General features: G+C 38.0%; 7 protein-coding genes, 1 non-coding gene and 1 pseudogene across 8 annotated transcripts; 1 reads left to right on the forward strand and 8 right to left on the reverse strand.

Annotated features, from left to right (window-relative positions):
- Positions 1–26106: 26106 nt before the first annotated feature.
- On the forward strand, positions 26107–31495 carry LOC116866392 (collagen alpha-1(I) chain-like). The gene is made up of 3 exons (XM_032855385.1): positions 26107–26187; positions 28942–28980; positions 31077–31495. Exons 1-3 carry the CDS (start codon positions 26109–26111, stop codon positions 31493–31495), a joined length of 537 nt encoding a protein of 178 aa, XP_032711276.1. The 5' UTR covers positions 26107–26108.
- Positions 31496–39516: 8021 nt separating this feature from the next.
- Positions 39517–40455, reverse strand: TAS2R7 (taste 2 receptor member 7). The gene has a single exon (XM_032855410.1). It carries the CDS (start codon positions 40453–40455, stop codon positions 39517–39519), a length of 939 nt encoding a protein of 312 aa, XP_032711301.1.
- Positions 40456–45218: 4763 nt separating this feature from the next.
- TAS2R8 (taste 2 receptor member 8) lies at positions 45219–46138 on the reverse strand. The gene is given in 2 exon segments (XM_032855386.1): positions 45219–45781; positions 45784–46138. Coding segments are annotated over 2 exon segments (918 nt in total).
- A 1841-nt stretch (positions 46139–47979) lies between these two features.
- Positions 47980–48975, reverse strand: TAS2R9 (taste 2 receptor member 9). The gene has a single exon (XM_032855387.1). It carries the CDS (start codon positions 48973–48975, stop codon positions 47980–47982), a length of 996 nt encoding a protein of 331 aa, XP_032711278.1.
- An 11332-nt stretch (positions 48976–60307) lies between these two features.
- Positions 60308–61270, reverse strand: TAS2R10 (taste 2 receptor member 10). Its single transcript, XM_032855411.1, is given in 3 exon segments — positions 60308–60349; positions 60351–61234; positions 61237–61270. Coding segments are annotated over 3 exon segments (960 nt in total).
- Positions 61271–78482: 17212 nt separating this feature from the next.
- LOC116866481 lies at positions 78483–78585 on the reverse strand. Its single transcript, XR_004382410.1, has one exon. It is a non-coding gene; the product is annotated as a U6 spliceosomal RNA (small nuclear RNA).
- Positions 78586–79684: 1099 nt separating this feature from the next.
- On the reverse strand, positions 79685–80903 carry LOC116866395 (taste receptor type 2 member 7-like). The gene is given in 2 exon segments (XM_032855389.1): positions 79685–80657; positions 80894–80903. Coding segments are annotated over 2 exon segments (948 nt in total). The 3' UTR covers positions 79685–79719.
- A 15941-nt stretch (positions 80904–96844) lies between these two features.
- LOC116866422 (taste receptor type 2 member 43-like) lies at positions 96845–97768 on the reverse strand. The gene has a single exon (XM_032855412.1). It carries the CDS (start codon positions 97766–97768, stop codon positions 96845–96847), a length of 924 nt encoding a protein of 307 aa, XP_032711303.1.
- A 20556-nt stretch (positions 97769–118324) lies between these two features.
- On the reverse strand, positions 118325–119368 carry LOC116866396 (annotated as a pseudogene).
- Positions 119369–144179: the final 24811 nt, after the last annotated feature.

Consider the following 144179-nt stretch of genomic DNA (forward strand, 5'->3'; position numbering starts at 1 on the left):
AGAGGAAGAAATGATTCCTTTGCCTTGAGTGTTTAGAGCAGGAGGTCTCAAAGTGCAGTCTCTGGAACCAGGAACCTCAGTGCCATCTGGGAACTTGTTAGAAATGCAGTTTACAAATTACCAGACACTCACCAGACCTAAAGAACCAGAAACTGGAGAGGCAGGAGGTGGCGGACCAGGCCAACGATTTGAGTCTTAACAAGACCTCCAGACAATTCTGAAGTGCACTACAGTTTGAAAATCACTGATGTGGGATATAAGCAGCATGTAATTTTTAGCTCTTGGTAGTAGCTAGCGTTTCTAACATATTGGTAACTTTCAAGTTTCTCTTTTACTAAAAAGAAAAAATGTTGGTTGTAAGCAACTTAAAGATGTTGCCTAAAATTTCATTGACCTGGTTGGGCTATTAAATATCCTTGCTAGATCTGCTTTATTAGTCAAGGACCACTTTCCAGAAAGAGGTATTCTTTACAAGTGACAATCTATTTTAGTGACTCCAGCTTTAGTCAGAAAATTTTTCTGTATGTCAACTTTAACTTAATCTTTTGTGATTTTTAAGTGTATTGCTACTTGATCTGTCATCAAAGCACATTTTTATTTTTACAGTTCATTTCTTAAAAAGATTTTATTTATTTATTTGAGAGAGAGATTGAGCAGGAGGAAGAGGGAGAGAGAACCTGAAGCAGATTCCACCATGAGCTCAGAGCCCAATGCAGGGCTTGATCCCACGACGAGGAAATCATGACTGCAAGTTCATGACCTGAGCTGAAACCAAGAGTCCAGAGACTGAGCCATCCAGGTACCCCTACAATTCATATTTAAATAGGCAGACTGAGGTATAGATATTATAAGATCAAAATTTTCTAATTTTGGCCTAACTTCAGATATTCTGAAAAATTATCAGAATCTTTGCCCTAAATTATGATTTGATAGTTCTCACCCTCAGCATAGGGGGAATGTGGACATATCATACAGTCTAGAATATCATCCTGATGTCCTTTCTAATTTCTTAGAAAGATATTTAGCCATTGGCAACATACATTTTCTGGGATATCTGTCCCACTCAGAACATGCTTCCATGATAATCATTACCCCCGTCGGCTTCACTCTAGAGCCATAGTCATACCATGTTGAAGTTTTTCTCAGAGGTTAGGAATCAGATTCAAAGATGTGGGCTAGTCTCTGCTAGGAGCTGAAGGTATGTGAATACAGGAGTTATGCAGTGTAGAGAAGAGAAAGCCAGTTATTTGAAAGCAGTAGCCCAGACATATCAAGAAAATCATATACTGGAGAACATGGAGAGAAAGAGACAGTAAGTATGAGCAATTGCCATAGTTCCTATGGAGACTAACACCAAGCATTTAAGTTTTGACATAATAATTTCATTAAGATTCTGATCAATGATTTGATAATGATTCTAATCTTTTGTATCACCTAAAGCAACTTCTTGCTCCTGGGATGTTTGAAATGCACCTTTATTCCACTGAAAACACATTCTTTTTTTTCTTTAAGTTTGAATGAATTTCTGTTACTAACTCAAAGTGCCTCAAGATTACAGCCAATGAAGAAATGTTCCTGGGGTGCTTGGGTGGCTTAGTCAGTTAAGCATCTGCCTTTGGCTCAGGTCATGATCTCAGGGTCCTGGGATCAAGCCCTGCATCAGGCTCCCTGCTCAGCAAAAAGCCTGCTTCTCCCTCTCCTTCCAGCACTACTCCTGTTTGTGCGTGCGCTCGCTCTCTCTCTCTCTCTCTCTCTCTCAAATAAATAAATAAATAAATAAAAGCTTAAAAAAAAAGTTCCTGCTCCATTTAAGTGGCAGGAAAGAAATGTGAGTGATCCTGAAATAAATCTTAGAACTGAAATTGCTTTAGCAATGAATTCACTATTTAATAGTGTCTGGGAAAGTTATTTGTCTTGTCCCACGCTAAAAATGAAACAAATCTGAGGCGGCTGGATGGTTCAGTGGGTTAAAGCCTCTGCCTTCGGCTCAGGTCCTGATCCCAGGGTCCTGGGATCGAGAGCCCCGCATTGGGTTCTCTGCTCAGCGGGGAGCCTGCTTCCTCCTCTCTCTCTGCCTGCCTCTCTGCCTACTTGTGATCTCTGTCAAATAAATAAATAAAATCCTTTAAAAAATAAAATAAAAAAATAAAAATGAAACAAATCTTTAAAGAGTCCTTTTAGTTATAAAGAAAATAGCAAACATCTCATTTCTACATCACTGATGAAGGTGGTTAGGAAGGAAGGATGGTAACTTTATGTTAGTCCAGTGGATTTTTTTTTTCAGAACTCTCAGCAAGTGTGATGGAAGGACCATGGACTTTGACCAGAGTCACTAACTTTTGAATTTCGGTTCCATCACTTACAGTCTGTTGCTTTGAATAATTTACTTTGTTTCTCCCTGCTTACTTTCTTCTGCAAAATAAGGGTGAGAATGGTTAGGTTCCCTTTGCTTGACTGTGAGGATAGCAGAAAGTCTGGATGGTAGTTGGTTCCCAGGTGGGAGTCATCCACAGCCTGCTTTCTGTGTAGCCTTTGTTTTCCCAGCTTCTTTGGCCTTGGTGACATCATAAAAAAACAGGGAAGAGAAATCTATAAACATGGGCCACTGAAGAAACTTTTTTCTTAGAATTTATCTTTGAATTTACTTTTAAGCTCAGGATTATTGCCACACTGTGGATTTCTTGAGTAACAAAGCAGTCCGAGAAATTAAAAGGGGGATTGTTGTTACTGTCATTTTACTGAAATCATCATTGTGAGCGCCCTCTTCTGAGCATTGGAGGAATGAGCACACTCAGTGTTCATTTCGGTTTATAAAATTGAATGTAGTCCACCCTCAGGGAATGAAATCATTAATTAATCCATCCTCCTCTATAGACCTCCCTCCTCCCCAATTTAAATATAAGTGCCGAATCCTCAATAATCTGAATTTCAGACTGGCCAGTAGTCAATTCAGGAAGAGAATTTTAGGCCCCTGACTTCCAATTGAACATACTTCCCCCTTACACAATAAATGCTTACATCTACAGTTTGCTAGTGGTCATTTTTTCATTATGTGCTTATTTTATAGATGGTAGTTAGTTGATCAGTTAATTAATTTGCCATGTAGTACTGTATTTACATGAGATCCTGCTCTCTTCCTGAGTGCTGCCAATGTTCTTTCTTCAGAAGCATTTTTTGTCATTCTTTTTTTTTTTTTTTTTTGGTGGAACTTTTGGACAATGGTTCAAGAGCCTGTGCCTATCCGCTGAAGATCCCTTGCAAATTTCCAGTTCTGTGTATTCCACCTGCTTTCTAAAATATCCCTCCCCATCTCAGATGCTGTGCAAATCCTATTTCTTCAGGGCACATTTCAGGTTTCTGTAGTTCTTTTGAGACTTTCAGGCGACAGTGGCTAGGGTTATCTCTTTTGGGGGGTGTATCACTGACTTGTATGTTGTTTTTTTTTTAAAGATTTTATTTATTTATTTGACAGAGAGAGATCACAAGCAGGCAGAGAGGCAGGCAGAGAGAGAGGAGGAAGCAGGCTCCCTGCTGAGCAGAGAGCCCAATGCGGGGCTCCATCCCAGGACCCTGAGATCATGACCTGAGCCAAAGGCAGCAGCTTAACCCACTGAGCCACCCAAGCACCCCTGTTTTTTTTTTTAATTAAAGATTTTATTTATTTATTTGACAGAGAGAGAGGTCACAAGTAGGCACAGGCAGGCAGAGAGAGAGGAGGAAGCAGGCTCCCTGCTGAGCAGAGAGCCTGATGTGGGGCTCGATCCCAGGACCCAAGATCATGACCTGAGCCAAAGGCAGAGGCTTAACCCACTGAGCCACCCAGGCACCCCGACTTGTATGTTATTTTAACATGGATATTATTATTTCTTCAGCTCGACCATGCCCTCTTTGAAAGTAAAGACTCTGTCTTAATTGTGTTACCATGAGCGCTTGAATTCCCAGCATATACCTGATTAATATGTATTTCCTGATTCATTGTGCATGCCCCTGTTTTCATTTCCCCTTTTTAAAAAAATCATATTTCCACCTTTCCAAGCAAGCAGGAAAACAACAACAACAACAAAACCCTCTGATCTGTTGAAGATTATTGCTTTTTGTTCTACTGGTTTTCTGTCAGCCCAGGTCTTCATTTGTGCACATGCGTGTATGAGACAGGCAAGAAAGCAAGCATGGAGGTAGGGTTTAACTTCTCCCACAACTTCTGGTTCCCAGCAATTTATCTATGAGTTGGGATCTGTGTTCAAGTTGCTTTCTCTCATAATGGTTTTGTTTTCTGCCTCTCTGAGGCAACTGATGGTATCACTTTAAAAGAAATTCTCAGGTTGAGGTTTTGAGAACTAAATGTTACCCAAACATGTTTGAAGACTGATTTGTGGTTATGAAATTTTTTTTTAAGATTTTATTTCTTTATTTGATAGATAGAGAGGGAGCACAGCAGGGGGATCCTCAGGCAGAGGGAGAGGAGAAATAGGCACCCTGCTGAGCAGGGTGCCCGATGATGTGGGACTCCATCCCAGGACCTGAGATCATGACCTGAGCCAACTCAGATGCTTAACCAAATGAGCCACCCATGCTCCCCTGTGGTTATAGAATTCTCAACTTTCCCACTTTCCCCTCATTTCCAAGGTTCAAATCTTAAAGTTTGCTGTTCCTTTTTCTGAGGAGAGGAGTGCTTTATTGTTGTTGTTGCTTTAATTTGTTCTGCCTCACAATGAGAGGGTAGTTTCTATGTACCAGGTGCATGTGTGTGGAGGAGTTCATTTCCATTAATTATACTCCAGCTTGAATAATGATTTTTCATTAGGAAGGAACTTGAGTGAGTACTCGGTTTTGTGTCTGGTGTTTTTTCTCAAGGGCTGTTATCTGGTTGGACAGAGAGCCTTAGGGCAGCTCTCAACTTCAGGCTTTGCTTCCTTCTGTGGATTATTGCTTTTAGTTAATTTTGTTAAAGCTATGAGCATTTCCTTTTATTTTTGCCAGCTCAGGAATGCACTGAAAAAAATTTTTTCAGATCATAATTAAAATTCTTAGTTCTGAGAATTGGGATTGTTGCTCTCCATGTGCACAATGATGGTTCATTAATTTATAAATTTCACAGAGCAATCCTATTCTGATTTTAGATTGAGGTTTCACTAAGTTTGTGGAAAAATTCAGAAAGACTTAATAACTTTATAGTAATTTATTCTTCTCATTCTTAAACATGGTTTATTATTCCACTTATTTACATCTTTATTATGTCCTTCAGTAACATTTTAGGTTTTTCTTTTAAAGCTTTTACACTAAGGTTTTGTAGTTGTTTCCTTTTCAAATTTGCCTTTTCAATTAGTCACTACCGTATAAACAGCTAATCCTTCCATGGTACTTACTATGTGCCAGGCATTATTTTAAATCCTTTAGTGATCTTTTACCTGGCAAATTTGTTTCCTCCCTTGAGTTTTCCTGTCATTTGATTTCTCTTGCATTTCAAGGAAAGGCAATTATATCACCTATGGTTATTTGACTCTTTCCTTTTCAATATCTGTTCCTTTTATTTGTTTATCTTTTTTATTGCTGTTTTATTTGACACCTCTCTTTAACGAAATTGTTTTTCCCCTGGGTGTTTCACTCATCTTGATTGTAGGCTTCTATTTGCATTTGAGAATTCCTCTTTTCCTGCCTGCCGACGGATTCATGGTTGCCTGCCTCCAGTGTTGGAGTAGAGACAATTGGAATCTGCCAGTAAAGAATCTTCCTGTTATTCCTACGAGGATTTTCGCTATTCCGTTTGAGAGCTGCCAGCCACCAGGAACCTGTAAGGCTGTGACCCGGTTATTCACACTGGCTTCTTGAGTCTGGAAGTGGATGCTTGTGTGTGTGTGTGTGTGTGTGTGTGCGCGCGCGTGTGCATGCACGCACGCGGGCCCACAGGTGTGGTAACAGAGCCAACCTGCCAGACAGCTTTACATTCCTTCTCTATGCAGTCACCCTAATGGTTGTCTTTGGCTCCCTTTTCTTCTTTATTTTTATTAATTAAGAGTTAGAAAAGTCTTTATAACTAATCTCACCCATGTCCGCCATTTTATGTGCTGTCTTTGTACCGAAATTCCTTCCGCAATTCAATCCTGTCTGATATCTATCCTTTAGACACAGATAAACATTTCAGCTACCGTTATGATATTCTTTCTTTTTTTCCAGTATTGTTAAGGATTTATTCCTTACTTTTAAGTTAATTTTTCAAGACTTGTTGTGAGGTGAAGTTTGTTGCATTTGCCCATTCTGGTACCAATGCCTACTTACTCATTATTAATAACCACTTATTAATTGTAATTCTCATTTCTAGCTATTTCTTGTTGGCTCAGCTGTTAGAGAACCACACTTAACAATACCAGTAATGAAAGGATATTTGTATCCAACAATCTCCGATCAATAGATCAGGGAAACACTAGACTGAGTAAAACTGAATAATTATTATAGGTCATTCTATATACATTGAGATCATATTGCACTTTCCAAAACATTTATATATCTCACCAAATTCTCTCCACAAGTCTTATTTAAGCATTATAATATCAAATTGAGAAAATCACGCTTGAGGATTACGTGAACTTCACACTATTAGTACACAGCAGAGTAAACTTAATGCCCACTCTAACACAGCTATTGAAAGCACAAAATCAGGGCGCCTGGGTGGCTCAGTGGGTTAAGCCTCTGCCTTCGGCTCCAGTCATGATCTCAGGGTCCTGGGATTGAGCCCTGAATCAGGCTCTCTGCTCAGCAGGGAGCATGCTTCCCCTCCCCCTTCTCTCTGCCTGCCTCTCTGCCTACTTGTAATCTCTGTCTGTCAAATAAATAAATAAAATCTTAAAAAGAAAAAAAAAGCACAAAATGTACATCAAAGTCTGGGTTCAAATTTCACCTCAATTATAGAGGAGTTGCATCACCTTTGGATTTCCCCATCTCTTAAGTTTCTTATCTGCAATATGTTATTAATTTTAGTACTAGCCTCAAAATATTTTAGTGAGGATTAGATTGAAAGAGCTCAGAACTGTCCCAAGCACATAATAGGTACTCAATAAATCATCATGTTGTTATTATGATTGTTACTAGAATTTTGAACTCATACCCACCATCTTTTACTACCTTTTTTTTTTTTTTTTTTTGAGACACAGAGAGAGTGTGCACATGTGCACAGGGGCAGGGGGAGGGACAAGGGAGGAGGAGAGAGATACCTAAGCAGGCTACATGCCCAGTGCAGGGTCCAACATGGGGCTTTATCTCACAACGCTGAGATCATGACTTGAGTCAAAATCAAGAGTCAGACTGAGTCACCCAGACACCCCAAGACTAATTTTAAAGTTCCTTTAGAATTTATGGATAAGGTCAGAAAGAAAAAAAAGAGAACGCTCCAAAAGTGCAAATATACACACAGTATATAAGTATTGTCTAACCATTTGCAGTGCTAGCTTAATCTGGTGCTTCTAGATTCTAGGCAATATAAAATGTACCAGAGATACTATATAGAACAAGTCAGATTCTCCTATCTCTCATGGAGCTTACATACCAAAAGAGGAAGCAAGTGATTAAAAAAATATAATTATACTAGGGGCACCTGGCTGGCTCAGCTGGAAAAGCATGAAACTCTTGAACATCCCGACTCTTGATTATGGCTCAGGTCAAGACCTCAGGACCTGAGTTAAAGCCCCACATTGGGTGTGGAGATTACCTACAAATAAAATCTTTAAAAAAAAATGATTTGGGGATGCCTGGGTGGCTCAGTTGGTTAAGCAGCTGCCTTCGGCTCAGGTCATGATCCCAGCGTCCTGGGATCGAGTCCCACATCGGGCTCCTTGCTTGGCGGGGAGCCTGCTTCTCCCTCTGCCTCTGCCTGCCATTCTGTCTGCCTGTGCTCGCTCTCTCTCTCTCTCTCTCTGACAAATAAATAAATAAATAAAATCTTAAAAAAAATGATTTTACTAAAACAAAGGCATTACAGTTGTACTAAGGGCTTTATGCATGAAATCATTTGACAATGTACTGCTCAAAAGACTTAAATATTCATGGTCAATTACAGTGACTAGAATGTTATCTTCCCAAAGTCATGTCTGGAAAATAATTGCCCCCTTTTTAAAAAAGATTTATTTATTTATATGAGAGAAAAAGAGAATGGATAGGGGGAGGGGCAGAGGGAGAGATAGAGAGAGAAGCCTAGGCAGACTCCTCCTTGAGCATGGAACTCAACATGGGGTTGATCCCATGACCTACAGATCATGACCTTTGTTGAAATGAAGAGTTGGAGGCTCAACTGACTGCACCACCCAGATGTCCCAGTAATCGCCTTTTAAACTGTTGGAAAATGTTACAAAAGAACCCCCATGGTTTCTACTAAAAGAATCAAAAACAAAACTTTATCATTTTTATCTTTTACAAAATGAAGCAAAGTATCTGACAGTGACAGGTAAGAAGGTCAGGTCTTTGGACACATGGTCTCTACTGCAAAGAGAAGGATAGGTCTTCTGTTTGTTTTTGTTGTTGCAAGGTTCCAGAGGGAGATGAACAAAATGGAACAAATATGCATCAGTGGGTTCATGGGCTGCAAGTAGTATGCTAGGAAACTGCTATGTTCTGGGTGGTTGTGTCCCCTCAAATTCGTATCTTGAAATCCTAATCCCAAAGGCGATGGTATGAGGAGATGGGGCGTTAGCAAGATGCTAAAGTCATGGGGATGGAGCCTTTGTGGATGGGATCAGTGTTCTTATGAGACATCCCTCGGAGATCCCTCAGCTCTTCTCCCCTTCACCATATGAGCACACAGGGAGAGGCTGGCACTCTGCAGTCCGCAAGAAGGCCTTTGCCCAACCATGCTGACACCCCGATGTTGGACTTCCAGCCTCCAGAATTGTGAAAAATAGATTTCTGTTGTCCATAAGTCATCCAGTCTGTGGTATTTTCTTATACCGGTCCGAATGGTCTAAGACAAATCAAAAATTTAAACTTCCTGTCTATTGTGTGTATTGATCAGAGATCATTGAATATAAAAATTCTTCCATTACTTATATCATTACTCTGTGTTTTATTCCGGGGTGAGCCAATAAGAAATAGCCTCCAGGTTCCAAACATTTGTTACTATAAACATATAGATAAATAACATAATAATATACAACTATTTCTACATATTTATATATTGATATAAATAATATATAAGTATATTAATAAATTGTTGTATATTAAGATATAAATATATAATAATTAATTATAAATATCTAAATTTATATTAATATTTGTGCAATAAATATACTTAGTAATTAATATATAAATAATATATAAAATTATCAGGTATACACTGACTGCCCACCATGTCCTAGGCACATTTCTAGGCCTTTGGGGGCATATCAGTGAGCAAAATGGGCAAAGATTTCTGACTTTGGGTACTTTAAGTCAACAGAAGGTATCCTCTGTTCTCTACCCACCCTGCTTGTGGAGAGAGATGAGGGAAGAGCAGGACCCTGCTACTGATGACAGAACTGAGAGCAGACTAAAGACACCTGAGCTCCAGTCAAGGCAAGGAACCATGGAAATGGTCCTCTTGTTTGTCTCAGTGAGGTTTGCTGGCTTGAGCTATTTTTACAGTTCACCATAATGAACAAGGGCAGTGTGGCTCCCTTGTGGCCAGGGACATTGTTCCAGCAGTCGCTGACTGTGCTGATCATCAGGGGGCATCTCTATCTCCGGGCAGAATATTCAGGGCATGTGGAGAGGAGGGTGACCTTTCCAGAGTCATGGGGCAGAATAAAGGGAGTTGAAGCCAGTACCATGGATGCAGAAAGGAAAGATTGTTAAGGAAACATTCCTAGAAGACAGAGTGAGATTTGGTGGCTGTAGATGTCATTACAACAGTCATCCGGGATTCTGCCCCTAACGGTTTTGCCTCGGGGGTCGGACTAAGGAGTTTATGTGAAAAGAACAGTGGTCGAAAGAAAAGCACATTGCCTTAGAGCAGTCTCTAACACACATTAAGAAGCAAAGTCAGAACACATGAGGTGGAGGGTGCCTGGCTGGCTCAGTCCAAAGAGCATGTGACTCTTGATCTGGGGGGTGCGTTTGAGTCCCACACTGGATGTAGAGATCAAATACATACATACATACATATGTTAAAAAGTGAGGTCTTTTAAGACATGTCTCCAAAGGCAAAGGAAACAAAAGCGAAAATGAACTTTTGGGACTTCATCAAGATCAAAAGCTTCTGCACAGCAAAGGAAAGAGTCAACGTAACAAAGAGGCAACCCCCGGAATGGGAGAAGATATTTGCCAATGACAGTACAGACAAAAGGCTGATATCCAGGATCTATAAAGAACTTCTCAAACTCAACACACACAAAACAGATAATCATGTCAAAAAATGGGCAGAAGACATGAGCAGACACTTCTCCAATGAAGACATACAAATGGCTATCAGACAATGAAAAAATGTTCATCATCACTAGCCATCAGGGAGATTCAAATTAAAACCACATTGAGATACCACCTTACACCAGTTAGAATGGCTAAAATTAACAAGACAGGAAACAACGTGTGCTGGAGGGGATGTGGAGAAAGGGGAACCCTCTTACACTGTTGGTGGGAATGCAAGTTGGTGCAGCCACTTTGGAGAACAGTGTGGAGATTCCTCAAGAAATTAAAAATAGAGCTTCCCTATGTCCCTGCAATTGCACTACTGGGTATTTACCCCAAAGATACAGATATAGTGAAAAGAAGGGCCATCTGTACCCCAATGTTTATAGCAGCAATGGCCATGGTCACCAAACTGTGGAAAAAACCAAGATGTCCTTCAACGGACGAATGGATAAGGAAGATGTGGTCCATATACACTATGGAGTATTATGCCTCCATCAGAAAGGATGAATACCCAACTTTTGTATCAACATGGATGGGATTGGAAGAGATTATGCTGAGTGAAATAAGTCAAGCAGAGAGAGTCAAGTATCATATGGTTTCACTTATTTGTGGAGCATAACAAATAACAAGGAGGACATAGGGAGATAGAGAGGAGAAGGGAGATGAGGTAAATTGGAAGGGGAGAGAAAGCACGAGAGACTATGAACTCTGAAAAACAATCTGAGGATTTTGAAGGGGTGGGGGGTGGGAGCTTAAGGGAGCCAGGTGGTGGGTATTATGGAGGGCACGTATGGCATGGAGCACTGGGTGTGGTGCAAAAACAATGAATTCTGTTACACTGAAAAGAAATTAATAATTTTTAAAAAAGTGAGTTCTCTTTTTTTTTTCAGACTTTGGATAGTCTGAAGTATCTCTTAGGAAAGCTGTGGAGATTTCTATAGGAAGAGAAGCAAATTTAACAAAACACAAATATCTTGGATTTTTTTTCTCTTTTTACTGTAGTGTTACCATATATCTTTGGACAGATCTGAGCCTCAGTCTCCTTACACACTAGATGGGGAATATTTCAGCGAGCTTTTGTGGTTTTTATAAGGCCTAAGTGAGCTAGCAGGGCTTGCACATAGTAGCTACTTCAGAAATGCTAGTTTTCTTCCCTTTACTATTTTCCAGCTTATCTTATATTCATGTTTGAGGAATTCAGGTACCCATTACAACCAGAATAAGAGCTAAGATGCTTAGGCTTTTGAAATTGGACTGCCTCAGTCCTGCAAACCCTTAGGTGTGTGACTTTACATGTCTTGATGTTCTTATTTGCAAAATGAGAACAATAATAGGACATACTTAAGATATTTGGTAGTGATTGCACGAGCTAAGCTTTTCCAGCCCTTTGCACACTGCATGCCCCTTGTCAATGCTTAATAAATGTTGTCATTTGAATTAGCAAGGAAAATAAAAAGGTTGCCATTTGAATCAGCAAGGAAAATGAAAAGGTAGAAATGGATATTTGTATGAAACCGTAAGAAATCCATAAGAATTCACTGAAAGGGCCAAAACAATATAAGAATGCAGAATTTAACAAAAGGCAGTAGTGAAACCGCAATGTGGCATTGCTCCATGTTTATAAAAACTGTTGCTCAGTTACCTGCTGGGCCTACTTTTGTGAGACTGTAAAGATACCCCAATGTTCATATGGTCCCTGATCTCTGAGGCTGCTCTGGTCACCCCAGCAGTTGTCCCTGTGTCCCACCACCAGCTACCCGCCTCTCCCAATACTATACAACACACTTCTTGACACTATCCTGTTTAATAATTTCTGCCTTACCTTATATACAAGTTAGGATAGAAGGACAGTTGTCTGTGTAGGGACCAAGGGCAGGTCACCCCAAGAAGAAAATTACTGGCATGAAGATTATTTTTGAGTTAAAAAGCAACCAAGTCAGCCGATTCTGGGAAAACACGTTACCTTCCCCTCAACCGTCTAAGAAAAATTTATCTAGGGGGCTTGCCCCCAAAAGAGAGTTATCACCAAAGATACCTACATAACTAAGTCTAGAAGACACAGAAGAACCTAACAAGGCCAGTTTGATCTAAGTCCTCTATATGCCATTGTTTCTGAATGGCCCACACATTGGTTTACCAATAGTTACTCTTTTTAATCTCCCTAGAAATTGAATTCTCTCCCTTTGAAGTTTCAGATGCCTACACCCTTCTTAGTTCAGAATGACAGAGAGATCTCATTGTGCCTCTCTTTGCAATCCCCATGTCTGTGGAGATTTCCCATGTGTGGAAAATAACATTTTATTTTCTCCTGTTGATTTGACTCACTTTGATAGAGGACTTTATCTAAATTTTGATAATCTGTACTTTCTGATTAAATTTTTTATAGCTTATCTTTAATTCAGGGAAAGGACACTTTAAGGAAAGCATCCTGTGATGTGAACAGAAACTATTCCCTTAAGCAGTAAGGACTGCCCTGATGCCAGGAAGACCCTGCATGCTTGACCCCAAGACAATGATTGACCTGAAAATGCTGCCCACATGCATGTCTACCGTTCTTTGTCCCACATTTGCCTTGTAAACCAAGAAGTAGGTTTACCCTTTGGAGATAGTCTTTGAGACATTAGCCTTAGTCTTCCCGGTGTCAGCCTCCCTGAAATAATTTCCTTTCTTGTTTTATCACCACTCCTTTCTCTGCCTTAGGATTTGATCAGTGGCAAGTGTCCAAACCTGATCTATTCAGAACATCTGCAGCTAGGCGCCCTTGCACCCTTGGGCCCCAGTGACAATCTCGGGTTGATTCTTAGTTCAGCTAGTAGGACTTGGAAGGGCAGAGGAAACTCTTCCTCCATAGTAGCTGCAAAGTTCTCTCCTTTAGGAGATAGCTTTGATTCTGCTCTGTTCTGCCAATACCACCCCTACCCTCAAAACGTTGTCTTTATTGCCTTGGGTCACATCATGGTTTCAACTCTCTTCTTGACTCTCTTACCTGTCAATTCCCCACCCACCGATCCCCACCCCACACATACCTTTTATACTGTTAGAGGCTCCATAGATGGGAGGTCATCCTCTCTTTCATCCATCTGTTAACACCAAAAAAGAATTCGTACGTTCTAAGAAATACCATGTTACTATCATCATCTTTCTCATCATTAATGTTTGTTGATCATTTCTGGTAAGCCAGGACAAGCACTCTATGTGGTTCATTTTCCTCAATTCTCACAAAAAAATGATTTAAGCTAATTACTCCTATTTCTCTTTTATAGACAAAAAGAATGAGACTTAGAGAGATTGACTATTTTGTCCAGATTATACAACTAAGTGATGAAGACCGATTTTGAAACCACATCTGACCAGTGCACAAATTTAGCCTCCGTATTCTGCTCCTTAGAACCAGAGGAGTTGAGGCACCTGGGTGGCTATTATGACTATTAAGCATCTGCCTTCAGTTTAGGTCCGATCCCAGGGTCCCAGGAAGGAGCCCTGCACTCTCCCTCTCCCACTCCCTTTGCTGTGTTCCTGCTTTCACCATGTCTTTTTCTCTGTCAGATAAATAAACAAAATCTTAAAAAAAAAAAAAAAAGAATGAAAGGAGTTTCCTTTTTTAGGTGTATTCTTTCAAACATGAATTTTCCTTGTTCTAAAAATAGGTTGGGTTTAGGGTTTTTTGTTTTTTATGTTTTGTTTTATTTTTCTATAGACAATTGATAAAATAGCAGTTTCTATCCTTAAAACCTCTGTTCAGACTCCCAGCAGCTGACATAAGTATATCTTCAAAGAGCATTTTGTTCAGCTCTTTAGTTTTTTTTTTCTTTTTTAAGATTTTCTGAATATTTGTAATTGGGATTATTATGTTGACATTTGTTTCTCATTCCACTTCATCAACTGTTTAGGTTTTAATGGTCAAGTTCAAAGAGACAATAAATGGAGGAACCAAGTCCTAAGTTCATGGAAATCACTGGAGTTGACCTTTCACATTTGTGCCGGAAAGCCAACTTTTATTTATTTACTTTTTACCTCTGTAATTCCCTTCCATAGAGGTTACTTTGTCTTAAATTTCCTTCCAAGGTGCTGTGGAAAGTACCATCCCCCACCAAATGATTCCCTGGACCCTCTCTACAATGTCCAACTCCCCACTTCCAACATTCTTGCTAAGGGAATCTGATGTCATACATTATCTTCACTGATTAATTCCCTATGAACTAATCTGATTCTCAGTTAGATATACTATACCGATGTGGGTCTCTCCTTCGTAGATTCCTGACCTGGCACTACTTAGTGATTCCTTTGGCTCTACTGACAAATTCAAAGGTTCTTCCTAAATCCTCCCCCCAAAGTAGTTCCTGTGTCATCAAGCAATTACATTTGCATTTTCTTAACCTTTCATTATTTGTCGTTTTCTTCACAGTTAAGGAAGACGGTGGAAGATGTGTTACCATTTGACAATTTAATAATACAGAACACAATGAGATGAGTGATAAATCCTATAGAGGAAATGTTCTGGTTGAAGAAACCCAACAGAAGCCTGGAGACTCCTCTATGTAGAAGTAATGCTCTTATTGTTCTTTAGATGCTATATAAGTGAGAAACTCCAAACCTCTCCAGAAGAAAGAAGAGGAGATCTGTAATATAAAGGTAAGTACATTTAATTTAATTTAATTTAATTTAATTTAATTTAATTTAAAGTAAGTACCACCCAAGGTTGGTAAGTCTGATATGATAACACGTATGGTAAAGTTCTGATGGGCAGACATTTGAGCGACTAGAATGTCCCTCAGTCATTATTTTTGCTTTCCTTTCCTAGAGCAAACAGAGAACAAGAAGTGACTGAATTACATGAATATAACAGCCCCAATTCCAGAAGATGTACTGATGAGGAATAATTTACTCATCAGATAATTTGTTTAACCATGATTTCACTTCATTTTTGTTCCTTAAGCCTCTTGATCCTTCTATCTTTCTTAGACTGTCAATTATTCTAATCACTAGGACAGACTAACATTTCTAAACTTGCTCTTAACATCTCCCAAGAGTTGTGGTCTATTAATTTAGTTATATGCTATGAAATTTTAAGGAGCAATTTGTTTTATTTAAAATAGGATCCTTAGGGGCACCTGGGTGGCTCAGAGGGTTAAAGCCTCTGCCTTCAGCTCAGGTCACGATCTTAGGGTCCTGGGATCAAGCCCTGAATCAGGCTTTCTGCTTAGCAGGGAGCCTGCTTCCTCCTCTCTCTCTCTCTGCCTGCCTCTGTGCCTACTTGTGATCTCTGTCTTTCAAATAAATAAATAAAATCCTTAAAAACAACAACAACAACAAAAAGGATCTCTAGTAGACAACTGATTAGTCAAAATCAAGGGTTCTTGATGATACACCTGTCACTTTGGCCAATAAAAGTGAATTTTTGCAATCTTAAATAGTTAATTTGATAAAATAATTGTTTTATATATAATTTTAGAATTCTAGCCTTCTTCCATTTATTAGCTTTAGATTAAAGGTGTGTTTATATAGAGGATATAACAGAAATATGCGATGTGGCTTGTTGCCTTCAAGGAACAGACAATCTTCACTGGAAATTAAGGCTTGAATATACCTAGTAGTGTATAATGAAGTACTAAATTCAACATTGTACTGCAAGACTATTCGATATAAATAAGCGACACACATCCTATGGACCTGGAATACAGATTAAGTTGTTAATAAAATAATAAAAAAATAAAATAAAAATAAAATAAAATAAAAAGAGATTTACAAAGGCAAAAAGAAATGAGCAAAAATGGAGTCTAGGTAATTGAATGATTTTCCCTTAGCTAGGTTTTCAGTTATAGCATGTGTACTATCAGAATGAACATGAAAAAACCAGTAATTGGATCAGATTGATAATAACTTGCAGTATCTCCTGTGAAGTTCCTTATCCTTATGAAATCCATTATTTTAAAAAGTGGTACTTCTTTTTAACATGTAAAGATTATCACACACAATTTAAAAGATAATTTACCCTACAAGTTAACCCCAGGTGGTGTTACAAAGTATTCAACTGAATTTTCAAATTGTATATTTAGGTCTTATAACCCATTGTTTTGATTCTTACCACTTTCCCTCCTATTCTTTTTTCTACATTGCATTGTATGCTTGGCCTTTTTTTTTTTGTTTTCATGTTATGTATTTCTCAGAAAGAATTCAAGTAGGAAGGCATGTTAAGAACAGAATAAAAAGACCATGAAAATTCTTACAAATGATATCTATAACACAATGCATAATGTATAAAGCAGAGAGCATAGTAGCTATTCTAACAATGACCACAGTGTGGCGACCTAGCATCATGCATGATATAAGAGACACACACCCAGGAGCATTAATTGCTGCAGAGTGGAAACTAGCTCAAAGGTTTTTCCCTCCAAGGAAGTCCCACAAAAAAGCAGGGTTTAAGCTTTATGTTAGGCTGTGTACATTTGATTTTCCCTGTCTCATATCTAGTTTTACTCTTCCTTTGGTAACTGCCTTTGCCCCTAGTCAAACTTCCCTCTTTCTCAAGTTATCTATGAATCAGCTCACTATTTAATTTCTTGAACAAATATCCTTCATTTCTAGAATTCACTTTGTAACTACTCATGAAGCAAGAGCAGTATGGTGTCCAGTGCCATCTCTCTATGAAAACTAGCTTTCAGTGACCCTCAAAATGAGTTTGTATTTGACACCTTTGTTCATCATCTTTTTTTCCTGGTCTGGTATGGTGACATTTCTCTCTTCTAAGTTTATTCTTACTGTTAGGTTGTTTCTATTTACTCTGATTTCCTAGCTTTCCTCAGCCCCTTCCTGATATGGTTGTTTCCTATGGAATTTTGCAACCAAAAGATCTAGCAGCTAGTAAGTCTTGCATACAGGAACCCAGAGAATTTATTTTATCAATCCTTTACTTCAAGTTCAAGGGACGCAATCTAGCTAACACTGATTTCATAAGATAAATGGGCTTGGGGAGTGAATATCTTGTCTGCCAGTTTCATCCAAGATTTAATGTTTTGTCCCCAAGGCTCAGAGCACAACTTGCTCAGGCCCATCCACAGCCCTTTGTCTTTTTATTCCTTCATAGCACCCCCTTGTCTCTTCCTGGGTTTGATCTTGTGAGTGGACAGTCATTTTCTTCCTTTTGAGATTCTGCTCTTGGATGGGGGAAAGAAGGGCCTTGGATCCAACAAAATGGAGATGGAAAAACCCAATGTAATGTATGGTCTTGGGTCAGATTCTTGAGAAGCCAGACCTGAATTGTAAATGTTTTCAAAATACTCACTCAGGACTTCTCCCAGGGGTGGGGTGGGTGTGGGAAGCACAGCAGGGCAGGGCATAAAACTCATCAAGAACTGATTTCAGGATGGAGACAAGCTTAGTCTGGCCCCACAGAGGAAGCCCTGGGGCAACAAGTGCTCCCCTTGAGTTAGTCCCGCCTGAGGCCGGGAGGTGAGCCTTGGGTACTCTCACTTCAGAAGGGTGCTGCAGAGGGTTATTATTTGGAGAAAAAGGCAACTGTGAATGGGGCCGGTGGGGCACCCCGTCATTAAGAGAGTCAGGACTGGGCACCTACAACATTCCCTGACTGCTGCCTTCACCTGGAGGATCTGAGAGTATGTAATCCCTTTTCATGACAAAGATTAATCCTTGCTCACTCACTAGGGCTAGATAAACTATCTATTTTCCTCCCTATACTGAGTCACATTCAAAGACTCCATTTAAGAGTCTAAGAACTAGCAACTCTAGAGAGGTGAAAACTTGCAGGTATCACCTTAACCATCTGGTCAAATTAATACCATCAATGTTTCAAAGACAGTGCTATCGGGTACTCTGATACGATGCAAGCAGAACAACACTGTGGTATTCCTTCCAAACATCCATAATTCCAGTCTAATCAAGAAAACATCAGACAAACCCTGATTGGGAGGCATTCTGTAAAATACCTGACTCATACTCTTCTAACGTATCCAGATCATGAAAGACAAAGAAGGACTAAGGAGCTCATAGATTAGGAGATACAAAGAAGTGACCAGCTAAATGCCATGAATAATCTTGCACTGGATCATGGGACAGAAAATGAACATTAGTGGAACATTCTAGAAAAATCTGGATAAAGTCTGTAGTTTAGTTAAGAGTGTTATACCAGAGTTAACGTCTTAGTTTTGGTAATTGTACTATGGTGTATGTGTATATGTATAAGTATGTATTTTATATTTATACTTATTTGCATATATAGAATTTAAAATTAAATAAAACATTCTGGTTTTATTTAATTTTATCTATATTATAGTTATATTTGCATATATTTACATATATTCATATATATGTATTCACACATATATTTACATCTATATAAATTATATATATATATATATTTTTTAACTGTTTTCTTTTTTGTTCAGTGTTTGTTTCCTATCCTATGGTACGATGAACAACCAGAATTACTATTTTGATACATTAAATTCTGATTAAATTTCATTTGACACTGTAATGTGTCAAGGTGCCATAGAATCATTATGAAAGTTTAGAATGGCTCCTGGCATGTAATAATTACTGATAATATTTACTTGCATTTTATTTTATTTTTTTAATGTACTTAAATGCTAATGAAAACAAATCTATAACATAACTGACCTCATTGCAGGTAGGAGTATTATTCCTATTAGTCCTAGTAGATGTTTGATTGGTATTCCTAGAATGGTACTAAGTGTGAATAGACAAGATGTGCAGAGTGCAACCCCTCTGAAAACAGCTGATTTATGAAGATTAATACTTCTATAACTATAACTATAACTAAAAGAATAAATACTCTGGACGTCAAGGAACTTTTAGGGATTTCCTTTTTTATTTCATTATTCTCTTTAGCATTCTTTGTCTAATACAGCATATATTTAAAAAATTTTCTTTATATCTATCTAGCCCACCCTATGAAAGAAAGGACTTTTGTTTTGTTCTCTTTACTACTATATTGTCAGCGCTAACAAGACTGTTGTATGCAGTACGCACTCAACAAAAATTCCTTAGAAATCAATAAGTGAATAAACAAATGAATTAAAAATATCTGTTGATCATCTACAATTCAAATTTCCTATACCATATGTTGTGTAAGTCTCCATTGGAACACTTCTGAGATTAAAAAAATGTGTTTATGTGTTTATATAAACACATATATGTAGAATAGTAATAAGAACCTACTAAAATAGACAAACATAAGTTGTAATATTCTTCCCTCTTATGTAATTTTTTACCTCTAATTTATTTCAAATATATGTATTCCAAATATACACGTATATTCTAAATGGTTAGAAATATTCTAAATACATATTTTTCAAATATGTATAAACATTCCAAATATGGATTCCATATATACCTATGTCATATATATCAAAATATTATAATAACCAGGTTGGTGTTAGTCTAATAGCCAGTTTATCATGACACCTCAAATATACTTGTGTGGTAGTTTCAGTATATTTAACACGTGACTTAAACAGAGAAATGAGCTAAGAGGAGCATAATTAAGGGGACTATGACCATATCTTTGATTAATATCCTTGTGCAAACAGAGAGAAGGTAAGAAGTCTCACAGTTCCTTTTCTTCTTTTGCAAATGAGGAAGAGCCAGGTGTGTGTCTTTATACACAATCTTTTGAGGCAAACCGAGAGAGGCAGTCAAAACTCAAGTCAACCTGATTCTGGCAAACAGAACTGCACTCTAAACAACAATCAAGTCCACACATTGTTCTGAGAATCGTTGTATAAAAGACAGTGACACACGGGTGCTGTGAAAAGCTCTCTTGCCTCTAGGTGTGGTCTGAGGTACACACATCCTTTTATGGTGACCCTGTCATTGTCAATCCACCTCCACAATCTAAGGCATTAAGTATCAGGCAACTGGACCCCCTCAGCAGTTCTTTTCTGCTTTCAACTTAAAATGCCTTCCATGGCTTTTCTCTTGTATTCTTCTACCCAGATTCATATTTTATATCTGAATATAACAACAGCGTAGTTTAGTTAGAATAGCCTAGAATTTATACCACTTTCTTATATCACTTATCTTAGAAGAATATTCTGGTTATACCCCACCTGATTTATTTGTTTGTATATTTGTCCACTTATATGTTCATTCATTCATTCATTCATTCATTCATCTAACTAACATTTCCTGAATGCCCACAACATGCTAGGCTCTGAGAATACAGTGATGGACAGGACAGATACAATCACTTTATTCATGCAGATGATAATTTTAGCGATATTTTTTTTTTAAGATTTTGTTTATTTATTTAGTCAGAGATAGAGAATGAGCGAGCACAAGCAGGCAAAGTGGCAGGCAGAGGCAGAGAGAGAAGCAGGCTCCCCACTGAGCAAGAGGCCCGCTGTGGGACTCGATCCCAGGATCCTGGGATCATGACCTGAGTGGAAAGCAGTGGCTTAACTGACTGAGCCACCCAGGCATCCCTAATTTTAGCAATATTCTTTATCCTTCCTTAAACAAATGGGACTTTTCCTCTCCTTCAAATGTACATAAATGTAAATGTACATTGTTCTCTATTGCACCACTCTTTTTCTTTTCTCTCTCTTTTTTTTTAAAAGATTTTATTTATTTATTTATTTGACAGGCAGAGATCACAAGGAGGCAGAGAGGCAGGCAGAGAGAGAGAGAGGGAAGCAGGCTCCCTGCTGAGCAGAGAACCCGATGCGGGACTCAGTCCCAGGACCCCGAGATCATGACCTGAGCCGAAGGCAGCGGCCTAACCCACTGAGCCACCAAGGCGCCCTTCTTTTCTCTTTTTAAAAAAGATTTTATTTATCTATTTTAGAGGTTGGGGGAGGAGCAGAGGGGTGGGGAACAAGAATCTCAAGCAGACTCCATAGTGGAATGCGGAACTTGATCCCACAACAGCGAGCTCATGACCAGAGCTGAAACCAAGAGTTGGTCACTCAAACTGCAGAGCCACCCAGGCACCCCATCCCCTCTTTTTCTAAGGTAGCATTAATCCCACCCCATCTGAGAATTAGAGGTCAGTGTTCAACACTTCGTTGAATTATTTCTTTCTCTGTTTCTTCACCCTACATACTGGACATAGAAATAAGTTCCAAAGGAGGTAGCACTGAACTTTTTGAAAACGACTCATCTCTGCCAAATTATGACTCTCTGAAGTATTGTTCTTCAAATGCATGTGACATTAAGAGCTTGGTGTTATCTGTATCTGGTGGTTGGAAACTAGCATTTCATTATGGTCTTACATGTATTTCCCTGATGCTTAATGAGGTTGAGCATCTTTTCTTGTTTATTGGCCTCTTCTGTGAAATGTGTTTCGTGTCTTTTGCTAATTTTTAAGTTACATTGCTTTCTTTTTTCTTATTCCTTCATTAGAGTTTATGATATATTCTTGTTGCTAAGTGTTCAATATCAGTGCTACAAAAATTACTCCCATTTTGTGTCTTCTTTTTTCACTTCTTTAAGGTATCTTTTGATGAGTCTAGACTATTCTTCATTTTAATGTAGTCCAATTTCTCAATCTTTTTACCATGAGTAAATCTTGGTCCTCTTTTAAGAAATTATTTTTCTCCTCCAAAGCATAAATGTAATCTTCAATTTTTTTTCTTCTCCCTAAATTGTAAAGTCTAGACCTTACAATTGTAAGGTCTATATCTTAAATAAGTGCTGAAGCTAGGTCAGTATGTAACAAAAAGAGAAATCATCAGGCTTAAGCCTTACTGTATATCGTGACATTAAGGCTTAAGCCTGATGATTTCTCTTTTTGTTACATACTAACCTAGCTACAGCACTTAATTTCCCTTTCTCTTTTAGAGGAAGAAGAGGTCTTATGTCTTTATTTTAAAAAGTTTTATTTATTTTTTAAATTTCTTTTCAGTGTGCCAGAATTCATTGTGTATGCACCACACCCAGTGCTCTATGCAATACGTGCCCTTCACAATACCCACCACCAGGCTCACCCAACCCCCCACCCCCAGCCCCTCCAAAACCCTCAGTTTGATTCTCAGAGCCCACAGTCTCTCATGGTTTGTCTCCCCCTCCAATTTCCCCCAACTCCCTTCTCCTCTCCATCTCCCCATGTCTTCCATGTTATTCCTTATGCTCCACATCTTGATGACAGCTTCCACCTAGGTTCCATGAATGTCTTTTGCTGAACTTCCATAGAAAAGGGAAGCACCAAGTAAAGGAATTAAATTATTTAGAGCAAAATGATCCACCATTCATGCTGAGGAGAGTTGTTTTTCAGTAATGTAGGAAGCAAAACAAAAACAGTGGAGACAACACGAAGGAAACAAAGAAATTTGTGTAGACATTTTGGATACACCTGGGAAAATTAAAAAATCTGTGGAAGTTGTTTATTAAATACATTGCATCTCTTCCTTCCTTCCTCCCTCTTTTTCTCTCTCCCTAACAATCATGAGAGTTGACCAGTCTGGAAAGCTGTGATCAGTACGAAATTTCTGCTCAGAAAAGTATATACAAGTAGGTGAGTGTTTAAGCAGAAAAATTTGTAAATAACTGATTGTTGGAAAATCAGAATTCTGAGTAAGTTGGTGATTCAACATGAACCTTCCCTTCAAGATTTAAATATCTATGATTGCCAGAAGGGAAGGAGGTGGGGTTACGGGCAAAAGGAGGAAAGGGGAGAGGGCGGTACAGGCTTCAGTTATGGCGTGAACAAGCCATGGGGATGAAAGTTACAGCATGAGGAATGTAGTCTGTAGCATCCTAATAGCACTGTAAGGTGAACAGATGGTAGCTTTATTCATGGTGAGCATAGCACAATGTGTAGACTTGTTGAATCACTATGTTGTATACTTGAAACTAATGCAACATTGTACTTCAATTAAACATAAATAAAAACATAACCTTTTTAAAAATAAACAAATCAGATGACAGTTTATGACCACTGTTGATTATTCCAAATTTATGTCAGTGGCCTCTCAGAATGATAAAAAGTCACCTAGTCTAAAACTCTTATCCACAGACTGAGAGTTCTTTGTATCCTATGCATGGAGAAGTCCTAATATAGGGGAATCTTCTGTCAGAGGAATAAAGAGTTTTTTAGTTGGTGTAATATACTGAATGTTGGTGTTCCTCAAAATTTGTGTGTTGAAACTTAATCCTTAATGTCAGGGTGTTAGGAAGTGGTACCTCTGGGAGGTGATTAAGTCTTGAACACAGAATCCTCGTGGAAAGTATTGGTGCCCTTAGAAGAGAAACAGAGAACTTCTTTGTCCCTTCCAACCTAGGAAGAAGGTGGCCATCTATGACCACGAAGCAGTCCCTCACCAGACACCAAATCTGCTGGTGGCTTGATCTTAAAATTCTCAGCCTCCAAAACTGTAAGAACAAATTTCTATTGTTGTTAAGCCACCCAGATTATGGTTTATTTTGTTAGAGCAGTCTGAATGGACTAAGACAGATGGCAACCTAAGGGGACATTGGTGTAGCCTAGGATGGAACTCCTTACCCTATATAATAACAGAAGATGGATTATCCTCATCTAAAATGGAACAGAAATTATGCTGAGTGAAATAAGTCAAGCAGAGAGCATCAATTATCATATGGCTTCACTTATTTGTGGAGCATAACAAATAGCATGGAGGACAAGGGGAGATGGAGAGGAGAAGGGAGTTGAGGGAAATTGGAAGGGGAGGTGAACCATGAGAGACTATGGACTCTGAAAAACAATCTGAGGGTTTTGAAGGGGCGGGGGTGGGAGGTTGGGGGAACCAGGTGGTGGGTATTGGAGATGGCACGGATTGCATGGAGCACTGGGTGTGGTGCAAAAACAATGAATACTGTTACGCTGAAAATAAATTTTAAAAAATTAAAAAAAAAATAAAATGGAACAGAAAAAGTATCTGTCTATATCGAGTTTAGTGAAGTCAGAAAATATACAAAATGCGAATTAGAAGTTGGCAGTAGCCTAAGTGCTTTTGGGTGGAATGAAGGAGGACTGACTGAAGGGAGATTATCCTAAACTCCAGAGACTTTCAGGGCAATTGATGGGTGAGTGCTGCCCATAAACCAGAGCCTGTGAGGGATCATCTTAGATCCTGTCCTACAGCCCCAATTGGAGAAGTGAGGGACTCTAAGGACAAAGACACCGAACTACTGGGAAGTAACCAATCAGATATGAGATACCTTTGTTCTCATCAAGGGATTTAAAGGGAGCACTCCACCAATAATGGAGAGGTCTCCAAAGAAGGCATGGATATACTCCTATGACAGACAGTCTCCTTTAAATATCTATCAGACATAGAGAATACAGAGGCAGCTTAATTATAATGCCAGGGAAATATAAGCTTTCTCAATTCCCTTTCTTCTATTACCTCTCCCTTTACTCCCTTTACTCCAACCTAGGAAGTGTCTAAAAGAACTGCCACTGACTTGGGGAATAGGTAAGCCAGCAAAAAATAGAAGCTCAATACATTCTCTGGCCAAGAGACAACTGAATTGTCTATGAATGGCTTTAGCTAGGTGGAGGAAAAGTAGCTGTGACTCTACATGAAAATCAAAACTATGTCTATTACATAGAGTTCAACATTTTAATATATTGAATTGAGTCTGCTTTTTATGACAAAGTGGTCATTGGATTTTCATAGCTAACTAAAAGTGATCCAAAAAGTCATATAACTTCTTGAATTTTCATCCAAAGAAAGAAGAAATCTTTTTCCCCTGATACTATTTTGCAGAGTTTGTTGGACACAAATGATTCTATCCCTTTGGGTCTCCACATTTTTAACATATTAGTTATAGATGACTCAGTGTCTGAGCACAACTGGTGATAATTGATTTTCCCCTGAAAAACTCAATCTATTCATTCAAATTTTAAGAATCCCAAGAGTCTTATTTTTAGGTTCTTTAAGATAATTAACATTTCTGTGAGATAATTTAAAATTAAGTTTTAATTAAATCTAAGATAACTTTAAAAATTCTAAGAAATTATTTTATATTGTCTTCAAATATTTTCCTTTTAAAATCACCAGCTCTTTTATTTTTATTCCTTCTAGAACTATACATACAAAATTACTCTTGGTTCTCCATAGGTAAATACAATTATCACCCTTAGTCATTTGCCTTTCTTTCCAAGATGAACACCTAACTCACTCAATGCTTCCTTGCATACTATTGTTTTCTATCCCACTCATTATCCTGGGCATTTTTTTGTTTTAAAATGTCACAGTCCATAGAAATCATGAACTCGGCTGAATTCTGATGTCTAAGTCTGAAGACAGTCTTAGCTGCTTTCATTTTTTTTAAGCCCTGTGAGATAACTTCTATAAGCCTTTCTTGACCCTTTGTTGTACTTTCATTTTATTGATTATGTTTTGGGTATTTTCGCCTTTGATTTCCTGATGATTTTATTAGCTCATTCTATAGAGAAGAGGCCAGAAGTATTTGCGATTTGGGCAGTGTAAACAATGTGGAATAGGCTAGTGAAACAGAACCACAGTTCTGAAGTGAGTATTACAGAATGGAACACTTATAAGTAGTAGCTGAGGAGAATGAACAACTTGTAAACAACCTGACTAACTTAAGCTCTTCCAGTGACGAGCTTGACCACACCTTGAACCCAATAGGTTGGCAAAGACCCAAGTGGCAAATCAGATATCGGTTAGAGGTGTCAATCCATGGGTTTGAAAGGTGATATCACACTGCCTTGTGTTTTCTACAGGAGCGTGTCTGAGTTTGCTGCAGCATCAGGAGAGGGAGACGGAGACAGCATGACTTCTACCAAGATGCTGCTGCTCTTGCTGTCCATGGCTTTGGTAGCCTTGTGCTCTGCTCAGGGCATCAATGACGGTAAGTTGGGGAGATGGGGGAATCATACAAGCATGAGGTTAAGATTCATGGAAAAGAAGAAGGTTGAATTGAGATTTCTCAGAAATTAAGTACTTTATATTCAGAGACTAGGTGAATAAAAGAGGAGAAAACCTTAGAGTCTCTTTTCCAGAGTGCAAATATCATCTGAACAATGGGGCTCACATTTCAAGTCCATGTCTTCCTGGTGGGACCTTTCCTCTTTCTAGAAATATGGACTTTCACTTCTTCACTCTGTTTGTGTGAAAAAGCCATCTCAATGAAATGAGTATTCTAAAATTCATCGAGATATCTCATTTCCTTGACATCAAACACATGGCCACTTAAAAATATGGAGAATCTGAATTCAATTGTCTTTATTGCATCAAAATTTTGACAGTAAGTAGGCACTATTCATTCTGCTCTCTATTGTATTACCTATTCTTTTTATTTTTAAACACTTCTATGTCTGGTCAGGGAATGATTTGGCAGGCATGCATCTATAGGAAAACTAGAAAATCCTAGCAATGGAACATTTCAGGCAAAGATGGAGGAATTTATTCATAAAAAAGAGAAAGATTAATTCTTTTTTGATCTTTGGCTCTTTAAAAGAGAGATGTTGGATGGCCTCTCTTAAAGGTACCAAATCTCCAGATATAGAATAAGCATCCAGGTAATTCTTTCAAGGACTGCAAACATCCAGATAGTAGACCTCTTATAATACAAACGAATACAGTTTGAAACAAAATTTTGTATTCTTACTAAATGTTTTGTCATTCTATAGAAGCAGCTTTGGTCAAGAAAATAGGAATACTAAATACATGACACTCTGATTGATTATTTGAGTTTTTAGCCTGTCACCATCTTCTGAGACAAACTTGGGGCTCCAAATTCTACAATGGTCATTTCTGAGTTTTCTGAAAGGTATATGAAGTTTGAAGCAGACAAAGTTGTTTTTGATACAATTAATTGAGCTTCAAGCTCTATATTTTGTGGTAGTTTGACTGTTAGGTGGGAAATAAAAGTAAAATCTTAAGAAAAAGATTTTCTTTTTTGAATAGCATGGACATGGAATATATTTTATCCCTGGTCTCGTATAAGTTTCATGTCATGAATTCTTCACTGCAACAATTTGAAGTAGACATTCTTATTCCCAGTTCACAACTGAACCATAGCTCTGGAGTTTAAATATTCTACACAATGTGCATAATCAGGAAGTGACAAAGCTGTAATACAGACTCAGCCCTGTCTGATTTCTGCCTCATCCTGTGACCTCTGTTTTAGCTTTTACTTCATCTGAAATGACTTTGACTTGTCTTCATTATGTTGAATGTTTGTAAGTTGACATCCAGACCATTCAACACATAAATCTCTTAGCTCCCCATCTCTTCTAGTTCCCAAATTGATTAACTTCTTGACTTGTGTCCCTAATCCACCTACTTCCCAAGGGCAGCATGACAGTCTCAACACAGGGCAGTGCTCTGTTTCTCTGAGTATTTCAGAAACACTTATCAAAGTATTGAGTAACTGATCTGGTAAAATGAAGCTGAAAATATGGTTAAAGGTAGCATGTCGCCAGTATATCACCAAAATGATGCCATTAAGGCAAGACTGAGTTCATTCCTACATTGGTAAGGGAGAATGCCCCTGAGGGTAAAGAGGAAAGTTGGGATCTTTAAAAGTAAGGTTTTGGGGTCTGTTTGAAGGAGGGCTTTATTAGGATTGAGTAAGGTTGATGACTTAAGAATTTGGGGGCAAGTGTACTGAGGTATTGGGAAGAGTCTCAGAGAGCCACCAGCTGATGCCCTAAAAGAGTTGAACAGTTTAATGTTTCTTTAAAAGAGTTTGGGGCAAGGTCCTGAAATAAGTGGTAACTCTTTGAAACATTATTATTTCTGGCCAAGAGCTTTCTGGAAGAGTGAAGTCATGTTAATGTAGCCAGGAAGCTTTATGATTTCAGGTCTCCAACTTTGCCTCTCACAAGAGGTCACATAAATCCATCTACAAGCATTGCAGCCCTTCATTTCCTTACACCTACCTAATGCAGAACTGGGAAAACTATATGACTCTGTCATCTCTGCTTCAGAACCAGTGATCATGACTGGGGTTGTAGTTTGGGAAATGTTGTTGCTCCACTGTACCCAAACTTCTTAGTATTTGGGTTTCTCTTAGACACCCTACTCATTAGTAAGTGTTTTTCTCTAAATCCTTCTACAACCAAGGGCTAATGATTGACTAGCACAAAGGCCTCCCATCTGGAAGGGAATTATCTCTATTGACCTTTAGCTAATTTGAATCATGAAGATACAATGTAATTTAAGACAAGGACTTAGTTGTTCAGTCGGTAAGCTTACTGTTACACCTTACTCATTTCAGCACTAATGCTTAATGCCTTTGGTATGAAAGCCTTGATATGGTTGGAAAGGATACCTTTCTTCAGAGCAGGGGAAATGTGAAGCCAGGAGTCACTGGACACCCTTCAGATGGAAAAAACTGAAGTTCATTTGAACAGTGTGGGTGGGAATGTATATAGAAGAGAGGATGAAGAGAAGACCAGAAACCATGGGGGAGCTAATCGATGATAAGCCATACCACCAAAGAAATGACAATGTTGAGCAAAAGTCAATTGAAAATTGTGTTGCTTCAGGAAAACCTTTATAAGTTTAAGGATTTTCCCCAGTTCCTAGCTTGTCAAGGGCCCTTCAGTTTGGGTTATGATGTATTGCATTTTTTTTTTTTTTTGCTTTTTCTTTGCAGAAGCCCCTCAAGAGGAAGAGCAGACACCCCAATTATTAGGTGAGTTATTTCCAATTCAGTCAACTTATTTAGACTTTTTCTAAATGGATTCAAGAAATCTCTGGGTCCTAGATATACTCCAAAATTTCCATGATTTTTGTACTTTAAAAAAAAATCATGCTCAAGCTTTAAGGTTTTCTTTTTCAACCATCCTACTCTATTGTGTTTTTTTAAAGATTTTATTTATTTATTTATTTGACAGAGAGAGATCATAAGTAAGCAGAGAGGCAGGCAGAGAGAGAGAGAGAGGAGGAAGCAGGCTCCCCACTGAGCAGAGAACCCGATGCGGGGCTTGATCCCAGGACCCTGAGATCATAACCTGAGCCGAAGGCAGAGGCTTTAACCCACTGAGCGACCCAGGCGCCCCCATCCTACTCTATTGTTTACTCTTATTAGTTCCACAGTGCAGGAGGAGTGCAAAAGACAAAAGGAAGAAAAAAAGTTGAGCGGGGGCAATGAATTGCTTTGGATTTAAGAGTTCTCTCAGATCTAGACAGTGTGGTCACTGCTTTCCTTCTGATTTTTCTTGCTTCAGTTACTTGCCTTACTTGTCTTTGTAAGGGCGCACCTATTGGAGGATTCCTCAAAGAGGGCTTAGATTATCCACATGCTCTACCCCAGCACTGAGTCAATAAAACCCAATACTTCGCAGTAACCATGTCAGGATCCCATGCTTGGTATCGAGGATGCAAAAGTAAATGAAACATGGTTCCTATCTTTAAGGAACACAGGATCTAAGGGAAGATTTGACTTGGACATAACAAAGATTGCTGTCCCAAATGTGGCAAAATAAGGTATCATAGAAGCTCAGAACAGGGGAGAAAAGGGGAAGCCTCATACAGAAGATTCCCTGTGATCTGGACCCTGGAGAGTGGAGGCATGGGGGACAGCAGAGTGAAATGTAAAGCTAAATCTATCCAATACAGATTTTACTCATCCAGGAAAATGGAATAATCAGTAATGTAGAAGTGACTATACAAAGATAGTGTTGAAGACATGGGCTTGTTTCATATTGTGCAGGAATTTAGAGACAGCAAAGTGAAGGTGTAATTTATTCTATGGGCAACAGAGAGCGTTTTGAAAAAGAAAGTGACACACCAATTTATTTGTGGGTCTGACAACAATCAGGAGTAAGGAGTCTGACAGCATAGACTGTGTCTGTTAAGCTTGCCATCTTAACATCTGACAAAAGGTACAATTTAGCACATGGGCAGTCCATAAAATAAGTGTTGAAACCTGAAGAGAATGATTATAAGAGCAACAGCCAGGAGATGAGGAAGGAATGAATGAAAGTGGATGCAAGAGATGATGAGGGATTACTTAAAAATAAAATCTTTGTAGATTGGGGAGGGGAAGTCTGGCTCAGTTGGTACAGCTCGGATTCTGGATCTCACAGTTGTGAATTTGAAGCCCATGTGGGGTGTAGAGATTACTTAAAAATAAAATCTTCAAAACAGAGAGATAGAGATGGTGAGGGCCTGTACTCAAGCATAAGTACCAGAAATTTGTCAAAAAAGACACAATACAGGGTAAGCTTTATTTACACCTCCTGTTTGCCACAGACTTCACCGTTGGTGGGGGAGGATAGCAGAAAGGGGAGAGTGGGTGTTGTATGATTTGCTGTAGCACTGCGACAAGCAGGGTAGCTGGAATTTCCCCTCATTCAATAGATTCGTGTCAAAATATCCTGCACAGATGCAGGTAGATACAGTGAAATTGTCTGGTGGTTTCTCTCAGATATCATGAGATATCTGGTGATTACAGATGATTTGATGTAATCTGAACTTGACTATATCACGGCAACTTCAGAGTAGATGGCAATATAGAATAGGCAGAAGCACCCAAAGAGGCAGAGTAAATGACCAGTGGGCAAAAACTCGCTCAGCTAGGTCCATGCACTGCCAGGAGGCCAGGATCTCTCTGCCCCTTCTCTTCTGGGGACTAGGCCCTGGTCATTACCTACCACCACAGAAACCAGCGATATACTCCTTCAGCCTACATTTAGGCCATCATACATCCCACATTTGCATCATATCCGTTGGTGGCTAATCTTTCTTTTAACTGTTTCCTTGCTGAATTTGTGTTCTCTTGCCAAGGAGATGATGAATTATTGGAAGAAAACCCAGAGGAATCAAAAGGCAAATCTCAAGAGGAAAATGAGGATGAGAGAGGCAAACCTGGAGAGAAAGGCCACGGGCAACCAAACAAGCCTCATAACCAGGGTCTCCAGGGAGGCCCGAAAGGCCCATTTGGCAGTGATGGCCCAAATGGCCCAGGTGGCCAACAAGGACCAGGTGGGCAACAAGGACCAGCTGGCCAGCAAGGTCCAGGTAACCAAGGTCATCCTGGTGGTCAACAAGGACCAGCTGGCCAGCAAGGTCCAGGTAACCAAGGTCATCCCGGTGGCCAACAAGGACCAGCTGGCCAGCAAGAACCAGGTGGCCAACATGGCCCAGGTGCCCAGGGAGACCAGCAGGGAAGAGATGACCAGCATGGTCACCTCGGTGGCCAGTGACAAAGTAACCCTAGTAAGGAGGTCCTCCAGTGATTCTCTAGGTATGAAGTGCATTCTTATTCACTGATCTCCTGAATTTCCCCTTTTCAATTCCTAATTCTTCTTTCTGTTCTTTGGCTCATTGAAACCTTGATTTTAATCTCTCTTAAACATCTTGCCGCAATTCTCCTTGCCTCAACCTTACCCATAGAACAGTCTTCGTTATCAGAGCAAGTGTTCCTTCCACTCTGAGCTCGCTGGCTTGCTTGCTTGCTTTCTTCCTTCCTTCCTTTCTTTGTATTCCTTCCTTCCTTCCTTCATTTCTTTCTTTGACTCCCTCATACTTGTATTAGCCTACAGCTTTCCCAAGTTCTACCTCCCCACGCCCTTCCTCTTCTCTCCTCTCTTCCCTTCTCTCTACTCTCTCCTGGCCTCCTCCTCTCACAGCTTCTTCTTCTTCTCTCTCTCTTAATATGATGTTTTATACTGTCTTCTACTACCTACTAGTAGAAATACGGATATAGATCATGTCCAAGCCAAATTAATATGTCTGTCTAAAATTCTTCTCTTCATTTAGAAATGGATAGACATCAACTGGTGACCATGGACTGTTCAGTGGTAGAAATGTGGCCTTTCCTTTCCCTGACTTCAAATCATCAATAAAGTCATCAGCATGAAAGCTGGCTCTTGTTTTCCTTCCAGGGCCATGGTTCTTAGTCACGGGACAGGAATGGACAAGTTGGGAGATCCAAAGCCCTGAGTAGGCTCCACATGTTTTCTAGTATACAAGTTTCCACAGCACAGATTTTCATAATTTCATGAGGACTTGACCACCACCAATATTACCAAGCCAAAAATGTGTCTTTGTGAGACCAGTAAGGGTGGTGGCCAAGTTCTGATTACAGATATGCATGCCCTTTTCTGAGCTTAAATGCAGAGAAAGGTACCTTGTGAACTCCTATGATTTCTGGTAGTCACTCAATATATGTGTGTCATAGTATGAGGTGAAGGTGTGTGGGAAATGCAACACTGTGCACTGTTGGTGGGAATGCAAACTGGTGCAGCCACTATAAGAAACAGTATGGAGATTCCTCAAAAACTGAAAACTAGGACTACAAAAGAATCCAGCAGACCCACTGCTGGGTATTTCTCCAAAGAGAAGGAAAACTCTACTTTGAAAAAACACATGCACCCCTATTGTTCATTGCAGCATTATTTACAAGAGCCACAATATGGAAGCAGCCTAAGGATCCATGGAGAGATGAACGAATCAAGAAGATGTGGTGTGTAGACATAATGGAATACTAATCGCGATGAAGAAGGAAACCTTGCCCTTTGGGACAATACACACAGGTCTAGAGAGTAGAATGCTAAGTGAAATAAATCAGAGAAAGACAAATTCCATGTGATTTCATACCCATGGGGAAGCTAAAAACCAAAACAAATGAGACAACAAAACAAAACAGATACACGCTAGTAGATACAAAGAACTAATTATCCAGTTGTCAGAAGGCAGGGTTTGGGAGGTTGGGCAAAACAGGATGAACAAGTAGATGAAAAGGTACAAACATATATTTATAAAATCAATAAAACACAGGGATATGACCTACACAGAAGGAATGCAGGAATACAGTTAATACTACCTAACAATTTTCTATCTTGATAGGTGGTAGGTCGACTTTTCCAGGTGATCCTTCATAGTGTATATAAATGTTGAATCACTATGTTGTCCACCTGGAACTCATGTAATATTGTATGTCAACTAGTTTCCACATTTTTCCAAAGAGAGAAAAGGGACCATAAGAATATAGAAATAAATAGGGAAAATGAGGACACACAGATGTGCACAGGGAGAAGGGCAAGTGATGCTCAAGGCAGAGATTAGGGCAATGTGGCAGAAACTAAGGAGCACCAAAGACTGCTAGGAAACCAGCAGAAGCTAAGAGAGAAGCCTGGAAGAGCTTCTTCCTGAGAACCCTCAGACTGCACCAACAGCTTGTTCTTAGACTTCTAGTGTCCAGAACTGTGAGGAAATAAATTTCTGTCGTTTAAGCCAATCACTTTGTAGTCCTTTGTTACAGCAACTCTAGCCAAAGAATCTGGTGAGAATTTTTCCTCGAAGGGAGATACTTGGAATAATGATGATACATTTTTTCCATCCACTTCAGAAGCATCTGAGTGAAGAGCAGCAGAAAGAGATTTGATAGGGAACATCCCTCAGGTGGTGGGCTCCATAGAGACAGCCTAGGAACCGTGCTTTACCTTGAGGTTCTTGTTTCTCTGAGTGTCCAAATTGGATGACACCTGTGGACACTCATGCATGTGAATGCCAGTGGCCCCCAAAGGCGGACAATAAAATTCGGTGAGGATAAAGAAGGTTCTAGTGAACATTTCTAGCAAGAGTATAAGTAGTTTGCTCTTAGTACTAGCACCAGTGAAGAATTTACAAGTCAGGAAAACAGACACAATGGAAACATGTTTAATTCTGTTAATTCCCACACTCCCTGCCACGTTCACTTCTGAAATCAGTCCTAGAACTGACCTCCTCTTTGGAAGCAAATTTCATCTCTGCCTGCTGGCAATCTCAGTACCCTCATAGGCTTGCCATATAATTTCTGAAGAAATGTGACTATCCTATCTATGTAGTTGGATACATTTCACAGTGAAAAATATATGAAGCCATATAAACCTAGAGGTTGAATCATTGGAAAGTCAATGGGGTGAAGACTCAAGAAAAAATTAGAAGCTTTCTCTTTATCATGGAAGCAGGGTAGTAGTCCCAGCTCTGATCTTTACCCAAAATTTAAGAAATGTCCGGTCTGCATCCTGACAGATGCTAAGAACATCTATCCCAATTTTATTCTTGAGAATACAGTAGATAACTTCAGGGTGGGTGTGTGGACCCACAGAAGCCACTGAAGGATTTGTCCCACCTAGACCCCCACTCCCCCGGGAAGCTCATGATGGCATTGCTTTTGCTCAGTTGTTACTGTCCAGTCATATCTGCTATTGAAAATCTCTCTACATAGCTAACTGACATTTTTTCTCCAGTTCACCATGACTCTGTCAAGTGAGTGCAATTCTCTTTGGGCAGGATGGAATTTGGAAAACGTGTACCATGAAAACCTGGCAAGGTTATTCCTCGGTAAGATCCAGCTTCTCTTCAGTCAGTAAGGTGAAGTGACTGAGAGTTGGAAGCTTGAGAAGCAATAGTGTTTCTCTATTACAAAAGCTTCTTAGCATTTTTTTTTTTCCTGCCTAGTGCAAGAAGCACCTTACTCAACTGTCTATCTCTCAGAATCCTAGGTTCACCATTTTCCTTAGCATTGACCAGCTGAGTACACGGTGACTAGCACTCTGGCTGGCCTTGTTGCTCAAGATGCTGATGATAGTTCAGTGCTCCCAGAGACAATTCCAGTGTTCTCATGGAAACCTGGAACCCAGGTTCCTGGCAGCTTCTCCCATCAGCCAGCTCCAGCCTACAGACGACAGGCCGTCATTGGCTTTCAGTGATGCGGGTGTTCCCCTCAGCAGAGCATTTATGGTTGCCTCAGGGAAGAAGATATCTTCAGGGATCTCCTAGGGAATAAGAGGTGGTTTCTTATGTCTTCTGTAGGAATCCTTGCTGACCTTACCATCTCCCTGAACTGTTTGATCCTTTTTAATTCTATATCAAGGGAATTGCAGCAAGTCTACCTTGTATATGAGGCCAGCATTGTGTCCAACATTCATGGAGCTCTTCCAACAGCATATTAAGGCTGGATTTATGTGCCCTTGCCAGAATATGAGCCCTAAGTCATTATTGAGGACCCCTGGCTCCATAAATTCTCCATACTCAGCCTAAATATAGAGAACCTTTTGATCCATCACCCTCAAGACCCATCTCCAGCATGTTTTCTTATTTCTGCTGATTTGTTAGAGTGAGAGTATTAGCTTGTTTTGTTTTTTCATTTGTTTGTTTGTTTCTGTTTTTTTTAGAATGGAAATTGTACTTACCATATTGGGCTGTGTTGATACTTTGTCCTGAAGAAATGAGGAGTCGTAGGGCATATCTTGAGGAGAATAAGTGTTTCTTTCCTTCACATTGAGTTAATTGAACAGTTTTCAGGAGTGCAATGGCTCTCCTGTCCTTGTAGGTTGTAGGGGTTTGCTCTTGGTGGCCCTGGAGGTTCCAGGAAATTTAATGGTTTCATAGTTTCAGGTTCACCCACATAAATATCCCTCTTTCAGGTATGAGGGTTCCACTGTTTAATGTCACAGATAATTATTGTAACATAATTGCTCCAGCTATTACTATCCCTCTCCTATATTATTATCCTCCTCTCTTTGAGTTGTCTCAGTTTGCATGCACTTACTGTATCATCCCACTGAAAAACAAAACCAATGGAAAACAAAACAAAACAAAACAAAACATGCTACGTTCTCTACTCTCCCTAATAACAAAACTCATTAGGAAATGATGCATTTCCCATTGCTCTGCTTTCTCTTAATTCATTCCCCCCAAACCCAGCTTCTGCCCCAATACCTCCCAAACATTGCCCTTGTTGGGTCATCGATTACATCTGTGTTGCAAGATCCAAAGTTTTTTTGTTATATCAATTTCCCTGTTTTCCTCAGCAGCATTTGAAAGCTGATCTCCCCCTCTGCCTAACACAATAACATCTCTTATTTCCAGTCAACCAGACATTTCATTGCTTTTTTCTTACCTTCCTACAGGCTCTACGTTTTTCTTTTGCTGTGGCCTCTCTCCAATTTACCTTCTAAAGATTTGAATATCTCAGGGTTCAAATCTACTGTCACTTCTTTAGAAAGTTTTTAGGTAATCCTTTTTTTTATGTTGATGACTCCCAAATATAAATCTCTTATTTCAATCCTTAGTGAAAGATTCATATACTTAGTTATCTATTTGACATTTCCACCTGGTTATTTCCTAGATCTTCTAAACTTAACATATTAAAAAAAAAGAATTTTTGATTTTTGTTCTCCCAACCCCCTTAACATTTTCCACTCAATCTTAGGTAGCTGTATAGTCGGAATTGTTAAAGTAAAATGATGTAAATATTTTTCAAATCTTCTTCTTCTTCAATTCCTTTGCTTATCTAATTGAGTAATAAGACCTATCAGCTTCACCTATACAATATACAGAATTCATCTTTTTAAAATGTCCTAATTCTAGTGGTGCCTGGGGGGCTCATTTGTTTAACTGTGTGATTCTTGGTTTTGGCTTAGGTCATGATCTCATGGATTGTGAGATTGAGCCCTGCTACATGCTCTATGCTCAGCAGAAGTCTGCTTGGACACTCTCTCCTTCTGCCTCCCCCTCCTCAAATAAATAAATAAATCTTGAAAAAAAATGTTCTAACTTTATTACCACCATCCAAATCTGAGCAGCTGTGATTTCTCATAGGGACCACTTACTACACTATAACTTATTAGCTGGTGCCCTTTATTGTCCTCCTGCCCATTCCAACACATAGTACATAGTGCTTCCATTCTTCTTATATCCAAAGTAAATTTAAATCTATATATAAATCAAATTGTGTTTCGTGTGGTTTCAATTCTTCTGATGTTTTCTCACAGCACTTAAATCTAAATTCCCTCTCATTACTCAAAAGGCTTTTTTTTTTTTTTAAGATTCTATTTATTTATTTGACAGAGATCACAAGTAGGCAGAGAGGTAGGAAAAGGTAGGCAAAGATCACAGGTAGGCAGAGAGAGGAGGAAGCAGGCTTCCTGCTGAGCAGAGAGCCCCATGCTGGGCTCAATCCCAGGACCCTGGGATCATGACCTGAGCCGAAGGCAGAGGCTTTAACCCACTGAGCCACCCAGGCGCCCCTAAAAGGCTTTTTTTATGATCTTGCTAGTCTCTACTTCATCACCATGCTCTGGTCACTCAGATCTTATTTCTCTTCTCAAACACTTGCTCCTGGGGGTACTGGCACTTGCAGTGCCATCTTTTTGGGAGATTTATTTGTCCAGGATGGCCCATGGCTGGATTGTATTTGTGATTCAAATTTTAGTTTGAAATCTGTTTCTCAGGTAGGTCTATTCTAACTATAGTCTATAAAGCTCTTCCTCTTCTCCAGTTATTCTAAGCTGTATCAATCATGACTTATAACTCTGAGGTTGTTTACATGATCATTATCTGTCTTCCACCATGTTTTTGGATTTTGTCACATTTCATCTGTATTTACAGTATGCAATATCGTATATGACACTCAGATATTCAATTTGTGAGTGGATGTGTACTTATTAAACAAGGAATAAAAACAAGAAGGAATTTGCCTGCATTCTCTGTAAACTGTTTGCTACATTCTCTTAGAGTAAGCCTGAAAAACTCTACTCCAAACAGAGTAAAAGAATAAAACAAGTCTTCTTTCAACCCTAAGTTATCATCGTTGCCTAATTCCTCAGAATTAATATAATCTCAGAAGATAAACCATTTGGTTACATCACTTTCATCCTAGATATGTCAGTAAGTAGAATTATGTACAATAAGAGATTTCTAATACAGCTTCTCTTTCCATGTTAGTATCCTTTGCCTGGCTGCTGTTTACAGACAAGTTGAATGTTAAGGTGTTAGTATTTCTAATGTAAGTAAATGATCAAAATTCTCAAGACTACAACATGAAAACATCAAACATGGATTTTCCAAGATTCCCCTTAGCCCCCAGGGTTTTCTTTTTTTGTTCCCATGCCTAATAAATCCAAATATATTGGTCTCTGCGTATGTGGGAAGTGGGACAGGTATTCTTTAAGACTATATTGAAAAGAATGTAATCTTCAGTATATGCATCTAATTTTCTGCTGTTGCTTTAACTTACAAAGGACTCAATATAAATCTTTTAAAATTTCTCCTTTTAATCAACATGTATCTTGCACACTCAGATTCAGATAAGAAAAATTAACATATGAAACTAATGTAGAATTAATTTTTATTTTTGCCAAATTTATTGATGAGAATATTTACAAACATTTTTTCTCCACACAAAGATTATGGCTATTCTAGGCTAGTTAGTAACACAGTTAATCACTCCAAAATATCCTTTCTGCAACATAAATGATATGCTTTTTCTGGAATTTCGCAAAGAGTTATTTCATAGATAATATATGTATAATCCAAATAGCATTCTCCTGGCATGTAGTGGTGATCTGTATTGAATCAATGTCTTCTTTGACAGTTTTGAAGTTTTATCATTTCAATGCATTAGTTTTTGATTGAAGGTCTTATCTTATAAGGGTATCTTGACAATCAGTGTCTGGTACAGTCTTTGTCTGCTAAAAGCAAACTTGTATGTTCTTTTGTGGAGAAATGTACTTCAATAATCAATCAATAAGTTCCTTCTTTAGCCAACTTTGTTTTATAGAAACTTTCTATACAAACTCTCCTTCTCTCACACTTACAGAGTATCTTTCCTTCATTGATCTATTGTCTCACAATAATTTTTGAACTTGTGACAATATTTACTTCAATTACAATACATATTTAAGCCATGATTATAATCAATATTATTTTCTGCCACATTCACACAATTGCATAACATTTGATTAAGAACTGTCACCATATTGAACTTTTTTCAAAGGTGGAGTCTAGTTGGATGGTCTGTGGAGAAAACCTAACTAGGACCATGGGGATGAGTGAGCTGCTTTTCATAGGGATGCAAATAACAACTAGATACTATTACAGTTGTTCTGAATTAGTTGTATAATTTTGCATCTAGAGAAATGATTTAGAACTATGAAAATATTCTCTCCTCTGACAGTTAATATTAAGATATTAACTTTTATATGTTCCAAAACATGTTTAAAGAAAAAACTCTGAAAGGAGGGAGAGAGAGAGAGAAGAAAGAGACTAAGAGAAAGAGGCAAAATCAGATCTACATGAGATTTCCTAAGTTACAATTATAGATATACTAAATACATTTAAGCACAATTAACCATATGAAACCAATATTAATGCAAGAACCAAAGATAACTAAGAAACATCATGTCTTCCTTCGTCCTAGTAAATGATAGTTGGGCCTTCAGATCTGTTCATGGTGTTAGAAATTTCTTCTGTTTAGAATATACTCCACTTTCCATAGCACTGTTAGTGATGCCTGTCTTAGTTTATTGCTCCCCAGAATTAGGATAAATGAATGGCTTGAGGGATAGATTAGAGCTATTAACTCACCAATGATCACTGCTAATTCAGTCTCTGGCATAAAGTAGCTAGAGGTAGCTACGAGAAAGGCCAAATAGTAGGCAATGAAAAGGAGGAGAAAGGAGATGACAGCTTTCATGGCTCCCACGTGGGCTTCTATGTTGAAGTCTCTGCACCCGGTGGCACTGAACTTCATCTGCCTGTTATGTCTCCAGAGGGAGAGGATCAAGAGGAGAAATGAGATCAGGGATGCAGAAAAAGGGAGGAGTGTTAACAGGTTGAGGCAAATCTTGATGGAAGCATACTGAGCTTTATTTACTCTGCATCTCACAGTTACGTTTGCTTTCTTCTTTGTCTTAACACAACACCTGAAATCATCATTCAAATTCTCAGTCACAACAAGGCTAATAAACACAGAGAGGGCCAAGCACCCCAGCAGGATCCTAGGAATCACGCTGTCAATTCTCCACTTCATCCAGAGGAATAGGGGATGGTAAAAGTTTGCAATCTTGAGGAAATAGAAAATGCTGAGGCAGGTGGCAAACCAGACACTTAAATGGTTGGTTAGTGTCCAGAAGAAGTCAATGATTCTCATTTGTTTACCGGCAGTATACACATCAGGATACAGCACCAATATGAAACAATCTAATAGTATTATACATAATAGACAAATTCTGGATATGGCCAGACTTGTGAGGATTAAATCAATGGAGGTGATCTTCCTATTCTTGATCCAGCCCATGCAGTTTACCAATCCAATGAATATATTCCCTAAAATCCCCATCGAAAACTCTCCAGCTGCTATGAGCATTAAGGTAGTTTCCACTTTATCCGGCATGGTAAAATACAGAAAAAAACAATTGGTTTCAAGCTGAACTGATGTAGTTTGATAGGTACACCTACTTCTCGATTTTGCTCTAATTTCCTTTGCCTCTCTTATTGTAGTCTGCCTTGTGGTGGAGACTGGAGTGAAAAATGAAGACTGTAGCTATCATCATTAAATCCTAATTAGTCTTGAGAAGCAAATGTGGTTGGCAATCCCTGGCCTGGCCACTGCATGTATCACCTGTATGTAAAACCGGGATCGGCAGGCTTTACTTTTCCACATATGGTTAATTTAGGCTGAGCTACATTTTAGGATGCAAATTAGACCCGTTCCTTTTCATGGTCCTGCATTGTCCATGTTTTGCAAGGCTATGTTTTGCAAATTTTGGATTCATTAATCTGGGACACATACTAGTAACCTCAATAGGGCTGCTAGATTTAGCAAATAAAAATACAGGACATCCAGTTAAACTTGAATTTCAAAAAAACAATACATGATCTTTCACTGAAAAAATAAATTAAAATAAAATGATCTTTTTTTTTTTTTTAGTGTATGTCCCAAATTGCATGAAATTAGTACTTCCAGGAAGTACTAAAATTCAAATTTAATTGGGTGTCCTGTATTTTATCTGGCAAATCTAAACTCCAAGGATTTTCTGGTTATTACAAAACAGGCCAAAATTGAAATTTGTAGAGGAATCTTCATTTTCCTAAATGATAATATTGATTACTGCTAAAAATCCAAAGTTTGGGTTAGCGTTGAGAACTGTACATTTTCGGGGAATCTAAAGATTAACACTAAATACAGATTATCTGGGTCTAAAAAATATTTTAGCTCATTTATCTTGGTTGTTCAGATGGAGAGTTACATGCACAAGATCTTTGAAAATAATGCATTGTCTTCTTAGTCAAGTCAATTTAATGGTCATTTAGTTTGTGATGTAATATGTAATAAGATGAAGGAGCCCTAATGGAGTATTGATTATATTTATATTTTCCCTTTTCATTTAAAATGTTCTCAAGAGCAGTGCACATATGAGAGAAGAGATTAAAATCCTGTGTTTTTATCTACTCTACACCCTCTGCCTTGCCAAATTGCATCTGAGAATCTAGATCATTAGCTTTTCTAGACTATAAGGGAAGAGACAGATGATTAAGTTTACCTCATTCTTACAAGCTACTCCTATTTTGAAGTAGCTTCTCTAATTTAGAGTTACTGAGAAACACTTTGCTATATAGAATTTCCATAGAATAATTCTGGGGTGATGATACTTTCTTTGGCTACATGGTATCTTTCCACCCTTCCTTAAAGGACAAACCTTCATTCCTGAGATGCAGCCCTGATTTTTCAACAAACTGTCTCATTATGTAGCTAGGTTCACAGATGACTGCTTTCCTCTGATCTTAGAAATGATCCCTGACCCAGGCATATCATTTTCTTCTCCTTAGTACCCTGGTAAATAAAAGGTCTCTGTAACTATGATAATACCTTTACTCAAATAAATTTTAGGATATGTTTTTGTTTTTTGTTTTTTTCAGGTCAGGTAAGTATAGATTTTCTGCAAACGTGTGTTTATAGCATATAAATTATGGTGCAGCTACTATGGAAACAGGATGAAAGTTCCTTAAAAGATTAAAAATACAACTACCACATGATCTAGCATCCCCAAATCTGGTTATTTATCTAAAAGAATCGAAATCAAGATCTCAAAGTGATATTAGCCCTGTTTATTGCAGTGTCCTGCACAACAACTAAATGTAGAAAGAGCCTAATTGCTCACTGGCATATGAATGAATAAAGAAAATGTGTTATATACAGACAATGGAATATCATTCAGTCTTAAAAAGAAGAAAATTCTGAAATATGCAAAAACCTGGGTGGACTTGGAGGACATTATGTTAAATAAGTTAAATAAGCTAGTTACAGAAGGATAAATATTGCCCAATTCCACTTATATAGGTATCTAGGATAGTCATGTCATCAAAGCAAAGAATAAAATAGTGGTTGCCAGGGCCCGAGGGGAGATAAGAATGCAGAGTTATTATTCAACGAGTATCAAGTTTCAGTTACACAAGATAAATTTATTTTAGAGATATGGTTTACAATATTGTGCCTATAGTTAACACCATTATATTTACACTTAAAAATCTGTTGAAAGGGCAGCTCTCATATTAAATACCCTACTGCAATAAAAATAAAAGTAGAAAAGAAAACCAAAAAAAAATTGCAAGAGAATGTTTTGTCACCTTACCACTTTGAACTTACTGCTTTGAACCCTTACTACTTGAACTACTTTGAACTTTGGTGGTCAGTGGAGGTGCTTCAAACCTTGAAGATACAGAAAACTAAACATGGAAGGAAGGACTTCACACTAATGGAGGGAAGCCTTCCCAGAAGTACTAATCTTACAAAACATTTTTTCATCTAAACTTGCAGAAGAATGTAAAGTTCATTCCAGTGTAGGATTAATAGGTATTTTGTAGAATATACTAATACATTCCATTAGAAGAATATCAATTCTCCTGTCTTGTACAATAAGTAGCAACTTAAATGCTAGGATATTAGAAATATGGTTGATGAAGTTTATGTACTTAAGACTGTAAATTTCAGGACTTTCCACAGTGAATTTCACATCATCATATGCAGACAAATTGATAACCTTCAGGTAGTTAATATTTTAATTATAACAAAACAAAATGAGTAGATTGAAACAGTCCAGAATTTGAAATAGCACAGGGTGGTACCTGAAATGCATAGCCATTATCAGATAGACATGAACTTAGACATGCCAGATCAAGTGTTTCAACACTACTCTAGTGAGTAGTTCACAGTAGAACAACGTTTTAGTAGTGACTTTTATCTTTTTTTGTAATTTACTTTGTATGTGTTATGGCATACATTACTCTTTTAGTGATAGCATGTAGTTATTCCATAATGTATGCTAATTTCTTCCCAATTAATTGCTTTTCTAATGTCCTGAGTGAAAAGAACCCCTGCAGGTCTTATTAAGAAAGGAGGCTGAGTAAAGCAGTCTGATCAAAATTAATTGTCCAATCTTTTTTTTTTTTTAATTTACTTGACAGACAGAGATCACAAGTAGGTAGAGAGGCAGGCAGAGAGAGAGAGGAAGGAAAGCAGGCTCCCCGCCAAGCAGAGAGCCCGATGCGGGGCTCAATCCCAGAACCCTGGGATCATGACCTGAGCCGAAAGCAGAGGCTTTAACCCACTAAGCCACCCAGGCGCCCCAATTGTCCCATTCTTTTATCCAGATTATGAAGAGCACTTAGGATTGGCCATAAAGAGAGATACTGGGATGGAACCTATTCCCATCCTATTGCTGCCTGAGCAGCAAGTTGTTTGTAAGGACATTTAATTTCAAGGAAAATCAATAGGAGGTGCCAGAATAAGGTCAACCAGAAAATACTACCTACAAGACCACCTAAAGCATCACTCACTTCGGAGGAGACAGATACATAACTGGGACACTGAACGAGATGAAACAGGGGAGATCTGCAAACTCAACACACACAAAACAGATAATCATTTCAAAAAATGGGCAGAAGATATGGACACTTCTCCAATGAAGACTTACAAATGGCTCTCAGACACATGAAAAAATGTTCATCATCACTAGCCATCAGGGAGATTCAAATTAAAACCACATTGAGATACCACCTTACACCAGTTAGAATGGCCAAAATTAGCAAGACAGGAAACAACGTGTGTTGGAGAGGATGTGGAGAAAGGGGAACCCTCTTACACTGTTGGTGGGAATGCAAGTTGGTGCAGCCACTTCGGAGAACAGTGTGGAGATTCCTCAAGAAATTAAAAATAGAGCTTCCCTATGAACCTGCAATTGCACTACTGGGTATTTACCCCAAAGATACAGATGTGGTGAAAAGAAGGGCCATCTGTACCCCAATGTTTATAGCAATGTTTTGGCCACGGTCACCAAACTGTGGAAAGAACCAAGATGCCCTTCAACGGATAAATGGATAAGGAAGATGTGGTCCATATACACTGTGGAGTATTATGCCTCCATCAGAAAGGATGAATACCCAACTTTTGTATCAACATGGATGGGATTGGAAGAGATTATGCTGAGTGAAATAAGTCAAGCAGAGAGAGTCAAGTATCATATGGTTTCACTTATTTGTGGAGCATAACAAATAACATGGAGGACATAGGGAGTTAGAGAGAAGAAGGGAGTTGAGGGAAATTGGAAGGGGAGGTGAACCATGAGAGACTATGGACTCTGAAAAACAATCTGAGGATTTTGAAGGGGCAGGGGGTGGGAGGTTGGGGGAGCCAGGTGGTGGGTATTAAGGAGGGCACATATTGCATGGATCACTGGGTGTGGTGCAAAAACAATGAATTCTGTTATGCTGAAAAGAAATTAAAAAAAAAAAAAGCCAAAGGGGAGTGACCTGACAGAGCCATAAAGGGAGCAAAATCAAGGGCCAGCAATGAAAAAAGTATATGATAGGGAAAAAAAGAAAAAGCAATTAGTGCAATTCAGTGCTCTTTATCATGGGCCTATGTAAAATCTTAAAGGAACTTAACTAGGCAGTACATGCCTAATATCTGCAGTAAGAAGGCAACAAGGGAAGTGTGAGCTCTCAAACTCTTGGAGGAAAGGACGTCTGAAGATGAGAATCTGAAGTGTACACAGACAAAGGGATATATATATTTATGTGCTAACAGGTCTCAAGAACTCTTAAAGATGTGTACCCGAAATAAACAAGATAACTGGAAAAAATGAAAATGTATTTTTATTAGCAAAACCCATTTACAAAGCTAAGATTTTACATCATGCAGAATGTTCTCCCATATCTCAGCATCCTGATAGATGCCTGCCTCAGCTTGTTATTTCTAATAATTAAAATAAGTGAATGACCAGAAGGATAGAGAATTGCTATCATTTCTCCTAACATCACAACTAACTTGCTTTCTTTCATAAGGTAGCTAAAAGTCGCCAAAAGAGAAGCCCCATAATATACAAAAAGGAGGAAGAGAAATGAAGTCATAGTTTTCATGGCTCCCACATGGGCCTCTGTGCTAGGGTCTCCGCAGCCTGTAACGCTGAGTTTCATTTGCTTGATAAGTCTCCATAGGGACATAACTCAAAGGAAAAATGAGATCAGTGACACAGTACATGGGACAACTGCCAACAGGTTAAAGAGAATCAATGAGTGGAAGTACTGACTTTTACTCACATTGAACATTTCAGTGCAGTTTCTTTTAGGATTTACAATTTTATGAAACTCACGATCATAACTTGGTGTCATTGCTAGTATAAGGCTGATCAAAGACGAAATGGCCAAACAACCCAGCAGAGAAAAAGCGAATGGGAGAAATTGGCTATCTTGAGCAAATAGAAGACGTTGAGGCAGGTGGCAAACCATGTACTTAAGTAGTTGGTGAGGGTCCAGAAGATACTAATGAATGCCTGTAGTTTATCATTTTCATAAAAATCTGGGTAGCATACCATTATGATGACATTTAGTATCAATATACAGAGCAAACAGATTCTGGAGATGGCTAGACTGGTGAGGATATAGTCAACTGAGGAGATCTTTTTCTTCTTCATCCAGTCAATACAGTTTACTAGTCCAATGTATACATTCCCCAACATTCCTATTATGAATTCTCCAGTTATAATGATCATAAAGATGTTGTCTTTCATACTGAGCATGTTGGTAGGGAGAACACCCCGATCTCCAGTATCACTGCAGACAGGCATCATCTCATCCATTATTTTGATTTTAATATAATTCCAGAAGTAAGCAGCTTTCTTTTGAAGTAGAATTGCTTCTCCATTCATGAGGACTGAACCAAATGGTTGCTCCAAACAGTTTGACTAGCTTTGAGCTCGAGCAAATTATAGCCATCACCGTTTAGTGAGTGATAAGGGAAAAGCTGGGTTGAAACTGCTCTCATACAAATTAAAAGAGATTATATTTCATGAATTTGCAACAAGGTTCTTGCTCTTAAGTTCTGTGTACTTTGACCTGTCAAGTTGAATTTTGAATACAGAGCCACAGAAAGCAAACAAAAACATGTATTCCATAAAAATCACAATGTGTAAATGAAAGTACATTTTCTTCACCATATTCATAAATTAATCAAAAGTCACGCTTCCTAGTGGAAATGAATTTTGATTTTGGAAATGATCAGCACAGCCAGTTATAGAAAGTTAACTTTCAGTCAGAGGATAATAATTTTGTTTTCATTTAAGTGGTTAATTAACGAAAGCTGTGATACAGTTCTAATTATAAATGACTGTTATTAGACAGGTACATGGCAATATTTACTAAACATTTTTTTCTCAATGGACTTTTTTTAATAAAAGTGAAAGATGCTAGATAAAGATTTGCTATGTTTAGATTTATTTATTATGGGAAATGCTGTCTGTGACAATTCACTTCCTGAAATGTCATCTCTTGGATAAGGAACATTTTCATATAAAATTAGAAAACATATTTTAAATTATTCTATTTACAATCAAACCCTTTTGTAAGATTTATAATCTCACATTCTACGTAGTAGTTATTTCTCTAGATGGAGCAATCACTTTTAAGAAAATATTTACTGAATTATATTTCGAGGGAATAGGACTAATTCTACTATTAAATTGATTTATTCTTTCTTGGGAGACCCAACCCACAATAAATTTAAATCTAAGTAATACAAATCACATAAACTAAGGTTCTTCTAACTGTATTTAAGTATTTCTATAATGTAAGAAACATATGTACTATTTTTCCTATTTCTTATGCATGCATATTGTGTAATAAGAAAGCATGAAATTAATAATTTAAGGAAACCTAGTTGTCCTTAAAATGTTACAAGAAACAGAAAAGAAGAGAGAATGATGCTAAAGAAAAAAAAGACATGTCAAAGATTCTTGAGTAAAAAAAAAAAAGAAAAGAAAGAAAACATTCCAAAGAATCTTTGAGAACTGACTCCTAAAACTGGCTAGAGTGGTTTTGATATGCATATTTCAAAGTGTACACTCCTTGTCCCCTTTTCTGGTCAAACTTTTCTTGAGATTACCCCCCTTTTTTTACATTGTATTTCACCCTAGAGAGGATCTCACCAGAGTGTCCTTTCTCCCTCCATATGAGGATGAACCTTTTTAGAAATGGAGAAGACAGGGCAGAAAAGATAAGTACTGACTTCCAGCACAAAGTAGACAGGTTTTACATGATTGATTTTATAGGAAGGACTAATATATTTTAAAATCTCTTCCCCGCCCCCTATTTGCCTAAAATTCTTCTACTCTTTGAGTTCAAGGCCTTTACTAGATATGACAGAAAGAAGTAGAATCTCTTTGCATTTAGGCAATGATATGAAATGTTAGCATGGGGTTTGGATTCATTTTTTCCTGCAAAGGCAAGGAAATATACGTGGCTCAATAACATTGATTTAAAGTTAAACAAGACAGAAATGTGAAGGGACACAAAGGAAAATTTAGGATAATCATAGATATAGATATTAATGATTTCTAACAGCATCTATAAAAACTGAATATAATTAATTGGGAGAAGGGAGAGGATCTTTTGTTGATTTCTTTCTCCTTGTATTCAGGATTCTCTGCGGAACAAAAGGTTTCCTTCCTTTGTGGAAACTCTTCACAACACCTAGCACTTTCAGAAAAGCCTCCCTTAGTTTGCTATTCCCCATTATCAGGATGAATGAATGGCTCGATGGGAAAATGACAGCTATCATGCCACCAAACATCACCACTAATTCTCCCTGAGGAATCAGTAAGCTGGAGGTTACTATAAGAAAGACCGCATAGTACATAAGGAAGAGAAGCAGAAAGATGATCACTGCCTTTATGGCCCTCATGTGGGCCTCTGTGCTGGGGTCTCTGGACCCTGTGGCATAAAGTTTCATCTGCTTGGTGTGTCTAAATAGGGAGAAAAGTAATAAGAGAAATGAGGTTAGGCAAAGAACAAAGGGAATGATAACACCCAGGTTCAGGATAAGCAGTCTGAAAGCACCTGGGATTTTACTCTCTTTCAGTTCCCAAGTTATGTTTTCCTTATGATTGACTTTGAAGAGATCCCAGAAGTCCTCATTCATTGAAACACTAGTGATGATACAGCTAAGGAAGGACATCAGAAAAATCCCCAGGATGACTCTGTTAATATTTAGTTTCAGCCAGAGGAAAAGCGGATGGGATATATTGGCTATCTTCAGTAAATAGAAGATGCTGAGGCAAGAAGTAAACCAGACACTTGAATGATTGCTAAATGTCCAGAAAGCATCCACAATGCTCATTAACTTGCCACTGGCATATGTATCTGGAGAGATGCATATAAGAAAGCCATCTAAAGATATCACACACAACAAACAGATTCTGGAGATGGCTAAGCTCACCAAGATGATGTCAATCATGGAGATATCTCTCCTTTTGATCCAGCCAGTACAGTTAACCAGTACAATAAATCCATTTCCCCAAACTCCTATAGTCAGTTCACCAGCGATCAAGATGGTATATATTACCTCCATTGTACTTAGCATGTCAGTGAAGAAGAGTGTATATGTCTGTCACTTAGGTCATGCTGCAGTTGTCTCTTCTGTCCTCTTTGTCGGCTTTGATCCAGGTCAATGAGATTGCCAGTTCTGCTCCAGTGAGAACTGTCTAAAGACTTCATTGATTGGCCAGTAATGTCTTTCACATGCAGTGATGCTTGAAAGTCTCCAAGATGCAAATAGGATTGGATCTGATTTCTTGGATTTGCAAAATCTTCTTCATTTTATGCTCGTGTATTTTGGAGTCATTGAACTTAAGCTTTTGACAAGGAACTTCAAAAAAAAATTAATTACTTGGAAAATATGGATCCTATTTAATTTGGAGATGTGGCAGCATTACCATCTCTGATGAAGGTACCCCCAAATTATGGTTCATTTGGTGCAAATGGATGCTTTGGAGCTGAAAAATAATTGTGTATTTAGAGTGTAGACAGTTAACATGACTAATTTCAGCCTTGTAGCAATGTATTCACTTCATTAATTAGGATAACTCAGGTAAGGAAGCAGTGGTTTTCAATTTTCTTATAAAGACAGTTACTTGACTTTCCAGTTCTTTCAGCCTATGATAAGGAAGTCTGAGCACTGAAGATATTCAGGTTGTGTCTGTTATTACTCAGAATTTGACCTCAGAATCTATATTTGTATGTAGCTTACATTAGAATCTGAGTGCAATCTTCCTTACAATAATCCCTTATAATGCTTTTATGATAATGGATAAGACAAAACATATTGAATCACATTTTTACTATTTGTATACTTTTTTTATTTGTATACTTTTCACGATTTAAAACACATAGCATCTAAATCCAGAAAACAATAAACCAAGCTATATTAATGTTCTCCTGTACTGACTTTAATAGTTCACCAACTTAACATGTATGCTGGAGGTTACTAGGCTTTGCTCTGACTGGAGAAGCTGCTCTGTCAGAGGGAAAGGACTTGAGGTGATGATCTCAAGCAAACATCCAACATCATTTGCACATGTGTTTTAAGAATATTGGTGACAACAGATACTGAGTATCAGGACTGCAGATGAAGAATCCCGCCCATTGGGTGAGTTAGGATTCAAGTATCATTTCATATATTTAAAAGCTATTTGAATATTTTTGGTAGACTGTTTATATTTTTGCTCATTTTTCTACCTTTTTATAAATTTCTGTGGTGTTTATATATTAGAGAAATTAGCATATTTGTATCGACAGTATTTCCCCACTTTGTCATTTGTCTTTAGTTTTTTCTTGTATTTTATAAAATGCAAGCAGAAGTTTTTAAATTTCATATAGTTATATTTATCAGTGTTTATGAGTTCTGGATTTTGATTTATTGTTAGAAAATTTCTCCATTGGAATTTTCTGATATTTTCTGTTACTTTCATGGTTTGCTTTTTTTCACAATAAAAATTTTTTATAAGTAACTTGGCAATATATACATGGCTATATGGTCAACTGTGGATCCAACTTGATTTATGGAATCAAGATGGGTATCCACTTGTTTCAATAATATTGATTTGGTAATCCATCTTATACCCCTGCTTGAGAGGCCACCTTTACTGAAATAATTTCCCTTATGTATTTGCAGATCAAGTGGCTACTGCTCTTGACTTTTAATGCATTAGTAATGACTAAAAGGATGGTGAGTGGTGTAATTATTTCTAACTGCATAAGGAGAACTGATGACAATTTGAGATTTTACATTTTCGACTCATGACAGTCTGAAAACCAGAAATCTATGGTGGCCCTGAAAGATTCATTTCTTTATAGTGGTAAGTCAGCTCTAAAAGTTAATTGTGGACATAAGAGAATTCCTATATAAGATGTAGTCACAGAATCATGATGTTTCGTCAAATGAAATTTAGAGCAATGATGGGAAAAGAGTAGGACCATAAAACTTGGAATGAGGAGATCAAGTTACACTTGGATCAATAAACCTGAGAATCTCAAATTTCCTTTCTGGTGGAAGCAGTCCACCCTCCCACATCAGAGGAAATCAGCCTTGTTTTGTTTCAAAACCATGTAGTAGCCTCACCTGGGAAAGTTAGCATGCAAAGAGATGCTTATTTTCCTTAAGATCCACCTCAATCACTATTTTTGTCTCTAGACCCATAACCAAAGTCATACGCAGCATGTTCCAGGCAATGGAGGGAGGAAAAGGGGGAAGGTGATTACAAAGTCTGACAAAAGGGGAAAACATCTCTTACTCCAAAAGAACTGCAAGATTTCACTCATTTATACCGGCAGACACTCCAAGAATACACATGAGAATGGACTCTATGGATTTTAGACCAAAGAGGATAGATTATAACACTGCATCTGGGTCAGTGTATTGATATAGCTGCCCCTTCATAAATTCTGGGTTCAACGTATTAGCCTGGGTTATTTCTCTCATCTCTTATTATTAGAAGTGATCAAATACAAACTTATGTAGGCAGATGTTTCTTTAAATTTATTTTCTCTTCCTTGTTGAAATACTGTTTACCATTCTTTAGAATATTGCATTTTCTGTTGATATTTTCTCCTTAGTTTTGCTACTGATTATTTATGGACAAGTCAGGCAAATGACTATACTTTCCACCTGTATCAAGAACAGAATGCTGGGGCACCTGGGTGGCTCAGATTGTTAAGCATCTGCCTTCAGCTCAGGTCACGATCTCCAGGTCCTGGGATACAGCTACACGTCAGGCTCCCTGCTTCTCCCTCCCCCTCTATGTCCTCTCTGTCTCTCAAATGAATAAGTAAATCTTAAAAAAAAAATCAGAATGCTGCCATACTGGTCCTATTTTCAGACAACTCATAAATTGAATCACTTGCTGATTTCATCTCCCTCCCCACTCCAAATCCTTCACCATATCCACTGCAATTCCTGGTAAATTATCGCAAAAACCTGATGTTCTCATCCATTTTTCTGACAGTTCACTTTACCTTCTTTGTTTGAACTCAGGGAGTCTTAAACTTTTTTGTACCATGGACTGCTTTGGCAGACTAGTGAAGACTATGATGTCCTCAGAAGAATGTTTTTTTAAGTGAATAAAATGAAAATACATGGAATTTTAAAGAAATCCAGATAGATTAAAGTGTATATATTTGCCTGTCAACTCAGAGACATTTATCTTCACATTTAAAGCCTACAGTGATTAGGAGCATATGTCTCTAAGCTGACCTTATGTTGACAACATATGTTGTCATTCCAACGTATGACTTCAAGTAATTTATTTTATTTATCTTATTTTTTCAAATAATTTAATTTTAAAAAGCTTTCTTGAATGTTCTTTTTAAGTATTAGCTCATTTCTTTATTTTGTTTTTTCTCTTCAGAGATCCAATTATTTGTTTATTATGACCTGCTTTATAAAAATTTTTATTTAAGTTCAATTTAATTAACATATTCTGTATTATTAGTTTCAGAGATAGAATCCAGTGATTCATCAGTTTCAGACAACACTCAGTGCTCATCACATCAAGTCCCCTCCTTAATGCCCATCACCCAGTTACCCCATCTCCCACCTCTATCCTCTCCAGTAACCCTCAGTTTGTTCCCTATAGTTAAGAGTCTCTTATGGTTTTTTTCCCCTCTCTTTTTTTTCATCATATTTTATTTTTCTCTTCCTTCCACTATGTTCACCTGTTTTGTTTCTTAAATTACACGTATGAGTGAAATAATATATTTGTCTTTCTTTGTCTACTTACTTTGCTAAGCATAATACCCTCTAGTCAATGTCTTTCAGAAATATTTAAGGAAATATAAGATTTTACAAAAACATTGTAAATTTATATACTGTGGCTAAAAAGAGAGTAGATTTAATCAAAGATTAGAATTCGGGAAAAACTAAAATTAAATACAATAGATTTTTATTCATTGAGAAACTCTTCTTTCTTTCTTTCTTTGACAGACAGAGATCACAAGTAGACAGAGAGGCAGTCAGAGAGAGAGAGAGGAGGAAGCAGGCTCCCTGCTGAGCAGAGAGCCCAATGCAGGGCTCCATCCCTGGACTCTGGGATCATGACCTGGAGTTGAAGGCAGAGGCTTTCACCCACTGAGCCACCCAGGCACCCCAAGAAACTCTTCTATAGAGAGGTTATATGTATGTTCTAAGAACAGAATATAAACAGAACAGAATGGAAAAAATCAAAAGAGTCTCATTTATTTCACCTTTATTCAAAATAATTGGATCAGAATATCATCTATTGCTGTTTCATATTGAAAGGCATTGACCAAAGTTTTTCAAGAATTTATGAACTGAAAGAATATTTAAAGTAAAAAATTTTGTGAATTATTGTCCTTTGCATACTTGTTAAAGTGTAGTTATTAGTGTCAAGAAGTAGTTTCTGTAACTAATTTTCTGAGCAAAATAACTCACTAGTACCAATTAGTTAATATCAAAATTTTGATGACATTTGTGATCAACTCTTTTCATGTGTAAAACATGACTAAAAATAATATCTACCTCATAGAAGTGTTATGATTAATGAACTCTTATATTAGATACTATTATTGAATTTCCTGTCAATTCAAAAAAATCACGACACTTTTATCAAATTGTTTTGCTATAGAGCCTTTCTTGATGCATCTTAATTACAATTCCCTATGTTTGTACAAATTCCAAGGTTCATGATAGTTATATAAAATCTAATATGGCAATATAATAGTGATGGTTCAACAATTTATTTATTATTTACTGAAGATTTATAAACTAACAATGGAGTTATTGAGTTTTTTTCTTATGCAGTTTTTTGTTCTTTTATTCATTCAGTACTAATGCTAATTACATCTTCTGATGCTGATACAACAGGTTTTCTCTTTTGTTTCCTTCACAATGGCATAAATAAAATGAAACTAACAGTAAATCCATGTAAACACAAAGGAATGTTTATTTCTATTTGATGACTCATTTAAATGTGTAAGTTAAATGAAAATATTCTCGGGTTTATAGGTTTCAGAATGTTTACAACACATAGACCTTTTTTCAAAGAAGTTTTTTGGAGGATGCATTAGCAAAAACTGAAGCAGAGTGAGAAGAAAGCTATACATATGTGGAGTTAAATTTAGTAAGGAATTTTATAAAGTTTATGATGGAAATTTAGGTAAAGTTATGGTGAACATCAATTTACTATGAAAATAAAACTTAAAACTCTAGTTGGAGGGTATACACACAAAATGTGTTGTTTCTATATACCACTACAATAAACAATCTTAAAAGTAAATTTAAAAAATGGTTCCATTTACAATAACATACAAAAGAATAAAATGCCTAGAAATAAATTTAACCAAGGAAGCAAGAGACTTATACACTAAAAACTATAAAGTATTGCTGAAAGAAATTAAAGACACAAATAAATAGAAAGATAAGATAGAGATTCATGGATAAGAAGACTTAATATTGTTAAGATGTCAATACTACCCAAAGTGATGTATAGATTCAGTGAAATACCTACCAGAAATTCCCAGAGGCTTTTTTTTTCTCAGAAACAGAAAAACTGATCCTCAAGTTCATATGGAATTACAAAGGATACTGAATATCTAAATAATTTTTTAAAAAAAGAACAAAGTCGGAAGACTCAACACTTACTGTTTTTTAAGACTTACTACAAAGCTACAGTAGTCAACTGTATGGTACTGGCATAAAGATAGACACATGTACCAACACAATAGAGTTGAGAGTCCTCAAATAAACCCATACACATATGGTAAATTGATTTTTAACAAAGATGCTAAAAGAATTTATTAGGAGAAGAATCTTTTTAAGACTGCACAGCATTGTGAATGTAGTTAATGTGACAGAATTGTACACTTGAAACAGTTTAGAGTGTATATTTTTTGTTGTATATATTTTACCATAATAAAAAGACATTTTTAAATAAGAACATGAATTTTAAAACTGGAAACTGCAGACCATAAAAATATGCACATAGGAAAGACTAGAAGTAGATAACCTAAACTTCCATTTTCCTTGGGATGAAGATTTTTATCTGATTTTATTTTTCGAGAGAGAGAGTTCATGAGTGAGTGGGGAGGAGTAGAGGGAGAGGGAGAGAGAGAAGTGGGGAGACTGATGCTGGGCTCAATCTCACAACCCTGAGATCATGACCTGAGCTGAAATCAAGAGTCGGATGCTTAACCAACTGACCAGTTGACATGAAGATAAAGATATTTTTAGACCAGCACATGATACTGTAGTATCAATAGAACATAGGAAAGAAGGGAAAGAAAACTAGAAGAAAGGATGAAAAATTGAAAAAAAAGAGAAATGGGAAGATAGAAAAATTAATATAATTGCAGTTATAGTAAGTATAAAAGGGTTCACTCGATGACCATAATTTTGAGATTCTAAAATTAAACAAATCACCAAAAATCAGATATTTGTTTCCCACAAGAGGCAATAAAAGAAAAATGTAGAAATGTTGAAAATACATAGATAGAAAACACGTAATAATCAAATATGAAGCAAAGTAACAAAATTAGTGATTTTTAACATGGTCAAAAGAAAAGTTAGAGCAAAAAACTACATGAGTACCAAGCAGGATTTTTAATATAAGTAAAAATAATAATAAAAGTAATGACCATGAACACAAACACAATTATTAAAATATTGCTTCAAGTTAAATGCAGCTACAAATAAAAGAATTATCAATCAATCATTCAGTAATTGTGAATGAATGTATATTAACTATCGCAAATTAACACATAAAAAACACAGATATAGAGAAGCAATATCATTAATATGGTTCATCTCATGTAAGTAAATTTGACTTTAATACCATCAAACTCCTTTCATTCACCAAAGCAGATCATATATTAAGCCAAATAAATCTTATTCTAGGCCAAGTATCATATAAGTACGTTGCCTGACCCCATTTCTATAAAATAAAATAGCAATACAAAACTTCCTCTATAAATCTCTTCTAACTAGAAAATTATTCTCTTAACTCTTAAATTAAATGGAAATTACAAGGAATAGTGGTCAGGTAAAGCAGAGTGGGAATATTGGACTGATATCAGAAGATAAGGAATATTTTAAAACTCTTTGAGCTGATTGAAAAATATGAGAACTATGTGTCAACACTGCAGAATGTATCTAAAAAAATATGTAGGCAGAAAATATAGCTTTGGATGTATTTACAAAAAAGAAGAAGAAGAAGAAGAAGAAGAAGAGGAAGAAGAAGGAGGAGGAGGAGGAGAAAGAAAAGAAAAATCCAGAGAAAAACAACAACCAAAAAAATGCAAAAAACAATTAAAATTAAAAATTTTTAAAAATTAAAAAAAAAACAACTTTTGCTTTCAAGAGTATGCCAAACAAGATGTCTAGAGAAATACTTCCAGTTCAAATATACAAAAACAGAGAAAAACAAGTCTTCAGAATTACATTAAGTGTATGGCTTAGTTGCCAGGAAAAAATTTTTAAGTATCCTCAGATACCAAAAATAGTGAGATATTGCAAATTTTGAAAGGAAAAAGAAATGCTGTAAGTAAGGTTTTTGGGGGGCATTTTCAACTTCATACATTTTGAAGGACCATGCACAGGTAGGATAATGGGTCTAGCTTGGGCCTCTCCAAGGTTAGAAGTGAGATTGAATGCTATCAATTAACCAGGACCCCTGAAAGGCAATTCCTTAAAAATTGAAAAATGAAAAAATATTGTATGTCCAGCAAAAGGTTAAAATTAGGGGTATTTACCTGTCAAGCACACTGAATGAAGGGAGAATGTAAAAGATTTGTTATTCTGAGATTTTCCAAAAGAACACTTGTACATACATCTATTTGCAACCAAAATTTGTACTATCTGTGTAGAATGGATGGGACTGGAGGAGATTATGCTGAGTGAAATAAGTCAAGCAGAGAGAGTCAATTATCATATGGTTTCACTTACTTGTGGAGCATAAGGAATAACACAGAGGACATTGGGTGAAGGAGAGGAGAAGTGAGTTGGGGGAAATCAAAGGGGAAGATGAACTATGAGAGACTGTGGACTCTGAAAAACAAACTGAGGGTTTTGGAAGGAAGGGCGTGGGGGGTTGGGTGAGCCTGGTGGTGAGTATTAAGGAGGGCACGGATTGCATGGAGCACTGGGTGTGGTGCATAAACAATGAATCTTGGAACACTGAAAAAATAGAATAAAATTTAAAAAAATATTAACTGAAATTTTAGTTTAAAGAAGTACAAGCCAGTCAGCCTTGCAAGGAAAGTTAAATCCTTTCTGGCAGAACACACCATAAGGACACAGATAAAGTTCTAATGAAACCAAATTCAAAATAGAATCACAAAATACACAAAAACCAAGAGTCATAATCAAGAGTCAGTACACAACACAACAAAGAAAGAAACAGACTCATAAATATGGAGAACCAACTGGAGGTTGCCAAAGGGGAGGGTGAGGTGGGTGAAGGGGATTTGGAGGTGCAAACTCCCAGTTATAAAATAAATAAATCACTGGAATGTGAAGTACAGTATAGTGAATACAGTCCATAATGCTATAATACACTTCTGGTGGTGAGCATTTTATATTGTATATATAATTGTTGAATCACTGTGTTGTACACCTGAAACTAATTTTATATTATATTTCAACTATACTTCAATTAAAAACTTTTACACCTTTCTAATAAACAAAAGTTAAAAAAAAAAAAGTTAAACTAAATGATCAGACCTAGCAAGTCAGCATACATTTGGAATTAATACTTAGAGAGTTTACAAAAACTCTGGGGAATGCTCTTTTCATCATTTCTCAAGGAAAGTTAACCAAACACATTTTATACAGGTACCTTGCTTTTTATTTAGTTATATTTTCCTGATTACATTAATTAATGTTTAAATTATAGAAAATTTAGAAATTTACAGAAGACTAAAGTAAGAAAACAAAAATCATCTATAGCCCCACTATTTATATATAAAGGATATACATCTAGATTTATATATAAAGGATATACATCTATATATCTAGATTACATATAAATATAATCAAACAGATTTTAAGCAACATACCTATGAATTTATTCCTATCTATTTTGAAATTTAATTTGAGATCTATGTAGAAACACGTTAACAGTAATTGGTTGAGTGTTACAAATATGCACAATCTTAATTTCTCCTTCATTCCTTTCTGTTTTTAATTTTAGATGCAGTGAAACTGTTTCATTTTATAATCAGACAAAAATGGATTTATGATCAAAGGAATATGTATCAATAAAACCAAACCAAATTTTTGTAAAAATAGCAGTAGAAGATAAGTCATAAAGGGAAGCAAGTGGATTTAAGTTCACATAAATTACAAACATTTCTCCAAACACCACAAAGCTTTTTACTAAATACAAATTAAGAAAGAAAGATCATAACACATATATGGCATGATGTTAATATATTAAGTGTCAATATTAGTAAGAAACAGCATAAGTCATGAAAAAATAGAAAGAAATAGAAAGAAAACAAATGAGTAATTCCCAAAAATTATATCCCATTGGTTAATTAATTCTGTACAAATGCTTAACCTCATTAGTAATCAACTATATGTAAACTGAAAGGTTTTTGTGATCAAAGTAACAACTGTAGGCATAATAATCTTGAATGATTTTGAGATTGAAATTAGGATGGGTTACCTTTTTTCACTATCAAAATATTAATTTACACTTGTGGAGCATAAGGAATGACAGGGAGGACATTGGGAGATGGACAGGAGAAGGGAGTTGGGGGAATCGGAGGGGGAGACAAACCATGAGAGACTGTGGACTCAAGAAACAAATTGAAGGTTTTGGAGGGAAGGGGTTGGGGGGTTGGGTGAGCCTGGTGGTGAGTATTAAGGAGGGCACGGATTGCATGGAGCACTGGGTGTGGTGCATAAACAATGAATTTTGGAACACTGAAAAAAATAAAATAAAAAAGTGGAAAAAATATTAATTTACTATTTCTGCAGGGCAACTTCTCAATTCTGCAAGGAATATATCAAATTCTTCCATATTGGAGTGTTTCTTAAAAAATAATTTCAAATACTGCACTCTATACTAGCCATATTGGACCTTCAGTTCCTGCAGTGCCCTCTACTCCTTCTTGTTTCAACACCTATACATTTGTATGTTCCCCACCCCAAATCTCTCCTGCGCTGCCCACCTTACTCTTAGGCATTATTCAGATCTCAATAACAGAAACAAAAGCATTTCAACCTCAATGGCACCTTCTCTTTTCTCAGGACCAAGTCAGATCATTTATATAGTATCCTTCAGTTTTTCTTTCACAACTCCACCAATAAAATTGTCTAAGTTATTATTTGCTATTTATTTGCTTTTCTACTAGAATATCTTATTCCTTATGCTGGCCTCTTGTTCAGTACTATAGCCTCAGCCCCTAGCAGAGCTAGTGTTCAAAAACTATTTGAATGAAATAAGTACTTATATTTAGAAATCTTCTAGACCTCAGGTCATAGTATAAGATCGATGCACTTCTGCAAGTGACCAAAATAAGTTACTTGGTTCATACTCTGGGTTGGACAGAAATATTCTCTTCTAAAAATCAGCATTTGAAATACATCTGTGAGTGTGAGTCTGTGTGTATGAACTTAAATATTTGTAAGAGCTTAAAGCAGAACATCTCCTACTTCATACTGATTCATCCCGGGTTCAATCTTGTGTCCCTCAGCATAACTCAGGGACCGTGTTGAATCCTTTGGATCTGTACTTCTAGCAAAAGTTTTGCTCAGCTCCAGTTGGTTCGTGATTCTGCTTTATCTCCAGTCAGTGGGTTTGAAATATAAAGACTCCTTCATCAGGGCTCTGATGCCCAGACCCCCATGTAGGCTGTGCTTTCTAACTCCTTCTTACTGAGCATCTACTACTATCTCTATCACATCAAACACATCCAATTACACACAAATTAAGATTTAAACAGTGAGAGTAAAAGTGATCTTTTAAATAATTAAAATTGCACACTCAAAACACACACTTCTGTCTCTGACTCTTACATCCATGTTCTAAATATCAAGGCTGATTACGATTCCCTTTGTCTTGCTTTCTGGGTCTTCTTGGTGAAAGGCTCTCAGTGGTTCAGGGAAGTCGGGCAAAGAACAGTGCAAACTCTTGTTTTAGGTGCTTAGTCTCACCATCATAACCTTAACAGTGAAAATAGTCTCCAAGCTGGTTTTCCTCCAGGAGGTGTGTGGGAAGAAGACATCACAGGGTCGGGAAGGTGACAAAGCCACCGAATCGTCACTTGAAGAGTAAAATTTCCTAGAATTTAGTCAAGATAATTATGGACGATTTTAGCGTGGTTCAATAACACAGTTACAGTCAATGCAAGTACGTGTGGTGCAAGTAAAACAGATTTTCAGGGGCTTCTTCTCTAGATTATTCTCCTAGAACATCCATTTCTCTCCACGCGGGTCTGTGCAGCTATGAGGCGTGTGCCGGCCTCACAGCACTTGCATTGCTGCAGGGCCCTCAAAGAGACTTGCTTCAGCTTGCTGTTTCCTAGAATTAGGACAAGGGAGTGACCGCAGGGATAAATGGCTGTGGTCGTCATGCCAAAAATAAACAGTAGTCTGTTTTCTGGCATACTGAAACATACTATCTCTATGACAATGCCTATAAAATACAAGATGAAGAGGAAGATAAAAGATATTAAAACTTTCATTGCTTTCATGTGTGCTTCTGTACTGGGGTCTCGGGGTCCAGTGACCTTCATTTGCATACGCCTGTTGTGTCTCCAGAGGGAAATGATTAACAAGAAACATGTAACCAGGCAGAGTGTAAAGAGAAGAATGACTCCTAGGTTGACCAAAATCTGCTTCGTAAAGAACATACTTTTTGGCATGTTGAAGTCCCAGGTTGTATTTCCACTCCGCATTCTGTTATCATTAATAATCCTCACAATTTGTGGAAAAGTAAATAACCATGAAATAAACAAGGATCCCATCCGAAGGTGAAGAACCCTATTGATCCTACCCTTCAGCCAGAGAAAAATATGGTGGGAAAAATTTGCTATCTTCAGGAAATAGAAGATACTGAGGCTGGTGGCAAACCAGATACTTGATTGGTTGATAATTATCCATGAGTAACTAATAAAATCAATTAGTTTGCCAGAGTAATACATATCTGGAGAGAATAGCTTTATAAATCCATCTGTAATTATTAACAATATCAGAAGAATTCTGGAAGTAGCTAAGCCAGTGAGAATAAAGCCAATCATCGAAAACTTTTTGTTCTTCACACAGTCTACACAGTTGACAAGTCCAATAAATCCATTCCCTAGAACTCCCAGTACTGCTTCACTGCTATAAAAATGAGGAGGCCTTCCAGTATGCTTATCATATCTGCCAATTCCTAGTATTGCTCCTGTTACATTACACTTAGGTTACCTGCTGCAGAATGAGACGAACGTTAGCCGCTTGATGGAAGAATTTTTTTCTTCTCTCTCATTCCATAAAGACTTAAATATGCCCCTAAAATGCCTTGTGATGGAATCAGAAATGTCTTCATGGAGACCACCTCAGTTTCATCTATAACTTAGCGAGTCTGGGGAACACGTGTTCAGACTGAATGCCTACGTACGATTTGTGAAGATGCAAATGAAAGTTTCTGTTTCATGGATTTCACTTATCCTCCTGTGAGACTATTTTGCATCTGTTAACCTGACTTGTGGAGTAGGAGTGTCAAATGTATCCCCACAAGAAACAGAACAGAAACAAAAATTTGACCTCGTCCTTTTAAATATCAACTACAGGGGCTCCTGGGTGGCTCAGTGGGTTAAAGCCTCTGCCTTTGGCTCAGGTCGTGATCCCAGGGTCCTGGGATCGAGCCCCGCATCGGGCTCTCTGCTCAGCAGGGAGCCTGCTTCCCTTCCTCTCTCTCTGCCTGCCTCTCTGTCTACTTGTGATCTCTGTCAAATAAATAAACAAAATCTTTTAAAAAAATAAAAATAAATATCAACTACAACCTCATCGTTTGGGTTGTATTTATGACCGTTTAAACCTATATAAAGGAAAAACCATTTATAGAGGTGGCAAATGAATTTAGCCAATGTAGACACTTGCTCTGAATAAGTAGAGGCATAAACACATTTTTGTCATTTTCCTGATAATTCAGGCAAAACACATTTTTCCATATTTTTCAATATAAAAAGGACAATAGAGATTATGACTCAGTTATATAGAAACACTGAACAATTGCCACTTTGTGTTAGAAATGGACTGATCCAGCGGGCATAAAATCAGTAAGGACATAGCTGGAATTCAATAGGATATAATTGACATCTATAGACTACTTCATCCAACAACAGCAGATTATACATTTTTCTCAAGCGCACCTGGAACATTCTTGAAAATAGACCGCCTTCTGGGCCACAAGGTACACCTTAACAAGTTTAAAGAGTAGAAATTATACAGCATCTGCTTTCAGACCAGAATGGAATTAATAATCAATAACAGAAAGGAACTGGAAAATCCCCAAATACAGGGAAAACAAACAACACATTTCTAAAGAACATGTGGGTCAAAGAAATAATCCTAAGAGAAATTTAAAGTATTTTGAACTAAAGAAAATGAAAACACAACTTATCAGATTTGGGAGATGCAGGGGAAGCAGAGCTTAGAGGGAAATAGATAGCATTGAAAGCATATACTAGACAAGAAGAAAGATCTATAATCATCATCTAAGCCTCCACCTTAGGAAACTAGAAAAAGAAGAGCAAATTCTATCCAGTAAGCAGAAGAAAAGAAATAAGAATTTGAGCAGAAAACAATGAAACCGAAAGCAGGAAATCAATGGACAAAATCAATTTTAAAAATGCCGCTTCCTTGAAAGATAAATAAAATTGATAAACTTCTTAGGTTAACAAAGAAAAAAAAGAGAGGAGACAAATTACTAATATCAGAAATGAAAGGGGACATCACCAGTAATGTCATAAAGATTTTTTGTAAAAATCAAAATGAAATCTGGAGAGTAGAGAATTTGTTTTTGGTTAGCATTACTAAAAGTTATGATTTGATTTTTATATGAATCAGAGTACCTGCAGTTAAGACACATCGACTCAAACTCATTATACACACATGCTGCCACAGATAAAGATTTTTTTAATTGACTTTGAGCTACCAGGAAAATTTCCAATGCAGTTCATCTTCATTTGACACATTTGGTATGAAAACAATTATTCTATCGACAAACATTTATAACTGCTCTGACATTATCAGATGCTATTTGGGGATGCTCTTAGAACTAGGGTGAACTCGTTCTGAGAGTAGTTCAATGTGTGGAGAAAGTTTGTTTCCCATACCACCAACAAAAAACTCTCCAGACATCAAGAGTTCTACAATTCAGTTCAATTCTCACACTATTTACTAGGAGATGTCAGATTCCAGAGGGTCAGGGCTTGGTCCTATACGACTACCTCCCTCTGCCCCTACTTTAGACACCAGTCACTAGCCCAGGCTATTACCTGGGGCTCTGAACTAACTCTAAATCAGAGAGATTCCCATAACCTCCTCCTTGGATTTTGATGAACTTACTAGAGCAGCTCACAGAACATGGAGAAACATTTTACTTACTACATTACTGATTTATTAAAAAAGATATGACTCAGAAACAGCTAGATGGAAGAGATGCATAGGGCAAGGTTTATGGAAAGGGTGCAGGGCTCCTGGGACCTTTCCAAGAGGGCCACTGTCCCTGAAGCCCCAAGCGTTTACCAAATGCTGAATCCTATCCTTTGGAACTGGAAAATAGTGATTAACACATGGGATACCTTCTTACATTATTTGATAAATAAATACTTTTTTTAATAGGTAATTAAGAATATTAATAGATTCAAGTGACCTTGATGATGAAACACTTCTTGGAAGGTAAATAAAAATTCCATTCAAACATTATTTTCAATTATATTATTAATATAAGTGCTCTCAAATTTTATTAATATTAATAATAACAAGAATTTTACAGACTATGTCAGAAATACCTGCTTTGATCATATGCTCAAATTCTTTGATAAAATATGAAATGTATCATACTACTATGCCTATATTTTTTTCTACTAAGTGTGTGGGAGAAGAGGAGCATATAATTATTTCATTTAGTTTTCTTATTAAAATGTTGGAAAATAAAAATACATTTGATTGAGTCTGTATAAGGAAACACTAGATACACAAAACAATTAAAAATAATTATTTCTGGAGTTGGGCTTCAGGGGTTTCAGTCTGGGTTTATTTGAATTTACACTGAAGATGCACTTTCAAAAATACAAAAATACTGTAATATTATAATTTAAAATAAACATATATTTTTGTCTCCCACCCATGGTGCCTGGTTCACAGTTCCCAAAACCCTTGGAACTTCCTAAGTGATAAGAACAGTGGAAGCATCTTACATTATAATATATAGTTTTTTGTCCTCAGTTCCTGAAATCACTTCAGAGCCATAAAGGTGAAATGAGGGTCCTGTTATAATAAGCCCCTTTCAGCAACCGAGTTTATGTTAAGGAACTGACTTTTGGAAAGCTGGTGAGGATAGAGGTTGGTTGCAGGGAAATCAACCAGAATTAGAGGGTGGAAACTTTCAGTCCCATCCCCTGATTTCTGGGGCAGAGGGATTAGAGATGGAGGTGAAGTTAATCACCAACGACCGATCATTTAATCAATCATGCCTATATAGTGAAGCCTCCATAAAACACCAAAAAGGATGGGGCTTGGAGAGCTCCAGGCTGGTGAATCAGAATGCTTCTAAGTGCCACTGTGCGGAGTCCCACGTTCCACAAGGACAGAAGCTCCTTGCTCAGGACCTCATCTGCCTATCTCCCCATATGACTTCTTATTTGTATCCTCTAATGTCTTTTGTAATAAACCGGTAATCTGCTGAGGAAACTGGTTTCCTGAATTCTGATGAGCCATTCTAGCAGATTAACAGACCCGGAGAAGGGGCTTGTGGAAACCCCTGATTTATAACCAGTTGGGTCAAAGCACAAGTAACAACATGAGCCTGGGATTAGCATCTGATTGGCAGTCTGTCTGGTGGTACTGAGCCCTTAGCCCATGGGACCTGATGCTGTCTCTGGGTAGAGAGTGACAGAACTGAGTGAAGAAGTGGGTGGTACAGGTGGTATAGGAAACCTCTCTCCCTATTCCCCCCACCCCCCAACACACTGGAATTGGGTGTCAGAATCAGTAAACACATACGCACAAGATTTCTCATAGCAGCATTGTGTGTAATTGCAAAATATTGGAAACAAGTATAAACATAAGAACGTTGCTGAATCCATTCCGGTACTATGAAGCCATGAAAAAGAATAAGAAATAATTTTATAAATGGATGAAGCAGTCTCTTACATAGTATAAAATTTTAAAAAAAAGTGCAAACTATCATTCGTATAAGAAATGGGGAAAAGGGTAATATGTACATATCTTTTTTTTTCTTTAATTTTTTATTTTAAGTAAACTCTATTCTATACATGGGGCTTGAGCTCACAACCGGGAGATCAAGAGTCACATGATCTACAGACCGAGACAGTCAGAGGCTCCATATTTGTTTACTTTTTCAAAAACACAAATAGGAGGGGCAGTCCCTACAACCCAGCAGCGACCTGAGGAGGTGTCCCCTGGTGGTAGGGCAGCCCCCTCGCCCTCTGCTAGCACCGCAGACCCGACTGCGCCCCACACTCCACTCATCCCAGACGGCGACCCGCCCTCCTCCCCCGAGCCCCCAACTCCCCCAACTCCCATCCCCCGTCACTGCAGGACAGCGATACACACATCTCAGACCCCTGCCCTCCATCCTGGGACCACTTCCATTCATCCGGGCAGACAGCCCACACACCCCTGTCCCCCGCTCCTGGCCCTGGCAGAGGTGATGCCCAGGAGAGCCCCCGAGGTTTGCCTGGGGCACGCCTGGGGCAGGCGGCTTGAGCTCAGCTCCCTTCCTGTTGATCTTGAGGGCACACTGAAAACCTGTCCACCTCCTTAAAGCCTGGTTTCCTGCCCCTTCTCTCCACTGCTGAAATCACCCCCAGGCCCAGTGATTGTGGACCACCTTGGAAAGATCAGGAATTCTCCAAAGTTGGTGCAACATTTAAATCAATTTATGAGTCACCACGGTCATTCCTGCCATTCATTGGTGAACCGCTGTACTGAGTGAGGATGAAGGAGCAAAAGTTATCCCTTGATTTTCACGCAATTTGGGGCTCTGTGCTTTTCCAAAGCATTTTAAGCAGCATAATTAAAATAAACAGTGAATTTTGGATCACTGAAAAAAAAATTAAATTTAATTTAAAAAAAAAAGAACCTGATACTCTCCTATAAAAAAAAAAAGTGAGAAAAACAAACAAAATACAAATAGGAAGAAGAAACCAGAAATAAGTGAAATTGATTACCTACAGGGAGTGATTTAAAATGAGATGGAAGTTATGGAAGAGGGATTACACTATTATCAGTATGCCTTTTGTTTAGTTTTGAGTCTTGATGATAATGTTATAGATAATAAAACAAGGGCTGGAGAAAAAAACCTAAAGCAAAATGCAATTAAAATACAGCCTTTACTTCTTTAAATTAATAATCAGAAGGGAAAAAAGAAGAGAACCAACCAAAATACCTTTTTTTTCCAAAATAACCTTTGAACAGATTTTTTACTGTATGTCCTCATATAGGCATTCATGAACAGTAAAGAAGTATTGAGATGTAGTTAGTACTCTTTCTTTCTACAAGCAGTATGTGTTAGCAAATCTGAAACTACTTTCAGTGTATTTTATGATTAAACAAATGAATGTGTAGACTGAAAAAAAAAATGAGAGCCATGTTTTTCGTTGTGAAAGAGGATATACAACATGGAAAGAATAGTCTGTAATTTTTAATTGGGTTAGAGATACCAATGTATTTTCATCATATACATACATATGTATATAGAAAAACAGACACATGGAGAGAATAATGGATGTGTATGTATGTATGCTACCAAATCCTGATTTTTAAGTACACTTCTACACTAAAAGAAATCAGGACTCCTTGGAGAAATAGTAAATACAGGGCAAAATTAGAAAAAATACAAAATGAGCCTAAAATATTTTGCTGTGCAAGAATGTAAGGAAACACTAAAAGCATTATGGAGACATATCAAAAGGATACAAGATTCAGCTAGAAGTGGTTTTTACTTGACAAATCTAGACCCATGTAAGCATTAAAATAAATCATGATAGTAATAGGTAATAACCCATTGAATAAAATATGAACCTGCATTATACAATATGTCTGCTGAATAAAATATGAATCATCCATATATTTTATATATAAATATATATTTATTCATATAAGCAAATGAATAAATAAGTGATTTAAAGTAAGTGTTCTTTGTCAGACAAAAGAAGTGTTCTACTTGTTTATTATAAAGTGTGTGTGACAGGGTACCTGGCTGGCTCAGTCGGCAGAGAATGTGACTCTTGGTCTCAGGATCATGAGTTCAAAGCCCCACACTGGGTATAGAGCTTACTTTATTTTTTTTTAAAGATTTTATTTATTTATTTGACAGAGAGAGAGATCACAAGTAGGCAGAGAGGCAGGCAGAGAGAGAGGGGGAAACAGGCTCCCTGCTGAGCAGAGAGCCCCTATGCGATGCGGGGCTTGATCCCAGGACCCTGAGATCATGAGGTGAGCTGAAGGCAGAGGCTTAACCCATTGAGCCACCCAGGTACCCCTAGAGCTTATTTTAAACAATAAAATATACCTTGTTTTTTTTTTTTTTAAGAGTATAAGTCAAAAGTCCATTAAATATAATGTCTCCCTTATTCAGGTTAAGAGTATATTTAGAAGACTATTAGTTAACTTGATCCTGGTATATTTTAAGAAATAGAGTCTCTTCTCTTCTCTCTCTCTCTTTTTCATTCTCAAAATCCATAATAAAGACTCAGCTTTACACAGCCAGCCCTTTGTTTCCCTCTGTGTGGGAAGCACTTAGCTCTTGAGTGATGTGCAGGCGGCTCCTGGAGAAACAAATGTTCAAAATAAAATGAAGATTTCTACTAAGTGCTATCTTCTTACTCTGAGATTTATAGCACCATCTGAAAGTAATCAGAAATCTTACCATTTTGGGGCTCCTGGGTGGCTCAGTCAGTTAAGCGTCTGCCTTCCCAGAGTCCTAGAATTGAGTCCCACATTGGGCTCCTTGTTCAGCAGGGAGCCCACTCTCCCTCTGCCTGCTGCTCCCTCTGCTTGTGTTCTCTCTCTGTGTCAAATAAATAAAGAAAATCTTTTAAAAAAAGAAAGAAAGAAATCTTACCATTTTTCAATTATGTCCTTATCTTCAGAAGATGGCTTAAGAAAGTGGCAAAGTCTGCATTTTTGTGTACAATATAGTGGTCTTCTCTGTATTAACAACATTGTTCTATTTTTATTGGAGGATTCCTCCTTAAGGATCAACTATCAGGTAGGATTGTGCATTGTGAATATATAGGTATGGTAAAAAAAAAATCGGAACACTTTTTCATACTTTTACCTTTCTAGGCATAACTTATAAAACAAATATTTCCAAGAAATTGTTTTATTGGCCTCTTACCATATTTTCCCTCTTTCATATCTGTGTTTTGTGCCAGCAAAAGACTAAGATCTAAACAAAGAGCATTTCTCTTCATTTTCTATTTAACTTTTTGTTATGAAAAATTTCAAACATAATCAAAGGCAAAGAGGACGATTCAGTAAGTCCCATGTACTAATTATCTGCTTTCAGCAGTTACCAATATATGGCCACTCTACTCTTACCTATCCCACTCCCTGTGGATTATTTTGATATGCATTCCAAATATGATAGCCCCACACCCCTCAGGTTGTACAGTAAGCTAGTATAATAACATTTCTGGCATTAGTTACCGGATGATAGGAAAGGATTTTAACAACTTCATTGAATTTTAAACTTTTTGATTTCTGCAGTTACATCAGTACAGAAATACTCTCAAATACAGATTATTGCAAAAGATTATCAAAACAGGAATTAAATGGCTAAATCTGGATTATTCCAGAAACCAGGTGGTTATCTAGAGGAATTAAATAGTTTTAGGTAAAAGCACATTAATATGACATTAATATCCCTGAATATGATATGAATGACCATTCATATCACAGATCCATATTGGCCTCCTGACATTTGTGAATGACTGAGTGTTAATGACAGCGATTTTCAGTTGGTCTTGGAATTTTTTCTTCTATTTGGCTTTGTCTCTCTGCCGTATCTTACTGTACCCACCTGTTCCATTTTGATTACTTGTGTTTGATTTTTAACAACATCTCTCTTCTCTAGGTCTGTATGAGTGGAAGGTGACTTATACATACAAACACAGAAGTTCTAACAGTTCAGAGAGGTGATAGTTCCTATTTATTTATTTATTTATTTATTATTTTTTCATCTGGTTATTGCTTAGAGGTCTGTCCAGGTCTAGGAAGAATTTAAATGACACTCAGTGAGACAGTGAGACTGGAAGAATCCAGTGAAACAAGGAAGATTACATACATTTCTCTTTGACTTCTCTCATAGACCAATGTAGCCGAAAATGCCTTCCTTCCCTTTAAGATTTTACTCATTTTGCCGTTTCCAGAAATCACAACTTATGAGTGACCTGAAAGATAGGGAATTCTTATCATACCACCAAACATCCAAACCAAGCCAGCTTATTCTGTAGCAAAAAAAATTGTCCCCAAAATGTGAAAAAGGCACAAAGAACACGAGAAAGAGAAAATTAGTTTTGCCTTTCTGAAATGGGCCTTCATACTGGGGTCTCTAGAATCACTGACGAGCTCAGTGTGTTTCCATGTGTGTTTCCACAAAAAAAAAAAAAAAAAAAAAAGCTTTTTTTTTTTTTCCTCCTGTTAATCTGTCTCACATAAATCTAATTCTTAGTCCAGCTGGGAGAACTCGCAGATAAAGGGAGAATTCTTCCTCCCGACAGACCCAGTAGTAAAGATAATCATATAATTTAAATTTTTATTTTTATTTGCATTGAATATCCCAGTTATACTTCTCTCCTTCCCTCTTTGAATTCCTCTCTCTTTGTTTTTGTTTTTGGAAATGATATCAGAAACATTCAAAACTATATGGCAAAGGAAAGCTTATGAACTGGAAGGTCACAGATACCAGCAGAAGGATGAAAACTGCCTCATTAATTCTCCATTTTAGCCAAAGGGAAAGTGAATAGAGAAATTGGCGACCTTCAGGATTAAAAAAAAAAAAAAAAAGGCAGTGATATAGGTAGCTAACCAAGTGCTCAAGTGGCTGGTCAATATCCAGAAACTAGTTTAAGATATAGTTATTTCCCATAGGAACAGGGATTTTCTGGTATAATAACACTGATAACAAATCGATGATTGTTAGCCACAATTGACTAATTCTGTCAAAGTCCAAACTAATAAGAATAAAGCCAATCAAGCATAATTTTCAACTTCTAATCCAAGCAATGCAATTTGTGAGTCTAATGAATCCATTCCTTAAAATATCTATTTTAAATTTCTCACGTGTTACAACCATGAGAACTTTCTCCAATGTATTCGACGTGGTTGCAAAGAAAAAAACTCTGATCTGCAGTTTGTTGACTAATCTCCTAATGATTTGCTAGATTAGGATATAGGTTTTGTTTAATTATGCAATAATATCTACTTTTCTTTTTTATTGTGGCTCTTCTTCTTAGCTATGAATCCCAGTCATCTCCAACAGCCATTGAACATTTCCAACCAGCTCTGCTAAGGATTTCCAGTCTTGGTCCAGATGTCAGCTAGACATTGTAACATCCTATGTAAAGAGATGGTTGAAAGACTAGATGCTCATTTGCTAATATGTAAATAAAGGCGCAGATTAATTTTCATTCTTTTGAATAAGAATTCCTCTCTCCTCTCAAGGAACTGCTGCATTTGATTTGCAAATCTCAATTGTGAAATAGGTACCTCTGTTAAATAACAAAAAGTCAACTGAGTAAATTTTAAGACCCCATTGGCTTTATTAATTAATTCATGAATCAAACAACATCCTATGTAGCAAGTAGAGGGGAGCTCCAAAGGGCTACAGAAAAAGAAAAGTTTTTAAAGGTAGAGAGGGAGCAGAAAAAAGGGAATTATTAACAAAGAATCTATTATTTTAGGCAAGGTCATACTCCTAAGATGACTGAAAGGGGTCTATCAGTAAATTTGTTGGTGCTGGCCAGGAAATTCCCATGTTGATCTCTCTCTCTCAAATTAATAACTTAAATCTTTGAAAAATGTGTAACTATATTTAAAATTACCTACTGGGTATATTTCTGCTTAAAATACAAAATGCCTGAGGGCTATCTGTTCTGATCATTTTAAATAAATTGGAAAAATATTTTGATTTATTGATGTCTTCAGTGCAGTTGAACCAATAGTAATTAGATGTCACTCTCGTCCCTACCTTTCCGACTTGGTCTTTCAAGAGAATTAGTAGTGAAAAGATTCAAATAATGACATAACTAGCCCAAGGAAGGAGATCCTGTGAGATTATGTTCTGGAGGCAGATAATATTAAGGTAGTCCTGCAAAGAAGCAGCTAGTTAGTTAGCTGGTTTGCTAGTTAGATGATACTTTGGGACTAATTAAACCTTGTCACTTCAACCTCTAAGAACAAACAAATCTACCATAAAGGAGGGCCCACCAACAATCTAGACATGATCCAAGGACAGTTTGATCATTACATTTGTTGCTAGCAAAATACATTCAGAGGAGAGATACACAGACCTTAATCACTTCATGCCATAAGGACTAGAGATTGTGTAAGAGAATAGGGGATGGATGACACCCCTTTTTGCCCTCCACTTTCCAGTATATCCAAAATAAATCTCTTTCTTTTATATTGTCCAGTGTTGAGTTAATCATTCCATAGACTAGAGAGAATTCACAAAGGTTAGTTCTTAATTTCTCAAACAAATCCAGAAGCTCTAAATTCTTTGTAGGTCACCTATTCACAGAAGCCAGAAATCTGTGCCAGCCTGATTTTACTTTTACTCACTACCAAATTCAGTCAATTTTATTATCTTAATAGCTCTCAAATCTATCCCCTTGTCACCAAGTCTATGACTACTGTCTTGATTCAGACCCTCATCATTTTGGCACAGGCTGCAAGACCAGTCTCATTACTCTTTACTTACAGTCTTATCTTTTGTAGAAGTTCTTTCCATTATGTATGTAGAGGTTCTGCTTTAGTGAAAACCCTGTCATTCTTTTCAGGATGAATGCATCCTTATTTTCATGCTTTATTCCTGGTGCTCATCTCCTTTCTGATTCTTGCAGACATTGTTTTGGATACAATTCCTTCTGGAAAAATGTTCCTCATCATCTGAACTTGGATTTGGTGTCCTTTTTTATCATCCTGTGTCTCTCTAATTATAGCATTTTTTTGTGATCTATTATGACTGCTCTCTGGACTGTAATTTTTTGGAAGGAAGAAAAAATTCCAATCTTTCACTGTCAAAATCCTCTTAGTAAATGCAAAACCTGACAAATAGTAAACATTTCATAAATATTTGCTGGATTGAAAAAAGCACAATCATAGAAAGTTCTGGAAGTATATAAAAATAGATAAAAATGTCAGGCATCTGGGTGGCTTAGTTGATTAAGCTTCTGCCTTCACCCAGGTCATGATCTCAGGGTCATGGGATCCAGCCCCACACAGGGCTCTCTGCTCAGAGGGGTGTCTACTTCTCCCTCTGCCTGCTGCTCCCCCTGCTTGTGTGCTCGGTCCCTCTCTCTCTATCAAATAAATAAAATCTTTTTAAAAAAATAGGTAAAAATTAAAACATCAATAATGTATTAATATTTATACTGATTTTCTTCCAGTATTTTAATATTTAACTATTCCTTACTTATCATTACACATAGTTATAATCATACTATTTTTGTAATGTTGGGGCCTAATTTTGATTTACTAGCTTTAGAAGATAAGGTCTTTTGTAAATTTGGTAAACTCTCCTCAACAATTATTCTGAGAGCTTCATAATCAAAGGCGTATAATATTTTTACTTCAAGTAATCCCTTATTGAGAGTACTATTATCTTTTTCTACTTTATTTTTCCTATTATACACAATATGACAATGATTACCTAAATACATGTAATTATTTCTCTACTTAGATGAAACTTCAGTAAGTTGAGATTATGAGTTTAAATGTGTAAGTATTTTTGGGTTTTCCAATGCACATTTTTCAACCCGAATTGTTATCAGCCTATGCAAAGCATTACCATTAGTTAATAAAAAATATTTAATTGAAAAGTAGAACACAGTGTTTTCCATCATGATATATCTGTTCATATTCATAATTTGCTTATTGGAGGAGCCTTAGTGATTTTCTTAAGTATTTTTGCCAGTTCTTCTTATACTGGAGTTATAAGCATATTTCCTGTTTTCTGTATCAATCAATCAATCAATCTCAGTTGTTACTTGCTTTTTAAATTTAGAAGCTAAGGGCGCCTGGGTGGCTCAGTGGGTTAAAGCCTCTGCCTTTGGCTCAGGTCATGGTCCCAGGGTCCTGGGATTGAGGCCTGCATCGGGCTCTCTGCTCAGCAGGGAGCCTGCTTCCTCCTCTCTCTGCCTGCCTCTCTGCCTACTTGTGATCTCTCTCTGTGTCAAATAAATAAATAAAATTTTTAAAAAAATCCATTTCTCTCCAATCTTTTAAAAAATAAATAAATAAATAAATTTAGAAGCTAAAATAGAAGTTGTTAATTTATAATTTAAAATTTATACCAAATGAATATTGAACAAGTGTACTCTTCTCCTTCCAGACAAAAAGTCTTTAGTATCTCTTTACTTACAAACTCTTTACCCTCATGATTTCCACTGTTGCAATAAGCTGGAACTTCGTTCCAGGTTATGACTCTTTTAACTTTCTATACAAGTTCATCCAACTGCACAGGCCTTTTAACAACATGTCTCTAAACGAAAGTTTTATTTTTCTCATCTCAAATGTAAGACAAAAAAATATCATATCTAATATTAGTTGGGAAACTAAAACGGACTTAGGAATAAAGTCAGTAGAAAAAAGCATAATACCTAAGGGAAAGAATAATTATGAAATGTTATTGAATAACCTTAGAGAAGGCTTAAGTAAACTAATTTGTAGGTTATATGCTTTAAAGGAAATACATTATGTTTTAGAGAAATCTGTAAGTTCACTGACAGTCCCGTCAAAATCCCAATTTTATGGGATTTGAGAAGTTGATTCTGAAAATCCCTTGGAAGAGTAAATGTTACACAGTAGCTAAGAAATTGAAAAAGACAGTAAGAGGCCACAAACTGGCAGAATGATCTGACAGTGACTGTTTAAAACATAAATTTGAACATAATTATGAGGAACTCGTTCACAGGTTCATCACAATTAGTTCTACTATCAATGTCCTCACACATTTATATACATTCCTGGCCCCTGTGGACACTAGAGTTTGCTACCACTACATAAAGATATTTTATTTACCCTAAGACCCTGCAATTACATTACCGGGTATTTACTCCAAAGATACAGATGGAGTGAAAAGAAGGGCCATCTGTATCCCAATGTTCATAGCAGCAATGGCCACAGTCACCAAACTGTGGAAAGAGCCAAGATGTCCTTCAACAGATGAATGGATAAAGAAGATATGGTCCAGATATACAATGGAGTATTACGCTTCCATCAGAAAGGATGAATACCCAATTTTTGTACCAATATGGACGGGACTGGAGAAGATTATGCTGAGTGAAATAAGTCAAACGGAGAGAGTCGATTATATATGGTTTCATTTACTTGTGGAACATAAGGAATAACAGAGGACACTGGGAAATGGAGAGGAGAAGCGAGTTGGGGGAAATTGGAGGCCGAGACAAACCATGAGAGACTGTGGACTCTGAGAAACAAACTGAGGGTTTTGGAGGGGAGGAGGGTGGTGGTTGGGTGAGCCTGGTGGTGGGTACGTATTGCATGGAGCACTGGGTGTGGTGCATAAACAATGAATCTTGGAACATTGAAAAAAAGCTAAATTTAATTTTTATAAAAAATAATAATAAAATAAAGGTATTTCACTTTAGTTTATTGACTATCTACTCAAATTAGATTCCCTACCTCACAAAATATATAAAATTAAAAAATGAGTTTGATTAAAGATGTAATTGTACCAAAACTTGCATATAAAAAAGCTAACAGAAAACAAAACAAAACAAAAAGAAATGGGGAAATGTTTCTTAAAAATTGAATATGAAAGTCTTCCTAAGAGTTCAGTTCAAAACTCCAGAAATGGGAAGATGGGCGAGGGATGTGTGAAATAAAGAGAATGAAGAGTACCCTTATTAAGATGAACACTGAGTAATGTACAGAAATATTGAATCATTAAATTGTATACCTGAGGAGCGCCTGGGTGGCTAAGTGGGTTAAAGCCTCTGCCTTGGCTCAGGTCATGATCCCAGGGTCCTGGGATTGAGCCCCGCATCGGGCTCTCTGCTCAGTGGGGAGCCTGCTTCCGCCTCTCTCTCTCTGCCTGCCTCTCAGCCTACTTGTGATCTCTGTCTGTCAAATAAATAAATAAAATCTTTTAAAAAAATTGTATACCTGAAACTAATAGAACATTATATATTAATTACACTTCAATTTTAAAAGGGAGGGAAAAAAAGAACAAAATCCGAGAACCATAAAAGAGGTGAAAAATTTTGTACATACAATAGTAAAATAATTCTATTAAAAATAACACCATATGTAAAACTTTTAAAAAGAAATAATTTATTGGGAAATATTACAACATTTGAAACACACAAAGAGATAATTCATAAAGGGATCTGAAGAGTAATAAGAAAAAGTCAAATAGTCCTGTTAAAAAAAGGGATAAAGTTCATGACAAGACAAATAACTAAATTAAGAAAAAATAGTGCAGTACCTAGGTTCTTTCAAGGCGTAAAGGATGCCATGTTTCCAAAAACAAACAGTCCATTTACCTTAAGAAAATTCTGCAGTCATTTCTTCATGCTTTCGTCTAACATAATTACCAGACCCAGGATTTCCTAACCATGATGCTCTAGTTTTTAGGCATTAGTGACTTTCACTTCGACTGAGAAAACTGACTTTTGTTCCCTCTACTTATTAAGGCATATCCTTGAGCAAGGTCATAAAATCAAATTCCTACAAGTGCTGGATGGAAGCATGAAGTTGTGTTGTACACACATATGGATATTAAAGATTAATATTGAGGAAAATCAAAACAATGAAAGAGAAAAGCTAAATTGAAAAAACAAAAGAACTAACCTTCAAGAAAGTGCAGAAAATGCAGAGGTCATAGAATATTAAATCAATATTGAACAAAGAATAATTGGTGGATCCATAGGATAATATGTCTACATATTATTATTTAAAAATAGGGGCACCTGGGTGGCTCAGTGGGTTAAAGCCTCTGCCTTCGGCTCAGGTCATGATCCCAGCGTCCTGGGATCGAGCCCCGCATCAGGCTCTCTGCTGAGCAGGGAGCCTGCTTCCTCCTCTCTCTCTCTCTCTGCCTGCCTCTCTGTCTACTTGTGATCTCTGTCAAATAAATAAATAAAATCTTTTTAAAAAATAGAAGAGAAAAGATAAATGACAAGAAATAATCACATAATAGGAAAAAATTCCTAGCCAAATAAAACTCTGGATTGAGAGGGTAGTCCAAGCGCTAAACTGAGGACATTCTTGAGGCTTTAATAGAAGAATACTCATCATTATAATAATAACAAAAATTTTAGAAAGCAAATAAGCAAACTCCACACCTAGATATATCTTGAAGAAATTTATAAATTGCAACAATAAAGATCGATATTTCAAATTTCCAGGAAGAAGGTCATTAGCTCACTAAAATGCTGTTGAATCCATATAACACAGGAAAAATTTCAATTCTCATAACCAGAATCCTAATTTAGGTTGCCATGAAAGAAGGCCACAGTCTCTCACACAGTTTGCAGCTACTTTCCAGGCATTGTATCTGTATTGGAGTAAATTAACAGAGCACAAGCAATCGTTGATCTGTCCTTCTCCCCCACCGCCTCCTGACTGTCACTATAACAGCCCTTCTGAGTTCCCTGAGTATTTTTGTGAGTCATCAAACATGAGGGTGGCCTTGGGGACCCCAGACATAGATACCTACAGAAGAATGAATCTGCATTAAAATATCTGATATGATTGACAACTTTCCTTAGCCAAAAGAGAGCTATAGGGGACACTAGCTATCCAATTCTTTTGCAATCATAAAGAAACCAAAAGCAGCATGAATACTGGGGAGAAGAGCAAGACTCATCAATGAAACAACCTTTCCTATGTCAGGTTTTCAAGCTTGAATAGGATCTGAAAAAGGTGAGTGAGAGAAGTTTGATATTCAATGACAGATAGAAGTTTTGGTTTTAGTCTCGATTGGACTTAATGTATGAGTGACTATAGCAGCTGTGGACTCTGCCTAAGGTTTTATCCTGGAAAAAGATAACTCAGCAAAAAGGGTTGTAGGAGCCATAATAAGAAAGAATAAATTTGCTTTCTGCTTTCACGCTACTAAGTCCAACTTTTTAAAAATAAATTTCATTTATATCTCACCTAGGCAAAGCTTTTTGTATATTCTACCCCCTTAAAATGTTGGTACCCCATATATAAATTGAACTTCACAAAGAAGGAGCCAAAAGCAAGTGATCACTCATTTTGCTAAGTGAGATAAATTAGACAGAGAAAGACGAATACTGTATATTACTTATATGTGAAATCCAAAACATCTGAATTTGTAAAAAGAGAGTAGAACGGTGGTTACCAGAGGCTGGGATTGAGGATTTGGGGGAATTGTTGTGTAAGGGTATAAACTGGCAACTAGTAGATAAATAAATTTGTGATGTCTAATGCGCAACATAGTCATTATAATCAACAACATAACTTATAAACTTCAAAGCTGCTAAGAGACCAGATCTTAATTGTTTTCAACACAAAAAATAAATCATAATCATGCAACATGGCAGAAGTATTAGCTAATGAATCACAGTGGTAATCATAAGACAAAATATAAATGTATCCACCCAACACACTGTCCACCTCAATTACACAATGTTATATGTCAGTAACATCTCAACAACAACAAAAAATAATTCCACCCCATTTATTTTCCTATGATATATTCTATAGGCCTTTAAAACAATGTATTTCTGAAAAATAAATACTTTTTTTCTCATATACCAATGGAAAGTCAAACAGTAAACCCAAATCCTCTTGCTTAAAAAATAAAACAGCAAGAGAGAGAAACGTGAAATAAATAAAATTGTTTATTGGGGAATAAATTTTACTGGGGGGAAAAAAAAGCAAGTGATCTCTGTCAGTACATGAGATTCCTGATAACCCAACATTAATGAGTAATGCTTAGTATCAAAACTGGTACCATACTTGAGGAATGAGAAAAATGTAAAACTATTTTGCATTGTATTTTCTGTGTTTTTTACCCAACAAAATAACTTCTACTGTACCCTCTACTTTGAGCTTTGTATCTTTTTTGGGGGGAGATACCAAATTACTTTATTTGAAGGAATGGTACAAATGAAAGAAGTTAAAAACATATGGGATGCTTCACGAATTTGCGTGTCATCCTTGCACAGGGCAATGCTAGTCTCTGTATTATCCCAATTTTTAGGATATGTGCTGCCATCTGAGCATGCCTTGTATTTTCTAAGTCATGTGTTTTCTCTCTTATTCATGCAATTGCACTACTGGGTATTTACCCCAAAGATACAGATGTAGTGAAAAGAAGGGCCATCTGTACCCCAATGTTTATAGCAGCAATGGCCACGGTTGCCAAACTGTGGAAAGAACCAAGATGCCCTTCAACGGACAAATGGATAAGAAAGATGTGGTCCATATACAGTATGGAGTATTATGCCTCCATCAGAAAGGATGAATACCCAACTTTTGTAGCAACATGGACGGGACTGAAGAGATTATGCTGAGTGAAATAAGTCAAGCAGAGAGAGCCAATTATCATATGGTTTCACTTATTTGTGGAGCATAACAAATAGCATGGAGGACATGGGGAGTTAGGAGAAGGGAGTTGGGGGAAATTGGAAGGGGAGGTGAACAATGAGAGACTATGGACTCTGAAAAACAATCTGAAGGGTTTGAAGAGGTGGGGGGGTGGGAGGGTGGGGAAACTAAGTGGTGGGTATTGGAGAGGGCACGGATTGCATGGAGCACTGGGTGTGGTGCATAAACAATGAATTCTGTTATGCTGAAAATAAATTTTAAAAAATGATTTAAAAAAAAAAGAAATAGTAGGGTTCTCATGGGTTCTGCAACTGGACTTCCAGGCGCATATTCTGGATAGTAGCCGAAAATTTGTCATACCAGTTCATTCCATGTTCATTCTCTCCCAAATACAATTTAAAGCCGTGGTTAGCCATCAACCACAATTAATAAGTTGTTAGAATTTTGCAATATTCATTTCATGATTTTTGGTGTTTTTCTGTCTCTGAGACTTGCTACACTTAATTTTTTACAGTTGTAATCTAGGCACCAGTAAATTACTCTCTTCCAAAGCGTATTTTTGTCTCTCATCAAATCCCCACTGTCTTGGTGATAAGTTCTAATTTTACTATTAATTATATCAGCATTATTCTGATGGAAACACAGCAAACTCTTTTTTCTTTTAACTTCTTCCAGACAGATATTTCCAATAAGGTTCAGGGACCTACCACAGAATAGTATAAAAGAAGTTGAGGGAAATGAAAGAAAGGTACATGGAGCTTTATTCACGATCTTCATTCTTCAGAAAATCACAGTCATTTCAGGCATGCTTTATGGGTTTGCAGATTTCCTTGCATTCCTGCACCACCTCAGCTTCCTCAGGACACAGAATAAAGCCTGTTTCAATTTGCTGTTCTATAAAATCAGAAGGAATGGTTGGCCAGATGGATAGGAAAATACAAACATATAAGCAAACATTTTTGCCACCAAACTGTCTAGCATGACATAGGCCAAATATATTATAATATTGCTCAACCAGTACATAAAGAAGAAGAGTAGGAATGAAATCATAGACTTCATGGCTCGCACATGGGCCTTGGTGATAAGATCCCCAGAACCTGTGCCCTTCATCCGCCTGGTGTGTTTCCATAAGGAATGGATCAAAAGGACAAAGGAAGCCAGAGACACTCCAAAGGGGATGATGAGCATTATGTTCTGGACTATATTAGAAGTTAATAAATCATATTTTCTCACTGTGAAGTTCAATGTCTGATTGCTGTCAGTGTTTACCCTGGTTTTGATCAGGTTCTTAAATACTGTATCCTTAAAAAGCAGGGACAAACAGAAAGAGAAGACCGCTCCCAGGACAATAATGAGAAGCAGTCTGCGAGTTCTCTGTTTTATCCAGAAGAAAATGGGATTGGAAAAGTTGGCTATCTTAAGCAAATAGAAGACACTGAAACAGGCGGTACAGGTTATGCAGAAATAATTGGATCCTGTCTAGAGGATTTCAAAAGTCATCAGTTGATTGTCATTGTAGCATATTTCCTCACAAATTATATCTACACCTATGCCTAGCATTATTATACAGAGCAGAAGTATTCTGGAAATAGCTAAGCAGGTAAGAATAAAGTCAATCAAGAAGAACTTCCAGCTCCTGATCCAATCAATACATTTAACCAATATAATGAACCCATTTCCCAAAAGCCCCGCTATGAATTCTCCAGCAAAAATCATCTTAAGTACATTCTTCAATGTGCTTGCCGTGACTGCTGTCAGGAAATCTCTGTCTTCAGTACTTCACTGATCTGTAAATTAAGTAATTTGCAAATTACAGATTTGTAGATCCAAAACTATAATGTTCAATACATTTCTTTTTTCTGGACGTTCATAACCACTGGCAAAAAAAAGAATGCCTCCAGTACACCCCCAAAGTCTTAGTTATTGTTGGGAAATCGTCTCTCAAGTTCCAGGCTAGTGATTTTCAAGGCAAATAGCAGATTACCTGCTCCCATGACTCTGATTATAATTTCTATGTAAAGCTATTCATCAGGATTTGAATCCTGGTTTGTAAAAACACAAACCAGAGCTAGATTTTTACATATTTTTACAATGTCTTATTTTTCTTTAAGAGACATTTTTTTGATTCATTGACCTTTGATTCGTTGACCTTTTCTTTAAGAGTTAGACATTTTGGGGGGGCACCAGGGTGGCTCAGTGGGTTAAAGCCTCTGCCTTCAGCTCAGGTCATGGTCTTGGTGTCCTGGGATCGAGCCCCAATTCGGGCTCTCTGCTCGGCAGGGATCCTGCTTCCTCCTCTCTCTCTGCCTGCCTCTCTGCCTACTTGTGATCTCTCTCTGTCAAATAAATAAATAAAATCTTTAAAATTAAAAAAAAAGAGTTAGACATTTTTTGATTCGTTATAAGCTAGACAGTAAGCACCAATCTAGAAAACAGAGTGACTGGGTCTTCCTGTTCTGAGAAATAAGCAAATGAGCAGGGGGAAAGGCTTGAATGGAAAATCAAGAAGGGAGCAGGAGAGGGCTGAGGGAGATGTTATAGGCTACATTAAGTCTGAGCCCTGTGGAGGGAGAGGGAGGGCAAGAAGGTAGGTCTTGGTCGCAGAGCAGTCCTAAGAGAGTTTCAAGAAGTCCAGTGGGAATTTGCAAGCCCACGGAGCCCATCAGAGGTGTCCCAAGCCTCGTGGGAGTGACCCTGCCATTGACTCTCTGCCCAGCTCAGTCACTGGCGGGGAGCTGCCCACAGAAGGGTCGCAGAGCATAGGAACATGGTCTGGCCAGCTGTTAAAAGCAAAAAAGCAAAATCTCCTGCCAAACCCAAAAAACCTCTCCAGGAAGGTAATAGAGAAAGAAAACCACTTTATTAAACCAGAATCAGATACACCTCATGGAAACTTACAAAAGCAGAAAGAAGTCTCACCCTTTTATAGAGTGCAACAGATACTGTCCGTATGTTCTCAAGGTAAACAATAACTAGTCCTCAAGTAAGGAGACTTGGCATCGTGGTTTAATACAGGCAATTTAGCCTCAGTTTACCTGGTACTTGGGTTGACCATCTATGTTAGCTAATTGGCTCTCTACAAAGGAAAAATTAGTGTTTATATTTATGACAGGAGGTAGTTTTGCCACTTGGAGTCAGGAACTCGCTGAAGTGAGGCTCCTGCCCTCCCATAGAAACTGGGAGATACTGAAAACCCTAAGGAGTGATTGTGGAAGCAGCCCACAGGTCAGCAATGTTCCTGTTCTCAGGCTTTGGAACACAACCGGCCTGGTAGAAGCAGGATCCCACAGTCCCAAGGGGCAGGGCATGAGTTAGGAGCTATGGAAGGATGTGACCCTTAGTCCCCACCCGGTTTCTGCACCTAGCAACTGGAGCCCCAACATCCCACTCCTCCCTTACCCCACGACTGACGCCCTGCGTGCCTACCCATAGGGGAGAGGGCAAGCCTGCTTCAGTATATTTGCCATCCCTTTGTACTCCTCTCCCATGCTGGCAAGCATCTGCCCTTGCTTTCCTCATAAAAACAACAACAACAACAACAACATAAAAGCCAAGGGCAGGCTTCAGCGGCTGTTGCTCTCCCTTGCAGAGGCAGCCCTGCAAGGCTGCTCAGATTGGTGTTGGAGAACTTTCTTTCAGGGCGCGATGACAATTAAACCTCTCATTTTAATTGGTATGTGCCTTTACGTAGCCAGTGAGGATCCCTTAGGTCAGAGATTTATGGGCACGTTTTCCTCATCACCACAGGCAGCAGGCACCTTATAAGTCAGATTGATTGTTCATTTGTTTTGTATTATAGATTCTAAGTGAAATCATAAAGTATTTCACTTCCTCTGCCTGACTTCTTTCACTTAGCATAATATTCATAAGGTACATTCATGTTGTTGTAAATGACAAGATTTCATTCTTTTGTTTAATGGTGAAGCAGTAGCACATCCTGTGGTATATATACATGTACACATATATGATGGAATACGACTACATTCATTCACTGATGGACACTTAGACTGCTTCCATAGGTCAGCTTTATAAATAAGGCTGCAAGGAACATTTGGTGCATATGTCTTTTCAAATTAGTGTTTTCATTTTCTTCAGATAAATACCCAAAAGTAGAATTGCTGGATTGTATGGCAGTTCTATCTATAATTTTTTGAAAAACCCCCATATTGTTTTCTAAAGTGGCTGCACCACTTCAGATTCCCACCAAAGGTCTCTGAGGATTCCCTTTTCTCCACATCCTTGCCAACATTTGTTACTTCTTGTCCTTTTAAATATAACCATTCTGACAGGTATGAGGTGATATTTCATTGTGTTTTTCACTGACATTTCCCTGATGTTGAGTGATGTTGAGCATCTTTTCATGTGTCTGTTGGCCATTGGGATGTCTTCTTTGGAAAAATGTCTGGTCATATCCTCGGTCCATTTTTTATTCAGAGTGTTGGGTTGGGTTTTTGTTGTTGTTCTTATTATTAAGTTGTATGAGTTCTTTATGTATTTTGAATATTAGCCCCTTATTGGAGACATGTTTTGCAAATAACTTCTCCCATTCAGTAGCATGGGTACTGTAGGCCACCTTTATATTTTGTTGATGGTTTCCTTCATCGTACAGAAGATTTTTAATTTGATGTAGTTTCATTTGTTTATTTTTGGTTTTGTTATCACTCCTTTTGGAGTCAAATCCAAAAAGAAACTATCATTAAGAGCAATGTCAAGGAGCTCATTACCCATATTTCCTTCTAGGAGTTTTATGCTTTCTGGTCTTAGATGCAAGTCTTTAATCCATTTTGAATTAATTTTTCTGTACAGGGTAAGATAGTGGTCCAGTTTCATTCTTTTGGAGGTGACTCTCCAGTTAGCTTAGCACCATTTATTAAAAGATGTTCCTTTCCCTATTATATATTCTTGCCTTCTTGGTCATAAATTAATTGACCATATGGGCCTGGGTTTATTTCTGCACTCTCTATTCTGTTCCACTAATCTATATGTACATTTTTATGCCAATGCTATACCATTTTGAATACTATACTCTTGTAATATAAATGTGAAATCAGGGAGCATGAAGCCTTCAGCTTTGGTCTTTCTCAAGATTTTTTGACTCTTTGGATCTTTTGCAGCTACTTACAAATTTGGGGTATTTTATTTCTGTAAAAAATGCCATTGAAATTTTGATAAGGATTACCTTGAGTCTGTAGATTGTTCTGGGTAATATGAACATTTTAACAATATAAATTCTTCCAATCACGAGCATAGAATATGTGTATTCTGCCACTTTGGGATAAAACGTTTTGTATGTATCTGTAAGTCCGTCTGCTCTTTTATGATAAGTCTGTCAGCAGCAAGTTCTTAGTTTTCTTCCATATGAGGAATTGATTTCCTCTTCAGTACTGAGGAGTATTTTCACTGGATACAGCATCCTGGATTGATAGTTCTTTGCTTTTAATACTTTAAAAGTACTCTGCCACTCCCTCTAGTCTTCATGGTTCCTAATGATACTTCCACTGATATTCAGATTGTTTTCCCCTATAAGTAATATATTATTTCTCCCCCACTGCTTTCAAGAATTTTTCTTCATCTTTAATTATGAGAAATTTGACAATATTTTCCAGTGTAGATTTCCATATATATATACATATATATGTATACATATATATATATGTATATATATATATGTATATATATATATCCTGATTGGGGTTTGCTAAGCTTTATTAACCTGTAGGTGTATATCTATTGCCAAATTTGAAAAGTTTTCAGCCATTATTTCTTTGAATAGATTTTCAGCTCCACTTTCTTTCTCCTCTTCTTCTGGGACTCAGATGACAAAATCATTAAGTCATTTGTTATGGTCCTTCATGTCCTTGAAGTTCTACTTGTTTTCTTTTCAATTATTGTATCTTGTGCTCTTCAGGTTATATGATTTCCATTAAGTCATACTCAAGAGCATGGACTCTTGTCTCTGTCACTTCCTTTCTGCTATTGATTAAACCTGTCATTTTTAAATTTCAGATTTATGTTTTTCAGTTCTAAAATTTAAATTTCATTCTTTTGTACAGGTTCTGTTTCTCCACTGAGAAAATATTTTCTTTCCATGTATTTGGAAAGTGTCTACTTTTACCCCATAGAGGATAGTTGTAACAACTGTTCCATGCTCTTTGTCTGATCATTTCCATATCTAAATTATTTGAGAGTTAGCATTGTTTGATGGTTTTATTTCTTGAAAATTGCTCTTTTTTTTTAAATATACAAGGATTTGCTCTCTTTCTGATAGTCAAAAAGTTTTATAAGGAAAATTTTGGACATCGGAGAATAAAGGCACTCACACTAAATCTTGATCTACCCACTGGCAGCAAGTGGGAGGGGAGTTTGTCCCCCTGACACATTTTCCTTCTTGCAGTTTTCCTCTGGATGACTCTCTCTGGCACTTATGAGACAAAAGTGTATGTACTTAACATCATACTATACATACAGATGAAAAATAACAACAACAACAAGAAAGCACACTGAGTAGTCCCAAAAGGTCCAACTTCTTTTAAGGCAATGTTTGTTCAAAACTTACCAGTTGAACCCAGTCAGCTCTTTTTTTCTTTTCCCTTATAAGAACAGCAGAGTTAAAATATCTGCTTATTCGGGGCTATGATAGGAGGTCCTGATATCTTCTGGCTGCAGATTTGTGGAATGCAAGAGAATGAGGCTAGGTTGAGAAGAATGGCTAGAGCATCCAGGGAGGCTCTTTTTCCTCTTGTCCTAATGTCTGCCTCCTTTTCAGTGCATCTTCCAGTGTCTGTAGAGTCTGCAGACTCAGGGTTTCTCTTTTTCTGTCCCTTCACACATCACTGTGGCTCCATCCTCTATTCCCCAGCACCAGTGCCTGGCACTTTTCCTTCCAGACCCCCAGAACTGAGTAGAATGGTGACTTGAGCTCCTGTACTCAACAGCGCCATGAAAGTTTGCATTCTTACCCTTCTTGGTATTTTGAAACATATTTGGATGAGTTCATAAGGTCTTTGGAGCAGAGAAATCTCAACCTCAACCCAAATTCTTTAAGAAACAGAGGTCAGAGCTGAGGGGAAGAACGGATCAGAGATATCCAGATAAAATATCTCTGTGCCAGTAACAAAATACATTTGCTTTTGAATTCAAACACTTCAGTGGCTGCTTATGGCTCAACTGAATAAATTTTCAACATTTTAGGTCTACCCAAAGGTCTGTACCAGATCTGGGGAATCCTTAATCCTCTATCTATAGCAGAGAGCAAAAACTAAAAGTGCCATTTGGGTAGGAGGCTTGTTTTAATACTACCAGCTCACTCAACTATTAACCATTTCTCAATCCTATTCATTAATAAGCAACAAAATGGAAGATACTTTATACTTTATTAACTAAATGGCTATGCAGTTTGGTTAATATACCAGCTAATGATTCCTATGGACTTCCTCAAATACTATTAATCAGTCTGCAGAGCCCTTGAACTTCTCTCTGGAAGGCCTTGTATTTGCCACTGCCCCAACCTTATTGTCAAAATTATTGTAAGCTAATAAATTAGCCTGCCATTTGTAGTACAGAAGACATTAGACTATTTATTACTCAGAGAAGCATTAGCCAGAGGAACATCATGGCACTGGATTCCCTAGATTCAATCCTCTTAGGGAGGTAAGATGACAGCCAAATATCACATGTGTGTGCAGTGAGGGGCAATAACAGGGGAATCCTGAAATCAGGAAATTCTGATCTTATAAATTCTGACCACTGTGGATGATCTATCTTCCCTTCTGGGGAAAAGAAAGAGACCTTATCCTCACACTGGAATGTAAGCAAATTTCTCTGGGGAGAGAAGGAAACTCTATCTTTAAACAACCTGCCCTTTGACCAAGAGAGACACACCATTTTAAAATTCTAAGACTTTAGGCCAGCGCCAGGTCTAGAGGGAGGCGAGAAAGGCACCTAGGGCACAAAATTTAAGGAGGTATTTAATCAAGTGCTGAGCATACACTTGAGGGACCATGAGACCAAGCAGCTTGTTAAGCTTTGCCCCCTAGTTGCCTTGCATACCTCCCTCTAGCTCTGACCCTGGTCTTGCTGTTTGCTAATCAAGCATGCTCTTTACTCAGAAAGGAAGACCAAGGCCATGCAGAAATGCAATAAATTCAGGGAGGTTTTTCTTCCAATGCCTGTCACCAAGATCAAGTTTACATAAGGTGCTCAAGACTGTGGACTCTAGGGGCACCTGGGTGGCTCAGTGGGTTAAGCTGCTGCCTTCAGCTCGGGTCATGATCTCAGGGTCCTGGGATCGAGTCCCGCATCGGGCTCTCTGCTCAGCAGGGAGCCTGCTTCCCTCCCTCTCTCTCTCTCTCTCTCCCTGCCTCTCTGTCTACTTGTGATCTCTCTCTGTCAAATAAATAAATAAAATATTAAAAAAAAAAAGATTGTGGACTCTACTGAATCACAGCATCTATCATGGTCTGTGACAATGAGATCAAATTACCTATCCTCTGATCATCATACAGTCAATCTAGGGTTCCCTATACCCATAATATTTCTAGTGCTAAGGAAGGAATATTAAATTTGTTACTTGGAGAGGAGGTGAGGCAGTTACCCTTTCAGGATAATCCTGCTTAACTTCTGCCTTCTACATTGCATTGTTAGTCATTACTCAGTTTGGAAGAGACTGCTCACAAAACGTAGAACTATTGAAGACATTGGGCAACAGCTGTCAACTGAGTCTTCCCATGTATTATTTAGAGTTAGAGATTATTTATTCTGAACATCCTTGCTAGCAAGTATTTGTCAAGATTCTACTGATTTCCTGGGACAAATAATACATTATATGTTAATAAAAATAGTTAATAAAGTATTAAAAAAAGATTCTACTGGTTTCTCCATAAAGTGTCACAGCTTTGTCCTCTAGATTTCAAGGTCACTCGACCACTGCTAGGAACTACCTATATGATCCTTTGGGCGATTCCTTGTCATGAGTGAGTTACTTTGAAGGTCAACATAAAATACTCCCAGGTATTTTATGAAATACTCCAAGGAAGCATAGGAAGACTTCCAGTAGCTGGAATAAGTTCTTTCTCTTCCAATATTCTGGTTTCTTCCTTTACATGTCCAGTTTTCAACAGGACTGCTAATTATGGGTAGGGAATATTATTTTCAGCTAACTTTCCTTCTTCTTGGCATCATCTGTCTATCCAGTTATCCAAGATCCCAAGTTTAAATCTACTTCCTCCCAAACTTGTTAAGAGTACTGTAAATCATTAGCTACTTATAGCACAGATGTTGATGTTTTCATCCCAGTATCAAATTCTTATATTTTTGTCATTACTCTCTCTCACACTCTTTTTTTTTTTTTTTTTTTGCCAGAAAGTAGCTTGTGATTATGATTTGTGGGTCTGAAAGGCAATCTGGCCACTGCCATCAATCTATGTTAACATACAGGATTAAAATATCAAAGCAGACTCATGCAAATCAAATATCTCACCCCATGCCAACATTTACTAGTGACTAAAAGAAGCCAGCCAAGGGGCACCTAGGTGGCTCAGTTGGTTAAGCACCCAACTCTTGATTTCAGCTGAGGTCATGAGCTCAGAGTCCTGGGATTGAACCCTATGTCAGGCCCTGTGTCAGGTTTCACTGTGCTGAGCATGGACCCTGCTACAGATTCTCCCTCTCCCTCTGCTCCTCCCTGTTCTTGCTTTCTCCCTCTCAAAGAAGAAGAAGAAGAACAAGAACAAGGAGAACAAGAAGAAGAAGACAGGCAAACACAGATGTAGCATTTCTTGCTGGAGGACCCTAATCTATCGAAAGTAGCTTTTAAAAAGTCTCTTTCTCTCATGTTAAGACGTGTTTTCGTTTGGATTGAGAGATAAATTCAAAGTGGAAAGTGGGGACAGGAGGAGAAGGTCTGTAATGAAGTAACAGTCACTTACTCAACTCAGCCACTCAGGTGCCCTAATTTTTAAAGATTTTATTTATTTATTTGAAACAGAATGAACAAGAGAGAGAGCATGAGTGGGATGGAGGAGCAGAAGGAAAATGAGAAGCAATCTTCTTACTGAGCAGGGAGACTGACAGTGGGCCTCGACCCCAGGACTCTGGGATCATGACCCTTGCTGAAGACAGCCACTTAACCAACTGAGCTATCTAGGCACTGCCAAGGGAAACTGATTTTAAATAAACATATTCTAAAATGAACTGCTGGAAAGTCTCAAACTCTGGGCTATATACATAATGCTAACCCCAAAGACCCCTCCATGCACTTGGCCTGAAGTACATTAAAAATATGGGAGAAAATATGTGAATCTCACTTTAAGACTTTGTCAATATGTAATTTTTAAAACAGTAAGCAAAATAATTTTTAAGGTGTAATCACTATTGAAAGAGAAATATATAAACTAATAAAAGGAAACAACAGTACACAAGAGATAATGATTAGGGTATGAGCGCTTTTAAAAATGTAGTACCAAGTTGAATGAATCTAATTTTTTAAAATGAACAAAATGTTGACTCACATTTCAGTAGTGATGACCTTCACCTTAAAATATTATTTCATTGATATCAGTGTGGCTTACCAACTTGTGTTTGGTTGGTATATTGGTTCAGAACTCAGCTTCATATTATAAAGCTAAATAAATGAGTAAAATCATATTAGTGATTTAACTAGAAGTTTATCAACTAATAAAACCCAAAGTTTTGGGTTTTAACATTTTGGTAAAAAGTAAAAGTAAAAAGTAAAAATTATTTTGGTTAAAAAAAATGGTTTGCACACCAAGATGCACAAGATAATATTAGGGTTTTGTCATTAACCAAGAAGGAAAGAATAAATACTTGAAAGCAACTAGCAGTCCTTTGGCCATTTGCATTCTTATATCTTTATCCATGCATTTTCAACCATTTTTCATTTATTTCCTTTAGGTTTAACTCTTGCATAGGATAAAATATATAAAATTTATAAACATACAAAATATTTAAGATTTTATTTTATAAAACATCATATATACACACACCTAACATGTTTGTTAATCTAAAATTTGGGTATTTCATCACAAAAGCCAACACCAAAAATAATAATAATTATTATAAATAATCCAAAAAAGAAGTAAAATAATCATCATATGCAAATGACATCACTTTCTATCTGCAAAAGTCAAGAGAATGAGCCTTAAAAGAGCCCATGAGACAATTTCATAAGGCAACTGGCTTCTAACTCAACAAACAAACAAATAAATACAATGACCTTTTTGTAGACACATTAACCAGGTACTAAATATCACAGATAAAATTAAGAATTATTAATATAAGCACCAGATTTACATATTTTTATATGCTTTTCCCACTAGATACCAGATGTGGCTATAAGCAGCCTGTTCCTGTTGCTACTTTGACTGAGTTTGGGGAGGAGCCCCACTCTACTGGGGATCACGTTAGCTCTGTGCTTGCATCCTTATGCACCACGAGGCAAGTCATGAAATATCTCAGGAAGTCAGTTTCTTCACATGAAAAACAGTATTATGCACATGTGAAGTAGTAACAAGTAATGAAGTGTACAGGTTAACTGACACGTAAATATCATAACTTACTCTTTTTAGTGGCTACCTGTTACATAAGCTCACTTTTTGTTTTATTTTGTAGCTAATGTTTTTTATTAAAATGTCTCCAAAATGCACATAGAAAAGATGTCCAGCATATATTTATTCAATGAATAGGTGAATGAATGAGTGATCCTCATCAGGAGGACAAGAAGATCTATTTCAAATACAAAGGCTTTACTTTGAAGAGATTTCTTTGTGAATGTAAGCCATGTGTCAAGAATCTTTCATTTGTGGGGTGCCTGGGTGGCTCAGTCATTAAGAGTCTGCCATTCGCTCAGGTCACAATCCTAGGGTCCTGGGTTCGAGCCCCGCATTGGGTTCCCTGCTTGGGGGGAAGCTTGCTTCTCTTTCTCCCATTCTCTCTGCTTTCGTTCCCTCTCTCGCTGTGCTTCTTACTGTCAAATAAATAAAATCTTTTTTTTTTAAAGAATTTTTCATTTGTAAAAATAAACAGATCCTGTCATACTCAAGATTTCACAATATTGAACACAGGGCACGTGACCATGATTGTCTCTCTTTACTCTGCCCCTTGAACTTAATTTATTCTAAATTTTTTACCTATGTAGCTTTCATTGCTGTCATACAACCAATATTAATAACATATAAACAGATTCAAAGTTCACACTAATCGTTTGTTACTCAAGAGTTACTCTAAATTTCTGTACTATAATCTGTTGTTTTCCATTCACCAGCAAAATAGAGGTACTTGATAAAATATAATAAAAATACCAATCTCCCAGAAAGTTATACACAATTAAAAGACTATCATCAGGGACACGTGGGTGGCTTAGTTGGTTAAATGTCTGCCTTTAGGTCACGATCCCAGGGTTCTGGGATTGAGTCCTACATCAGGATCCTTGCTAAGCAGGAAGCCTGCTTCTCCATCTGCCTGCTGCTCCCCCTGCTTGTGCTCTCTAGTGCGCTCTCTCTCTCTCTCTCTCTCTCTGACAAATAAATAAATAAAATCTTAAAAAAAAAACAACTATCATTAGCCAATCAGCCAAGATTTAGTAATCTTACACATTAAAATTAAAATGTACTGTGTTACATATTTAAAAGCTATGTTGGCAAATACAATTTGTTTCCAAATATAAATTATATATTCTTAATAATGGTAAATGCAATTCAAGAATTCTCGACTGTGAAACTAATAATATAGAAAGGATAATTAGAATTAAGCAGCTTCATGATTCTGAGAAATTTCTTAAAATTTTTTATTAATTCATCTGCTTGAAAAACAAAATGACAAGAGCACAACGTTAAACCAAGCATGAAGCCCGTCTAATGAGAAGCCACTGCACAAGGCGTACATTCAGAAAGCCTCCATGACTTGAGGGCGTGAGTACATGTGAGTAACACAAGGGTGGACTGCATGGAACACAAACCTGTGTGCTTTCTCAGATTCCCTTCACTGCCTCCTCTTCTTCTGGTCAGCACCATGCTGGAGCCAGATTATCCTTCCATTTTGGGATTTGAAAGCAACACTACACTGTAGGCTATGAAATGTGGCTTTCAAAATGACCACCAAGAGGCAAGGTGAGACGAGTTATTAATCCCACTTTGGTAAACCTTGGCCCATGGGAAATAGAAGACAAAAATGAGCTGATTAGATACATTCCCCCCTCCTCTCTCTCTTCCGTGGACTAATGCTACATGTGGTTCCTCCTTGGAACCTCTTGGAAAAATTGTGTGCCATGTGCATACATAGGCAGACTACCATATTGTCTCTTGACACACTGTAAGAGGCTAGCTGCCAGAGTGACACAACACAGCACAACCTTCTACATCTTCTCTTGTCTCATATCCATATGTTCTCCCTATTACTGTCCCAGACTCAACCTTCCAAAATAAATGTCATCATTTTGAGCCCTGACTTTAATTGGATTTTAGAGGCCACAGGATAAGATAGTCAATGAGTTATACAATCATTATTTACTTACTTTATGTGAATTTATAACAATAAAAATTGTATTTGGAAAGGGTATAGAAAATGTTATATCAAAAATAACATTTTACTAAGGCAGCTGAGTTAGTAAAACAGCTACTAACTCAGTTTTAATAAATCAAATACAATTTTTGTGTATCCAATACCCAGCTAGAAAAAAATCATGTAAAAAGATAACATTTGCAATAGAGAAAATACAAATGTACAAAATCTTTTACATGCTTTTTAAAAATTATTGTGATAGCTGTCTAACTGGCATTCCACCTTGTTTCCACTTCACACATATGGAATAGTCATGCCAAGACAATATTCTAGTGATATTTTCCCTAGGAAATATGGGATAGCCAGTCTTCTGCTCTAAGAAATGCAGATATGAAACCAGAGCTGAGAATGCATGGCATCTGAAGGTTTTATGACACATTTTATTTTCATTGGTTTCCCAGTTTTCGAAAAGTTCACACATTCATTCATTAACTTGTTCGTTAAAAAAATCATTTTTTAAAGATTTATTTATTTATTTTTGAGAGAGACAGAGAGGGAGACAGACAGGAGCAGGGGGGTGGAGGAGGGAGGAGCAGGCTCCCGGTGGAGCAGGGAGCCGGATGATGCTGGGCTCCCTCCCAGGACCCCGAGATCATGACGTGAGCGGAAGGCAATGCTTCCAGTGAGCCACCCAGGCATTCCTAAAAAATCTTTTTTTTTTAATTTTTTAAGACTTTTTTTTATTTATTTGATAGAGATCCCAAGTAGGCAGAGAGGCATGCAGAGAGAGAGAGAGGAAGGGAAGCAGACTCCCCGCCGAGCAGAGAGCCCGATGCGGGGCTCAATCCCAGAACCCTGGGATCATGACCTGAGCCAAAGGCAGAGGCTTTAACCACTGAGCCACCCAGGTGCCCCTAAAAAATCATTTTTGACCAACACTTTTATGGCTGGCTTGTAAGTTTTAAGAGTCAGCAGTAGATAAGATCCTCACTTTTTCGAAGTGTATGTTACACTAGGTGAGACAGATAATAAACAAACAGATACAGCAAATGTGAAGATGATTTATCTTAAGATGTAGAAAATTGTTACAATGCCTAACACCAAGAAATAACGGTCATGCAGAATTCGGTTGTTGAGCAACCTTACATATTTCTTTCCTACAGTAGAACTCTCTATCACTGAATATGCCAACACACACTCTCATTTCATCGTTTTCAAAGATTATAATATAACATCTCTTTAAGAAGCCCCCTTTAATTTTTACATGGACTTAACAGGTGCCACTTAATGTATGCAAAAAGGTATATTGAATTATAGTACATAATTTCTTTACTATTTTTATAGTATTTTTTTGATGAGGAATATTTAAGTCTTTACTGAAGTTTTAAAAGAATCTTAAAAACAGAAGGTGTTTGAGTTGTGTGGCGATTCGAGACCCAGAGGTGGCTTAAGAGAAAACTGAAATATTTGAAATCAGATCTCAACTTCAAATATGGTCTGTATTCATACAAAAACTAGAAGAAATGACTATTCCACTGCATATGGAAACTCATAACAGCATTAAAAAGAGGTCATGAGCAAGATACAGCATCCGTTCCTGATTAAAATGCTTCAAAGTATAGGGATAGAGGGAACATTCCTCAACTTCATAAAATCTATCTATGAAAAACCCACAGCGAATATCATCCCCAGTGAGGAAAAGCTGACAGCCTTCCCTTTGAGATCAGGAACACGACAAGGATGCCCACTCTCACCACTCTTGTTCAACATAGTATTAGAAGTCCTAGCAACAGCAATCAGACAACAAAGAGAAATAAAACATATTTTATACAAAATCAATGTACAGAAATCAGTTGCTTTCTTATACACTAACAATGAAAATACAGAAGGGGAAATTAGAGAATCAATTCCATTTAGTATAGCACCAAGAAACATAAGATACCTGGGAATAAACCTAACCAAAGAGATAAAGGATCTGTACTCAAAGAACTACAGAACACTCATGAAAGAAACTGAAAAAGACACAAAAAGATGGAAGACGATTCCATGTTCATGGATCAGAAGAATAAACATTGTTAAAATGTCTATACTGCCTAGAGCAATCTATACTTTCAATGCCATTCTGATCAAAATTCCACCAGCATTTTTCAAAAAGCTGGAGCAAACAATCCTAAAATTTGTATGGAATCAGAAGAGGCCCCAAATTGCTAAGGAAATGTTGAAAAAGAAAAACAAAACTGAGGGCATCACGTTGCCTGATTTCAAGCTTTATTACAAAGCTGTGATCACCAAGACAGCATGGTACTGGCACAAAGACAGACACATAGACCAGTGGAACAGAGTAGAGAGCCCAGATATGGACCCTCAACTTTATGGTCAAATAGTCTTCAACAAACTAGGAAAAAATATCCAGTGGGAAAAAGACAGTCTCTTCAATAAATAGTGCTGGGAAAATTGGACAGCTATGTGTAGAAAAATGAAATTCGACCATCCTCTTACACCATACACAAAGATAAACTTGAAATGGGTAAAAGACCTCAACGTGAGGCAGGAATCCATCAGAATCCTAGAGGAGAACATAGGCAGTAACCTCTTCAACATCAGCCACAGCAACTTCTTTCAAGATATGTCTCCAAAGGCAAAGGAAACAAAAGCAAAAATGAACTTTGGGGACATCATCAAGATCAAAAGCTTCTGCACAGCAAAGGAAACAGTCAACAAAACAAAGAGACAACTCACGGAATGGGAGAAGATATTTGCAAATCACACTGCAGACAAAGGGCTGATATCCAAGATCTATAAAGAACTCCTCAAACTCAACACACACAAACAGGTAATCATGTCAAAAAATGGGCAGAAGACATGAGCAGATACTTCTCCAAAGAAGACATACAAATGGCTAACAGACACATGAAAAATGTTTATCGTCATTAGCCATCAGGGAGATTCAAATCAAAGCCACATTGAGATACCACCTTACACCAGTTAGAATGGCCAAAATTAACAAGACAGTAAACAACATGTGTTGGAAAGGATGTGGAGAAGGGGGAACCCTCCTATACTGTTGGTGGGAATACAAGTTGATGCAGCCACTTTGGAAAACAGTGTGGAGATTCCTCAAGAAATTAAAAATAGAGCTTCCCTATGACCCTGCAATTGCACTACTGGGTATTTACCCCAAAGATACAGATGGAGTGAAAAGAAGGGCCATCTGTACCCCAATATTCATATTAGAAATGACCACAGTCGCCAAACTGTGGAAAGAACAAAGATGCTCTTCAACAGACGACTGTATAAAGAAGATATGGTCCATATATACTACAGAATATTATGCCTCCATCAGAGAGGATGAATACCCAACTTTTGTATCAACATGGACAGGACTGGAAGAGATTATGCTGAGTGAAATAAGCCAAGCAGAGAGAGTCAATTATCATATGGTTTTGCTTATTTATGGAGCATAAGGAATAACATGGAGGACATGGGGAGATGGAGAAGAGAAGGGAGTTGGGGGAAATTGGAGGGGGAGATGAACCATGAGAGACTGTGGAATCTGAGAAACAAACTGAGGGTTTTAGAGGGGAGGGGAGTGGGGGGTTGGGTGAGCCAGGTGGTGGGTATTATGGAGGGCACGTATTGCATGGAGCACTGGGTGTGGTGCATAAACAATGAATTCTGGAACACTAAAAAGAAATTTTAAAAATTTCTTAAATTTTTAAAAAAGATGTCATGAGCATGTTTCTTTCATATTATCCCTGTTGTAGAACTCAGTTCTTCCTAAGCTTTTCACCCTTTTCTTTAAGTATTCGTCAGAAGAGTTTATTGTACACATATATAAAATTTACTTGGAATATGTTTACTTGCAATATTTGTACTACTTTCTTAATCACAGCCCTAACTGCTCTTTATTAACCATGAAATAAGAATTTAGGGTTGAATAATATTAACCCCAAACATTCATCCTCACTGAGTGATTTAGAATTGAATATTCTTACCATGCAAAAGACTGGATATTCAAACAATGAAATCTAAACACACAGTGATAGAAATTACAATGAAAAAGAGCAATGACATCCCAAGATAACTTGTCAGTTCTGAAAAATGCATAATTTTCATTCATTTCATCATACCTTTGTGAATGGGTTTGAAATACACATGGCTTCATAATTCTCTGGAATTTCTTATAATAATATGCATAATTAGATTGTTTACCTGAAAAAAATTGGCAAGGGTATATTATTTCCAATCTTTCTTACATTTTTCATACATACACATATATACTTTCATGTGATAAGCTTAAGTAAGACTTTTCTAAGTAAAACTCTGAAAATTACTCAATAACATACACTATGGAAAAACCAGTAGGAGGTATCAAGTGCTAACAAACTTCAGAATACACACAATGCTACTTCTTACTGGTCTATGGAGTTGAGAGTTTCTGTTCTTTCAGCCAGTACTTCCCCTGATACAAAACAGACAGAAAGACCTGTTTTAGCTTCTTGTTTCCCCAGATCAGGATAAATGAGTGGCTTGAAGGATACACAAATCCAAAAGTTTGGCAAAACACGTAGAACAGTTTGGTCGGCAGCCACTCAGAACTCCAGACAGTGACAATTAGAGTCAGGAAGTGACCAGCTAATAGCAAGAGAAAGGAGATCACAGTCTGCATGGCTCTTATGTGGACCTTGGTGCTGGGATCTTTGCATCTTTTACCACCCGATTGCATCTTCCGGAGATGTTTCCACAGGGAAAAGATTAACAGCAGAAAAGATGTCAGGGATATAACAAAGGGCACAAAGTTTGCTAACGTGAATACAGTCATATTTGAAAGGCGTGCAATGTTCACCAATCTGGATTGTCTAGTGATGTTTCCTTCATATTCCTTCGTCAGCTCATATATGCTTACCACCGCAACATGAAAAACCAAAAAGAACGAAGACACCAACAGTATCACAAGAATTACACTTTTAACTCTCCACTTGAGGTGAAGAAAAATAAAGCTAGAGAAATTGGCTATTTTGAACAAATAAAATACGCTGAGGCAAGTAGCAAGCCAGACACTAAAATGATTGCTTGCTGTCCATGCAATATGAACCAGAAGTCTTGTTTCCAATCTAAATAAATCTGGATTCGACACAGTTCCATACCAATTTATTAACATTACGCAGAGCAAACCGATTCTGGAGATCGCCAGAGCAGTGAGAATTTGATCAGCTGAGGACATCTTTTGTCTCTTGACCCAGTCAATGCAGTTCACCACCACTATGAAGCTATTGGCAAAATTTCCTAGAACAAATTCTGTTATTATGAGGATGTCGAAAATGTTCAGTAGAAAAGTTACCATGTCTAGTAAGAAAAACAAACCAAAAGTCAAGTCTAATGTCACTGGTTGTGGTTCCTTGAATATTCTGACCTTATATTCTATAAGCTGCTGATCTCTGAGTGTCCAGGAAAGTTCTTGTTTCTTTTAAATTCTGTGATCAATGTCAAGCAGGAAAGCACCAGGGTATGCTAATAGATGAGCTCGACGCTGTCTAGATGAAAAACCAGAGTTATTCCTCAAACAGCTCAAATTAACTTCTATTCATACACCTTATGTCTTTGCTGTAGGCTGGAAAACTCATAATGGATGCTAAAATGAAAGCTGAATTCTCATTTGCTAACATGCAAATAAAGTCGTATTGTCTTTCAGTGTTTTGCCATTTTTTCTCGTTTAACCTCTTCATAATTTGTGTTCATCGACTCTAGTTGTTGTATAGTAAAACTGAAACACCCAAAACACAATATACATCTTAATTGTTAAATAAAGCTCTATGCCCAATGTGAGGCTCAAACTCACAACCCTGAGATCAAGAGTCACATGCTTTACTGAGTTAGCCAGCCAGACATTTCGTGTCCTATAATTTTCAAAATGGAAAATGAATTTCAGGGAGATCATCCAGGTTTAAATCCATCTTTTCTCTCATTCAGGCTTTTTAGTCCAATATTTGTAGTTACTAAACATATCTCTCATGGTTAAGTCTTTGATTAAGTTTCTCTCTTGAGTCTATTTAATATTTAAGTATTATTTAATTAAAACATTTAGAAATTTTCTAAATATCCCTTGGAAACTTCAAAAGAACATGGCTTTCCACTGTTGAGTCTGGACTTCTCTATTTATAAATATTCTGTTTGCTTTCAGTTTGATTCATTTTTGATTACTTAATATTTTAAGATTAATAGATGTTAAAATTAGCCTCTACCTTTGGATTTTATTCAGCTCCAGCTTTTATACTATAATATAACTCATTTTAGCAGAGGATCTTAGAGTTGGACTGCCAGGAAGGAAAACCCAGATTCTTTGCATCATATGTTTCTAATCTATTTTAAAATTAATCTCTGCCAGGGCACCTGGGTGGCTCAGTCCATCAAGCATCTGCCTTCAGCTCAGGTTATGATTTTGGGATCTGGGATTGAACCCCACAAGAGACTCCCCGCTCAGCAAGGAGTCTGCCTCCCACTCTGCCCCCGACTCCCGCTCGTGCTATGTCTCTCACTTTCTCTCTCTCAAATAAATAAATAAAATCTTTAAAAAAAAATTACTGTCTGCCTCAGTCAAATCATCAAATAAAATGCAGATGATTATATCCTCTTCAGATCTTTGTGAGGAGTTAGTACAGGATTTGTGTAAAGTGCTTTTCCTTTTACCTTTCCGGTACAGAGCAGGCCTGGAGGACTGTTATTTGATCCTTTGTTATTCCATGCTTCAGAGTTAACCTGCAAGAACTTTCATTAACGAATTCAAAGTAGCAGGTTGAAAAAACAAGATTTCCTCCTGTTAATAACTGGGATTAGAGTAAAAAATTGTTGAAATTCTGTTTCAAAAAATCACAGAGCTGTGCAAGGAAGGAGAACCAGCTGAACTAAAATCCAGCAAGAGAAGAATCTTTTTAGGTGAAGAGATGATCTATATATTCAATGCAATCCCTATTTTGGAAAATTACAGTTCCTGATTTCAAAGCTTGCTAGAAAGCTGCATTCATCAAAATGGTGTGATACTAACAGAATGATAGACTTATATGAATCAGTGAAACACAACTGAAGTTCGGAAATCAGCCCTAATATTCATGGTTAACTGATTTCAAAAAAAGTATCATGTCAATTCAATGGGAGAGATGATGTCTCATTTTTCTAACAAATGATGCTGGGAAAATTGGATATCCACATGAATAAAATTCATTTTAGGCCCACCTTTTTTTTTTTTTTTTTTTTTTGATTTTACTTATTTATTTGACAAAGAAAGAGAGAACAAGAGAGGGAACACAAGCAGGGGGAGGGAGAGAAGGAGAAGCATGCTCCCTGCTGAGCAGGAAGCCCGATGTGGGGCTTGATCCTAGGACCCTGGGATCATGACCTGAGCTGAAGGAAGACGGATAAGGACTGAGCCTCCCAGGTGTCCCTAGATTCTTATTTCATACCATGTGCAAAAATTAACTTCAAATTGATGTAAGATATAAAACTTCTGGAATAAAGCCTAGGAGGGGTCCTGGGTGGCTCAGTAGGTTAAGCATCTGCCTTTCAGCTCTGGTCCAGTCCAAATCAGTCTCCAGGCTCCACAGGGAGCCTGCCTCTGCCTCTCTCTCTCTCTCTCTCTCTCTGTTTCTCATGAATAAATAAATAAAATCTTAAATAAATAAAACATAGGAGAAAACTTTTATAAACTTCTTTTGGGCAGATCTTTTAGATACAATACCAAAAGCATGATGCATAAAACTTGGAAATTGAAGTATATCAGAACCAAAAACATTTGCTCTACAAATACAAATCTGATTTCATGATTGCGGAGCTACAGTAATTAAGTCAGTATGGTATTGTGTTTTGCTTATACAAGTAGATCAGTAGATTACAAAACAGTATCTAATGATAAACCCACACACATATGGTCAGTTCATTTTGTCAAAGGAACCAAACAATTCCATAAGAAATAAAATTCTCTTTAACAAATGATGCTGAGAAACTGAGTCATGTTGTGGTGAAAAAAATGAAATTCAATTTTTACCTCAAGCCACATAAAAATTATTTTGAGGTGGTCTTAGATTTAAGTATAAAAGATAAAACAATAATGCTTCTAGAAAATAATTGGATTATGTTTCTGTGATCTTGGGATAAGCCAAGATTTCTTAGCAAGAACATATACATGCATACTTGCACGCACACACACATACAAAAAGCTAAACGAAAAAGAAAAAAAGTGATGAATTATATTTCATGAAAAGACATTTTTAAGAAAATTACAGGGGTGCCTGGATGGCTCAGTCTGTTAAGCATCTGCCTTCAGCTCAGGTCATGAACCCAGCACCCTAGGATCGAGCCCCACGTAGGGCTCTCTGTTCAATGAGGAACCTGCTTCTCCCTCTCCCCCTGCTTGTGCTCTCTCTCTCTGTGAAGCAAATAAATAATATCTTTTAAAAAGTACAATGTTTACCATGTATATGTATGTATGTAAGTATATATAAATATGTAAGCATAACTACGATATGTATATTGCAAAGGACTATCTTATAAATATATGTGTATATACTAGTCTTTCAACTCAATACAAAGAAAACATCGCAATTTAAGGAAAATAAGCAAAAGATTTCAAAAGACCTTTAACAAAAGAAGATGCAATAAACCAACAAAAAGTTGCTTGACATCATTACACATAAGGGAAGGGCAAATGTAAACATCTTCAAACCCACGAGAATGCTGAAATTAAAGAAAATGACCATGCTAGATTGTGACTGTGATCTGAAGCAACTAGAATTCTCATATATCTCTGTTGAGTATAAAATAAACCAACCACTTTGGAAAACTGATTAATAGTTTTTTTTTTTAAAGATTTTATTTATTTATTTGACAGAGACAGAGATCACAAGTAGGAAGAGAGGCAGGCAGAGAGAGAGGGGGAAGAAGGCTCCCTGCTGAGCAGAGAGCCGGATGCAGGGCTTGATCCTGGGACCCTGGGATCAGGACCTGAGCCTAAGGCAGAGGCTTTAACCCACTGAGCCACCCAGGCACCCCATGAGTGACAGTTTTTAATAAAGTTATACATATATATTGCCAACAATTCAGCTCTCCCACTCATATATTTATTTAATCAAAATAAATAAAAACATATGTCCACAAAAACACCTTAGCAAGAATGTTAATACCGACTTTACTCATTAGAGTCCATTACTACTGGAAACAGCTTAAATATACACCAGCAGGGAGATGAATTAACAAATTATGGACTATCCATAAAATAAAATACCACTTAGCAATAAAAGAAATAAACTCAGCAATGTGAATTAGTCTCAAAAAACTATGATGTTTTTTGGACTGGGCAAAAAAGAATACATACAGTATGATTTATAAAACAAGCAAAACTAAGAAAGGACAAAAGCAGTTTCTGGAATCTGATCACAAAAGAACAGAATAACTTTGAAGGTGGTGAAATTGTTCTATACCTTATCATGGTCATTGTTTCAAGGAGGTATACAATAGAGCTCATCAAATTACATACATAAAATGGGCATATTATACTACATATAAGTTACACCTCACTGAAGTTAATATTAAAAATAAATAAGTAGGGGCACTATGCGGCCCAAAAGAAGTATGTGAAGGGTTCTGCAGGCCCAGACATGGGCATGTCTTGTCCAGGCTCTAAGTAAGGGCCACATGGCAATAGAATTGGATTTTCACCCATTCTATGTTTCTCTTTTCTTCCTGAATCTGTGTTTTGTTTTGTTTTGTTTTGTTTTGTTTTTTTAAAGATTTTATTTATTTATTTGACAGACAGAGATCACAAGTAGGCAGAGAGGCAGGCAGAGAGAGAGAGGAGGAAGTAGGTTCCCTGCTGAGCAGAGAGCTAGATGTGGGGCTGCATCCTAGAATCCTGGGATCATGACCCAAGCAGAGACCCTAACCCACTGAGCCACCAGGTGCCCCTAAATCTGTGTTTTTATTTATGATTCTGAATGCTGAGCGAGTTTGGTTCTGGTTCTAATTTGTGCACTGCTAATAAACTATATCTTATTCGTGGCCTCTGTGGTGTACAGACCCTACCATGTTCCCCATGATTACCACACCCTAATGTTCACATCCTGCCTAATTCCCTCCTTTTAAGTGTGGCTTTAAGTGTGTGACTTATTTCTAGCCTGCAGAATATGGCCAGCATGAAGAGGTTGGTTGCTGATACTTAAGATCTCGAAATCAACTGATTTTGAGATCATTGAAAAGGACACTATCCTACATGGGCCTGATGTAATCAGATTAAGCTTCAAAAGATTGGCTGGGCCTCTCCTGAGTGTAAGACTCTTGCTGGCCCTAAAGAAGGAAGCAGTGGTGGAATTAAGTGCCTGTGGAAAGGGCCCCAAGAAAACCAACTCTGCCAAAAACCATGTGAACTGGGTGGTAGATTCTTCTCCAGTCAGGCCTGCAGATGAGAATGGTACACCATCAAAGTGTTGATTTTTAGCTTGTTGAGATCCTGAGGCAGCTGAGTCTTGCCCAAATTTCTGACCCTACAAAACTTTGACATAATGAATTTTGCTTTTTTTTTAAGCCACTAAATTTCTGGTAATCTGTCACACAGCAATAACAAGTGGATATAGTGACACTGATTCAGAATTTAGTGTTTTGGTCTATTTCGTAGAGAAGAGCTCTCTTCCATCAGGTGGGAAATGCTCCACAGCTGGTTGGTTAGTTAGTTTGTTTTTTAAATCTGTTTGTGCAAGAATATATCTTGCTTCAAGGGGTGCCTGGGTGGCTCAGTCATTAAGCGTCTGTCTTCAGCTCAGGTCATGATCCCAGGGTCCTGGAATCGAGCCCCGCATTGGGTTCCCTGCTCATCAAGAAGCCGGCTTCTACCTCTCCCACTTCCCTTGCTTGTGTTCCCTCTCTTGCTGTGTCTCTCTCTGTCAAATAAATAAACAAAATCATATATATAGATGATATAGATATAGATATAGATAGATATGTGTATCTATATCTATATATAGATATTTATATCTTGCTTCTTCTGGAAAGAAGAAGTCTGTATTAGTGAATTTTACAACTGTACAGTGAATTTTTGTGTTCTAGATTTATTCTGTCCTGGGGCTGATGTTATACAAAAAAGCAAGCCTTCTGTGTTTCTGTTTGCAATAAACATAAAGCCTTTGCCTGTTACTATGAGTAAGAAACTTTTGCCTATAGAACAGATTACAAAGTCTCTTATATGAAGTGGCTGCAGCAGAGAGGAATGCTGTTTGGAGGTTTTGCCAGACCCCTATAGGAGGATCATAGTGTAGGCCCTTAGGATTTTGGAGCAAAACCTTGCCATCTTCCACAGCTCACTACTCTCCTTTTGGGAAACAGTTTTTGGCCTGCTACTGGGCCTTAGTAGAGACTGAATGCTTAACTATGGTAACCAAGTTATCATGTGACTGAGCTTTCCATCACATATGGGTATTATCTGACCCTCTAAACCATAAATTTGGCCAAGGACAGTGACATTCATCATCAAATGGAAGTGATATATATGTGATTGGGCCTGAGCAGGCCCTAAAGGCACAAGTAAGTTACACAAAGAAGTGGCAAATATCCGTGCCCCCCACCCCCACTCTGCTGCACTCCTTCTCTCTCCTGTCTGCACCTATGGCCTCACAGGGAGTTGTCTTTAATCAGTTGCCAGAGGAAGAAAGGACTTGGGCCTGGTTTACAGACAATTCTATCCAATATGCAGATATCACCCTAAAGTGGACAACTGTGGCACTACAACCCCTTTCTAGAACATCCCTGAAGGGCTGCAGTGAAAAGAAATCCTTCCAGTGGGCAGAATTCCAAGCAATGTACCTGATTGTATATCTCCTCCTTTGCTTAGGAGGAAAAATGGACAGATATTCAATTATATACTCATTCATGCATTTTGGCCAGGGGTTTGGCTGGCTAGTCAAGGGCTTGGAAGGAACATGATTAGAAAAATAATGACAAGAAGATATGAGGAAGATGTGTATGGACAGACTTCTCTGAATAGGCACAAAATGTGAAGGTATTTGTGTCCCATGTGAAAGTCCACCAAAGGGTGACCTGAAAGAGGAGGATTTTAAGAATTAAGTGGATAAAATGACACGGTCTATGAATATATTAGTCTCTTTTCTCAGCCACTCTGTTCTTGCCCAATGAGCTCATGAACAATGTGGCCATGGTGGCAGGAGTAGAGATTATACATGGGATCAGTAACAGGAACTTCTGCTCACAATGGCCACTGTTTAATGTCCAATCTACCAGAAAGAGAGATCAATACTGAGTCCCAGACATGGCATTATTCCCCAGAGTGATCTCCAGAGTAATGCCAGTTATCTGGTGGCATTTTGATTATACTGAACTGCTTCCACCGAGGAAGAGACAGTGTCTTGTTCTTACTGGAATAGACAGCTACTCTGGATATGGATTTGCCTTCACTGTACACAATACTTCTGCCAAAACTATGATCTATGCACTTACAGAATGTCTTTTCTACCATCAAGTTATTCCACACTGCATTTCTTCTGATAAAGGAACTTGCATTCATGAAAGGCTTGCATTCATGAATCCCACAGGACCATAGCAAACAAAGAAGCTGTTGTTAACTGGGTGCACAACCACCTCCTGTGGCCATCCTCCCTGAGCTTTGCACAGAGGGGACAGGCAAAAAACTCGTCTCCTAGTGATTCCCTAAGAGGTTTAATTGCATACTTTCCCAGCTGCTGCCTGATAGGTCAGCTTTTTTTTTTTTTTAAGATTTTATTTGTTTTTCAGAGAGAGAGAGAGCACAAGCAGGGAGCAGCAGGCAGAGGGAAAGGGAGAAGCAGGTTTCCTGCTGATCAAGAAGGATCCCAGGGCTCTGGGATCATGACCTGAGCCAAAGGCAGACACCTAACCGACTGAGCCACCCAGGCATCCCTGATAGGTCAGCTTCTGTGGTATCTAGAAGGTATCTAGCTATCTATCTAGTATCTAGGTGCTGAGTGGGATCATCTCAGGATACCAAAAGAGCTGGTGATATTTCCCTGGCATTCCCCCCCCAGCTTGCTCCAACAATAAAAATAAATGGCCAACTTCTCCCTGGAAGGAGTTTGCACACACATCTAGAACTGCAGCTTTCGCAACTGCCGTCTAAGGGGTTAGCCCTCAAATCATTTAGCTCTGAGAACTAACGGCACCCAGCATTCATGAGTCCCTCAGGACTGCACAAAACACAGAGATGGATATATTTGGGTGCACAGTCGCTCATAGTAATTATTCCCTCTGGTTCAGCACAGAGTGAGTAGGCAAAAACACCTGGCTTGCAGTTTCTCCCTGATCAGAGTTGGACTGCATATCTCATGTCCTGATGTTCACAGCTGCACATAAAAGTTGGGTTTCCAATTAGCCTGTATTAGGGAGCTAAAGGGGCAAACAATTAGCACTCACCTGGGAACCTAAACAGCCATATGGGTATTTCTCAAGCTTTTGGGACACTGGCAGGTGTTGACACACCCTCATCTACAGGGAGCCACTATAAAGAAAAGCAACAGCTTGGGCAATCACACAGGTTTGAGAGGCAATGAGGTTCTCATGCCAGGCTGAGCATGAGTTTCATCTCCTACATGAGGCTCATCTGTCAAAAGTAGGAGAGGTGGCTGTTTTATCTTCCGTGTAAAAACCAACACAGTCAAAGAAAATGAAGAAACAGAGAGTATGTTTCTAAGAAAAGAACAAGATAAATCTCCAGAAACTAACATTAATGAAATGGAGATAAGTGATTTACTACATAGAGAGTTCAAACTCATATTTGTAAAGAGGTTTACTGAGGTCAGGAGCACAATGCAAAAAATAAGAATTAGAACAAAGAGATAGAAAATAATAAAAAGTACCAAAGAGAAATTTAGGAGCAGAAGAATAAAAATCATTGAACTAAAAACTTCAAATAGTTCAATAAGACAAGTAAAGAGGAAGAAAGAGTAGTGAACTCAAACTTCAACAGAGCAGTTGAATCATTCAATCAGAAAAGCAAAGAGAGGGCACCTGGGTAGCTCAGTTGGTTAAGCAACTGCCTTTGGCTCAGGTCATGATCCTGGAGTCCCGGGATCTAGTCCTGCATGGGGGCATCGGGCTCCCAGCTCCACGGGGAGTCAGCTTCTCCCTTTGCCCTTCTCCCCTCTCATGCTCTCTCTTACTATCTCTTTATCTCAAATAAATAAATAAAATCTTTTAAAGAGAGAGAAAGAATGAAAAAGAGTGAAGATAGATGAAGAATCTTAAAGCAAACATAAGAGTAGACAAAGAAGATCATTATATACTGATAAAGATGTAAATTCCTTAAGAACAAATAATAGTAAATATATCTGCACTAAACATCAAAGCATCCAATTCATCACACACCTAGCTAACACAACACATTGTACATCTTAAACTTATACAATGTCATATGTCAGTTATATCTCAATTTTTAAAAAAGGATCATTACCATGATATATATATAAATCCTCAGATGCAAGGGTGGTTTAACATTTGCAAATCAATAAATGTGACATACTACACTAATAGAATGAAAGATAAAAATCACATCATCCCAATAGGTGCAAAAACTGCATTTGACAAAATGAAACATTCCTTCACATTAAAAACTCTCAACAAATTAAGTATAAAAGGCACAGATCTCAAAATAATAAAGGCCATATATCATAAACCTGTAGTTAACGTCATGTCCAGTGGCAGTTAAAAGCTTTTCCTCTAAGATCAAGAATAAGGCAAGGGACACCTGGGTGGCTCAGTTGGTTAAGCCGCTGCCTTCGGCTCAGGTCATGTCATGATCCCAGTGTCCTGGGATCGAGTCCCACATGGGGCTCCTTGCTCAGCAAGGAGCCTGCTTCTCTCTCTCTCTGCCTCTCCCGCTGTTTGTGTGCTCTCCCTCTCTCTTTCTCTCTGACAAATAAATCAATAAAATCTTAAAAAAAAAAAAAGAATAAGGCAAGAGTGCCCACTCTTACCAGTCATATTCAAAATTATACTAGAAGCCCCTGCCAGAACAGTTATGCAAGATAGAAATTTAAAAACATCCAAATAAGAAAGAAAGAAGTAAAATTTCCCATTTGCAAATGACATAATATTATATAGAGAAAATCATAAATAATTCACAAAAAAAGATAGAACTAATAAATTCAGTAAAAATGCAGGAGACCTAATCAATATAGAAAAGTCAGTTATGTTTCTATATTTTAAAAACAAGTTATTGGTCAGGGGGATTAAGAAAAAATCCCAATAATAACAGCATCAGAAAGAATAAAATATTTAGGTATAAATTTAATCAGGGAGGTAAAAAAAAATCTATACTTTAAAGCTATAAACAGATGAAAGATATTAAAGAAGAAACAAATAAATGGAAGAATAGTCCATGTTCATGGATTGGAGGGATCAATAATGTTAAAATGTCCATACCACCATAAAAATCTACAGATTTAATGCAATTCTTTGAAAATTCCAATGGCATTCTTTGCAGAAATAGAAAAAACAATCTTAAATTTTGTATGGAACCACAAAAGACCCTGAAAAGCCAAAACTCTCTGGAGAAAGAAAAATAGAGCAGGAATCATCACACTTTATTTCAAACTATATTACAAAGTTATAGTAATCAAAACAGAATGATATTGGCATGAAAACAGACACATAGATCAATAGAATAGAGTAGTAAGTGCAGAAATAAACCCATGTATGTATGGAAAAGTAATTTTGGACAATGACACCAAGAACAGATGATGGGGCCAGGAAGATCTCTTCAATAAACAGTGCTGGAAAAATAGGATATTTACATGCAAAGAATTAAATTAGATTCCAGTCTAACACCATACACAAAAATTAATTCAAAATTGACTAAAGATTGAACGTAACTCCAAAGCCATAAACTCCTAGAAAAAAAAAATGATAAGCTCCTTGATACTGGTGTTGGCAAAGTGATTTTTTAGATTTAATACCAAACAAAGGCAACAGACACAAAGATAAGCAAATGAGACTATCTCAAACTAAAAATCTTCTGCAAAATAAAGGAATCCATCAACAAATGAAAAGACAACCTATGAAATGAGAGAAAATCACAGATCTGATGAGAGGTTAATATACAAAATATACAAGGCACTCATACAGATTAATAAAAAAATAATAATCTGGCTTTTAAATGAGCAAAGTTTTTAAATAACCATTTTTTTCAAAGAAGACATACAAATAGCTAACAGGTTCATGAAAAGGTGTTCAACATCATTGATCAATAGGGAAATACAAATCAAAACCACAATGAGATACCACCTCACACCTGTTAGAATTTCTATTACCAAAATGACAAGAGATAAGTTTTGGGAAGAATGTAGAGAAAAGGGAACCCTTGTACACTTAGTGGAAATGTAAGTGGATAGAGCCACTATGGAAAACAGAATGGAGGTTCCTCAAGAAGTTAAAAAGACAACTACCATGTAATTCAGCATTCCCATTTCTCGTTATTTATCCAAAGGAAACAAAATCATTATCTCAAAGAGATATGTGTACTCCCATGTTCACAACATTATTCACAAGAACCAAAGTATGGAAATAACCTAAGTGTCTGTTAAAAGATCAGTGAATAAAGAAAATGTGGCAAGTATATATACAATGGAATATTATTCTGCATTTAGAAAGAAAGAAATCCTATCGATTGTGACAACACAAATGGACCTTGAGGGCATTACCCTAAGTGAAATAAACCAGACAGAGAAGATAAGTAATGCATGCTATCACTTATATGTGGAATCTAAAAAGAAAAGTTAGGCCCTTTGAAACAGGAAGTAGAAAAGTGGGGGAAATGAGGAGAGGTTGCTACAATGGTAGAAACTTCCAGTTACGAGATGAATAACTTCCAAGGATGGAGGATATAGCATGGAGACTACAGTTAATAATACTATATTGTATAACTGATTTTCCTAAAAGAGTGGATCCTAAGCTTTTTCATCAAAGAAAAGGTAACCATTTGAAGTGATAAATGTACTAATTTACTTGATTGTGGGAATTCTTTCATATATAAAAAGATCATGTTATACACTTTAAATATATTACAATTTTCTTTTTTTTTTAAGATTTTATTTATTTATTTATTTATTTGTCAGAAAGAGAGAGAGAGAAAGCACACAAGCAGGCAGAGGCGGAGAGAGAGGCAGGCTCCCTGCTGAGCAATGAGCCCGATGCTGAGCAATGAGCATGACCTGAGCCGAAGGCAGCGGCTTAACCCACTGAGCCACCCAGGCATCCCTACAATTTTATTTCTCAATTTTATTTTAATAAAGCTGAAAAATTTTTAAATAAATAATTTTTAAAAGTCAAAGTAAAGGGTCATGAAAATACTTTCCACACATGATTTCAGAAGGTCTATGAGCCATAATTGCAATATGTTTTGTGGGAGGCCATGGTAAGCCTTGAGACGAGGACCAAATCAGGCCCTGACTTGTGCCTCCTTTAAAGGCTGAATAGCCAAACAAAAGGCTTAGGTCGATAAAGTCTAGTAGCACTGAGAAAGGGTCGGTGCTATGTGTTGCACGCTCGCCTACGTGACTTCCCATACATTTGCTAGTCAGAGACGATTTGGCCGGGGTCAGAAATTCTTGGCTGGTCCTTGCTGTCCTTGCACGGGCTATAGACTACACCATTGTAAGACTGTGCTGTGCTTACATAAACTATATCTTGAGTGGCCTTGAAGTCAGTACATCTGGCGCTAGAGGGTCTGCTATTGGTGCTTGGGAAATAGATAATGGGAAAGCTTGAAGGATTTTCTGTGCATGTTGCAAACTCTTTAGTAATCAGCTAAAAATAGATGCTTTCTTATGATTGTTTCTGTTAGCTATATAATGTCTCACAGCCTTGAATAAAATTGGCACTCTTGGACATCCTCCTTGGTGCTCCTCCTGCCCCCATCTCTTTGTCTCTTAATTTCTTTTCACCATCCTCTTACCCTCATGCTCCTGATCGATTTGTCGCGCCGGCCGCGACAATGTTTCTATTATTCCTCTATTTGAGTGGTACTGTTTGTTATAGTTATCCCTCATTTCAACCCTACATACCACATCTTTGCCAGGAAAACAACTTGTTTTTTAAATTTCTTGATTACCAGATTGAGAAGAGACACAACCAAAGGATGTAGATCATAAGATCCTGGAATTCAAGAATAATGCTGTAACAATAAGACTCTGGTAGATGCTCAGATAGGAATGAGTATATTTCCTTATGTGGGAGGGGCCTGAATCATTTAACGAAGAGAGTAAACTAGGATGGATTGCCTCATTTTCCTGAAATTATTTAATCCTCACTATAGCTATACCCTTTGGATAGTAATCTTCCAGTAACCTCTACCATGGGCAAGGTGACGTCCTTGTCCCTTGGCTTTGAGCTCAATCATGTAAGATTGCTTTGATGAATTGAGGATTAATAGATGGGACACAGTAAAGGTTTGAAATGCCTCCTCCACTGGGGCCAGCCCCGTCTCGCTCTTCTTCAATCACCATGAGAACATGTCCAGGCTAGTGCACTGCTCCCAGAAGGAAAATGACACTAATGGAATCAAATTTTCCCAGGAATATCCAACCTAAACTGACAACTACCCAAACTGTACCTGGCTTCCAGATATATACAGAGTTCATTTTTAAAATCATTGAAACAAGGTGTCTGGGTGGTTCAGTTGGTTAAGCATCTGTCTTTGGCTCAGGTGATGATCCCAGGGTCCTGGGATTGAGACCTGCATCGAGTTCCCTGTTCAGTGGGAGTCTGCTTCTCCTTCTCCTCCTGTGCTCACTCTCTCTCTCTTTCTCTCTTTCTTTCTCAAGTAAACACTTAAAATCTTTTTTAAAAAAATTTAAATCATTGAAACAGCTATTTCTTTTCATATAATCTGTTTTTCTTGGGCTATTTATAGGATTTTCTTTTGATCTTTGGATTCTTGTAGTGTTTAAAGTTAAATTGTTTTTGTTATATTGTCTGAGGTTCAGTGGTTTCTTTCTTTTTTTTTTTTTAGGTTCAGTGGTTTCTTAATCAAAGGACTGAAACATTTTATTAGTTTTGGGAAAATCTCAGTAATTTCCCACCCATTTTTCTCTCTTCTCATTCTAGAACTCCAGACTGTGTTAGACTCTCACTATAACCTTCATGTCTCTTACCTGTGAGCCTGTATTTTTCCATTTATTCCATTCTTTATGCTTCATATTGGATAGTTCTCTTCCATTTCCCTAATTCTCTAGCCCACGGCGTCTACTTGGTTATTAAATATTTATATTGAATTTGTCATCTTGATTGCTCATTTTCTTGGTCTTACTGTTTCTGTGATAAGAATAATCACTTGCTCTGCTTCTAAAAGCATCTTTTATTGGGAAACTGAATAAAATACTCATAATACTGTGATCTTAAAGAAAGCTTTTTCCCTTTTATTACTGTTGAGAAGAAAAATGGTAACAATTCCCTTCTTACCCCAAACTTTGACCACAAAATAGAAAATTGCAGTCTAGTCATTCTCCAAGTTGAAAGGAATATGATGTGAGTAGCTTTTCTTGGATAGCAGCTTATCTATTGCTGGATCATCTCCAGAGGCTCTCATTATGGGGAAATTCAAGGACCAGAACTTGGACCTCCAGATTCCACTCAAATAGCAAAATATAATGCATCATCAGAAAGACACCATCCTATTCCAAGACTTAATTTTTCAATAGTCACTTTACCTCTAGTGTTAGAAATAGGTCTCTGTGTATTTACTTTGTGGTTTTAAAATCAACTGTAAATAATTTGCTCAAGTGAAACACTTAAAGAGCACCCAGTTTATACATGTATTCAGCTTGATTTCAACTTTGCTATTTACTAAAGTAAGCTACCCACAATGATCTTTAGGAAATGACTTAGACATCATCCAACTTACATGTGTAAACATTTCAAATATAAGTCATTAAATAAGATATATAATGATGATGTTGGTGGTGTTGATGGTGGCAGTGGTAGTGGTAGGGGTGGTTGAATGGGAGAATTCTGACAGGTATTTCTTTATCCAGTTTTCTAAGTGGCAGAGTTCACCGTGATAGGAAAATGTTACCAGTCTTCTCCATGGCCTTATGATACTTACATCATTCTCAAAATCAAGCCTTGTTTGAAAAAAAAATCTTACCGACTCCTTAATCAAGAGTAACTTAAAACCAACATATTTATGGTAATTTACTTGCTAGGTTTTCCTTTACTTTTTAAAAAAATTATGGCAAAATGACTTCATGTAAAACAAACATTGCACTTTCCTATGGAGATGTATATAGCTTCTATATAATAATAGGGAATCTTTCCTTCATAGTTTTCTAAAGATGTTTATTTATTTATTTATTTATTTGAGAGAGAGAGAGGGCATGAGCTGGCAGAAGGGTGGGGTTAGAGGGGAGAGGGAAAGGGAGAATCAGACTCCGGCTGAGCAGGAAGCCCAACTCAGGGCTTGGTCCCAAGATCATGACCTGAGCAGAAGGCAGAGGATGTTTAACCAGCTGAGCCACCCAGGCTCCCCCCTTCATATTTTGACAGCATCATTAGCAAACAAAATTCTCCCACCTGCTTATTTGCGTTTCTAGCTACTGTGATTAAATCTGGGTTATTGTATTACAGTAGTCAAAGTCAAAGCACTATATATACACACACATATCCAAACACTACACTGAGTATGTATTATGCTTTACAAATTTACCTTTCCATATCCATATCTTTTTTTCTCCAACAAAGAACAAAAAAGAATTATAGATTTAATTTATACATTTTCATCATTTCATAGTATTCTATTGTATCAGGATGCCATAATCTGTTTATCCACTTTATCATAATGGACATTTGTATAACTTCTCAATTTCAACTATTAAGAAAAGTAGTAATGTGCACATTTTTGCATATATATACCAGTGCCCAAGTACCAAACATTCTCCAGTGAATATAAATAGGACTTCAATGAATATGTCTCAGGATACGCATCTTTACCTTCATTACAAAATGCCATACTGTTGCACAAAGTTGTTTTTCCAGGTTTTAATCCTAGGAGTATCCTATGAAAAATCCCATTGCTTCAGATCCTTGCCAAAATTAGTACCATCAGACTGTTTACACCTTTATATTTATTAAACTGTTATTACATGTAATATAATCCTTTTTCTATTATAATTGTGAATTTATCTTAAGTTGGAAAGAATTTTGTTATTCTTTTCTCTTCCTATGATGATGACTACAATATTTATTCATATTGCATTTTATATTTATACATTTACTATTATTCTACTGTATAGTTTTATGTCCTTTCTTCTTCATGTCTCAAATAATCTGCTGCTGTCAGCAAGTGTTAGCATAGAGAGAGAGTTCCTTTTTAAGTCACACATTGTATCAGGTCACTTTGAGGAAATTGATTAGGTAACAGCATGGGGTAAGGGAAATTTCAGAGCTGTTCAACACCTAAAAGGACCTGATGAAAGGAATGTTGAAATTGAAAATGAACCTACAAGGTCTTCTGTTAAGGTATTTTCCCTTAGAATACAGAAAATTCTGTCAAATTCTATCTATGAAGCTAAATGTATTTGTTTTCTCAGAGAGAATTTAAGCAGCTATAGTAGTCTCAGGTAGCCCTCCCATCTTGCTGTTTCCCAAAACTAGAGAGCAGCCTGAGTGAAAGGTAGCTGAACTCATCATGACAAACATCTTGGCCTGATTGTTATCTCTGTACCTTAAGGAAGATCCAACTTGCTATTGGAGTGGAAATAAGTAAATGGTGAAGAGGAGGAGGAAGGCTGTCACCATTTTCATGGCCCTTGTATGGGTCTCTACTGGAGTCCCTCAAGCCCATCAAGTTGAGCTGTAAATTCCTGGTGTCTCACCAAGAATAGAAACAAAAAGAGCAAAGTGGTCAGGGACAGGAGAAAAAGGGAATACATAGGTCAAGGAAGTAGAAGACCTTTTTAAGACCAAAAATTTTACTTATGTCTAAATGCAAAGTCATGTGTCTCTCATGTACTCCATAGGTACTCCTCCACAAGTCACCTTCATTCAGAAGTTAACAGACTATAAGAACAAAGGCCCCAGGAAGAGCATGAGACCTATTCTGTTCTCTCTCCACTTTGGGCCGATGAAAAACAGGTGGGAGAACTTGGCTTTCTCAAGGAAGCAGAAACTGTTTGGCAGGTGGCAAACCAGGGAGTCAGTGACTAGTTACTACCAATGAATAGTAACCACTTTTGCTATTCATTTACCAGTGGCATAGGGATGTGGAGACAGTCCATCATAAACCAGTCAGCCAAATAGTGTTACCCACTGTTGAGTGACTCTGGCCATAGCCAAGCTGGTTAAGGATGAAATCAGTTGATGAGACTTTCCCATTCTTGACCTTTCAGTGCAGTTTGCCAGTCCAATGAACCCATTTCCCTACATTCCTGAGATGACTTCTCCTGCTGCCACTACCACAAAGAGATCTTCAGTCCAGCTCACAGTTCCATGAAAATATTTCTGATGTGGTGCCTCACTGATGGCTCCATAGCTAAACAGTCGCAGGTTGACATCCACTTGGAGATGGTTGCATCCTAATTCCAGAAAGGACAACCCAAATTCTGCTATGTCATATAGTCTCAGAGACCTTCACAAAAGAATAGTTCACTCTATTGATACTGTGATTCCAGGGCTAAACCAAACAGTTCTGGGAAGAGATATGAAGCTTCATGAATACCCCTCTTATGACTTAGTCAGCTACTACCTAATTTCCAGAGTAAATGCTAATCAATCCCCACCGATCCTTGCACCAGCTGAAAATGTCCATTTGTGCTAATGATTCAAAGGATGAAGTCAGGTATGAAAACATGCAAGTATGAGAGATTATTTCTCCCTAAGTTCTACTTTCATATTCCCTGAGTCATTCATTTGAATGCAAATGTTTTAGAGTTTGAATAGAAATTGCTAGAAAAAATTTCATGTAATTGTTGTCATTGTCACTCATTCTACCTATGAAGGATTTTTATGGATTCAATGTGACTTGTAGGAATAATTTAAATAGTTCAAATAGCACACTCAAGTTCTAGAGCAAATAAGTATAAATAATTAGTTGCATAATATTGTAAGAGCTAAATCAGAAGTTATAAGCAACAAATGCTGGGAATATACATGAGGAAGCTACAGATGCTACAGTGCCGAATCAGCTATGCTTTTATGTGGATAGGAACACTCGGGGGAACTTGAGTTTAGAGTTTATGAGGAAAGAGAAAAAGAGCTGATATTCAAGACAGATACAGGACTGGTATAAATTATCAAAGTGACACAAATGAGCTAGACCATGCTTCTAAAGGCAGAAACTGTTTTACAATAACTTATTGGCTATTTTGATTGTAATGGTGCTAAGTGCTCTCCAACAGCCATGTCCTCAACTGCATCTTGTTTTCATCTGGGCCGAGAGGCTGTACTTCCCAGCTTCCCTTACAGGTGGTTATGGCCATGTGGCTGAAATCCGAACAAGGACATATGAATGAAAATGATGTGCATCATTTACAGGTCCATCCCCCCAAACATCTCCCCATGAACACTCCTCCATACACCTTCTCTTTCACTGCTGGCAGGAATGAATGGGTATGACCCCAAGTCAATCTTGGAAGCTACATGTTAAAGAGGGAATACATTCACCCAGACTGATTCCCAGGAACTGTATGGAGAAGACTCCTTGAACACTACAGTACTGCGAAAAGAGCACTTCCAGTCTATGTTATGTATGAGTCATTTTATGTTTTGGAGCCTATTTGTGACAACTTCTTGTCCCCCCAGTCTAATGCCGAAATTGGAATTGAGAGTATGCGGCTTTGTGTAGGTACATTTGAATAGTGAAGAAACAGAACCAAGAATCCATGCAACCTGCTGATTTTGTGATGGGTTTTGTTTTCAATGGTTTTTCCGCCAAAATATAGTTTATTTATCCATTTCTTTAATCATTAGCATATCATTTGGACTAACTATTCCATGGGCTGGCTCTATGTCCTGAGGAGTCAGCAGGAAGCAACATAGACATGATCTCCACATTACATTGTTTATATTCTGCTTGGGCAGATGGATGACTAAAAACAAATGAATGAGGGACGCCTGGGTGGCTCAGTTGGTTAAGCAGCTGCCTTCGGCTCAGGTCATGATCCCAGCGTCCTGGGATCGAGTCCCACATCGGGCTCCTTGCTCGGAGGGGAGCCTGCTTCTCCCTCTGCCTCTGCCTGCCATTCTGTCTGCCTGTGCTCGCTCTCTCTCCCTCTCTCTCTCTGACAAATAAATAAAATCTTTAAAAAAAAAACAAAAAAAAACAAATGAATGAATCCAATGTAGGAATAACTTACCTAAGGTTTCAGTGATGTTAAAATTTCATAATGTAAAGAATTAACATAGATATTCAGTTGTTGAACCAGGTAACACATTTCTTTCTTAAAATAGAATTTGTTATTAATAATACATCATTATTTTCACAAGATTATAATAAAACAGGTGATGAAGACATTCCTTATAATCATTATATAAACAGAACACATACTATTTTAATGTGCAGAACGGTCATTATGTACCATAATTTTTCTAAAGATTTTATTTATTTATTTGTGAGAGAGAGAGCACACAAGCAGGGGGAGAAGCAGTGTCCCTACTGAGCAAGGAGCTGAATGCAGGGCTCAATCCCAGGACCCTGGGATCGTGACCTGAACCAAAGGCCGATATTTAACTGACTGAGTCATCCAGGCATCCCAGTACCATAAATTTTTACTATTTTTACAATGAACATATTTTTAAGACAAAGAAGATCTGAGTCTTGTTATCTGATTAAAAGAAACTTTCGGTAGCAAGAGGGAAAAAATGATGGACAATTCAGAGGTTCAAAGATGAGAATGTTTTAAACAATTTGACTTCAGATCTCAACTTCCAAAAAGGTCTTTTTTCTTCAAAAACTGTAAGAAACGACTCTCCTAGCTGCATACGGGAACATAGAAGCATTGAAAGCAAGTCATGCTCATTTTTTTCTTCCTTATTCGTATCATAGAACTTGATTTTTTATCCAAGATTTTACCTACTTGTATTAAATCTCATATTCTTTAGCACTGTTTATTGTACACACACATTAAATGTCTTCTAAATATATTTGTCATTCTTGAATTTTATCATGTGCATCTTTTTCTTTTTTTTTAAGATTTTATGTATTTATTTGACAGAGATCACAAGTAGACAGAGAGGCAGGCCGAGTGAGGAAGAAGCAGGCTCCCTGCCGAGCAGAGAGCCCGATACGGGCCTTGATCCCAGGACCCTGGGATCACGACCTGAGCTGAAGGCAGAGGCTTTAATCCACTGAGCCACCCAGGTGCCTCATCTTTTTCTTTTTTTAAAATTTCATTTAATTTAAATTTTTTTCAGTGTTCCAAAAATCATTATTTATGTACCACACCCATGGTTCTCTGTTAACCAAGAAGAATTCATGTCAGAATAATATCTGCCCAAAACATTCATCCTCAATGTGTGATTTACAATTGAATATCATTATCCCCAAAAGATTGAAAATACAAACAATAAAATCTAAATAATGTGGTATGTATGTGTGGTACTGATTACAATGGGAAATAGCAATGATTTCCTGAGATGAAGTTGTTAGTTCTGAAAAATGCATAAATATAGATCATAAATTTGGAAGATAATACATAGAATGTGTATATGAAATATACATTGCTTCATAATCTTGAGGCATCTCTTACAATATTTTGTATAATTACCTTCTTACCTGCAAAAGGTAGGATCTACAGTGCTATGGACTTATTATTACCTTTCTAAGGCATAATCTTTCTTATTATTTTTCATAAATACACACACATATACTTTTTGTGACACGCGCCTAGGTAAAAGACTTTTCTAGATAAAACTTTGGAAATTACTCAATTATATACTCCTTAGAAAGAGAGGTAGGAAGTATAAAATGTTTTAGGCGCCATCAGCTTGTTTTCTCCTGGAAGACATGATGCTCCTCTCACATCCTTCCCTTCAGCCAGTACCTCGGCGGCCACAGAAATGACAGAAAGGCCTCTCTCAGCTTCCTGTTTCCCCAAATCAGGATAAATGAGTGGCTTGAAGGACACAAGATTCCCATAGCCTTGCAAAACAGGAGGACTGACTTGTTCGGCAGCCACTTAGAAGTCCAGATTGTGACAGTCAGGAAGTAACCTACTAATAGCAAGAGAAAGGAGTTCACAATCTGCATGGCTCTTATGTGGACCTTGGTGCTGGGATCTTGGCATCTGTTACCACTGGATTGCATCTTCTGGAGATGTTTCCACAGGGAAAAGATTAACAGCAGAAAAGATGTCAGGGATATAGCAAAGGGCACAAAGTTTGCTAACATGAATACAGTCATATTTGAAAGGCGTGCAATGTTCACCAATCTGGATTGTCTAGTGATGTTTCCTTCATATTCCTTCATCAGCATTTTCTCATATATGCTTACCGCCACAACATGAAAAACCAAAAAGAACAAAGACCCCAACAATATCACAAGAATTACACTTTTAACTCTCTACTTGAGGTGAAGAAAAATAAAGCTAGAGAAATTGGCTATTTTGAACAAATAAAATACGCTGAGGCGAGTAGCAAGCCAGACACTAAAATGATTGCTTGCCGTCCACTCAATATTAACCAGAAGTTTTGTTTCCAATTTAAATAAATCTGGATTCAATACAGCTACATACCAATTTATTAACATTACGCAGAGCAAACTGATTCTGGAGATCACAAGAGCCGTGAGAATTTGATCAGCTGAGGACATCTTTTGTCTCTTGACCCAGTCAATGCAGTTCGCCACCACTATGAAGCTATTGGCAAAATTTCCTAGAACAAATTCTGTTATTACAAAGACGGAGAAAATGTCAGGTAGCAAAGTCACCATTTCTAGAAAGGAAAACAAACCAAAAGGCCAAGTCTAATGTCACTGGTTGTGGTTCCTTGGATATTCTGACCTTATATTCTATAGGCTGCTGATCTCTGAATGTGCAGGAAAGTTCTTGTTTCTTTTAAATTCTGTGACCAGGGAGGAGTCAAGATGGTGGAGAAGTAGCAGGCTGAGACTACTTCAGGTAGTGGGAGATCAGCTAGATAGCTTATCTAAAGATTGCAAACACCTACAAATCCAGCAGGAGATCGAAGAGAAGAAGAACAGCAATTCTAGAAACAAAATCAACCACTTTCTGAAAGGTAGGACTGGCGGAGAAGTGAATCCAAAGCTATGGGAAAATAGACCATGGGGGAGGGGCCGGCTCCCAGCAAGCAGCGGAGCAACGGAGCACAAAATCAGGACTTTTAAAAGTCTGTTCCGCTGAGGGACATCGCTCCAGAGGCTAAACCGGGGTGAAGCCCACGCGGGGTCAGCGTGGCCCCAGGTCCCGCAGGGTCACAGAAGGATCGGGGGTGTCTGAGTGTCGCAGAGCTTGCAGGTATTAGAATGGGGAAGCCGGCTACAGAGAGCCGAGGAGTGAGTTCTCAGCTCGGGGTTACCTTGAACCGGTCGCAGGCTCCGTCAGCTCGGAGCGCGGCCAGAGGCCAGGCAGACGGGAGTAAATGGGTGCTGTTCTCTGAGGGCGCACTGAGGAGTGGGGCCCCGAGCTCTCGGCTCCTCTGGGCCAGAGACTGGGAGGCCACCATTTTCATTCCTGTCCTCCAGAACTCTACGGAAAGCGCTCAGGGAACAAAAGCTCCCCAAAGCAAACCCGAACAGATTACTCAGCCCGGCCCCTGGTAAGGGCGGTACAATTCTGCCTGGGGCAAAGACACTTGAGAATCACTACAACAGGCCCCTCCCCCAGAAGATCAACAAGAAATCCAGCCAGGACCAAGTTCACCTACCAAGGAGTGCAGGTTCAATACCAAGGAGAGCAGCAGAATTCCAGAGGAGGAGAAAGCAAAACACGGAACTCATGGCTTTCTCCCCATGATTCTTTAATCTTGCAGTTAATTTAATTTTTTTTTTCTTTTTCAATTTTTTTTCTCTCTTCTTCTGCTAAATTTTTTTAACTTTTACCCTTTTCTTTTTTAACATTTTTAACTAGTTTATCATAAATATATATATATATTCTTTTTTATATTTTTTCTTTATTCGTTTTCATTTTTTAATTGTTCTTTTTTTTTTTTTCTTTTTCTTTCTGGACCTCTTTTTATCCCCTTTCTCCCCCCTCACGATTTGGGATCTCTTCTGATTTGGTTAAAGCATATTTTCCTGGGGTCTTTGCCACCCTTTAAGTATTTTACTTGCTCCTTCATATACTCTTATCTGGACAAAATGACAAGGCGGAAAAATTCACCACAAAATAAAGAACAAGAGGCAGTACCGAAGGCTAGTGACCTAAACGATATAGACATTGGTAATATGTCAGATGTAGAGTTCAGAATGACGATTCTCAAGGTTCTAGCCAGGCTCGAAAAAGGCATGGAAGATATTAGAGAAACCTTCTCGGGAGATATAAAAGCCCTTTCTGGAGAAATAAAAGAAATAAAATCTAACCAAGTTGAAATAAAAAAAGCTATTAATGAGGTGCAATCAAAAATGGAGGCTCTCACTGCTAGGATAAATGAGGCAGAAGAAAGAATTAGCGATATAGAAGACCAAATGACAGAGAATAAAGAAGCTGAGCAAAAGAGGGACAAACAGCTACTGGACCACGAGGGAAGAATTCGAGAGATAAGTGACACCATAAGACGAAACAATATTAGAATTACTGGGATTTGAGAAGAAGAAGAAAGAGAGAGGAGTGCAGAGGGTATATTAGAGAGAATTATTGGAGAGAATTTCCCCAATATGGCAAAGGGAACAAGCATCAAAATCCAGGAGGTGCAGAGAACCCCCCTCAAAATCAATAAGAATAGGTCCACACCCTGTCACCTAATAGTAAAATTTACAAGTCTTAGCAACAAAGAGAAAATCCTGAAAGCAGCCCGGAAAAGAAGTCTGTAACATACAATGGTAAAAATATTCGATTGGCAGCAGACTTATCCACGGAGACCTGGAAGGCCAGAAAGAGCTGGCATGATATATTCAGAGCACTAAACGAGAAAAACATGCAGCCAAGAATACTATATCCAGCTAGGCTATCAATGAAAATAGAAGGAGAGATTAAAATCTTCCAGGACAAACAAAAACTGAAAGAATTTGCAAACACCAAACCAGCTCTACAGGAAATATTGAAAGGGGTCCTCTAAGCAAAGAGAGAGCCTAAAAGTAGTAGATCAGAAAGGAACAGAGACAACATACAGTAACAGTCACCTTACAGGCAATACAATGGCACTCAATTCATATCTCTCAATAGTTACCCTGAATGTTAATGGGCTAAATGCCCCAATCAAAAGACACAGGGTATTAATGGATAAAAAAACAAAACCCATCTATATGTTGCCTACAAGAAACTCATTTTAAACCCGAAGTCACCTCCAGATTTAAAGTGAGGGGGTGGAAAACAATTTACCATGCTAATGGACATCAGAAGAAAGCAGGAGTGGCAATCCTTATATCAGATCAATTAGATTTTAAGCCAAAACTATAATAAGAAATGAGGAAGGACACTATATCATACTCAAAGGAACTGTCCAACAAGAAGATCTAACAATTGTAAATATCTATGCCCCTAACGTGGGAGCAGCCAACTATATAAACCAATTAATAACAAAATCAAAGAAACACATCAACATTAATACAATAATAGTAGGGGACTTTAACACTCCCCTCACTGAAATGGACAGATCATCCAAGCAAAAGATCAACAAGGAAATAAAGGCCTTGAATGGCACACTGGACCAGATGGACATCACAGATATATTCAGAATATTTCATCCCAAAGCAACAGAATACACATTCTTCTCTAGTGCACATGGAACATTCTCCAGAATAGATCACATCCTCGGTCCTAAATCAGGTCTCAACCGGTATCAAAAGATTGGGATCATTCCCTGCATATTTTCAGACCACAATGCTCTGAAGCTAGAACTCAACCACAAGAGGAAATTTGGAAAGAACCCAAATACATGGAGACTAAACAGCATCCTTCTAAAGAATGAATGGGTCAACCAGGAAATTAAAGAAGAATTGAAAAAAATCATGGAAACAAATGATAATGAAAACACAACGGTTCAAAATCTGTAGGACACAGCAAAGGCAGTCCTGAGAGGAAAATATATAGTGGTTCAACAAGCCTTTCTCAAGAAACAAGAAAGGTCTCAGGTACACAACCTAACCTTACACCTAAAGGAGCTGGAGAAAGAACAAGAAAGAAACCCTAAACCCAGCAGGAGAAGAGAAATCCTAAAGATCAGAGCAGAAATCAATGAAATAGAAACCAAAAAACAATAGAACAAATCAACGAAACTAGGAGCTGGTTCTTTGAAAGAATTAATAAGATTGATAAACCCCTGGCCAGACTTATCAAAAAGAAAAGAGAAAGGGCCCAAATAAATAAAATCATGAATGAAAGAGGAGAGATTACAACTAACACCAAAGAAATACAGACAATTATAAGAACATACTATGAGCAACTCTATGCCAACAAATCTGACAATCTGGAAGAAATGGATGCATTCCTAGAGACATATAAACTACCACAACTGAACCAGGAAGTAATAGAAAGCCTGAACAGACCCATAACCAGTAAGGAGATTGAAACAGTTATCAAAAATCTCCAAACAAACAAAAGCCCAGGGCCAGACGGCTTCCCGGGGGAATTCTACCAATCATTTAAAGAAGAACTAATTCCTATTCTCCTGAAACTGTTCCAAAAAATAGAAATGGAAGGAAAACTTCCAAACTCATTTTATGAGGCCAGCATCACCTTGATCCCAAAACCAGACAAGGATCCCATCAAAAAAGAGAACTACAGACCAATATCCTTGATGAACACAGATGCAAAAATTCTCACCAAAATACTAGCCAATAGGATTCAACAGTACATTAAAAGGATTATTCACCATGACCAAGTGGGATTTATTCCAGGGCTGCAAGGTTGGTTCAACATCCACAAATCAATCAATGTGATACAACACATTAATAAAAGAAAGAAGAACCATATGATACTCTCCATAGATGCTGAAAAAGCATTTGAGAAAGTACAGCATCCCTTCCTGATCAAAACTCTTCAAAGTGTAGGGATAGAGGGCATATACCTCAATATTATCAAAGCCATCTATGAAACACCCACCGCAAATATCATTCTCAATGGAGAAAAACTGAAAGCTTTTCCGCTAAGGTCAGGAACACGGCAGGGATGTCCATTATCACCACTGCTATTCAACATAGTACTAGAAGTCCTAGCCTCAGCAATCAGACAACAAAAGGAAATTAAAGGCATCCAAATAGGCAAAGAAGAAGCCAAACTATCACTCTTCGCAGATGATATGATACTATATGTGGAAAACCCAAAAGACTCCACTCCAAAACTGCTAGAACTTGTACAGGAATTCAGTAAAGTGTCAGGATATAAAATCAATGCACAGAAATCAGTTGCATTTCTCTACACCAACAACAAGACAGAAGAGAGAGAAATTAAGGAGTCAATCCCATTTACAATTGCACCCAAAACTATAAGATACCTAGGAATAAACCTAACCAAAGAGGCTAAGAACCTATACTCAGAAAACTATAAAGTACTCACGAAAGAAATTGAGGAAGACACAAAGAAATGGAAAAATGTTCCATGCTCCTGGATTGGAAGAATAAATATTGTGAAAATGTCTATGCTACCTAAAGCAATCTACACATTTAATGCAATTCCTATCAAAGTACCATCCATTTTTTTCAAAGAAATGGAACAAATAATCCTAAAATTTATATGGAACCAGAAAAGACCTCGAATAGCCAAAGGAATATTGAAAAAGAAAGCCAAAGTTGGTGGCATCATAATTCAGGACTTCAAGCTCTATTACAAAGCTGTCATCATCAAGACAGCATGGTACTGGCACAAAAACAGACACATAGATCAATGGAACAGAATAGAGAGCCCAGAAATAGACCCTCAACTCTATGGTCAACTAATCTTCGACAAAGCAGGAAAGAATGTCCAATGGAAAAAAGACAGCCTCTTCAATAATAGGTGTTGGGAAAATTGGACAGCCACATGCAGAAAAATGAAATTGGATCATTTCCTTACACCACACACAAAAATAGACTCAAAATGGATGAAGGACCTCAATGTGAGAAAGGAATCCATCAAAATCCTTGAGGAGAACACAGGCAGCAACCTCTTCGACCTCAGCCGCAGCAACATCTTCCTAGGAACATCGCCAAAGGCAAGGGAAGCAAGGGCAAAAATGAACTATTGGGATTTCATCAAGATCAAAAGCTTTTGCACAGCAAAGGAAACAGTTCACAAAACCAAAAGACAACAGACAGAATGGGAGAAGATATTTGCAAACGACATATCAGATAAAGGGCTAGTGTCCAAAATCTATAAAGAACTTAGCAAACTCAATACCCAAAGAACAAATAATCCAATCAAGAAATGGGCAGAAGACATGAACAGACATTTCTGCAAAGAAGACATCCAGATGGCCAAAAGACACATGAAAAAGTGCTCCATATCACTCAGCATCGGGGAAATACAAATCAAAACCACAATGAGATATCACCTCACACCAGTCAGAATGGCTAAAATAAACAAGTCAGGAAATGACAGATGCTGGCGAGGATGTGGAGGAAGGGGAACCCTCCTACATTGTTGGTGGGAATGCAAGCTGGTGCAACCACTCTGGATAACAGCATGGAGGTTCCTCAAAATGTTGAAATAGAACTACCCTATGACCCAGCAATTGCACTCCTGGGTATTTACCCTAAAGATACAAATGTAGTGATCCAAAGGGGCACGTGCACCCGAATGTTTATAGCGGCAATGTCTACAATAGCCAAACTATGGAAAAACCTAGATGTCCATCAACAGATGAATGGATAAAGAAGGTGTGGTATATATACACAATGGAATACTATGCAGCCATCAAAAGAAATGAAATCTTGCCATTTGCGACGACGTGGATGGAACTAGAGGGTATCATGCTTAGCGAAATAAGTCAATCGGAGAAAAACAACTATCATATGATCTCCCTGATAGGAGGAAGTGGAGATGCAACAAGGGGGCGTAAGGGGGTAGGAATAAGAATAAATGAAACAAGATGGGATTGGGAGGGAGACAAACCATAAGTAACTCTTAATCTCACAAAACAAACTGAGGGTTGCTGGGGGAGGGGGTTGAGGGGTGGGGTTATGGACATTGGGGAGGGTATGTGCCATGGTGAGTGCTGTGAAGTGTGTAAACCTGGCAATTCACAGACCTGTACCCCTGGGGATAAAAATATATGTTTATAAAAAATTTAAAAAAAATTTTTTTTTTAAATTCTGTGACCAATGTCAAGCAGGAAAGCACCAGGGTATGCTAGTAGATGAGCTCAATGCTGTCTTGATGAAAACCATTGTTATTCCGAAATGGCTAAATTGATGTCCACTCATACACTCTGTGTCCTTGCCATGGGCTGGATTATTTCATAACCGGTGTGGAAGTGAAAGCTGGGGTTGCATTTGCTAACATGCAAATAAGGACATATTGTTTTGCAATTTTTTTTCCTTGTTTAACCTTTCCATAATTTGCATTCACCAACTTTAGTTGTGAGGTAGTAAAATTTTAAAAACCCAATACGTAAACAAACAGTAAATGTCCAAACTATTTCATGAAGCTTGGTCATAGCTAGGAACTATAACGCTATGGACTTATTATTATTTTCTTAATGCCAGATTTACATAGGAAGAATTTTACTTTTTCTTTAAAAACATCCAGAAAAGACAATTCTCTCTAAAAACTAGTTGCTGATAACTAATACTTAAAATTTATTTTATTTACAAGCTCTTAAACACACACACACACACACACACACACACACACACACAAACTCACACAAATACATATGCATCTCATGGATGGAATTACTGTCCTATAATTTCCAAAATGTAAAATCAGTGTCAGGAGATCATCCCAGTTTAAATCCTACCTTTCTCCCATACAGGCTTCTCAAGCCATTATTAATGGTTATGAGATGTAGCTCTCATGCTTACGCCCTTGATAAAGTTCTTTTCTGAGTCTATTTTATACTTAAATATTGATATATAATTAAAATATTCAAGAATTTTATAAACATTTTTGGGCATTTCAAAAGAACATTACTAATCCTAATATTTTCTATATATGAATATTTAGTTTTATTTTCTGTTTAATTCATTTTTGATAACTTATTTTTTAAGATTAATAGATGTTAAAATCAACCTTTAACCTTGAATTTCATTCAGATTCAGTTTTTGTAGTAATTCAGTTTTGTAGTAACTCAGAGGATCTTGAGTGGGAGTGCCAGGATGAGAAACCTAGATAGTCCGCTTCACATATCTCTGATGTTTCATGTTGTTCTGAAATTCTTCTCTTCCTCAGTATGATCATCAGTAAAATGTGGAGAATAATGATATCCTTTTCCCAGTGGTCTTTGTGAGGAGTTTGTGCACTATCTTCTGTCTTGCTTGTCTGGTACAGAAAGGGCAGGGAACGTTGTTCCTTACTTATTTGATCAGGTGCTATTTAATACACTTACACTAAAGTTAATCTACCATACTTCCATTTAAGAGTAGAATGCAGAAAATTGAAAAAGGAAAGATTCCCTTCTGTAACAAGCAGGATAAGGAGAATAAATTTCCAAGCTTATATTTTAAATTCATCATAAACTGTGCAAGAAGGGAGGACCACCTGAACTAAATCTGGAATAAAGAGTCTTTTCAGGTAAAGAAATGATCTATATATTCAGTGCAAAATCCCAGCAGGCATTATTTGCAGAAAGTGAAAAACTGTCTAAAATATATATGGAAATGCAAAACACCCATAATAGTCAAAAGGATTTTTTTTTAAAAGAATAAATAAATAAATTTGAAAAAAATAAAAAGATCTCAGTTTCCTGGTGTCAAAGCTTGCTAGTAAGCTATATTAAGATAGTGCAGTATTGGGGCGCCTGGGTGGCTCAGTTGGTTAAATTTCTGCCTTCAGCTCAGGTCATGAACCCAGAGTTCTGGGATCAAGCCTTGAATCATGCTTCCTGCTCAGCAGAAAGCCTGCTTATCTCTTTCCCTCTCCCTCTGCTACTCCCCCCCGCTTGTGTGATCTCTCTCTCTCTCTCCTGTCAAATAAATAAATGAAATCTTAAAAAAAAAAAAAAAGTGTGGTATTCTCATGCAGATAGACATATATAATAATGAAACACAATTGAGAGTCCAAACTTATATTTATATTCATGGTCAATTTATTACCAAACCCAGGTTTGGCTGCCTGTCACTCAAAAGGCCATAATTCAAGAGATGAGATTTGTTTTGTTTTGCTTTGTTTTCTAAGGTTTTTATTTATTTATTTAAGAGAGAGAGAGAAAGTGCACACATGCGAGTGAAGCAGGGAGGGGCAGAGGGAGAGAGGGAATCTCAAGCAGACTGCCTGCTGAGTGTGGAGCCCAATGCAGAGCCCGATCTCACAACCTTGAGCTCATGATCTGAGCTGACATCAGAAGTTGGATGCTTAAACAACTGAGCCACCCAGATGCCCCTCAAAAGAGAAATTTTTGATTGGAAAGAAACGTGAGCTTTATTCAGGAGGCTGGCAACCTGGGGAGAAGGCAGACTCTTGTTCGAAACCAACTCAGAGATTTCTGCCTGGACCAGGGGTTTTTAAAGGAGTTTAGGGTAGTTACTCCACAAAAGGAGTGCAGTGGCCGGCAACACTTCTTGGTTATGTGCAGATTCCATGATGCCGGCTATACATGTTATCTCCGTTCGAGGGGGCTATGAGGGGTTGTGCTGGTTCTCGTGTCATGATAGGTAAGAGGACTTTGTTCTTTCTCAAAGGAGGACAAGGTCTCCAGATACACAAAAGAAGTTCAGTAAAATAATTTGCATGACCTAAAAGAAGAAAAACATTTTGCTAAAAAAAAAAAATGCTAGGTTAATCAGGAAGCAGAGGCAGCTTCAAACAGACTTGCTGGCTGCTGTGACCTGGGGAAGTTCTGGTCCTCAACTCTTCAAGGCCAGTGGCCCACCAATCTCAAGAAAAGTAAAGTAGACCTTTCACAGATCAAGGGCCTTAAGTCAGTAAGGAAGGAAGGTGTGAACCCTGAAGACCAGCTAGAATGCTGTTACAAATGAATTCAAAAGGTATCAAGGCAGTCAAGGGGGAAATGATCCTTCTTTAGTATCCATAAATGAAGTTGGGACAATTAAATACCCACATTCGTAGAGATAAATTTAGACCCTTATTTCATGCCATACGCAATTAACTCAAAATTGATCATAGATCAACTGATCATAGAACCTAAATGTAAGAAGAACAACTATAAACTTTAGTAAAGAACAAGAGAAAATTTTGTAAATGTCTGTAAAATTTTGTAAACTTGAATTAGGCAGACTTCTTAGATACAACATCAAAAGCATAATTCATAAAATAAATAACTAATAAATTGGACTGTGGCAAAATTCAAAATATTTGTTCCCCATGATGTTCACACCCTGTATAATTTCCTCCCTGCCCTTAAGCATGGGCAGGACTTGTGACTTATTTCTAGCCTACAGAATATGGCCAGCATGAAGGAATGTTGTAGATACTTAAGATCCCCAACCCCTAATTCTGAGATAGTTAAAAAGGAGATTATCTTTCAGGGGCTTGAGGTGATCAGGTAAATCTTCAGAAGAGTGGCTGGGCCTCCACTGAGTGAGAGGCTCTTGCTGGCCTTAAAGAAATAAGCAGCCATGCAATTAAGTGTCTATGGAAAGGGCTACAAGAAAATGAATTCTACCAACAACCTGGATGAACTTGGGAGTGGATTCTTCTTGTCAAGCCTGCAGATGAGGACGCTATATCATCAAAATGTTGATTTCAACTTGGTGAGATCCTGAAGCTCAAAACACAGCTTGCCCAGACTCCTGACCCCAAAAAGCTATGAGATAATAAATGTGTGTTTGCATGCACCCCAACGTTTATAGCACAATATCCACAATATTCACAGTATTGTGAGTGTCCACAATAGTCCACAATAGTCAAGCTATGGAAGGAGCCCAGATGTCTGTCGACAGATGAATGGATAAAATAGATGTGATACACACACACACACATACACACATACACATACACATACACATACACATTGGAATATTACTCAGCCATCAGAAAGAATGAAACCTTGCCATTTAAAATGACAGAATGAGAGGGTATTATGCTAAGTGAAGTAAGTCAGTCACAGAAAGACACATTTCATATGATTTCACTCATATGTGGAACTTAAGAAACCAAACAGATGGAAATAGAGAAAGGGAAGGAAAAATAAAATGAGATGAAATCAGAGAGGGAGACAAACCATAAGAGACTCTTAACTGTAGGAAACAAACTGACGTTTGCTGGAGGGGAGGTAGGAGGATGGGTTGATTGGGGGATGGGCATTAAGGAGGGCAGATGATGCAATGAGCATCTCATTGTTATATACAACTGATAAATCACTAAATACTATCCAGAAATTAGTAATATACTACATGTTAACTAACTTGAATTTAAATAAAACAAAAGAAAATAAAGATATATTAGTAATCATTAGTTTTACAGTTTAATCTCTAAGTTATAAATTATGGAGAAAATCATGATGAAAATAAGGGAAGAACTGGCATTGTCCAGAGATCAGGTATTTGTATCAGGATGAAACAAGAACTCATTTTTGGATCTTTGGTGGTTGGAAATAGGACCAAATGCTTTGACAGAGCTCACATAAATTGGTGGAGTGTAACTCCCTTGCCCTTCAATATGGGCCTAAATGGTTTGCTTCAATAAATAGCGTGTCCAACTGACACTGGTTAACTTGCCAGGCAAGGTTTAAAAAGCCAGTCATCTTGGGACATCTGCCTTTGAAGCCTTGAGTCACGATGCTGGAGGCACCATGTGGAAAAAACAAAGAGAAGCAGAGTTGAGATGCCTGAGCTCTCCCAGGTTGCAGCTGTTCAAGTCTTCCTAGTGCAGGTGCCTGGAAGAGGCCATCACAATGACTCCAGCAGCCTCATAACAGAGTCAGGGCCAGAACCATGAGCTGAGTCACTCCTGAATTCCTGACTCTTAGGAATGAAGAGGAGATAGTGATTATTGCTATTTTAAGCTACTAAGTCTCAAATGATCTGTAACGAAAAGTAGGCACCTAATACAGTGAAGGATAGCTTATTTTGTGAGATGGGAGCAGAGTTTTTGTGTTTTTTTTTTTTTTTTTTGTCAATTTTAAACGTGGTAAATGGTAAATGTTGGCGAGCTGAAGAAGCCAACTACATTGAACAGTTGTCATTCTCTTCAGTCATCCAAAAACTGGATCCTATTATTGGAATCATGCCTTATTCTATTGACCTCTAATTTTAGAGAACTAAATGGAAATACTTTCCTAATCTCCTTGAAAATATGAAAGCTACTGACATGGCTTTTTGATGTGCCAATTAGGCATTTTCTAGAATGTTCTTTCCAAAATGTTTCTGTTTATAGTGTCCTACAAGGGAGATTCTCTCAGGAGAGCTACCGGCAGGGGGAGGCCAACAGCCATCCATAGCATTGACACACCTCGTTCCTGTCATCCATTCAGATGCTAGCCAAGGCACTTGGTCCTAGGAAAGGATTTTTCAGTTGTAATTAAGGTCTCAAATCAGTTGATTTTGAGTTCATCAGAGAGGAGTTTATCCAGGAGGGGCCTGACTTAATCCAATAGACTGGGTCATCCCAGAGCCTGAGACTCCAAGCAGCAGAAGGAAAGCAAGCCTGTGAAATATTTCCACATTTGGGAACATCAGCAGTCTGTCGTTGATGGTCTGCTGAGTCACCTCACGGACATGAAATGGCAGCTGTGCCTGAAATTGCTCTCCCTTCCCTCTGGATCCCTTTTAGTTTCTCTAATGTTTAGGTTACCATCCCCTAAACATTGATGAGCACTAAGAAAATAATGGTTTGCTTTTCATACATATTCATCTTCTATGTTTTACTTGATTCTAAATTTAAAATAATAGGAATTTTGTGGTCTATCACTGGAAGCTAAAAGGAAAAAAGAGCAAAGACCCCAGAAAAATACTATTAGTTTTCCACTTCAACCAAAAAAAAAAAAAAAAAAAAAAGGGACAGGAAAAAGTAGCTATCTTCTGGAAATAGAAGATGCTGAGGCAGGTGTCAGACCAGACACACCAGTGGTTGGTCATTATGCAAAAAGAACACCAAATTTCTCAATTTGACCAGTGCTGTGTGGATGTACAGAGAGCACCAGTAGAAGTGAATCAGTCAGTATCATGATCAAAACACAGTCTGGTTATAGACAAGCTGCTGAGGATAAGACCAATGAAGCTGATCTTCCTCTCTCTTACCCACTTGATGCAGTTCATTATTCCAATCAATCCATTTCTGCAAATACCTGTTAGGAATTCCACAGTTCTGACAACCCAAAATGTTGTGTGCTTGACATTTCTTCTGAGTGAAAAATTACTATCCCAAATATCACTGTTGATGAATTGATGGATTGAAAACAAATAGTTTTTGTAGCATTTTTTGTTTGTTTGTTTTTATCATGGCTTCCATTTCATTTCAGTAGATGCCAGCTTCTATTATCATGTTGGTCCTCAGCAAACATTGGGAAAACCATTTCAGTTCATTTACAGTGTCTTAGTTGGTAATTAATTCCCTTGCCAAGGAATGTGGATAATTCTTCTTTTAGTAAAGACTCCTATGACTTTTCATGTTCTTTTTTTTTTTAAAAAAAAGATTTTATTTATTTATTTGACAGAGAGAGATGACGAGAGCAGGAACACAAGCAGAGGGAGTGGGAGAGGGAGAAGCAGGCTCCCCACTGAGCAGGGATCCCAATGTGGGGCTCAATCCCAGAACCCTGGGATCATGACCTCAGCCAAAGGCAGACGCTTAACAACTGAGGCACCCGGGACATTCAGGGGAGTCAACCAATGAGATGTCTTGGTTTGCTTGTAAAAAGTTAGGGGCACAGTGAGATAACCTAAGGGGCACTGCCAAGCTGAGCACCAGCTACCTATGGAGGTATTCAGGCAAAAGAAAGATAATCACCACAGACAAAGACAATCCCTGCTAGAGTACAAACTATTCCCTTTGGGGTGGTGCTGAATTCATTCACAGGGACTGTGCCTTTACCTGTTCAAGCCAAGGATCCATTAAGTTGTCAGCACATAGAGGAAGAAAATCTCCTAGCCTAAAAGAATGAGTTGCTCTAAATACCCTGCAAAGACAGGTGCTGCTGGTAAGAGGTCTTAGAGAATGGTGGGTAGATCTGATCTGAACAATCACGGGAACATGGGGGTGCAAGTATACCAAGATTTGCATAAATAGCTGTGTTTAACTGAATACATACAGTTATAATTGAAAAAGGTCAAAGGGCACAGGTGGTTCTGGCTGTAAAAGCTGAACTCTGGTAAGAGACTTCTGGGGGCGGAGCATTGATTATAGTTTGCAGTGACATTAGAAAATAAAGAAGAATTAGTCACAGAAAGGACCCAGGGGTCCCTAGGATCATGGACAGATAGAAATCTTTGATGAGAAATCCAGCAATCTGAAAGATGACCCCTCCCTCCTTTGTGAGAGCCTGGGAGATATGGATGAGGGCATTATCTTTCCAGACCAATGCCAGAGTGAGGGCAAGAAAAAGGGTAAGAAAAGAGTTCATGCTTAGTTAAAGTACAAAGCCTCAGTCTGGTGTCTTGCGTGGAAATAGTCTACCAACTTCTCTTTGTGTCAGTGTGTTTTAGAGGGCTCCAGCATCCACAAAGGACCAGATGTCAGGTGGAGCCTTGTTCTGCTGTGAGATGAAAATCCAAGGGTCCATACTTTTTCATATGGTATTAACGTGAGTGGTCAGGAGCTCCTGGTAAGTTTCATTCCAATGAGATTCAAGGATTGTTTTCCTCTGATGACATTTCCAGAGTACCTTGCCCCCAGGTTCCAATCTGGGACCAACAGGAAACTTTGAATTGGAATCTGGGAAGTCTTCTTCACCTTGTTGATATAAGTATAGTATAAGTATAAGACATTGAAGTATTAGTATAAGACATTGAAGACTTACAGTAGCTGGTTATTCAAGCAGAATACATCAACAGAATGATGTACAGCCATGAAGCTCTCATTTGGAGTGAGCTTGTTTCCCAAAGCTGGCACTGGGAACAGTCAGCAAGACCAGAGGCAACATCTTATGTCAAGGGAGATTATAATTTGAGGACCCCGTTCATTCTCCCAACCCTGCCCAATGATTGAGGGTGATAGAGATAGTGATAATTCCAAGAACTGTACAAGGCTTTCCTTAAGGTTTGTGTGATCTGCCTAGTGACGTGAATGCCTTGATCCCCAGAAATTGTGGAAGGTATACTCCAAGGGGGAGACACATTTTCTAACAACTATTTTGCTACCATGAAAGCATCAGCCTTATGGCAGGGGAAGGCTTCATCACATCTAGGAAACACACATACAAGAACATATCACTAACCCACACTCGGTGGCAATTGAATGAAGTCCAGCTGCAGGTGTTCAAAGAGTCTGGAGGGAGGAGGTTTGAGGCCTCTGGGAACAAAAATAAAATTTCTAGGATTATAGACCTGACAGGTCAGACATTGATGGTAAACTGTTTTTGCAATCTTTAGGAGTCTCCCCTTCAATGTTTAGTTATAATTTGAGTCATCTTAAATGCACCATGGGGGGTGTGGGGGCGGGGGGTAAAGGAATGTAAAAATCAAAAAATGGGATTTGCCAGGGAGATGGGAAGAACCAAGCATCCATCTTGGGCTTCCCATGGTGCTGACTATTCACTGAATTTACCACCATCATATGCCTGGATCATTTTCTGATCTGGAAGCAGACTGTTACCATGTTGCAAGGACATCAGGATGGCAAAAGTCTGGAAACAAGGGGTCATTTTTTGCAGAAGCAGAATGGACTTTGTCCACGTGTGCCAAAACCTTTATAGATTCTATTGCATACAAGTTGGCTAGAGCACTTTCCGGAAACAGGTTCAGCCTTAATTTGATGATAGCAATTTTCAATAGCACCAAGATCATTTACTTGTTGCCCACTTTTTATTAGGGTCCCCAAGGATGTAAGATCCCCTTTGTTTCCATAACATCCCCAACTCATGGATGACCCCAAAGGCAAATCAGTTATCAGTGTGAATGTTGATAATTCATCTCCTGGTAAGGGCACAGAGCTCTGCTTTTTGGGCTGGTTTGGCTTGTCCAGTAGTTCATAATGGGTGGTAATAGCATAGCCAGTTCAGAAATTCCTCTTTCATTTTTACAATATGCTTCACCAACAAACAAAATTAGATCAAGATTAGTCAAAGGGGTATCTCAAAAATGAGGACCCACTGTCACCCAAAGGGACATTATTACTCCAGAGTCATGGGGTTGGCTTTCATCAGGTGGGGGTAGGGGTAGGATTGAGAATGTTACAGTGTTTAAGATGGAGATTAGGTGGTGAAAGCAGAAGGGTCACCTTGATTGCAGAGAAATCTTGAGTCTGTCTAGTATTTAAGAGACTGAACAGTGTGTGTGTGTGTGTGTGTGTGTGTGTGTGTGGTGGGCGGGGCGAGGGGGAATTGTAAATAAAAGGTCATTTCCTTGGGTTAAATCTGCTCAGGCTTTTACTAACTTTGCAGCTGCAGCTGTAGCCTTAAGACAGTTTGGACAGGCCGAGGCATCTGAATTGGGTTGTACGCTCAGAGGCAATAGCTGTATAATCGCTCTGTTTAGTGCATTGTTTTTGCATTTGCATTCCCAAAGCTTGATTATCCTCTCCTGTCGAAATCAAATGAAAGGTTTTAAATGGCCCTAAGGCAGCCGGTTCTTAGAGTGCTGGTGTTAGCCTCATAAAAACTTGCTCTGTAGAGCAAGGAAAGGGCTCTGTAGAGAAAAATTAGGAATCTGCAGTCAGCAGTACCCAGCCGGGCCTAAAACGCCATGAAGCTATCCCTTAGATGTGGGCCTGGGAAATTCTTTATCTTAACTCTTTTTGGAGACAGCTGAATTTCTTCAGCCAGCATTTAGATAATAACCCAGGTAATGAACAGTAGCTGCAGAAAATTGTAATTTTTCTTTGGATACTGCATGTCCCTTTTCAGCTAACTGCTATTGCAAATAAATGGAATCATCTGTGAGCACAGCAAGAGATCATCCGCTTGTTGTAAAAGGGTGGATTTTCCAGAATACTGGAGGGTGCCTAAGTCCTATTGACATACTGGGGAGAAATAAGAAGGTGCCTCACTGGACCCTTGAGGCACGATGGCCCAGGCATACTGTTGATTATTCCAAGTAAAGGCAAACAGTACGGGCTGTTGGGGTCTTAGTGAACCATTTGAGTCTGGTGGAACTTGTAACAGAAGGGCACTGGGGTTTGAGACAGCTAGGAAACTGGGAATAATCTCCTTGTTCATGGCTATCAAGTCCTGGACAAATCATCATCCCCATCCGTTAGGTTTTCGGAGGGCAAGATTGACATTTTATAAGGGCTGGTCCAGGGAATAATTAGGCCTTTCCTCATTGCTGTGAGACCTTGCATGGCCCCAGGCTTTAATAGATAGTGAGGCAGTTTAGGAAGGGTTTTCCATCATATCTATCTGAATTTTATAGTTCCTGTACTTCTTATTCTCTCAATGTCAGTATTAGAAGCAGCCTGCAGGGTTTTTGGGGTTTGGTTTTGTCTGGTACCTCATCTATATAGGGGAACTTTATTAGGATTCTTCCTCTTTCAAATCAAGAACAGACTGTGCAGAACATAAAAGATCAGATTCAGTTTGACCAGAAAATTCTAAAGTGAAGTTTCCATTAGAAGCAAAGTGCATCAGCTGTTTTAATTTAGAAAGGAGATCTCTACCTAATGAATTAACTGGCACTGGATCACATAGCAAAAAGGAATGCTTTTCAGTAAGAGGTCCCAGAGTTTTCTGTACTGGTTGAAATGGAAACTGTGAACTTTACTAGATGCCCCCACTATGGAAATCTTTTTTTGTTGTCCTATGAGAGTGGGATTTAAAGTGGAAAGCATAGCTCCAGAATGTGGCAAGGTTTTCCATTAACTTTAATTTCAGTTTCCCTTTGGCTGTTTAAGGAAATTACTGGTAATAGCTTCACAGAGAATCCTTTGAAGTCCCATCAACCCTGGGAGGGGCCAGTAGAGGAGTCTTCTCCTAGAGGCACTTAAACTGAAGAATTTGCATAGGACCTCTGAGGACAACTTTTTTTTTTTTCCAGTGCCCCAGATGATTACAATTCCAACATTGACCTTTAGGCCACTGTTTTGATGGTAGAGCCCTAGAAGGGGAAAAATGTCTGGGACCAAGGTGTTGTTTTGGATCTCTGGACGTGGAGCTGCTGTAGCTGTAAAGGCAACAATGGCAGATTGGTGTTCAGTCTTACTTGAACTTCCTTTCAAAAGGCTCCCCAGTAGCCATGTGTTCAGTCGGGTTGGTGGCCTCCTATCCTATTCTTTGCCTTTTTATTAGCCCACGGATCTCTGGGGACAATGCATTTACAAACAGAGCAGCCACAGCAAGCTGGGTGACCTCATTTATCGTCTGGAATCCAGAAGGCTGAAGGAAGAGCCTCCAGCCACCTCCAGATGCCACAGGTTCATCTTTCTTTTGTTTGCGTGTTTGAGTAACAGACCAATCAGTGGGGGTGGGGGGGGGGGCGGGAACTCTAGGAATGGCTTTTAAAAAGATTTGTTCCTGTTCTGGGAGCTTTTTCTGATTTATAAGAGGTCCATGCTGGAGACAGGATATCTCAAATATCATTCTGCTTCTCACACCCATTTTGGGGCTTCGCCAGGTCCTCCCAACACGAGTGCTAGCCGATAAAGATCTGGCAGCCTGGGGTCCTGGGCTTTGATAAGGATTTCAAATTCTTTTAAAAACTTCTGAGGATCCTGCTTGGTTGAGGAAATTCTCTAACTGTGACCCTTAGTTTTTGTCTTTGACCAAGACGTGAAAGATAGCCGAGGAGGATGGCCTGCCAGCTCAGGTGGTTGTATTTTTAAAGGTCTCTTCAGAGTATCTCTTTAAAGTGTCTCTTCAGAGTGAAAAGGCAGTTCAGATAGAGAATTAGCAGACCCAGATGACCTCAAGGATAGAAGGGTGGAGGGGTGCGGCAGGTACCCTCTCAGTCCTGTCCGCTCTTGTCTTATGTACCTCTTTTGTGTTTTTAATTTTTCTTAGCCTTTCAATAACGAGCCTTTCAATAAGACTATTTTAGAATCTTGAAGCCCTTTGGAAGAAACTTCTGCACACCAATCAAAACAGGCATCCCTCTCTGTTTCCTTCATTTGGGAAGTCTTACTTTCAAGTGCATTTCTTAATGAACAATTTTGTCTAATTGGAATGTTCCCCATATTGGCCATTGTAATTCCAGCTTATTTTTATTAAAAATTTTCCATCTTATTACATGTCTGCAATTTCTGGATCTAAAGTTCTTAGATAGAAAATAAGCTGGCGTGCCAGAAGGTGGCATGCTCGACTCTTTAGAATTTAAGGATCCCATTAGCTAAGAGTTGGGGTTTCTGAACTTTTGTATCAACATGGACAGGACTGGAGGAGATTATGCTGAGTGAAATAAGTCAAGCAGAGAGAGTCAATTATCATATGGTTTCACTTACTTGTGGAGCATAAGGAATCACATGGAGGACATGGGGAGATGGAGAGAAGTGAGTTAGGGGAAATTGGAGGGGGAGACAAACCATGACAGACTGTGGACTCTGAGAAACAAACTGGGTTTGGGAGGGGAGAGGAATGGGAGGTTGGGTGAGCCTGGTGGTGGGTATTGAGGAGGGCACGTATTGCATGGAGGACTGGGTGTGGTGCATAAACAATCAATTTTGGAACACACACAAAAAAAAAAAATTAATTTTTTTTAAAAAAAAGTTGGGGGTTTTTTTTTTTTTTTTTTTTAAGATTTTATTTATTTATTTGTCAGAGAGAGAGCCGAGGGAGAGCTAGCACAGGCAGACAGAGTGGCAGGCTGAGGCAGAGGGAGAATCAGACTCCCTGCTGAGCAAGGAGCCCGATGTGGGACTCCATCCCAGAATGCTGGGATCATGACCTGAGCCAAAGGCAGCCGCTTAACCAACTGAGTCACCCAGGCATCCTGAGTTGGGGTTTCTTGAAGCCAGACTAATACCTAAAAGGGATGTGCAGTGTAGGGTTAGGGATTGTGGGTATCTTAAGGTGCACCTCATTGCAGTTTTTTGAGGCTGGCAGGTGACCTAGTGTCCATCTAACTTGTGCTATGACCAACCTATTTTACCATGACAGTCTTCTGGAGGTGGCAAGCATTCCAGCAACCTTTAAATGCTTGACGGTGTCCACCAATGTTTGCAGGTTTTTGGCCTCCAAGATCCCTGCTCAAAATAGCCTTTAATCGATACAAAACAAGACAAGCAAATGTGCACCTTAAGACGTTGGCAGTACTGCATCCTGGCCACAAGAAGGCCCTACGCACAGGACCAACTCCCTGGGAAATTTGCAGAGCTTTCCCACCTAGAGAATTATAATATGAAAGGCTATAGGCTTGGCTCTGGGCAGACTTTTCTGCCAGCTCAGCTGGGCTCTGAGCAAATATGCTCCCATAACTGGGCCCTGGGAAAATAGGCCAGCTCAGTTAGTTCCGGGCATTACTGTCTGTCAGTGCAAGCTGACCTGTCCTGTAAAGGAAAGTCGGTTAGACTGGTAGCTCAAATGCAAAAAAAGAGCCTCTCAGACCAAGAGGAGCTGACCCAAATCTTCCAAAATGGCAAGAAAGATCGTGAACTCAAAAGATTCGTAGGTACCATGCCCGTGTTTTTTTCATCCTTGGATGCTGCCAGAAGTTTGCTTCAGATCCTGTCGCTGCCATCAAATCTGTTTAAAAAAACAAACTTCAGCCTAGTTTAAAGATCTAATTGGCGTTATTAAATGGTTCATGAATTAGGCAGCATCGTATCTAGCAAATAGGCTGGGTTCCAAGGAATCATACAAAATGGAAAGTTTTAATAGAAGGAAAATGGGGGCAAGAAAGTTATTGGCAAAAGAAAAGGATTGCTCTAAGTGAGGCTGTTTTCTGGGTGGAAAACCAAAGTGTCTTATGCAGAATGCCTCATCTTTCTTTAGGGAAAGACCGGACTCAGTGGGCAGACTGAAAAAGTCCTATCAACCATGGAAAAATTACCAAGTGACCGGATAAAACTACATTTCAGCGGGAGGTTAAAACTACAATTAGGGGCACCTGGGTGGCTCAGTGGTTAAAGCCTCTGCCTTCTGCTCAGGTCATAATCCCGGGGTCCTGATATCGAGACCGGCATGGGGCTCTCTGCTTGGCGGAGAGCCTGCTTCCCCCCTTCTCTCTCTGCCTGCCTCTCTGCTTACTTGTGATCTCTGTCAAATAAATAAATAAAATCTTAAAAAAAACCAAAACCTACAATTAGATTGAATATTAAGCCCAAGTTTGTGAACTGAGGTCTAAGTGACACCATTTTGGGTCTGTGGTTTTCTTTTTTAACAGATCCTGTTTCTTAGTCATACTTTCTCTCGTAATTCTCATAACTGGTTGGTTACCCACCCTCAGTCTTATCCTGTTCCTTCTACAATTACCTTAGAAATCACCTTGAGTTACCAGGTGCTGAATCTCATGGGGCTGACTGCATGCTAGAGTGGCAGCAGGGCCACAACTAGTAAGACTGAGATTGGAGAGTGTGGAATAGGATGTTTGAGACTGAACAGTATAATCAAATCTTCCAGATAAATCTCACAACAGTAAGTCAGGCTCATGTACCAGTCATATTGTCAGTTAAATATATAGAAAGAAAGATTTTTTTGGACATGGTAAACATGCTCAAGCTGGCTGAAATTGACCCGCCAATTAACTACAGTGCATGGATAGATACATATTCTGGAATTTAACCAGTCCTTTTCAGAAGATGTTTACACAAAGAAGCCAGAAATCAAAGGTTTGATAATCCATGAATATTGTTATCCAAACACATAGATATCATAAGCGATCTGTGGTGAAAGATTCAGTGTGTCTTGCATAAGGAAGTATATTATTCTCTTCTTGCTGTTACAATAATCACAAATAGCAGCTTAAACAATACAAATTTGTTATACCATTCTGGAGAGCAGAAGCTTGAAATGGGTTCCACTGGTCTAAACCCAAAATGGAATAAAATCAATGTGTAGGCAAGGATGCATTCTTTCTTCCTGGGTGCTGTAGGGGATACTGCATTCCTTGCTTTTTATAGCCCTAGCACCTGGCTCCATTCCTTAGCTCTAGGCCCCTTCTCTTCTTCCAAGCCAGCAATCGCAGTACTTTGATCTCTGCTTTCATTTTCCCATTTCCTTCTCTTAATCTCTCCTGCCTCCCTCTTCCATTCAAAAGAACCCTTACGATTACAACAGGCCCACCTGGATAATTCAAGACATCTCCACATTTCAACATCAACTGATTAGCAACATTAATTATATCTGTAACCTTACTGTCCTTGCTATGTAATATGATGATAGTTTCTGGGGATTTAGAATGTGGATACTACTGAGGGGCCATTATGCTGCCCACAACAGAAGGGAGGGAAGGTCATTAAACGTAACAAGGTTAGTATCATTGACAGTGAGTCTACCTACATGCAAAGAGTATTGGGGTCATAGGAGGATGCATGTGTGTGATAGAATTCATTTTATTGTTGCTACAGAGATTGGGAATGGCTATGCTAATTTTCAAGACTTATCTTTGGGGTTGGCCACAACTGTCATGCTCATCTAAATCTAACCATACAGAAAGCTGCCCCATTCCTGGCACTTTCAGCTGTATAAAAGTCTGGGTTACTTTGCTTTAATTTAAAACTTAAATATCCCTGACTACTAACAAGAAAATCCACACCCTGCGGTTCCATTTTAACAAGGATTTTGGAACTAGGACAGTTCTAGACTTACATACTAGCCCAAATAGAAGATAAAGTTGAATCTCAATCCTGGCTCTGGCCTTTACAAATTCTGAGTTATTTTGCTAAGATGACTACACAAAACATTGATAGAACGTGGAGACATTTTTGACATTAATTACTGAAATTCAAGATGTAGCTGAATGTGGCTCAGAATTTAAGAATGGCAGGTATTAGGTATCAAAATGCAAGGAAATATATGAAATCCAGACATTAAAAGAAAGTATATGGAAGGTGAGAGGGAGAGAACTAGGCAAGATGACAATGGACTAAGTTCCCACTTGGAGAGGACGTTTGAAGATGGAACATCCCTTCGGATTATATTACCTACTCAGTAAAAAGAAAATGAGTTGAATTTAAATGATAGGTGCTTTTATCAAAATGAAACATATTTATATCATGAGTCTTACTGTAACAGGAGTCTTCCAAAGGTAAAATTCAGAGAAGTAAAGCTAGGAGGGGGGAAAATATAAACCAAAAAGTGCACGTAAAGTGCACATAAAAAACTGCCTGCCCAGTAGTTTCAAGAAAGACAGAGTAAATGGTCCAATAAGACTCCAGTGAAAAGATGAGTGCAACCCATTAAGGAACTAAAACAGAAAGGACTTATTGATAAGCAGAAAATTGTGAGAAGTTTATATATAGGACAGATGTGGGGACTTGTTGGTGGGAGGGGGGAACAAAATTTACAGAATTCCAGAAAAGGTGACAGTGGTAATCATCTCTGAAATATAAATCCAAGTGGAGCTCTCTATAATCATTAAGATCTTACTATAGATGGAGAATTCCAGATAAGAGTAGAAAATTAAGACTCAGGTATGCAAGGACATAAATGTGGCTTAGAATTGCTTTTATGATGTACAGGATGCTGCAGTAGATTGCTTAAGTTGGTCTCAAATTCTTCAGCCTCTAACAGTGCTGTACCTTCTCACTGTGAGAGGGATGATCTGTTCTATTCTTTGACTCTGTGCTCAGCCATGTGATTTGCTTTGGCCAGTTAGATGCTGGCACATATTTTGTCAGCATTCTTTCATTGCCGGACTTACATTACTGTGGCTTGCATATCAGGCTTTGTCCACCCTTCACTTCTATGATCACCATGAGAAAGTTACGTCTAGACTAGTGAACTGGTCCAGGAGAAGAATGGAAGATATGAAAAGCCAAGTTGCTCCAACAGGTCCAGCTTTGATCAACTAGCTTCCAGTTAGCCCCCAGACACATAACTGGAAATCTGATGCATATATCTAGGCAAGCCCAGCACAGATCACTGGCCTCCAGAAATATATAGAAATAAACTGTTATTGTTGTCTATCACTGAGTTTTGTGGTTGTTACACAATATAAGCTGACTGGTACAAAAATTGGTACTAGAACTGGGCTATAATAGAACAAAAGCTTAAATATATGGCATTGATTCTGAGGAAACTGATAGAGAAGGCTATAAAAACAGTGGCACATTAGGCACTTTTGAAATATTTGCAATTCTGTTTTTAAGACAACTTGGAAGACAGACAATAAATGAAATTAACTTTTTTATCTGAGTGAAGAAGTTGTGAGGCAAAACATTGTAGGCATCAAATGACTGCTCCTAGCTGTCTATTATTTGGTAAGAGATGGACTCCAAAGAAACTGTACGCTTTGCAAAGAAAATTTAGAGAAGACACAGACTATGTAACCTTCAGGTTGCTCACCCTGCAGAATGTATTTTCCATCTTTTAATCTTTCAATCTGGGTAGTTATCTTCTAATTCACTAATTCTTTCTCTTCCACTGTGTCTGACTGGTTGTTAAATTACTTAGACATTGTCCAAATTATGTACATAAACATTGCAAGTACATATCATTAAATGAGGTACATGATGATGATGATGGCAGCTAAATGGGAAACCGGTAAATGACAGATGTGATTTTACCAGATTTTCTAAGTGGCAGACTTCACTGTCATAGAACACTTCCCCTTGTCCTTAGGATATTTACATCAGTCTGAGCACTGGGGCTTAGCCTGAAAGAACACCTTCACCTACTACTTCAACAAGGACAACTGAAAACCAACATATTTATAATGATTTACATCCTATTTTTTTCCTTTACAACACTCTAAATACTGTGACCAAAGTAACCTCAACCACTACATTGCTTTTATTGTATTTTCATACAGACGTATACATCCTCTGTGTAAACACAGAGTAAATTTCTTTCATATTTTAATAGTATCATTAGCAAGCAAAATTCTCCCATCTGCTTATTTGCATTTCTAGCTACTGTGATTAAATCTGGGTTATTGTATTACAGTAGTCAAAGTCAAAGCACTATATATACACACACACATATCCAAACACTAAACTGAATATGTATTATGCTTTACAAAATTATGTGTCTTTTCCCTAACAAAGAACGAAAAAACATTACAATTTGTTCATTTGCAGTGTTTCATAGTATTCTATTGTATCAGGATACCATAATCTGTTTATCCACTTTATCATAATGGACATTTGTATGGCTTCTCAATTTCAACTATTAAGAGAAGTAGTAATATGCACATTTTTGTGTATATATCCCGGTGCCCAAGTACCAAATATTCTCCAGTGAATATAAATAGGACTGCAATGAATATGTCTCAGAATACGCATCTTCACCTTCATTACAAAATGCCATACTGTTGCACAAAGCCTGAGTGAAAGGTAGCTGAACTC

This window comes from Lontra canadensis, unplaced genomic scaffold (assembly GCF_010015895.1).
Source record: "Lontra canadensis isolate GAN:19392208 unplaced genomic scaffold, GSC_riverotter_1.0 scaffold9, whole genome shotgun sequence".
Classification (NCBI taxonomy): Eukaryota; Metazoa; Chordata; class Mammalia; order Carnivora; family Mustelidae; genus Lontra; species Lontra canadensis.

Bases quoted from the DNA above. Each gene is read 5' to 3' on its own strand.
- LOC116866392 (XM_032855385.1), top strand. From the start codon at position 26,109: ATGACTTCTACCAAGATGCTGCTGCTCTTGCTGTCCATGGCTTTGGTA. The intron at 26,188-28,941 runs GTAAGTTGGGGA...TTTTCTTTGCAG, and splicing joins TGCTCAGGGCATCAATGACG to AAGCCCCTCAAGAGGAAGAG. The intron at 28,981-31,076 runs GTGAGTTATTTC...TCTCTTGCCAAG, and splicing joins GCAGACACCCCAATTATTAG to GAGATGATGAATTATTGGAA.
- TAS2R7 (XM_032855410.1), bottom strand. From the start codon at position 40,455: ATGCCGGATAAAGTGGAAACTACCTTAATGCTCATAGCAGCTGGAGAG.
- TAS2R9 (XM_032855387.1), bottom strand. From the start codon at position 48,975: ATGCTAAGTACAATGGAGGTAATATATACCATCTTGATCGCTGGTGAA.
- LOC116866422 (XM_032855412.1), bottom strand. From the start codon at position 97,768: ATGGTAACTTTTCTACTGAACATTTTCGACATCCTCATAATAACAGAA.